The 144,179-nt window shown below is 40.7% G+C and overlaps 1 long non-coding RNA gene across 2 annotated transcripts; it reads right to left on the bottom strand.

The window, feature by feature from the left end:
• Nucleotides 1-29,675: 29,675 nt before the first annotated feature.
• LOC130867585 (uncharacterized) lies at nucleotides 29,676-97,679 on the bottom strand. Of its 2 annotated transcripts, XR_009056466.1 has the most exons (9): nucleotides 97,578-97,679; nucleotides 96,726-96,832; nucleotides 96,177-96,267; nucleotides 84,165-84,228; nucleotides 41,240-41,340; nucleotides 39,604-40,438; nucleotides 34,929-35,146; nucleotides 34,432-34,512; nucleotides 29,676-32,978 (listed from the first exon to the last, which is right to left on the bottom strand). It is a non-coding gene; the product is annotated as an uncharacterized LOC130867585 (long non-coding RNA). The 2 variants fall into 2 exon arrangements; XR_009056467.1 differs by lacking the exons at nucleotides 39,604-40,438; nucleotides 41,240-41,340.
• Between the last annotated feature and the right edge of the window lie 46,500 nt (nucleotides 97,680-144,179).

Below are 144,179 nucleotides of genomic sequence, written 5' to 3'. Positions count from 1 at the left end.
CTGCACCATAGAACATAAAAACAAATAGTCATGCAATTTTCCCAAAAGGTGTTTGTCAGAAAAGCAATGTTCCCATCTTTTATTGATGGATAAACACAGATCAATACAACCTTGAGAAAGCATCAAGGTTCACAGAACCACTCAGGATGTAGAAAGAGTGTTGTAATTGCTTCTTGCACTCTTCCCAACAGTCTATGTATGGATCATGGGAGCTGAGAAGAACAGTTGAAGGCAATTGATGTAGAAACCAAACAATTCTCCTACAACCCTAGGTAAACTAGGCCTTTCCATTCTGCACAATGGGGTGATTGGAACTTCTAATTGGGTTAAACATGGCCAGACATTTTATGTCTAAGCAAAGCAGTTCAGAATGACATCAGAAATTCCCTTCTCTGGATATGGGCTCCCAAAATTATCCCTATTCTAAAAGAATCTCACATTGTGCCCTTTGGATGACTGTCTAAAAAACTTCTCCTTAATTAAAGGGGTCATCAGGCCTTTCTGATATTACAAATAATACCCCAGACCTTTCCACTCTTCAAGGAGACTCAAGAATGACTGGCTTTTGTTATAACTATCTAATATTTCCATTTTGCCTAAGGGGACAAGGATTAAAGCACCTGCCAAGTGCATATGGACCTCAATCTTATCCATGTAATGGAGAACCTTAGATTTTTCCCTCTAAACATGGCACTAGGAAAGTACGTGTGTGACCAAAGTGACTTTACCTCGTTCTGCTTTGAGTTCAAAGAGCCTGAGATATAGGACGTCTTTGCTTCATTATAGCCAAAAAAAGAAGAGATCCCAACCTTCATGCACACACCAATGTAGCTGATGATAAGCTTCAAGGGATCTTAGAGCCTGAGACTGCCAGTCATGACTGATGGATGTTGCTCATATTGTTGCCAGGCTTCCCACAGTGTGCTTGAAGATGTGAATCTTCTAAACTGTGATGAAACCCTTCTTCTACAGCACAAGGTAGACTGGGAAACTCTTTTTTCCCTAAGTCATTTGTGACATTGCTACTCTCTCTGAGTCTACTTAAGTCTTCTAGTCTTAGACACCGATCAGTTTCTCTCCATTGGACCTAAAATGCCCACTCTGTAATCAAGAGGGCCTGATATCTAACCTGGATGATTGAGGGGACCAGAAAGAATCTCTACCTACCCGTGATCTGAAGAATTTCCACTTCCAGTCAAACAAGCTTTCAAAACATACCCTTTTTTATGAAGGATTCCCTTTTTGATGGAGGGCTCAGACCCTCCACTTCTACTTAAAAATTCTCACCTCTAATACATCATCTGAAAGTGACAACAGAACTACTCCTTTTGTTCCATGGCCCTCAAATTCCCACCATGAGGCCAAGAGGTGTGAAAATGTTTTTCCTTCATACAGGGGGGTCAGTGCCTCTTCTTCTCTCAATCACTCAGATACTCCACTTCTATTAAAAATGACATAGTCCTTACCATCTACCCAGGGAAAAATGAAACTTTCTAACAAAGCACAAGTTGGCCTAAAATATGTCTTCTTTTGACCAAGGAGGGCTCTGGCCTACCAGTTCTTGCAAGGGGCCCAAAGATCTTGTTTTACTGACTATTTATGCCTGCTATATTCCCTATTGTCCAGGATTGCTACCAACTTTCTTCCTGCTATGCATAATCTATTACCCCTCTGAACAAAGGAGACTTGAACTTATTTTACCTGCCCAATGACTTCTTAAACAGAAAATAACCATTCAAGCACCTTGAAAATATGCAATAATTACTGCCCAGCCTTCCCCACATTCCCCACAAGGTATGGGTATTCTAAATACTGAAAAAGATTTGGAAGCTCATCAGGTAGTAACAGACCTTCCTCCGCTCCACAAGGTATTTATATAAGCTCAATGGGAAATTGCGATTCCTATCTTATTGAACATAGCCATAGACTTTACTCCTCTGACAAATAGGTGTAGACCTTCACCTGTACACAAATATCTCTGAAATAACAGTTATGACCAAAGTGCATCAGAATTCTTTCTTATTCTTACAGAGTCTGCTACATTACTTCTTTGTTGAAGGGTATAATAGTCTTTCTATTTCTGTTCAATATGCCATGGCCTTTCTCACATCTCACACTGGGAAAATTAGATAATCACATCAATAAAGAGTACCTAAGATCTGCTTTGTGTGATCAAGGAAATTCCACATGTTTGCCTTCTTTCAATGATTTTGTACCTACAACTTCTTATTTGGGTGGCGTCGAGAGTACTGTTCTGACCAAAGATTTCTCAGAGCACTCTAGACTGAGGTTCCTGAACACAACAGCAGAAAGATAAGGCTAACTCAGACTACTGTCTTCATTCTGGTCCCTTAGACAGAGAACGCCTGTCCTACATGAAGACAAATATGTGGGTGGACAAAGACACTGAGTCAGAGATCACTGTTGTGCAGCCTTTTAAAAGACTTCTAAGACTACTGACATGCCTAACATGGACATTCAGAAGATGTGTATTCTAGATTGTGATTTCAGGTGTGGTGTTGGTGAGTGCCTGAAAATTTCTTTAATTCTCAGGGTGTCATTCAACCTTCAGATTCTGCCCAATAGGGCCACGGATATAACACCAAGAGAGGCTGAGATTATTCCATCCAGTCCTCAGAGCTCTTGTCTCCTTCTTCTAAGTTAAAGGGTCTTGGGTCTTTCACCTGCTCTCAAAGTGATAGCAGGAATTCTTCTTCCACCCACTCAGAACCTGGATATGACCCACCTACCCAAAGAAGTCTGAGAGTATTCTCTCTCTTGTTAAAGTGACTTTTAGATTATCTTGTCCTCCAAGTATACACCAACTCTGTCTTCTGACTAAAGAGTTCTCAGCCCTGCTTGCTCTAATAGAGAGGTACTTTCCACCAATATACAAAGGGTTCTCATATCTTCTGAATATGCCCTGTGGGAGTAAACTTGCTAGGTCCATGTAATTGTGCTTTGGATTATTACATTAGGACCAAAGGAGTTCCACTCTACTGACTCTGATTTACCAGTGGGCCTCAGATCTTCTCACACTTTCCAAGTTGTCTTCATGCCCTTCTGCCCAAAGAGGGCTTCACATTGTCATCCCCTGATTCAGGGTCCCACACTCAAACATGAGACCAAAGAATAATTTTTATACTTCACTGATAAGTTCTCTAGGACACCCAGGCTTAAAGTATCAGTACCCAAGTAGAGTCTAGAACTGATGTCTACTAACTTAAGGCAAAAGCCAATATAATATGGCTCTCATCATTAAAATTTAGATCTGAGTAGCTGAGCATACTCTTGAGAAGGAGAATGAGTTTGGGACTCTCATGCAGACTTTTGGATGAACACTCGAACTGCTGCCTCACCTACCACACATTCATTACAATGGACAGATGTTCGAGTCGCCAATGAAGAGAAGGCAGTTCCTGGAATGTGCTCTATTGCCTGATGTGGGCTGTGACCTTGATCTCATGTCAAACAGTGGGTATGTTGATTTCCAGCTTTACTCAGTCTGACATGTTAGTCTATCTCTACAATAGTCCTCAGATTTCCATTGTTCTCATAAGAGGTCCTCAAACATTTTTCCTCTGACCTGGAGGGCCTTGTATTTTCTCCAGGGATCTTGCTTCCATCTTTCTTCCACATGCACTTTGCCAAGCCTCTGATCTCTCACCTTTGACCCATTGATTCCTATTTGTACATTTCTAACTTATGTTGGGGGCATTGAAGGTCTGAATATGAGGCCTTGGCACCTAAGTGGACAACTGCATCTACATAAAACCTGAGAGAGCATGGGAAGTAATCTTAGACAGAAAAGAATATAGTAAAGCCTAGCTTCTTGGTAGCAGCAATTTCTCAGATCTGCTCTGATTGCTAGAGGCAACTGCTCTCATTTAATAGAGGCTTCCTGACTCAGGTTTAGTTGCAAAACCCTGAAGCTGTTTATGAGGTCCTGCCATGCTGACTGTGTGCTTTTTGGTTTTCAGAGATGGCAGGAAAAAAGCTCCGTAATTTTAAAATGCTGGCTTTCTGGGCCGTCCTGCCAGTGCAAGCTCTGACACTTTGAGGCAGGTGGTCTGGCTACAGAGAGAGCATTTTAGTGTTTTTTGTGGACACACTGTTGCAGCTTGCTTTCTTGCAAGGACCTTGAAATGCCATAGAGTTGTGGCAATAAATATGGCTCTGGCCGGTACCTCTGCCATGAGCCTGAAATTTCAGAAAGGTAAGGAATGGACTGGATCCAGCCATCAAAGCCATGGCTTTAATCCTCTCCATATTATTTAGCAAATTAAAGACTCATGTGGTCAGAAAAAAAGAGAGAGATACAATAAAGAGAGAGTCAAAGATGAATAAAACCTCTAAATGGTTTACAGTGTATTAAAATATATGCAGCATAAAACTTGAAGTCCTTAAAATAAAAATGAAAGAAAGAGAGTAATTGGGTGTGGTGGTACACACTTTTAATCCCAACACTTGGTAGACAGAGGCAGGGAGACCTCTGTGAATTCAAGGCATGGTGGCACATGCCTTTAATCCCAAAGGTTGGGAGGCAGAGGCAGAGAGACCTCTGCAAGTTCAAGGTTTGGTGGCACAAGCCTTTAATCCCAAAGCTTAGAAGGCAGAGGCAGACTGACCTCTGTTAATTCAAGGTGTGGTGGTGCACACATTTAATCCCAGCACTTGGGAGGCAGAGGCAGGTGGATCTCTGTGAGTTCAGAGACAGCCTGGTCTACAGAGGGAGTTCCAAGACAGCCAAAGATATACAGAGAACCTGTCTCAAAAAGTAAAAGTAAAAATAAAAATAAAAAAATAGAGGTTAAAGTAAAGCCACATAAAGATGGAAAATACATAGAGAATCTGGATACTGTATGTTATTATGCTATCTTTGAATTTTTTGAATGCTGAGAAAGGAGCAACAGCTGCTAAAAGGTATTTGTTTATAAATGCTGCTAAATTAATCCAAGATAGATATCATGAGCCTCATAAATACCTTCAGTAGCATTGCTGTCTAGTAGATTATAAGTATCAGTTAGCAAAAAAATGTAAAAATGAATTAATAACAAACTATGAGGAAAATATCAAAAACCTGAAAACAGCCAGAAACAAAGGAAAGCCATGTTACTAATTGATGGAGGAAGGTCATTTGTCAATAAACAAACTGCCTTGGCCCATTTGATAGGCTACCCCTTAGGTGGGTGGAGTAGACAGAATAGAATGCTGGGAGGAAGAGGAAGTGAGCTCAGACTCGACAGCTCTGCTCTCTGGAGCAGACGCCATGCTCCCCTCTCCCCGGCAGACGCGATAAAGCTCCGACCCAGGATGGACGTAGGCTAGAATCTTCCCGGTAAGCGCTCCTTGGGGTGCTACACACATGAATAGAAATGGGCCAAGCAGTGTTTAAAAGAATACAGTTTGTGTGTCATTATTTTGGGGCATAAGCTAGCTAGGCAGTCATGAGCCGGGCTGTGGGAAGAGGCCCACAGCTCCCTACTACAGATGGCGCCCACGTGGATAACTGCATCCACAGAAAGCCTGAGAAAGCTTGGGAAAGAATAGAGTAAAGCATGTTTTCTTGGTAGCAGCAATTTCTCGGGTCTGCTCTGCATGCTAGAGGCAAGCAAGCGCTCTCATCTAAGAGAGGCTTCCTGACTCAGCTTCAGCTGCAGAACCCTGCAGCTCATTAAGAGGTCCTGCCACGAAACACTTAAAAGGTATTGATAAAAGCTGACTGCATACTTGTTTGTTTTCAGACGTAGCAGGAAAAAAGTTGTGCTGTTTTAAAACTTTGGCATTCTGGTCCATCCTGCCAGGGCAAACTCTGACTGTTTGAGGCAGGAGGGCCAACTACAGAGAGAGGACTTGAGTGTTGTCTGTGGATATAGTATTGCAGCTTGTTTGCTGGCAAGGACCTTGAAACGCCACAGAGTTGTGGTGATAAACATGGCTACAGCCGGTACCTCAGCCATGAGGCTGGAAAGCTAAGGAATGTGCTGGATCCGGCCGTCAAAGCCACGGCTTTCGTCCTACTGATATTGCTTGGTAAATTAAAGACTCATGTGGTCAGAAAAAGAGAGATATACAGTAAAGAGAGATTCAAAGACAAAGAAAATTTCTAAATTGTTTACAGTGTGTTAAAAGTATATGCAGGCTAAAAGTTCTTAAAAAAAAATAAGGAAGAAAGCAGTTGGGTGTGGTAGTACACACCTTTAATCCCAACACTTAGGAGACAGAGGGAGATTGACCTCTGTGACTTCAAGGTGTGGTAGCACACGCCTTTAATCCCAGTGCCTAGAAGGTAGAGACAAACTGATCTCTGAGAGTTCAAGGACAGCCTGGTCTAAAGAGTTATTCCAGGACGAAGATATACAGAAAATATAAAATAAAAGTAAAAGTAAATGAAATAGAGGTTAAAATAAAGCTGCACAAAGATGGAAAATACAATGAGAATCTTGATACTGTATGCTATTATGCTCTCTTTGAATTGTTTGAATGCTGAGGAAGGAGCAACAGCTGCTAAAAGATATTTGTTTATAAATGCTGCTGAACTAATCCAAGATAGATATTTTCAAAATACCTTGACTTCAGAATTTGGATCTAAGGATATGATACTTTGGAAAAGAGTTTCTTCTTTTGTTTTCACAGAAGATGAGACACTGTGGATTGCTTCTTTGATCATGATATGGTATGATAGACCACGCCCTCCTGAAGGGTTGCTGTGAACACCCTTAAAAAATTGCTTCGCTCAACTGCCAACTGAGATGAACCTAGCAGACAGGTTATCCCATAAAAGACCCGAATAACAGCGCCCCCATTCAGCAGGAAGCAGTTTGGAGAGAAAAAACTGCGCCCATGTTCCCATATATTGTTTATAAATGTTATTTTACATTTAAAGGGGGAGATAATATAGATGTGAATAATTTGCATTGATATGAATCTTGGTTTACTGATATTAATTTAAGGTCAATTTTATTATACATATATGTATTTCTGATATTGATTAAGGTATTGTGATTGTGTAGTTCACTTAAAAATGTAATGTCTATAGGTTGTTAATGGATAATTATCAATAATAGTCAAGTTTGTAGTCGTGTTAGTTAGATTTTCTAGATGTGCATGCATATATTTCAGATAGGCATTCATCATATCTTTCAAAGGCTAGAGAATATGGTATTTTAAATGTTTTAATAACTTAGGGTTTTTTATGACAATGAGACACTCTGCTCCTGGCAGCACCAATCTACTTCAAGAAGAAGATGGGCATCGAAGAGGATCCTTATGGAGTTTGATAGCCATTTGGGCAAGAAACTGCTCTTGCCTGGACTGTTGCTTAAACTGGACACAAAGAACCCGCAGGGAGAGGACTGCTGAACTTGCCTAAAGGTGAGATGATCTTTCGGGGTTCCTGATTTATGAAAGAGTCTGCGAGACATTCTGCAGGACACAGCAGATAGTGACTGAACTGCCTTTAAATTTCCTGCTTCATGGAAACGTCTCTGGATACTATGGACCTTTAGGCCGAAGATGGATGCCCCAACGGTACAGAGGAACTTTGGGTGACTGTCCAGGCAGTGAGATGTCGCTGTCATTTCTAGAGTTTAGAAGTTGCTTACTTTTTGTTTGCTTAGGTAATATTGTATTCTTCTGGAGTCTTTGATGGAGTTGAATAATAGATAGATAGTTATAGTAGTTTTCCTTAGTTATGATAAAGATAAAATAGATGTAAATATTGTAATTTTTACTTGATAACTGTTTTGTTATATGTAATTTTGCTATGTTAAAGTTAAAGCCTTCCTTTTTTTTTTGTTTAAACAGAAAAAAGGGAAATGATGGAGGAAGGTCATTTGTCAATAAACAAACTGCCTTGGCCCATTTGATAGGCTACCCCTTAGGTGGGTGGAGTAGACAGAATAGAATGCTGGGAGGAAGAGGAAGTGAGCTCAGACTCGACAGCTCTGCTCTCTGGAGCAGACGCCATGCTCCCCTCTCCCCGGCAGACGCGATAAAGCTCCGACCCAGGATGGACGTAGGCTAGAATCTTCCCGGTAAGCGCTCCTTGGGGTGCTACACACATGAATAGAAATGGGCCAAGCAGTGTTTAAAAGAATACAGTTTGTGTGTCATTATTTTGGGGCATAAGCTAGCTAGGCAGTCATGAGCCGGGCTGTGGGAAGAGGCCCACAGCTCCCTACTACAACTAATGATATCCATGTGTATCAAATTGTCACTGAGTGTTTTATGTCTCTGTTTAGAAGAATTTATAGTTTTATATTTAGTCTTTATTTCTTAAATGAGAGTAATAAATCATGCTCACTGTGTTTGTGAAAAGAACACCATGTTTTTGTGTTTACTTTACCATTATATCTATCTCTGTGTCTGTACATCCATCTACCATACATGCATACATGTATGTAGCTAGGTATGCAACCATCTGTCTGTCTATCCATCTATCCATCTATCCATCCATCCATCCATCCATCCATCCATCCATCTATCCATCTATCTATCTATCTATCTATCTATCTATCTATCTATCTATCTATCTCACTATCATCTATCTATCTATCTATCTATCTATCTATCTATCATCTATCTATCTATCTACCTACCTACCTACCTCATTATTAGGAGACCTCATTAAGATCAGCTTCATATATTTTAGGAAATTTCCACTGAGCTGAGTTTCCATATCATCACTGAAATACAACTCAATTCCAGGTATCTGTCTATTCATTCCCTCCCTTGACCTTATCTCCCCTCCCCATTCCCACCTTATCCTCCAGTCCACCAATATAATCTATTCTATTTCCCAATCTCACAAACATCTGGTCCATCTATACCTAACCTCTCTATGTTCACATATTATAGATTTCTCATCATTAATTAATGAATAATATCTTAGTATTTCTATTACTGCAATAAAACATAATGACCAAAAAGCAAGTTCAAAAGGAAAGAATTTCTTGGCTTACATTTCTTCAGTGGATTCCATCATTGAAGGAACACAGAACAGGAACTCAAACAAGGAAGAAACTTTTAGCCAGGACCTGATTCAGAGGTCATGGAGGTGGGTGCTGCTTACTAGTTAGCTCCTTATAACTTGCTCAGCCTGCTTTCTTATAGAGAACTCAGGACCATCATCCCAGAGATGGCACCAACTACAATGGCAGGGTAGTCTTCCATCAACCACTAATTAAGAAAATTGAGAATCAACCTACCTCAGCATCCAGAAATACCACTCTTGTGCATATACCCAAAAGATGCTCATTCATACTACAAAAGGATTTGTTCAGCTATGTTGATAGCATCATTATTTGTCATCGCCAGAACCAGGAAACAACTTAGATTCCCCTCAACCAAAGAATGGATAAAGAAAATTTGGCACATTTACACATTAGAGTATGTCTCAGTGGTCAAAAAACAATGACATCTTGAAAATTGCATGCAAATGGATGGAATTAGGAAACACTATCTTGAGTGAGGTAACCCAGACTCAAAAATACAAATATGATATGGACACACTCACAAGTGGATAATAGCTATAAACAAAGGACATTGAACCTATATTTCATTATCTTAGAGAAGCTAAGTATTAAGCTGAACTCAAATAAAAACATATATATATAGATACACCAGGAAACTGGAAGCAGTCAAGATCACCTGAAAATAATGGGACATGGTGTGTGGTGAGAAGGGAGGGTGGAAGGGAAAGAGAATGGGAGACAGGGAGTGTTGAGGAGAACTTGAGGGAATGGGATAGTCAAGATGAAGGAAAGAGAGAGATGAGAGCAAGGAAAGAGATATCTTGATTGAGGGAGCCATTATAGGGTTAGCAGAAACCTAATTCTAGAGAATTTTTCCAGGAATCCACAAGGATGACCCCAGCCAAGACCTTATGCAATAGAGGAGAGTAGGCCCCATCTTGATTTGCTCTGTAGTCAGACTGATGAATACCTTAAATATCACCATAGACCTGGAAACAGAGTCAGAGACATACATCAGAGCACTGGACTGAGCTCAAAGTCCAGTTGAAGAGTAGGAGGAGGAATAAGAATATGAGCAAAGAGGTCAAGACAATGATGGGTTCACCCACTGAAACAGTTTACCTGAACTAATGGGAGCTCACCAAATCCAGCTGGACAGGGAAGGAACAAGCATAGGACCAAACTAGTCCCTCTGAATATGGTTGACAGATTCATGGCTGGGACAGACTGAAGAGCCACTGGCAGTGGCACTAGGATTTATCCCTACTGCATGTACTGGCCTTTTGTGAACCTATTTTCTTTGGATGTATGCCTTGCTCAGCCTAGACATACTAGGGAGGGGCTTGAACCTCCTACAAAGCAATGGGCCTTACCCTCTCTGAGGATTGGATGGGATGGGTTGGGAGGGTGTATGTAGGGAATGGAAGGAGGGGAGGGAATGGGAACTTCGATTGTTATTTTTTTAAAAATCTAATAAGTTTTTTAAAAAAGAAAATGGTAGCTAAAATAAAATCCAATTTCAATGGAAATTATAAAGTATTATTCCAGTAAATGCCACAGTTTTGGTAAAATGATGGCTCAATCATTTCCTGGGTAGGTAATACCCTCTGGGGTAAACTTATACAAGTGTGATACATTACTATTGTTGTCTGCTATTGTTATTAATAATAAATCTTGCTATTACTGAAAAAAAGAGAAAATTCCCTACAGGCTTGGTTAAACCAGCATCTTATGGGTCATTTTATTGAGCTTGCCTGATATCTCAGGGTCTGTATTGCATCACACTTAGCAAAATTTTTTCTATTTGCCTATAAATTTAAAATTAAGATCTATTTACCTATAAATTTGTGATGTCATTTTTAAAAAATTACAACCAGCATAAACAATATTAAGCAAGGAACATATGCTAAAAGTTTTCATAAACATTCTATCCTAAGGAGTCTAAGACTTGTATTAGAAATGGCTTGGTTAAATCATAAGAAGACAGTAACTATGACTAATCTTCAACCCTATTGAAGGCCTAAGAAGGGAGATAATATTACTTGAGCAGTCAGGAAGTACAATCAAGTAGCTTCCAAAGTAAGCAATATATGATGGAGACAATTAGCTACTTGAGCAGTCACCCAAAGTGTCATTTTGCAATGTTGAAGAAACCATCTTTGGCTAAGGCCTAGTGTAACTGACAGACCATTATCAGAGGCAGGAAATTTTTCAAAACCGTTTTACCCTGTCCTGGCAAGATTTGACAGTCCTGCTTATCCATTTCCGGATACTATGTAACTTGTTAGTGGTTGAGGCATTGTCAATTACTTGTGCAAAGGCCAGTTTGCCAAGAAGAAAACAGGCTGAAAGTGGAGTGTCTTTGGTGCTCAACATTCTCTTGGGAATAGATTGGTGCTGCCAGAAGCAATCATGTGTCATGTCAACAGAACCCTAAATTATTTAAATGCCATGTCCCACAGATCCTTGAAGTAGTTGAATATCTGCCTAGACAGAATATAATTTATGGGTATCTAAAGAACCTAATTGACATGTATGGACAACAAACATGAACAACTATTGACCTATAATAAGAATACCTTTCCTCTCCCTGTCTCCTCTTCCCCCACACTCCACCCCCACCCCCATTCTCCCAACTTTTGCCTGGTGATCTTGTCTGCTTCCAATTTCCAGCAGGCCCTATATATGTTTTTCTTTGAGTCCACCTTATCCCTTAGCTTTGCTAGGATCGCAAACTATAGGCTCAATGTCCTTGGGTTTATGGTTAGAATCCACTAATGCATGAGTACATACCATATTTATACTTTGGGGTCTGGGTTACCTTACTCAGGATAGTGTTTTCTATTTCCATCCATTTGCATGCAAAATTCAAGATGTCATTGTTTTTTACTGCTGAGGAATACCCTAATGTGTAGATGTGCCACACTTTCTTTATCCATTTTTTCATTGAGGGGCATCTAGGTTGTTTCCAGGTTCTGGCTATTAGAAATAATGCTGCTATGAACATAGTTGAACAAATGCTTTTATAGTATTATTGGGCGTCTCTTAGGTATATTACCAAGAGTGGTATTGCTGTATACTGAGGTAGGTTGACTCCCAATTTTCTGAGAAAGCAACACACTGATTTTCAAAGTGGTTGCAAAATTATGCATTCCCACCAGCAATGGATGAATATTCCTGTTGCTCCACATCCTTTCCAGCATAGACTATCATTGGTGTTTTTGATGTTAGACAATCTGAAAGGTGTAAGATGGTATCTCAGAGTTGTTTTGATTTGCATTTGCCTGATAGCTAAAGAAGTTGAACTTGTCATTAAGAATCTTTTGTCCTTTTGAACTTCTGTTGAGAATTCTCTGTTAGGTTCAGTACCACAATTTTTGATTGGGTTATTTAGAATTTTAATGTCTAGATTCTTGAGTTCTTTATATATTTTAGAGGTCAGACCTTTGTCTGATGTGGGGTTGGTGAAGATCTCCCATTCAGTAGGTGCCTTGTTGTCTTATTGACTGAGTCCTTAGCTTTACAAAAGCTTCTCAGTCAGGAGGTCCCATTTATTCATTGTTTCTCTTATTGTCTGTGCTACTGGGATTATAGGTAGAAACTGGTCTCCTTTGCCCATGTATTGCAGGCTACTTCCAATTTTCTTCTTTATCACATTTAGTGTGGTCAAATTTATACTGATTGATGTCTTTAATCCATTTGGACTTGAGTTTTGTGCAGGGTGATAATATGGATCTATTTTCATTTTTCCACAGGTTGACATCCAGTTATGCCAACACCATTTGTTAAAGATACTTTCTTCCATTTTATAATTTTAGTATCTTTGTCGAAAATAAGGTGTTCATAGATTAGTGGGTTAATATCCAGGACTTCTGATGTAGGAGGGTCTTCTGTTTTGTGTTGATTTCATTGGTTAATAAAGAAACTGCATTGGCCATTTGATAGGCCAGCCCTTAGGTGGGTGGAGTAGACAGAACAGAATGCTGGGAGGAAGAGGGAAGTGAGGCAATCGCCATGACTCTCCTCTCTGGGTCAGATGCCATGGAGCCAGCCGCCAGGTCAGACATGCTGAATCTTTCCCGGTAAGCCACCACCTCGTGGTGCTACACAGATAATTAGAAATGGGTTAATCAAGATGTGAGAACTAGCCAACAAGAGGCTAGAACTAATGTGCCAAGCAGTGTTTAAATGAATACAATTTGTGTGTTGTTATTTCAGGGCAAAAAGTAGCCAGGCGTCCAGGAGCCAGGCAGCAGGAATGCAGCCTGCTGCTCCTTCTACAGACTTCAATTTGATTCCATTGGTAAATGTCTCTGTTTTTAGGCCAATAGCAAGCTGTTTTCATTACAGTAGCTCTGTAATAGAGTTTGATGTCAGGAATGGAAATGCCTCCAGAAGTTCCTTTGTTGTATAGGATTGTTTTGGCTATCCTGAATTTTTTTTTGTTTGTTTTTCCACATAAAGTTGACTATTGTTCTCTCAAGGTCTTTGAAGACTTTTGTTGGGATTTTGATGGGGATTGCATTGAATCTATGTATTTCTTTTGGTAGAATTGCCATTTTTACTATGTTGATCCTACCAATCCAAGAGCATGAGAGATCTTTCCATTTTCTGGTATCATCTTCAGTTTTTCTTCAAAGCCTTTCAGTTCTTGTCAAATAGATACTTCACTTCCTTGGTTAGTGTTACCCCGAGATACTTTATGCTAATTTTCCATATTGTGAAAGGTGATGTTTCTCTGATTTCTCTCTCTGCTTCTTTATCCTTTGTGTATAGGAGGGCTACTGATTTTTTTTTTTTGAGTTGATCTTGTATCCTGCCACATCACTGAAGGTATTTATCAGATTTAGGAGTTTTTTGTTAGAGTTTTTGGGATCACTTATGTACAAAATCAAATCATCTGCAAATAACGATAGTTTGACTTCTTCCTTTCTGATTCGAATCCCTTGATCTTCTTATGTTGTCCTATTGCTATTGCTAGAACTTCAGGAACTACGTTGAAGACACATTGTGAGAGTGATCAACTTGTCTTGTTCCTGATTTTAGTAGAATGGCTTTGAGTTTCTCTCCATTTAATGTGATTTTAGCTGTCAGCTTACTGTATATTTTTTTATTATATTTAGATATGATCCTTTTCTCCCTATTCTCTCCAAGACCTTTATCATAAAGGTGTGTTGAATTCTGTCAAATATTTTTTGGCATCTAATGAAATGATAATATGCTTTTTTCAGTGTATTTATATGATGGATTACATTGATAGATTTTCCTATGCTGATCCAGCCCTGCATCTCTGGGATAAAACCTACTATATCATAATGCATGATTTTTTGATGTGTTCTTAGATTTGGTTTGCCAGTATTTTATTGAGAATTTTTACACCAATTTTTATGAGTGAGATTGGTCTGTAATTCACCTTCTTGGTTGAGTCTTTGTATGGTTTTGGTATCAGGGTAACTGTAGCTTCATAAAAAGAGTTTGGCAAGGCCTCTTCTGTTTCTATTATGTGGAATATATTAAGGAGTATAGGTAGTAGCTCTTCTTGGAAGTTCTGGTAGAAATCTGCACTAAACCCATCAGGCACTGGGCTTTTTTTTTTGGTTGGGAGGTTTTGATTACAGCTTCTATTTCCTCATGACTTATAGGTCTATTTAAATTGTTCACCTGGTTTTGATTTAATTTTGGTATATGGTATTTATCTAGAAAATGTCCATTCCGTTTACATTTTCCAATTTTGTGGCTTTTGTAATGAGACCTAATGATTCTCTGAATCTCCTCAGTGTCTTTTGTTATGTCCTCCTTTTCATGACTGATCTTGTTAATTTGAGTGTTCTCTCTTTGCCTTTTGATTAGTTCAGATAGGTGTTTGTCAATATTGTTGATTTTCTAAAAGAACCAGCTTTTTGCTTCATTGAATCTTTTGATTGTTTTCTGTGTTTCTATTTTGTTGATTTCAGCCCTCAGTTTGATTATTTCCAGTCTTCTACTTCTCCTGGGTGAGTATGCTTCTTTTATTCTAGAGCTTTTAGTTGTGTTGTTAAGTCACTAATGTGAGCTTTCTCCATTTTCTTTATGTGGGTACTTGGTGCTAAGAACTTTCCTCTTAGCACTGCTTTTATATTGTCCCATAGGTTTGGGTATGTTTTGCCTTCATTTTTGTTGAATTCAAGGAGGACTTTAATTTCTTTTTTTATTTCTTCCTTGACCCAGGAGAGGTTCAGTGTTGACTGTTCAGTTTCCATGTGTTTGTAGGCTTTCCGGAAGTAGAATTCTTGTTAAATTCTAACTTTACTCCATGGTGATCCGATAAGACACAGGTGATTATTCCAATTTCTCTGTATCTGTGGGTATTTGCTATGTTACTGAGTATGTGATCAATTTTTGAGAAAGTTCCATGAGATGCTGAGAAGAAGCTATATTCTTTCCTGTTTGGGTGGAATTTTCTATAGATGTCTGTGAAGTCCACTTGATTTATTACATCTGTTAGTTCTCTTATTTCTCTGTTAAATTTCTTTATGGTTGACCTGTACATTGGTGAGAGAAGAGTGTTGAAATCTCTGACTATTAGTGTGTGGGGTTTGATGTTTGATTTGTGTTCTAGTAATGTTTGTTTTACATATGTGGGTGCTTTCATATTAGGGGCATTGATAATCAGGATTGAGACTTCATTTGATGGATTGTTCCTGTTATGAGTATAAAGTGTCACTATCCATGTCTTCTGATTAATTTTAGTTTGAAATCAATTATGCTGGATATTAGTATAGCCAAAACCACCTATTTCTTAGGTCCGTTTGCTTGGAAAACCTTTTTCCAATCCTTTACTCTAAGGTAGTGTCTGTCTTTGAGTTTGAGGTGTGTTTCTTGTAAACAACAGAATGTTGGATCCTTTTTTTGTATCCATTCTCTTAACCTGTGCCTTTTAATATTTGAATTCAGTGCATTGATATTAAGTGATATTAATGACTAGTGGTTGTTAACTCCAAATCTTTTTTTTTTTTTTGGTGGTAGTGTTTGTGTGTTTTTCTTCTTTGAGTGGTTTTGGTAGATGCTTGTCAGATGTTTGTGCTATTGTGGGTGTTGTTGGCTTCCTTGGTTTGAAGTTTCCCTTCTAGTACTTTCTGTAAGTCTGGGTTTGTTGATAAATATTTTTAAATCGGTTTTTGTCCTGGAATATCTTGTTTTCTCCATTGATGGTGAATGCAAACTTTGCTGGGTATAGTAGACGAGGCTTGCATCCATGGTCTCATACTGTCTTCAGCACATCTATCCAAGACCTTCTGGCTTTCATGGTTTCCACCGAGAAGTCAGGTGTAATTCTCATAGGTTTACCTTTATATGTTACTTGACCGTTTTCCTTTGCAACTCTTAATATTCTTTCTTTATTCTGTATGTTTTGTGTTTTGATTATTATATGGTGTTGTGTTTTTTTTTTCCAGTCTACTTGGTGTTCTGTAAGCTTCTTGTACCTTCATAGGAATATCCTTCTTTAGGTTGGGAAAGTTTTCTTCTATAATTTTGTTGAATATATTTTCTGAGCCTTTGAGCTGGAGTTCTCTTTCTTCTACCCATATTATTCTTAGGTTTTGTCTTTTCATGATGTCACAGATTTTCTGGAAGTTTTGTTAAGAATTTGTTAGAATTGCTGTTTTCTGTGATCAGTGTATCTATTTCCTCTATAGTATCTTCAGCACCTGAGATTCTTTCTTCTATCTCTTGTATTCTGTTGGTTATGCTTGTCTCTGTAATACCTGTTTGTTTACCCAGATTTTGTATATCCAGCAATTCCTTGGTTTCTGTAGTCTTTATTACCTCCATTTCATTCTTCAAGTCTTGAACTGTTTCCTTTACCAGTTTGATTGCTTTTTCTCGGTTTTCTTGGGAATCTTTGAGGGATTTATTAATTTCTTCTAACATTGATTTTCTTCCATTTCTTTTTTTCTTTTTTTTTTTTTGTTTTTCGAGACAGGGTTTCTCTGTGGCTTTGGAGCCTGTCCTGGAACTAGCTCTTGTAGACCAGGCTGGTCTCAAACTCACAGAGATCCACCTGCCTCTGCCTCCCAAGTGCTGGGATTAAAGGTGTGCACCACCACCACCCAGCCTTCCATTTTTTAAGATGTTTTTTACTTCCTCTTTATGGGTCTCCATCATTTTCATAAGGTCACATTTAAAGTCGATTTCTTCTACTTCTTCTGGATTAAGATGTTCAAGTTGTTCTCTTGTTTGTTTGCTGGATTATGATGTTATCATGTTGCTTTTCAGGATGTTGGAGGAATTATTACATTGGCACTGCCCATGTCTTCCTTCAAATGAGGCCAACAGAGTCTTGGTGTCTTGGTCCAATCTTTGCTGTGGCTGAGTGTGTACTTGGGAGTTTTTCTTGGTCTTCCCTCTCTTAGGTCCCCTCAGCATTGGAGCAGCCTCTCAGATATCCTCTACCCTGAAGCAGGCTGTGATACAGTATCCAAGGACATCACAGATAAAAAGACAGGCTTGGGGGGCACGGTGGAATGGGGTAAAGAAAATGAGCTGCAGGGAATTCACACCACCGGATGGCCAGAAAACCTTAGGGAATGGCAAGGGGGCCTGGATTCAGTCCCCTGAGACTGTTCAGCAGTGTAGCCACTTAATCACCTCTCTGGATCCCCTCAGCAGAACAGCAGGGTTTCTTGCCAGATTCTAAGAACCTTGCAGACAAAAAGGTGGACTTGTAGGGCAAGGTAGAATGGGTACAAAGACGCTGCAGTGGCAGGAACACTCTCCACTGGCTCTCCAGAATCCTCATCCGTGAAGCAGGCTGTGCTGGGGGATCCAAGGACCTCGCAGATGAAAAGTCCCATAACTTTTTTATTTCCTCAGTAGTAAAAGGCACTATAATCTCTTCTGGGTCTATACCTCCTAATTGAAAAAGTCTCAATTTATCTTTTATAATTAATTCATGGACTGTTTCCACATCTTTTTAATTTTTTACTTGGTTTATGTGGTAGAAGGATCCACTGTAAAATGATATTGTCCATCTGCATTAAAACTCCTGTAAGAGAAATTCTGGAAGGTAATATGAAAAGACTACAATTAAGATTTGGGTTCACCCTATCCACGTGTGCCTTCTGTAATTTTTTCTCAACAATCATCAACTCCTTTTTCTGCTTCAGCTGTCAATTCCCTGGGACTATTCAAGTCTTTATCAACATCTAAGGTTTTATTTAAATGAATTATTAGATCAGGTGTTATCCCAACTGCCGGTCATAGACTGGAAATGTCTCCCAATAATCTTTGAAAGTCATTAAGAGTTCATAACCAGTCTCTCCTAATTTGTGCCTTCTGTGTTTGAATTTTCTGTAAGCCTATTCTGTAACCTAGGTAATTAACAGAATCTCCTCTTTGAATCTTTTCAGGAGCAATTTGTAATCCCCATTTAGGTAAGACTTTCTTTACTTCTTCAAACATCCTTTCTAATGTATTTGTATTTGAATCAGATAACAAAATGTCATCCATATAATGGTAGATTATAGACTTAGGAAAATGCTTATGTATTATTTCCAGTGGCTGGCTGACAAAGTATTGGCACAGGGTTGGTAGATTCTTCTATATGTTGAACATCTATTTTTTCTTGTACCAGCTGTTCTAAAGCCTGCAACTTTTCCTCAGCTAGAGGCCATTACTTAACCCATATTGGGATCTCAGTTAACCATTTTAAAGGTAGGGCTATTGGTACCTCTGAAGGTTTATCAATTGCTTTGTGTTCTTATACAGCCAGAACGGCTAGTGTTCATCATTTGTAATATCTTCTTATATTTTCATCAGAAACATAAGGTTTTGGGGCTGAAGGAAAGTTAATCTTGGTATGCAATTGCTACAATAGATCACAACCCCACAAATTCACTGCAATATCAGCTATATACAGCCTTAGTCTTCCTATTTGCCCTTCTGGTCCTGTGCATTCAAGCCATATCATGCTTTGTTTTACCTGAGATAAGGTTCCAATTCCCAGGAACAGCAACCTCTTGAAGAGGCCAACTTGGATGCTAAGATTGTAGAGTAATGATACTTCCATCCTTACCTGTGTCTAATAAGCCTTCAATAAAAACACCATTTATACAAACTCTTAGCTTTGGTCTTTGATCATTTTTAAATGTCTGCCAAAATATATGTTTCCTTTGTCCTACTTTAGTTTTTGACTCATCCTCAATATGTAACCCATTTTTCAGACCAATATTGCTGTTAAGAACAGGCATTGGATTTTTTTAATTTTCCTCGTTAGAAAATTCCTGGTCACACTTTCGTTATTTGCAGATGATATGAATGTGTACATCAGTGACTCCAAAATCTATCCCAAGGAACTCCTACAGCTCATAAACACATTCAGTGATGTGGCAGGATACAAGATTAACTCAAAAAATCAGTAACCCTTCTAAACACAAAGGATAGAGAAGCAGAGAGGGAAATCAGAGAAACTTCACCTTTTACGATAGCCACAAATAGCATAAAGTATCTTGGGGATACACTAATCAAGGAAGTGAAAGATCTATTTGACAAGAACTGTGAGGCTTTGAAGAAAGAAAATGAAGAGGAAACCAGAAAATGGAAGGATCTCCCATGCTCTTGGATAGGTAGGATCAACAGTAAAAATGGCAGTTTTACCAAAGGCAATCTATAAATTCAACACAATCCCTATCAAAATCTCTACAAAATTCTTCACAGACATTGAGAGAACAATAATCAACTTTATTTGGAAAAACAAAAATGCAGGATAGCCAAAACAATCCTATACAATAAAGGAACTCCCAGAGGTGTTACCATCCCTGACTTCAAACTCTATTACAGAGCTACAGTAATGAAAACAGCTTGATATTGGCATAAAAACAAAGACGATGACCAATGGAATAGAACTCAAGACCTGGATATTAAACTACAAACATATGAACACCTGGTTTTTGACAAGGGAGCTAAAGGTATACAATGGAAGAAAGAAAGCATCTTCAACAAATAGTGTTGGCATAACTGGATGTCAACCTGTAGAAGAATGAAAATAGATCCATATCTATCACCCTGCACAAAACTCAAGTCCAAATGGATTAAAGACCTCAATATAAATCTGACCACACTAAACCTGATAGAAGAGAAAGTGGGAAGTAGACTGCAACACATGAGCACAGGAGACCACCTCCTATGTATAACTCCAGTAGTACAGCCAACAAGAGCAATAGTGAATAAATGGGACCTCCTGAAACTCAGAAGCTTCTGTAAAGCAAAGAACACTGACATTAAGAAAAAAAGGCATTCCACTGAATGGGAGAAGATCTTCACCAACCCCACATTAGACAAAGGTCTGATCTCCAAAATACATAAAGAACTCAAGAAACTGGAAGTGACAATTCTAATTAACTCCATTAAAAAATGGGGTACTGAACTGAAAAGAGAATTCTCAGCAAACAAATTTCAAATGGCCAAAAGACACTTAAGGTCATGCTCAACTTCCATAGCAATCAGGGAAATGCAAATCAAAACAACTTTGAGATACCATCTTACACCTGTCAGAAAGGCTAAAATCCAAAAACACCAATGATAGCCTATGCTAGAGAGGATATGGAGCAATAGGAATACTCATACATTGCTTGTGGGAATAAAAACTTGTGCAACCACTTTGGAAATCAGTGTGGTGGGTTCTCAGGAAATTGGGAATCAATCTACCTCAGGATCCAGCAATACCACTCTTGGGAATATACCTAAGAGATGCCCAATCATACTATAAAAGCATTTGTTCAACTATGTTCATAGCAGCATTATTTCTAATTGCCAGATCCTGGAAACAACCTAGATGCCCCTCAATGGAAAAATGGATAAAGAAAGTGTGGAATATATACAATTAGAGTATGACTCAGTAGTAAAAAATGACATTTTAAATTTTGCATGCAAATAGATGGAAATAAAAAACACTATCCTGAGTGAGATAACCCAGACACAAAAAGATAAATATGGTATGTACTCACTCATTAGTGGACTCTAGCATTAAACAAAGGACATTAAGCCTATAGTTCACAAGCCTGGAGAAGCCAAATAACAAGGTTAATCCAAAGAAAAACATATATAGATCCTCTTGGAAATTGTAAGCAACCAAGATTTCTAGGCAAAAGTTGGGAGAATGGGAGTAGGGTGGGATTGGGGGGAAGGGGAGAGGGGGAGAGAGAACGGAAAAGGGAAAGACTGGAGAGTTCTTGGGGAAGTGGGAGGGTGGAGATGGATGAAGGACAGATATAGGAACAGGGAAGAAGATATCTACATTAAGGGAGCCATTTTAGGGTTGGCAAGAGACTTGGCTCTAGAGGGGATCCCAGGTGTCCACAGGGATGTCCTCAGCTAGGTCCTTGGGCAGCAGAGTAGAGGGTACCTAAACTGGCCTTGCCCCATTATTGCACTGATGATTATATCTAATATCACCATAGAGTATTCGTTCAGTGACAGATTGAGATAGAGACAAAGTCCCTCATCAGAGCAACAGATTGAGTTCCCAAGGTCAAGTTGAAGAGCAGAAAGAGGGAGAAGATGAGCAAGGAAGTCTGGACCATGAGGGGTTGGTCCACCCACTGATACAGTGTGCCTGTTTGTTCAGGCGTAAATGAAAGGTAGACAGAAATTATAATAAAATATTCAGCTTTAATTAGGGAAAGACTCACAGAACCAAAGTTCCAGCGGAGAACAGGAAAGCAGAAGGGGCGGCTGGGAGCACGCCCGAAATCTTTATAAGTAAAAAATATCCTCGGGGGGACCCTGCCCCCTGCTAGCAAGGTGATTAGCAAGGTCTCCCCTACACCTGTTCTAATGGAAGCTCACCAAATCCAGCTGACTGGGACTGAATGAGCATGCAATCAAACTGGACTCTCTCTGGCTGAAAATGGGGACTGACTGAGAAGCCATTGATAAAGGTACTGGGACTTGTTTCTACTGCATGCACTGGCTTATTGGGACCCTAGTCTATTTGGATGCAAAGCTTCCTAGGCCTGGATGTGTGTGTGGGGCTTGGACTTCCCACAGGGCAGGGTACTATGCCCTCTCTTAAGGAGGGATGGGGAGGGAGGAGGGGGACCGTGGGAACAGGAGGGGAATGGGAGGAGGGGAAAAAGTATAAATTTTTGAATGGAAAAATAAATAAAAAATAAAACACCGCCTGGTCCATTATATCTATCCTCTTATTGGCTTACTCTCACATCTTGATTAAACCCATTTCTAATAATCTGTACATCACCATGAGGTCATGGCTTATCAGGAAAGATTCAGCATGTCTGACCTGACAGCTTGCTCCATGGAGGCGATCTCTGCCTGCCTTCTTTCTCCCAGAATTCTGTTCTGTCTACTCTGCCCACCTAAGGGCTGCCCTATCAAAAAGCCAAGGCAGCTTCTTTATTCAACCAATTAAATCAACACAAATACAGAAGGACCTCCTACACCACAATATTAGGTTTCAGGGTACAGGACTGAAAAAGAAGTGGAGATAGTGGAGATTCCTTTGTCTCAGTTTTTACTTAAATAGGATTGTTTCAAGTTTTTCTCCATCTGGGATTTTAACTATGAGCTTCTCATATACAACTTGATTATTATGTTCAGGTATGATTCTTCTAGTCCCACCTTCCTGAGAGTTTTTACCATGAAGGCATATTAGATTTTGTCAAAGGTTTTCTGTATCTATTAAGATAATCATGTAATTGGTGTCTTGAAGTCCATGTGATTTATTATGTTTATTGCTTTATTTACATATTCTGACATAATGCTATTAAAGCATACTGAAAAACAATTGCATCGCCAAACCAAAAGTTGGACTTTATTTCGAAATGATGATTAAGTATATGTGTACTATATTTCCACTATTTTTTTGTCAATTGTAGAACATGCAGGTGGTTTCAATTTCTTAAACATTGTAAACAGAGCAGCAATGAGCAAGTATCTGTAGATATGGATGTCGAGCCATTTGGGTATATGCCAAGGTGTTGAAGGAGCAGCAGGCCGCTTCCCGCCACCTGGCTCCCAGCCACCGGCTAGCTTTACCCAAAATAATTACATGGAAACTGTATTCTTTTAAACACTGCTTGGCCCATTAGCTCTAGCCTCTTATTGACTAATTCTCACATCTTGATTAACCCATTTCCAATAATCTCTGTAGCACCATGAGATGGTGGCTTACCGGGAAGGCTCTTAACCTGCATCCATCTTGGAGAGGAGAGCTATAGCATCTGCCTCACTTCCCTTCTTCCAAGCATCCTGTTCGGCCTACTCCACCTATCTAAATTCTGCCCTATCAGGCCAAGCAGTTTCTTTATTAATTAACCAATGAAAGTAACACATAGAGAGAAGACACACCCACATCATTTCCTCTTTTTCTGCTTAAACAAAAAAGAAAGACTTTAACATATAAAATTACATATAACAAAACATTTATCAAGCAAGAATTACAGTTACAATATTTGTATCTATTTTATCTTTCATCATAACTAAGAAAAACTATAACTATCTATTCCAAGGAGTGGTATAGCTGGGTAATCTGATTGATTTAGTTTTAGTTTTTTGAGACTCTCCACACTGATTTCCAGAGTGGCTCCACCATTCTGTAATCCCACCAACAGTGAGTGGGTGATCTCTTTACTCAACCACCCCTCCATTGATCTTTGCCATTCTATCTGTGTTAAGATGGATGACATCTCAAAGCTATTTTAATTGGTTTTTCCAAAATTACTGGAGAAAATGAACATATTTTTAGTTATTTTTTTAGACATTTGTTTTTGCCATTTCAGATGTCACTGTTCAGATCCCAGGCCTACTTTTTTATTTTTGTGATTATAACATAATTATAACATTTGTTCCATTTCCTCCTTCCAAGTCTCTCATATCCCCTCCTGACTCACCTTCAAGTTCATAACCCAATTTTCAAATGTGTCATTTGTGTCTTTTGTTGTTTTTATAAGTTCAAAACATATTCTAGATATTAATCCTCTGTACAAATAATAACTGGTAGAGAATTTTTCACATTACTTGAGCTTCCTCTTCACCTGGTGGACTAACTACTGGCCAAAAGCTAAAAAGCTTTCATGACATCCTACTCAGCATTAGTATTTGGGCAAATAGAGTACTATTCAAAAAGACATTTATATTGTTGGTTATTCATCAGGGGAAACTGCTCAGACATGGGTTTAAGCCAATAGAAAGTCTTTACTATCAAGCTGGCAACTATTGAGTGTTCAGGATCACAGTGTAACCATGAGCCATTCTCAGGGTGAACTTTGAAGCCCAAAAACCATGTCCTAGGTTGACATACTTCAATTAACAAGAATAATCAGTCAGAAGCAGAATTACAGAAGTAAAAATGGAAGATTAGTACATTTATAGACTTTTTAGATCTATAGACTTTAATTGATAAGATTTTTGTTTTTGTGAAGAAGGATGCTTAAAAGAAATCCCACAGTAGCTCAGAATTGAAAAATCGATGGTTATTTATTCAGGGGTAGACTCACAAATCAGAATCCCCTGCTTGAGTGGATATCAGAAACTGAATCCAACAGCCAGAACAGAGGGGCCAGAAAAGAGAGTGGATGCATGTTCAGTGTATATAGTATAAGAGGACACGCCTTGATGACCAGGTAACCACTGGCTGTAAGACTTCCTATAGCACCTCCCTCTTCTGTTTAAATAAGAGAGTTCTAAGCCTAATACAAAATTATATACAATAAGAAAATATATATTCAATAATTAGGCTATCCTAATGAGTTTAAGTCTTGTATAATAATTGGCCAAGTCATGAGAGGAAGGTAACTACAACTATCAGGTATTCAAAACCATTGAAATCCAAGAACGGAAATAATATAACTTGAGTAAGCAGGAAGTGCAATCAAGCAACTTCCAAAAATGTGCAACAAATGACAGAGATAACAGTCTACTTGGGAAATCACCCAAAGTCTCATTTGCAACACTGAAGCAACCAACTTTGGCTAAGGCCTAGAATAACTGACATACCATTTCAGAGGGAGAAAACTTTTCAAAACCATCTTGTCCTGTCTTGGCAAGATCTGACAGTCCTGCTTATCCATTTCCGAATATCATGGATCTTGTCAGTGATTGAGAGATGGGCATTTCTTTGCCCGAAGGCCAGTTTTGCCAAGAAAAAAACAAGCTCCAAGTGGAATGTCTTCATGAAATTATCCCTCTTTATTGGAATGAGGTATTGCCTTGGGGCTTCTAGAGTGTTCATGGGATTCAGGGGTGGGTCTCCATGTTCTCCCTCCAAAAGATGAATGTGCTAGCCATCCTTTCCTTTCTTCTTTTCTTCATCCTCCCTCTATTTATCCTTGCTCTCATTCCTTCTTCCATGCTTACATCCTCAGTCTGTTCTGTATACCTCATTGTCCCTCCTTGCCTGTCTATTTATCTTACCTTGGTACTTTTGCTATTCTTTCAGGAATGCTGCAGGCAGCATTCAGTTCCCTGTACACGTAAACAAAGGGTTCAGCATGACAATCAAGTTGCCAGCAGAAATGAAGTGTTTGTAGAATAACTGAAAAATGGGGGTGTGAGGGTGGGATTTTTGTGGGAACTGGAGTATGCAGAGGAACAGAGGTATGGAGTGGGGGAGTGTGGAGGAATCTTAGTTTTCTCAGTCAAGTCAGTTGATACAAGTCAAACACAGGCAGAAGACAATGTCTGAACTGGGGTGACAACTGGACAGCCAATAAAGCCATCTGTGAGCTAGGAAATTCAATTAGGAAAATGGCTCCATGAGATCCAGTGTTAGGCAAGCCTGTAGGTATTTTCATCATTAGTGATTGATGGGAGATTGCCTTGCTCATTGGGGGGGGGTATCCCTGGGCTGGTAGTCTTGGGTTCTATAGGAAAGTGGGCTAAGCAATCATGTGGAGCAGGCCAGTAAGCAGCACTCTGCCATGGCCTCTGCATCAACTCCTGCCTCCAGGTTCCTGTCTTGTTTTCCTCCAATGAACAGTGATGTGGAAATGAAAGCCAGAAGAAAACTGTCCTCCCCAGTTGGCTCTTTGCCTTGGTGTTTCCTCACAGTAACGATAACCTTAACTAAGATAGTGTCCTACCTTACTTAGGGTCAGAGTAGTGGCAAGCACAGTCCAGCAAGGAAAGTAGATGTGAGGTAAAACTGGTTCCCATGGACTGGTTTCACTACCAAGGCCTAATTGGCTGATCCTGCCAGTTGAAAAATGGACTTCTATGCAGGTAAGCATGCTCACATTATTATCCTCTGTTCTGAGGAATGCCAGAGAACACCCAGGTTCAAGTTCAAAATTGGCTTCCACACAATGTGATGACTGTTGTAAGTGGAAGCTGGTCTGTACAACCAGAGGAATTATGGGTCAAGAAAAGCCCAACTTTTTCCTTTAGTAGAAATGAGGCTGTATTGTCCTAAACTTATGAGTAAGCTATAGTGTGCTTTTGTATATTACTCTGCACATTCTCAGTGTGTTCCCTGTCAGGGATGGATGGTCATAGAACAGTGGTTTGTAGAAATAGGAGCTGCAGGCTGCATTCCTGCCAAGCTCCCACATGGCTAGCTTTATACCGGGAAATAATTATATGGAAACTGTATTCTTTTAAATCCTGCCTGGCCCATAAACTCTAGCCTCTTACTGGCAAACTCTCACATCTTGATTAACCCATTTCTAATGAGTGTAGCACCAAGAGGTGGTGTCTTACCGGGAATATTCTTAACCTGCATCCATCTCGGAGAGGAGAGCAATGGTGTCTGCCTCACTTCCTTTCTTCCCAGCATTCTGTTCTGTCTACTCCACCTATCTAAGCAGCTGTCCTATCAAAGGCCAAGAAGTTTATTTATTAATTAACCAATGAAAGCAACAGATAGACAGATGACCCACCTACATCAGTGGTTCTTAATCTGAGTCATGAACCTTTGCTGATAGAAAGACTCTTTTAATTGGGTCAACTAAGACCATTGAAAAGCATAGATACTTGCATTAGGATGCATGACAGTAGCAGAATTAGAATAATGGAGTAATAACACAAATCATATTCTGGTTGGGAGTCACCACAACATAAGGAACACTGTTAGAGGGTGCAACATTAGAATGATTAGGAACCACTGCCACAGAGTGTCCAGAAACCACAGCAAAAAATCCCACCTAAGTAAGGGTGGAAGAAAGTACCAAGCTCAAAAGTCGGGAGGCCAGTTGGTCCGAAGTGTAAGAACAACAGATGCACAAGTAAGTGCATCTGGAATGTAGTGCTCAGATCACAGAGTGGCATCATGTCCCTTCAAAGGTCTGTGTCATTGTTTTTGATGTAGTGTACAAAACCTTCCACTTTAAAGTGTGTGGAAGGTACCAGGCCCAGCCCAAAGGTGTGGGTGGCCTTAGGCCAGTAGAAATTTGTAGCAAGCCAGGCACAAGGGGTCTCAATTGTTATCATGAAAAGGGCTCTTTCACTTAGGAGATGCCAGTAATGTAGTGCATGAAAGCACTGGCAGGTTTGTCTGCAGAAGAAAAAGAACAGTCTTTCTTCCTTCAGGCCATTTAGAATTTCTCCACAGTAATGAAATGTCTACTGTAAGTTCAGTCCTTAAGGAAAAGCAGGCTTCTGGTTGGGCTGTGAAATGTACAACCCTAGAGAAAATGGTAATTCCCTGGAAATCCAGGGGAGACCATACTTCAAGTAGACTTGTAGTATGAATGATATTGTTAGAGATGGATTATGTAGGTGTGTGTGTGTGTGTTTAACTCAGAGTCTCTTTCCATCCCTAGTCTTAGGCCCTGTGTGGGTAGGTGTTGTCTGTCTTGTGCCAAAGGCTCACATTCTTCTATATCCCATGCACTATTCTGTCAGGAGCATCCTGTGTGGGTGTTAGGAGGGGGAGGTCAGCTAACAATGAACGTGAAGCCTAGGAAATTCGTGGTTTTCCAGAACGTGCACAAACATGGGAATCCTGGACACATATTGGTTACCCTTAACCCCCAGAGTCAGGATAGTAGCTGAGGCTCCTGCACACATGTGCCAGTTAGAGTTTCCTCCTGGGCTCTGAGGGATAAGGGCTATATTCTGCCCTGAGTTCAGTGTCTTTCCAAAGTTTTGTTACTGTGTCTTCTCATCACTCCTGCATCTAGTGGTGGGTTTTCCAGTTTCATTTTCCTATGTGGAGCTTATGCCTTCAGGGTGTGACATACCCTGGGTTGAAGTGACTGAATATTTTGGAGTGAGGACCCTGGTCTGTGACATCCTCTCACCTGCTGTGGTAAGGATCCATACAGATAGACTCTAAAGCCTACTTTAGAACAAACATGTCCAAAAGTAAACTTAAGCACCCTTGTCCTTTAGAGGAAAATTGTCTTTTTTTCCCCCCTCAGAGATGGCAGAGAAAAAAAGCTGGAGGGAGGAAAGACACCTAAGTATACTTGGGGCAACACTGCCATCATGTGGAACTGCTTTCATGTTCCTGCCAACATCTCAGGGTGCACTTTCTTTTCAGGTTTTGGGATGACAGAATGAGGGTGCATGGGGACTCTGTTCTCCAGACTGAGCAGCTGAAGGAGTCTCTAGCTAACATTCCAGCATTAGGAAAATTCAGGATTTAGATCACTTGTGGGGTACTCACAGCTATCCCATGAGGTGTGTCATGCTGCAGAGTAAAAAACCAGAGCGACGCAGGAAGTGCAGGTTTAGCTTTCCCGGGGCAGCCATTTTTGCCAGTGTTGGTAGGAGCTCTATTAGGACTCAGTGTCTTGGAGCACATATGTGGAAAACATACTTGTAACTACATTATATCCACTTACCAACTTCAAGGAGCAGGTATCGTGTCGCTGACTTCATGATCTTTTTTTTTCTGAACTGTAATCTATACCTACCTCTCATTTCCTGGAATCAGAAACAGCCATTGGAATTCTCACCTCTGTTCATGGCCTTGGAGATCCACAGAAATTTTACAGTGGTTTACATATTTATCAATCCTTCTTTCGTTTCTTTATACCCTTCTTTCTTACTCAGCCTGTCCTTCCTCCATCCTTTTCTTCTTACCCATTCCATCCCCCTACCCATGCTCACATCCTCATTCCATCACTCTGCTTCAATTTCTGTGCATCCAGTATATTTCTGGTGTGAACAACATGTTAGTGTGTGTGTGTGTGCGCGTGTGTGTATGTGTGTGTGAAACATGGCATTCCTTCTCTTGCCCACATGGACTTTTTCATTTCCATGTATTCATATCCCAAGAAGAAAACAAGATGAAGGTGTAAGTTTCTTTTGAGTTTGTCTAAAATGTAATACCAAGCAAGGGATTGCCTGAGGAAAGGCTGCTGGTGTGCTGCTGTGGGAGTGACATCCTGGAAGGAGCCAAGAGGACAGTGTTCTTTGTAATGTGTCCTGGTTCCCTTAAGTCTATGTAACGATATCAGCAGTTGTTCATTGTAGGAATGGAGGATTACAGACAGGGGTACATGGCTGCATGCACATGGCAAAGAAAGGTCCATGTGCAAGACGAATTCTGTCCTTTGGAGAAAGGAAATTGTGGCAAATATTTTGTCTGTCAGTGGCTGTGTGTGGTAGAAAGAACTACTGATTACAGACAAAGAGATCATCGTGTTTTCTGGGCAGACCCCAATAGGTGATCTGGGGCCAGACCAGGACTTGACAGGCTGGTAAATGCTGGGATTGACTAATAGTTTCTTGGTATTTTCTAGTCCCTAATGAGGGTTCCTGGGAAACAAATCTTCCATCAGAGGCTCAGGGGTCTCAACACAAAAACTCTTGTGATCTTGGAGGTGGATGATAGTCAAGGTCCTAGAGTACACATGTTGGGGTCTCTGGACAAGAAGACAAAAGAGTTTAGGTGACATTTATTCTTTTTATTCTGACTCTAGTCCGTGGCGCAGGAAATGGGACCCTCAACATGGAAGCGAGCTGTTTGCTTTCCATCCTCGGTACAGCCTGGCCTCTCATTCTGCTGGGTGTAGATCTGTTGCTGCTCCTATGGCATGCACGTGTGTGCGCACGCGTGTGTGTAGGTGATGTCTCCCTTATGCAAACTGCCCACCTCCCTCTGTCCTATGTGCTCTCCCAGTCAGGAGCCTGGTGTGTGAGTGTGAGGAGGGGGTCTGGAAGCCTTGAAGTAGAAACTGGCTTGTGGAATGGCTATATAATGTTTGCACACCCGCAAGAGGACTGGGCACTCTATGGGTTACCCTAAGACCCAGCTTCAATGTTCCCCCTGAGTGCCATGGATATGTGGGTCAGTTAACTTGTTCCTGGCAGGATATAGGGGGTTGTGCTCAGCCCAATGTCCAGTTTCTGCCCAAGATTTTATTTCTGTGCCATCTGCTGACTCATGCTTCTCATTTGAGGATTCCCAATTCAGTTTTGCTGTATGATCCTTAGTTCTTGAGAACATGTCCTGTCGTTGTGTTGGAGTGGGGTCTGTGACTTTCCATACAATATCCATACAGGAAGATTCTAAGGCTTCAAGGCCTATTTCTGGCTAAAAGAGTCCAAGATTGACAACTTGGAATCTAATAGCAAATTGTTTGACTTTTTTTTTAATCAGAGAAGGGTGGAGGGAGATACCCAGGAAACCTGGTACCTTGACCATGTTGGTGCAATACTGCTCTCAAGCAGTGCAGTGTTTCTTTACTGTTCCCACAAACACCTCAATGTTATTTCTCTCAAAAAGTGAGGGGAGGAATTGAATAAAGAATTTATCGAAGAATCTGGTCTAAAGAGTAAAGTAACACGGGCTTCAGTTAGCCCACTCCAGCTAATGGTGACCACCTCACCATTGCCAGAGACTTGCTGTACTGCAGAGCAACAACCATAGCTACACAGGAAATACAGGCTTGGATTTTCTGTGACAGCCATGTTTGTCAGGGTGGGGAGGGGCTCTCTACCCAGGAGTCAGCACCCATACTGCAGATGTGTGTATAAAGCATCCAGGATCAGAGACAGGTTGAGCGCTGGTGAATTCATGGTCCCCTTCTTCTTGTATATATTTTTTGAACTTCACCTGTCCTCAAGTCCTGGAATAGACACTGCCCTTGGGATCCTGGACTCTGTACATGGGCTTGGAGGTCTCCAGAAATATCATCAAGAGTTTAGCTATTTCTCAGTCCTTTCATTTCTTCATTCCCTTCTTCCTCCCTTAGTCCATCATCACTGCATCCCTTCCTTCTTTCCTATGATCCTTTTCCACTCCCTCCATTGCTGCTGATATCCCCAGTCTGCTCTCTGATTCATGTTCAGTTGATTCCTGCTGTCTTTCCTACATTTTGACTTCCTTTTCATTTCCTTTATTATCTCCTGTCATTGAGGACTTCAGTTACAGCTCAGTGTGTTATAACTCTCAGTCAGGAGTTAAACATCAATATCAGGTCCCCAGTACAATCCAAGGTATGGGGAATAAACTCAAGTATGGATTGCAGGCATTCTATGGTGCATTGCAGGTGGGCATCTTTGTTCTGCGAGCCAAGTGAATTGAGTAGAAAGGAGAAGTCAGAGTCCTTCCTTAGTATGAACTAAGTCAATAATGAAGGTAGATGTGAGACAGGAGAGCTGCCAATTATACTGGTTTAAATACCAGTGTCCCCTTTGGCAGGCCCAGTGGCTCCAGGATGATTTTATGAGCAGGTAGCCGCTTTTGGAGGACACAAACCATAAGACAATAATGGTTGCTAGGCAAGCACAAAGGGAAGGTTTGGAGCCCCAGCTCAGGGCCTGGTAGGCAGGTAACAGGTGTAAATGAATGCAGTGTCTTCTTATGTCATTGTGTATTTCCCAAATCAGGATTCTGGGGAGCCTCCAGTGTCAACAGAGGCTGAAAATGCCTCTAAGCTATAATGTCCTGACAGCTGTAGAATATGGCTGACACTCTCCACTTGAAATCAGACTGGGTCTAGGGATGAAGCTTGGGTCCTTTGGACCAAATCCTCCAAAGGGTTTAAGCATGAGCTGACCTCTGTGCTATGACTCTTGATCATGGAGTTATGAACTGGGGTTCTCATAAGGGAGACCTCCCATATGATTTTAGTCCTCTGCCTTCCCTGAATCCTCCTTCTGTTAGACAATAAACGATTGCTGGCCCTAGGACAGTTGGGTGAATGGATGTCTCTCTCATGTCAATTGTCCACATCATCTGTCCTCTGCATACCATCTGCTATCAGGCTGAAAGGTTATACAATACCTACACTCACATGGGTACCTAGACACTATATGACACTGTTTTCGCCCAGTCAGCTGAGGGCCCTGTGCATGTGTGTCAGTTAGAGTGTTCCTATAAGGCTGTGAAGGACAGGGTCATGTTTAGTGTGAAGATTAGTTTCTGCCCAAGATTTTACTTTTGGGGCTTCTTAACTCTTGCATCCTCATGATGGAGATTGCAATTTATTTTCTCTGTATTGGCCTTATGCCCTAAGAGTGTGACTTGCTAAGAGCTCTCCTGTGCCAATGAGTTCAAGTGTACATTCCACTTTCTCTTCTGTAAGGTTCAATGTGGCTGGCTTTATGTTGAGGTCTTTGATCCATTTGGACTTGAATTTTGTGCATGGTGATAGATATGGGTCTATTTTCATTCTTCTACATGTTGATATCCAGTTATGCCAGCATCGTTTGTTAAATATGCTTTCTTTTTTCCATTTGATATTTTTTGCTTCTTTGTCAAAAATCAGGTGTTCGAAGGGGTGTGGATAATATCTGGCTCTTCTATTTGGTTGTATTGTTCCTCCTGTCTGTTCTTATGCCAATACCAGGCTGTTTTCAGTACTGTAGCTCTGTAGTAGAGTTTGAAGTCAGGGATTATGATGCCTCCAGAAGTGATTGTCTGCCTATGGCATGGTAGCTGGGACCTTTTGGTGAAAAGTATGTTCCAGAAGTAATTGTGAGTGTTCTCATGTCAGTAAGACGTCAGCCAATCATAGTGAGTTCAATCGCCATCACAAAAACCATGGAAAGTGTTCCTTAAGTGCGCCTTCACCTGGATCTTAGTAAAGATGGAGTTTTCAAACCCAGGCAGTGCTGTCTCAACAAGAAAGGGGTAGAGTCATTTTCATCTGGGCATTACAGACAGTCTCAATAATAAGGTAGTGGGCCTCTGGAGGTTCAGTCCTAGACACTCTATAGGTCAGACTTGATGCCTAGTGTCAAGGGGACTGTGCTCATGTAACAGAGTGAGTCTGGCAGGACGAATGGTGCTGTATATAGCCCCGGGACAGTTTTTGTTGAAGATTTTTTTTCCTCTGGCTTCTCCCAACTCTTGGATCTAGGGAAGGGGGTCCCTATTCATTCAGTTTTCCTGTTTGGCTCTTATGATGGAGGAGTTAATTTCATTGGTTAAATAAAGAAACTGCCTTAGCCCTTTAATAGGACAGAAAATTAGGTAGGCGGAGTAGACAGAACAGAATGCTGGGAGAAAGAAGCTGAGTCAGGGAGTCGCCATGATTCTCCCACTCCAGACAGACGCAGGTTAAGATCTTTCCTGGTAAGGCAGCTCATGGTGCTACACAGAATATTAAAAATGGGTTAGATCAATATGTAAGAGCTAGCCAATAAGAGGCTGGAACTAATGGGCTAGGCAGTGTTCAAAAGAATACAGTTTCCCTGTAATTATTTTGGGGCATAAGCCATGTGGGCGGCCGGGTGCCGGGACGCAGCCCCGCCACCGCTTTTATTACAACACTCTTATGCCCTGAGGCTGGGCCCTGTTTTTTGTGGAGGAGTGTCTCAGTACAGAGGTCTATTGTGTCTGAGACCTTCCAGGCCAGATCCATAAACTAAGGATCCAAACCCATCTCTGGCTATAAGGAGCCAATTATAGCCAAGATATTTTGGAGTTTAGTGTCTTGTTGACTCTTTTCAGTATTTTTTTTTCCTCAGAGAAGGGCAGAGGGAGTGAATGTGAATGAAGGGTATCATTTGCATTACTGGTGCTATACTGCCATCAAGCGGAACTACTATGCTGTTCCCAACATAAACTCAAAGTGCTTTTTGTCTGTATGTCTAAAAATCAGTAGGTGAGGAATGTTGGGGCTTCTGGTCCAAATACTGAATTAATGGGGGCTCTAACTAGCTTGCTAGTTCTGGGGTAAGCTGGGGTTTGATGTCTAGGGTGGGACTCAACCAGTGCTAGCCTCCAAGGCAGCATGGATTTCAAAGTAGTAAAGCCCAGAATAAGGGTTTTGCTATCTTGTGGCAGACATGTTTGCCACAGTGCTGAGGAACACTCCGCCCTGGGATGCAGATAGGTAAGTAACTTGCTTGTTAAGATACAGACTCTAGCCAGGTGGTGGTAGTGCACGCCTTTAATCCCAGCACTCCAGAGGCGAAGGCTGGTGGATCTCTGTGAGTTCGAGGCCAGCCTGGTCTACAAAGTCGGTTCCTGGACAGGCTCCAAAGGTACAGAAAGACCATGTCTCAAAAAACAAAAACAAAAACAAAAAATACAGAATCTATCCAATTTTTAGACACGTACCTGCACAAATACTTCATTTCCTGGAATCAGCCACTGCCCAGGGGTCTGGTCTCTCTGCTTTAGGGTCCCCAGAAAATCAACCTAGAGGTCATAAATTTGTCAGTCCTTCTTTCCTCTTTTTATCCTTCTGTCCATCCACTTTCCCTTTTTCTATTCTTTCTCTCCATCTTTTGTCACTTTCTCCCTTGCTTTCATGCTTAGATCCTCAGTCTGTTGTCTAGGTTTCATTTTCTTCTTCTGGCTTTCTGCATTCCTATCTTTTGGGTTTCTTCTTATTCCCTTTGTTATTCCATTCTGAAGGACCTGTCTTAAACCTGTGAGCCAAAAAATTAGAAACAAAATCGGGTTCCCTGGAACAATGCAAGGGTATGGGAAATAAATGCAAAAGTGAGATACAGGGAGATCATTATTCCACCATGAAGCTATAAACAGGTGGGAAATTGGCCCAGGGAAGACAACCATCCTAATTTGTCTGATGACTTGCAATGGTATCATACCTGGAAGTAGACTCCATGGTGCACAGAGGAGAAAGGGCACACAGGAAGTTGCCATTATGAGTTGCACTTCCCTACGTCATGATCAGGAATCAAAGTGGAGAGGACAGTTGCCAGTTAAACCCTTTGGTTTTCCTGTCCAGAGACCCCAGCTAACATCGCGTTTTGGATGGTGGCATACTCAACCTCGGGTGAAAGAAGAGGCTCCCTGGAACCATGATCTGAAGATAAGAAAATATCAAAATAAAACCTTCATTTCATCTCAGCTTCTACTCACCTACCATCTCCTTTGAAGCAGCCCCAATTCATTTCTTTGGGCTTGCCCAGCAACAATTACATTCTCACTGTGTGTAAACAATAGTTCCCTGTACCCGAGGCATCGATACCTGTGGTGGGATTTTTTTGTGCTCTAATAAATAAAGCTTGTTTAAAATCAGAGGGTGGAGCTAGGAACTTGCCAGCCATAGAGGTCTAGACAGACAGGAAGTGATATTGCTGGGCACAGAGAAGGATATAAGGTGGATGGAGACAAGGATTCAGCCGCCCCTTTCTGTCAAATGAGTTAGCAAGGTAAGAGTTGGCTTTGATTTGCTCCTTTGCTTTTCTGATCTTTCAGCATATACCCCTACATCTGACTTTGGATTTTTATTACTAAAACCAATTACAACAGATACCCACTCAAGATATCTGTTATTATTTCATTTCTCCAAAGGACACAAAGTCCCTTTAGGACTCGAAACTATGATGTGCATTCCAGTCATCTACCCATTTCTGAAGCACTGACGAAAGTCCCCAGTCCTTTTGGTTCCTGCTAAGATGCTGGCACCATAACAAACCCCTAACACTTTTTTATGCTGCAATTGGGGCAAATTCAAAAGAAACTCATGACTTGCCTTCATCTTTACACCCAGAGCACACACAGTACAGAGGGGCATCCAGGAACAAAGTGAGTATAGGTATCAAATAAAAGAAGGTGTTTTATTACCTGCCCTTGTGTAGGCATGCACATGTGTGTGTGTGTGTAGATGGAGCTCACTGCATTCCTTTGGAATTATCACTTCACCTGGCAAATGTTCTTCACTACCCAACAAGAAGCCTTCTTGTCTTAAGGACTGAATTTGTAGAGCACAACCGCCTCATTGTTGAAACTTTTTGGATTACCCAAAGGAAAAGGCTAGCTCTCACTTCTTCCTCCAGAGTAATCTGCCCTTCCTTTCAAAGTGTCTATCTGTATGATCTCCTAGATGCAGGGTACAACAAGATTTATAGAAACCCAGAGACAGACAATGGGGTTCAAGCTGAAAATCAGAGAAGCAAAGCAGACAAACCACCAGAGAGACCTTCTACCTCTACCAGATCTTCAAGTAAAAGGGTGAGATTCTGTCTCCACGAAAGCTCAGACTCCACACTCCATTGAGTTCCTGTCTCTTCCCCTTTATAGTCCTCTCTCGACCTAGCCATATCACTTCTGTCTCCACCTCCCTAGTACTGACATTAAAGGCGTGGGACTCCCAAACTCTGAGATTCAAGTTGTAAGTCGATCTATAGATTCAATGCGATCCCCATCAAAATCCCAACACAGTTCTTCATAGACCTTGAAAGAACGATACTCAACTTCATATGGAAAAACAAGAAACCCAGGATAGCCAAAACAATCCTGTAAAATAAAGGAACTGCCAGAGACATTACCATCCCTGACATCAAGCTCTATCACAGAGCTACAGTAATGAAAACAGCTTGATATTGGCATAAAAACTGTGATGTGGACCAATGGAATCAAATTGAAGACCCAGATATTAATTCACACATTTATGAACACCTGACTTTTGACAAAAAAGCAAAAAAGATACAATGGAACAAAGAAAGCATCTTCAACAAATGGTGCTGACATAACTGGATGTCAATCTGTACAAGAATGAAAATGGATCCATATCTGTCACCATGCACAAAACTCAAGTCCAAATGGATTAAAGATCTCAATATAAATCTGACCACACTGAACCTGATAGAGAAGAAAGTGGGAAGTACCTTCAATGGTTGGGCACAGGACACCATTTCCTAAATATAACCCCAGTAGCACAGACAATAAGAGCATCAATAAGTAAATGGGACCTCCTGAAACTGAGAAGCTTCTGTAAAGCAAAGGTCACAGTCAATAAGACAAAAAGGCAGCCTACTGAATGGGAAAAAATCTTCACCAATCCCACATCAGACAAAGGAGTGATCTCCAAAATATATAAAGAACTCAAGCCGGGCGATGGTGGCGCACGCCTTTAATCCCAGCACTCGGGAGGCAGAGGCAGGCGGATCTCTGTGAGTTCGAGACCAGCCTGGTCTACAGAGCTAGTTCCAGGACAGGCTCCAAAGCCACAGAGAAACCCTGTCTCGAAAAACCAAAAAAAAAAAAAAAAGAACTCAAGAAATTAGACATTAAAATTCGAAGTAACCCAATTAAAAAGTGGTGTACTGAACTAAACAGAATTCTTGACAGAAGAATTTCAAATGGCCAAAAAATACTTAAGGACATGTTCTTCTTCCTTAGCTATTAGGGAAATACAAATAAAAACAACTTTGAGATACCACCTTACACTTGTCAGAATGGCTAAGATCAAAAACACTAATGAGAGCTTATGCTGGAGAGGTTGTGGAGCAAGGAGAACACTCATCCATTGCTGGTGGGAATACAAACTTGTGCAACCACTTTGGAAATCAGTGTGGTGGTTTCGCAGAAAACTGGGAATAAACCTACCTCAGGATCCAGCAATTCCATTCTTGGGAATATACCCAAAAGATGCTCAATCACACTAAAAGAGCATTTGTTCAAGTAGGTTCATAGCAGCATTATTTGTAATAGCCAAAACCTGGAAACAACCTAGATGTCCCTCATCTGAAGAATGGATAAAAGAAGTGTGACACATCTATACATTAGAGTACTACTCATCAGTAAAAAATAATGATGCCTTGAATTTTGCATGCAAATGGATGGAATTAGAAAACATTATCCTGAGTGAGGTAACCCAGTCCCCAAGAAACGAATATGGTATGTACTCATTCATAAGTGGATACTAGTCATAAACAAAGGGCAACGAGCCTATAGTTCAGGATTCTAGAGAAACTAAGTAATAAGGTGAATCCAAAAAAAGCATGTATAGACCCACCTGGAAATTGGAATCAGACAAAAATTTTGGAGTAGGGGGGCATGGGGTAAAAGGAAGGGGGGAAGGGGGTTTGAGGAGAACTTGAGGGAATGGGATAGTCGAGATGGAGGGAGGACAGATATAAGAGCAAGGAAAGAGATACCTTGATTGAGGGAGCCATTATGGAGTTAGCAAGAAACCTGGCTCTAGAAAAATGCCCTAGAACCCACAGGGATGTCCCCAGCTAAGACCCCAAGCAATAGAGGAGAGGGTGTCTGACCTGACCTTACCCTGTAATCAGACTGATGAATATCTTAAATGTCACCATAGAACCTTCGTCCAACAACAGATGGGGAACAGAGGCAATGACCCACACTGGAGCAATGGACTGAGCTTCCAAGATACAGTTGAAAAGTGGAAGGAGTGAGAGTATGAACAAGGAATTCAAGACCATGAGGGGGTCATCCACTGAGACAGTTTGCTTGAGCTAATGGTATCTCACCAACTCCAACTGGACTGGGAATGAATGAGCATGTGAACAACAAAGGCCCTCTGAAGGGGGTGGACAGTTGGGGCAGACTGAGGGGCCACTGAGAGTGACACTGGGATGTGTCTCTACTGCATATACCAGCTTCATGGGATCCTATTCTCTTTGGATGTAAACCTTGCTCAACCTAGATGTAGTAGGGAGGGCCTTGGACTTTCCACAGGGTGGGGTGCATGGCACTCCCTTAGGGTTGGAGGGATGGGGTCGGAGGGTCTGAGGAGGGAGAGGGAGGGGACTGGGAGGAGGGGAAGGAGTGGGAATTTGGATTGGAATTTTTTAAGTAATAAAAAAATAAAGGCATGAGTCACAAGCACCATGATCTCTTTTTGGATTGATTTTGTCAAGCCCAGGGTGGCACTGAACTAACAGAAATCTGTCTGCCTCTTTTTCCTGAGTCCTGGGTTTAAAGCCATGAGCAGCCACTGCCTGGCCTCTATGACTAACTAGTGGCTTAGTTCTGAACTCTGATCATCATTTCTTTATTGAAATACAAATAAAATATCACTACATTTCCCCCTTTCATCTAAATAAAAAAGAGAAGGCTATAACTAATATAAGAAAAGCTAAATATAATAAGTATAATAACTATATACAATATATACAGGCCATAAGTACATTAGCAATGTCTAGTCCATTTGCATTTCAGAGAAATTACTCCATTATCTATCCTATCTTGGTGAGTCCAAATCTTGTACCTAAAATAATTTATATCATAACTCGCATTACCATCCAAAACTATCTTTTGATATCTCTCAACCTTATACACTTTGGAACTTTTCAGGGAGTTTCTTTTCTGTGTCTGATAAACAAGGAAAATATAACTAAAACTATCTAGTCTTCAAATTTCTAAGAGACCCAAGAAGTAAATAATATTAACTGAGTAAGCAGGAAGTATGAGCAAGCAACTTCCAAAAAATATGAGAAATGACCAAAAACAGCTTGTACAGTTTGGGACAACATACTATCAGCAGTTGAGGGAAGGGCATTTTCTTACCCAGTGGCTTACTTTGGCCCCAAAGAAAGTAAACTTCATGTGGAGTTTCTTCAATGCCTATTATCTTCTCTGAAGTAGATTGGGACTGCCAGGAGCAGACATGTCTCATTGTCATAAAAAAGAGCCTCTGTTACTAAAATATCTTAAATGCCATATTCTGCAGATCTCTAAATTGTTTGAAAATGACTTGACTATCTAAAATATATCTGTTTCATTTTGAAAATGTACCTAAAATGTCTACAAGTTCTATTGTAATAGGTGACTAATGATTAACCTGCATTTCTTTATTATCCTAAAGAGTAAGTAAATATAACTTTCAATTACAAGAAATTTGTGTTATATTGTTAAATAAACTGTATAGATACAATACCTTGAACAAGCTTAGAAACATATGTACAGCATGTTTTATCAAAATTAGTATCAAATTTGTATCCATGTACAAAATTTGTATACAATATGCAAAAGTCCAGTCCAATGTAAAACATGTAAAACTAGTAGTTGCTTTTTAAAAGTAGTTTCAATAATCTACCCTTTTATCTTATCAAATATGTATTATCCCTTTTTCTTTTCAGAGTAGATTTAATAATCTACCCTTTTATGCTATCATATCTGTATCCTTTTTTTCTTTTCAAAACAAGAACTCTGTATCTTATCTCCTGTCTTCAACTTTCTTCCTGACTGTAACCAATAACAAGTTGTAACTGAGGCCCCTAAACAATGACAAATATTCATAACCCATTGAATGACCAAAAACCCACTCTACTACTTGGGAGTGGGCGTTGTCTTCTTAAATTTACTTCCTGCTATCTTGGGGTAACAGCATCTTGAGGGAAGCCTGAAAAGAAAAACTTGGGTTAATAGTCTAGTCCTGAGAAAGGTAGCTGTATTATTTGTTGTCCAGATTCTGCATAATGGGAAAGTGCAGGGCTTGTCTCAAGTCCTAGCTAGAGTAGTCTATGAGGCTAGAATATCTCGGTTAGTCACATCAAAATTGTTCTAAACAGTTTATAGTCCAAAGAAGACCCTTAGGTGATGTTTTTCAGCTTTATGGTCATGTTATGGTCCTGAAGGAATAATCGTTGTGGGACCCTATCCTCCTTTTGGAGAATTCAAAGGCATGCTCATGGTTCACTGCAGAAAACTAATACAGACTCAAACATGAAATCATGCACAGATAGATAAATGAAGCCCTTTTCTAGAATTAGCTAGTACTCTATATAACCATTAATATCATGACAAAACCTTTAAAATACTACATATTTATCTTATAAATGATAAATTTTGAGATAATATTTTGGCCGTTAGAAAAACTATCAAATATTCAAAATAAAACCATAAGATTATGAGACTAGTGGCAATAAAATAGTCCTTAAATATTTATTTTTCTTCTGTCCCATATCCGTTGTCTCTTCTGACATGAGACAGAGATTTTGGATTTTCCTTTCACAAGCATGCTGGCTTTAGAGGAGAGAGCCACAATCCAAATTCAAAGCCAGCTTTAATCTTTAAGTGGACTGGGACTACAAAAAAAACCATTTGCATTATATGTCTGTAGAGGATGACAGAAAGAAATGTTTGCAAAGATTTATGAAATTTTATGCTTTTGGAAATATGATATACCAATAGGCCAATTTACCCTTTTTCTTGGGACATTTTTCTGGATGATTTGTCCTTTTTCTTCCTATGTCTCATTTATCCAGTGGTTTTCAGATTCCTTAGCTGGATGCCTTTATTCTCCTGAAAAGACAGACACAAAACCGTTCCCAAACCCTAATTTTTTGTGTGTGGGGGGGTGGGATTATCTTTTGGCAAGTTACAGCTGAAGAAATGAAAAGCATTTGTTAGTTTTATATGTTAGTTTAGATTAAATGCCCATGCTGCTTGATGTACAATCATTTCTTCTAATTAAGAGATTTCTCTTGTTCAAACTGAGTCTTTTTCAAATTTGATGGTATTGATAGCTTTTCTTCTCCTGTGGAAACAAAAGCAAAACCCCTTCACTACCATAACACATATACTGGTTTCCATTCTGAGGTCATAACATCTTTAAAGTATATTGACTGATTTAGTTCCCTAGTTTTCTACAATCCAATGTCTCTCCACAGTTGTTGTTCCTTTCTCATTAGTATTTAGAAAATTTAAAGTTAATAAGGCATCATGCAATCTATTTCTGGGTGTCTTTATCATTCCTTTCTGTTTATTTAGCATATCCTTTAGAGTTTTATTCTGTTTTTATAACTGAATACCCTGTAGAATTGTGTGGCATACCTGTAATATGCTTTTTTTCATAATAAGAGAAAACTGTCATTTTCTTAGAGACATATGCTGGAGCATTGTCTCTCTTTATTTGTATGGGTATGCACATGATGGCCATAACTTCTAGCAAATGTGTGATAATCAAATCAGCATTTTCTGAGCTCAAAGCCAATGCCTATTTAAAATTCAAGTAAGTATCAATGGTGCGGTGTACATATTCTCCTTTTGGAGACTTCTAAGGTCACTGTGAGGTATGCGCATGGTTCATTGTAGAGAACAAATAGAGACTCAAACCTGAAATCATGTACAGATTAAAATTAGTACTCTATAGGACCATTAATATCATGACAAAACTTTAAAATACATATATATTTATCTTATAAATTTTGACATAATATTTTATTTAAAGAAAAGCTTTTAAAGAGTCAATATATATAAAATCAAGGGATTATGGAATTAGTGGTAATAAAATAGTTTTTAGTTTTTTTATCTTCTGTCCCATATCAGGTGACTCTTCTGGCATGAGACAGAGATTTTGGATTGTACTCTAACAAGCGTGCTCGGCTTTAGAAGAGGAGAGATTCACAACCCAACTCTAAAGACATCTTTAATTTTTAACTGGACTGGGAGTCCCAAAAGATCATTTGCATTGGTTGTAGAGAACAACAAAAGGAAATATTCGGGAAGATCTATGGAATTTTATGCTGTTGGAAATGTGATAAACCAATAGGCCCAATTTACTCTTTTTCTTGGGACATATTTTTTTCTGGATGATTTGTCCTTTTCCTTCTGATGTCTCATTTGTTTAGTTGTCTTCAGATTCACTAGCTGGATGCCTTTATTCTCCTGAAAAAACAAAAAACACTTTCCCAACTCTAATTTTAGAGTCATTTTCTTTTGGCAAGTTATATCTGATCAAATAAAAAGCATGTGTTAGTCTTATAGTTTAGTTGAGATCAAACGGCCATGGTGCTTGATGAACAGTCCTCTCCTCTAATCAAGAGATCTCTCTTTGTCAAATAGAATATTTATCAATTTTGATGGTATCCATAGATTTTCTTCTATTGTGGAAACGAAAGCAAAACTACTTCTCCAACATAACACATATCCTGATTTCCATTTTGAGGTCAAAACATCTTTAAAGTATAAAAGCTGATTTAATTCCATAGTTTTTCTATTACACAATGTCTCTCATCAGCTGTCATTCTTTTCTCATTAGCATATATAAAATTAAAAATTATTGAAGTATGACCTGATGATACTCTGGATTTCCTTGGTGTCTGTTGTTATGTCCCCATTTTTATTTGTATTTTGTTAATTTGGAGATTCTCTCTCTGACTTTTTATTAGTTTGAGCAAAGGTTTATCTATCTTATTAATTTTCTCAAAGAACGAACTCTTTGTCTCATTGATTTTTGTATTGTTTTCTGTTTTTGTTTAATTAATTTCAGCCTTCAATTTGATTATTGCCTGTTATCTAGTCCTTTAGGATGAGTTTGCTTCTTTTTGTTCTAGAGCTTTAGGTGTGCTGTTAAGTCACTAGTGTGAGATTTCTCCATGTTCTTCATGTAGTCATTTAGTGCTATGAACTTTTCTCTTAGCACATGTTTCATAGTGTCCCATATGTATAGGTATGTTGTACTTTGATTTTTATTGAATTCAAAGGACTGAAATAGGCCTTCTGAATGGGAATGACATTTGTGTGTCTTGGGCAGTTTGTGGGGCCATTATTAGTGGAACCCTTGATAGCAGAACAAGTATTTATCCCTAGTGCATGATCTGGCATTTTGAAGGCCATTCCCTATGGAGGGATACCTCAAGTGCTATGACAGTTTTTGATGACTCTCCATGGGAGGCCTCACCCTCTCTGAGGAGTGAATTAGACATTGGAGGAGTGGGAGGAAGGGGGGAAGAGGAAGCGGTGATTACTATTTAAATAAATAATGGTTTAATACAATAAAATAACATACAATAAAGAAATTGAAAGTTAATAAAGCATTGTGCAACCTATTTCTTGGGACTTTATAAACACTTTCTGTTTATTTAGCATATCCTTTAGAGTTTGATTTGATTTTTCTATAACTGTCAGACCTGTAGGATGGTGTAGTATACCTGTAATTTGCTTTATAAAAAATAAGCAAAGAACTGTTTCATTTTCTTAGAAACATATGCTGCAGCATTATCTGTCTGAATTTATACAGTTATAACCATGATGACTGTAACTTTGAGCAAATGTGTACTTACTGAATTAGTGTTTTCTGAACTCAAAGCAGTTGCCCATTTAATTACTAAATAGGTATCAATGGTGTGGTTTTAATATTTTAGTTTTACAAATTCTACCAAATGGAACACATCCATCTGCCAGATTTCATTCCTTTGAGTACCTTTTTGTAGCAGAGTTTGGTTGTATGAAGAATAAACAGGACATTTCCTTGTAATTTATTTGGCTTATTGCCACATGACGGAAAATACTTTTCTTAAAAAAAATGCTATTGATATGATGTGCTTTTTCTAAATTCTCAGACTTCCAACAGATTTCCTAGGTTCACTCATTCAGGCCGTGAATGCTCCCTGTTTGACAATGAAAACCATTTTACAGGAAAAAGGGTAATTTTCCAAAAATCCAGGGAGGTTTATCTTCCCTGGACACCTGTGACATGACATTAATGTTGGTGTGTGTGTGTGCGTGTGTGTGTCCACCTCAAGTGGGCATGGAAAACAGACCTAAGTTCAAACATAGAAGGGGCTGTTGGTCTGAAGTTAAAGTCCTTAGAGACTCAGCCCTCAGCTGAAGCACAGGTGTGACATCTGGTTGTCTGCTTTTGGCAAGGTACCTGGGACCTTTGGCTGGAAAGTTTACGGGCATTTCTAGAACCAGCCCATAGTTGTGAGTGGTCTCAGGCCAGTGAGAAGTCAGAGCAGACCAGTCACAGGGAGTGCAATTACAGTAATCAAAAGTGCTCCTTCAGTTGCCACCTGGTAGAGATGGAGAATGTGAAAGTTCTGGCAGGGTTGTCTAGACGAAAAGTGATTGAGTCCCTTTTCTTCTGGGCAATTCAGACTTTCTCAATAATGAAGGTGGCCTCTAGAGTCTCAATCACCGATGCTATATGGGTCACACATGACCCTTAGCATCAAGAGGCCAACAAAGGGTCCTGAACACGTGTGCCAGCTAGAGTGCGCCTGGCAAGATGAGTGGTGCTGTATTCAGGCCTAGGAACAATTTCTAGCCTAGATTTTGTTTCTGTGTTTTCTCCTGAATCCTCTATTTAATGACTGGTTTCCGATTTAGTTTTTCTGTAGAACTCTTATGCCTTTGTGGAGATTCAAGAGGCTAATGTTGAGTTCTGCCACCTTGGAGTTTAGTGGAAAGAGGGTGTTTTTTTTTTTTTTCTCAGTCAAGGGTAGGGAAGTGGTCCTGGCTACCTTGGCATTCTTGGTGTAACACCGCCATCAAGCAATATGACTTTTCTATTCCTGCCAACACCTCAGTGCGCTGTTTCTCAACAGGTCGGAAGGTCAGAGTGAGGATGCTGGGAGCCTCTGGTCCCAAGACTGAAATGAAGGACTCTCAGGCTAGCTTGCCAGTCCTAGAGTAATCTGGGGTTTACATGACCCATTTTGGCCCCAGCCAGTACCATCCCCTGAGTATGGCTAGGCTCAAAAGAAATATATTCACCTACTCAAGAAGTAGCGGCACTGAGATCCTGTGTCTGCCATGTATGTCAGGGTGGGGAGGGGTTCTCTGCTCAGCACTTGGGGTGAAGATATGTGGGAAATTTGCAATGCCCTCCTAACATCATAAAGGAGAGTCTACCCAAGTGCCTTTAAGAACAACAGAGTCTCTGATCCTTTGGGTTTCTCCCCCTTTTTTGGGTCCCTCCTTAACATCCCCTCATTTCTTAGAGTCAGAGTCCGGCCTCTAATACAAGCCCTCAAATAATACACATATAAGTAATATTTTATGGACTAAGAAGGTTGTGTTTATGTATTTAGGTCAACAACAAAAGAGGCCATAAATTTGAGTGCTGGGAAGCAGAGAATAATGTGACCTGTTAGAGGGGTCATGGAAAGGAGGAAACAATTTAATTATATTTTAATTTCAAAAAATAAAAGGAAGTAATGTTTTTGAAGATTGCCCTAATCAGCCTCTGGAGTCACTGTGACTCTGGGTGTGGTAAACTGAGGAGTATCTGGTAGGTCGATATCCACGTAGGTCAGAGCCAAAGCAAAGTACTTACATAGCAAAACGAATGTCAGATTTTTACTGATTTACTATGTGACTTAGAAACCAAAATGATGGGTCTTAACTCATGAGAGTTGACAGCTGGTAACTCATTGGGAACGTTCCTCACTTTTTACATTGATTAAAACAAAACAAAACAAACAAACTAAAGAAACATGAAGATAGAGCAAGTTATGTAATTCTGGATGATCTGCAATACACTATTGTAGACCGTGCTAGCCTCAGACTCATAGATCCAGCAGTCGTAAAAATCCTAGGATTAAAGGATACCACACCCATCAATAAATGAGAAATCTTAAAGAAAATGTCTTAGTGATTAAATAAAAAGAATATAAGAAGAGCTTGGTGTCTGAGAAATAGACCATATATTTACTTTCTTCCTGGCCAACTGTTTCTACGTCATTTCTACCTTCCTTTCCTCCTTCCCTCCTTCTCCATTACCTATTTTCCCCTTCTCTCCTTCCCTCTTCTGTCCTTCCCTTCCTCTCTCCCTCTCTGAAGGCTGACATGCTCACTGTGATGACTCTGCATTGTTTTCTATCTCTACTTGCTTTCTGTCTTCTCTGTGTTTTGAGTGTCTTTGTTCCATTTGTACTTTTAATGTCCTTCCAGAGTGTTACACCTATCAACAGCAAAGGTACATCATTAAAGCCAAGCCTTCAGCATGACCCAAGTCTATGGGGGATAGCTGCAATGATGGCATGAGTGGTGTATAGCAGGCAGTGTCCTTCTTTAGGGTGAAGCTGAGTAGGGACAACCACAGTCAAGCAAGGAAGGAAAACATCAGAGGAAAGGTACCACGTGGCCAGCTTTGACTACTGGTGCCTCCCTGTGTGAAGCCTCTAGCTGCAAAACAGACTCATGGGCAGATCACCGCTCTGGAAAGATTTTCTGTGCTAGGCCACCTTACTCAAGACTCTCTGAGAATATGCAGGGTAAAAGCCCAAAGTCAAGATTGGCTGTCCCTTTTAAACTGCAAGGCTCAGGTTCTCCTTAAAATGATTATGAACTCTCTCTCTCTCTCTCTCTCTCTCTCTCTCTCTCTCTCTCCCTCTCTCTCTCTTTCTGTGGGTGTCTATTTGTGTGTTCCCTGCATTAAAAGTAAGATCATAAAGGGTGCAGAAGTCATTGCAGTGTATACTTCCTGATAGTAGGTATGATAGACAGCACTAAGTTCAAAGCATGAATGGCTGTTGCTCCGAGGTGTAAGCCCTTTAAGGACAGTACACTGAGCAGAAGTTTAGGTGGGATCATCTGGCAGGGAGTGCAGAGAACACAGAGAAGTGGCATCCATTCCTGTCAGGTGGTGAGTATCTCTGCTTGTGACATGCTGGCCTGGACCTTGGCTGGAAAGGACATGGAAGGTAGTAGATGCCTGGGGCCAATAAGAAGTCAGAGCATCAAGTCACATGAAACCTTAATGCCATCCTCATCCTAAGAAGGGCTTTCTCAGCTTGAGGTCGGTACAGATGGAGGGTTTGAAATCACTGACAGGGCTTCTCAGTGAGAAAGGAAAGAGATCTTTTTCTGCTTGGCGATACAGAAAGTCTCGATGAGGAGGAGGACAGCCTATGCAGGCTCAGTCCTTCAGGACAGAAAGGCTTCCGGTTGCATAGTTAAAACCATTTCTCAAGGGAAAATGTTAATTCTACAATAATCCATCAAAGTCTGGCCTCTATGAATACATGGGGCATGGAATCTACATTATGTTGTGTGTGTGTGTGTGTGTGTGTGTGTGTGTGTGTGAGAGAGAGAGAGAGAGAGAGAGAGAGAGAGAGAGAGAGAGAGAGAGTGAGTTTGCCCATTGTTAGTCATAGCCAGCCAGAAAAACACATTCCTTTCCTAACACCTATACTCATTTAGTCCTGAGCCATGTGTCCAGATGCTGTGGAGAACATATGAAGGAAAATTGTGTTTCTGAGTTTGTCCCAATTCTGCCACAAGTGACTGCCTGATGCAGGGGTGCTGGTAGCCTGGTGTGGTGTTGACATCCTGGCAGAAGTAGGAGAACTTGGATCTCTGGAATGTGTGTAGATGCCTCTCAGTCTATGTAAATCCCATTAGAGAGCTTTCCTTTGCCTGCCTTGAGAGACACAGAAATGGGTAGCTGGCTGGATGCACCTGATAAAGAAAGGTACACATACAAGAATGATTCCGCACCTATTGCAGACAGGAAACAGTGGGAAAATAATAGTTGAAAATGAATGTGTGGGTTGATAACAGTGATTGATTACCAAGAGTCAGGTCATAATGGCAGTTGGATAAGTTAAAAGAAATGATTCAGAGACTGAGTTCAAGGCCTAGTAGGGAGGGAACACTTGGGATGTAGGAAAGGTTCTTCTTTTGATATTTTCTTCTTCAGAAATCAGGATCCATTGGAACACTAACTTTCAGCAAAGGAAGAAGATGACTCAACCCAAACTCATGCATGATGTGGAAGATGGCACAGAGCATCCATTTGAATGCACAGCCAGGGTGATGAAGTCAACAGGTTGAGGTCTCTACACAAGACGACCAAAGTGTTTGGGTGACAACTGCCTGGCTATGTTGGTCCTGGCTGTGGTGTAAGAAGCTAAGGAAGATCTATTGGGAGCTCTCCAAGGCCAGCTGGACTGGGACTCAATAAGCATGGGTTGAAACTGGACTCTCTGAACATGGCGGACAATGGCACTAGGTTTCGATCCTAATACATGAAGTGGCTTTGTGGGAGCTTAGCCTGTTTGGATGCTCACCTTCCTGGACCTAGATAGAAGTGGGAGGACCTTGGTCTTCCTGTAGGGCAGGGAATTTGGACTGCTCTTCAGTATCGAGAGGGAGGGGGAATGGACTGTGGGGAGGAGAAGAGGAGTGGGGATAGGGGGAGGGGAGCGGGGGGAGGGGGCAATATGTGGGAGGAGGGGAAGGGAAATGGGAAACGGGGATCAGTTGGAAATTTTAATTAAAAAAGAATAAAAAAAATGAGAAAACAAAAAAAGAAGCTAAGGAACTCACAATGAAACTTCTCGTGTAACTCAGTCTCATTTCTCTAGATATGAATCTATCCCTAGTCTTAGGCCCTGTGAGGGTTGGTGTTGTACCTGTCTTGTGCCAAAGGTTCACATTCTTCTCTGTCCCATGCACTTTCCCTGTCAGGAGGATCCTATGTGCCTGTTAGGAGGAGGGGGGTCAGCTAATCTTGAATGTAAAGCCTAGGTGAGTCATGGTTTTCCAGAACCTGCCCAACCATGGAAAGCCTGGACACATATTGGTTACCACTGACTCTAGAGTCAGGATCTTAGCTGAGGCTCCTGCACACATGTGCCAGTTAGAGTTTCCTCCTTGGCTCTAGAGATACGGGCCATCTTCCACACTGGGTTGAGTGTCTGGCCAAAGTTTTGTTTCTGTGGCTTATGCCGACTCCTGCATCTAGTGTTGGGTTTTCCAATTTCGTTTTTCTATATGGTGTTTATGCCTTCAGGGTGTGACATACCCTGTGATGTAGTGACTGAATATTGTGGAGTGAGGACCCTGTTCTGTGACAACCTTATCTCCCCTCCCCCTTTTCCCCCTTCCTGTCAGAGCATGGGATCCTTACCAAAAGACTCCAAGACCCACCTGGGCAGAAATGTCCAAAATTGAATTCAACTACCTTGTGCTGGAGTGGAAAAGAGTTGGCCTTTTTTTTTTAATCTCTCAGAAAAGGGTAGAGGGAGAAATGCTGGAGGAAGTACACCTAAGCAGTCTTTCTGCAACTCTGCTATAATGCGGAATTGCTTTCGTGTTCCAGTCAACACCTCAGAGTGTGGTTTCTTCTCAGGTCTTGGGATGAAGGAATGAGGGTGCATGGGGACTCTGTTTTCCAGATTGAGGTGAAGGAGGCTCTAGTCAACATCCCAGCACTAGGAAAATCCAGGGTCCAGGTCATCTGTGTGGCTCTCTCAAGCTATCCCCTGAGGTTTGCTATGCTGTAGAGCAATAGTCAGAGCTATGCTGGGAGTACAGGCTTAGATTTTCTGTGGCAGCCATGTTTGTCATGGTCCAGAGGATCAAATGCCCACGTGCCAGCTTCTTTGGAGCAGATAATGTGTGAGAGCACACTGTGACAACTTCATATCCTCTTATGACCGTCAGTGAGTGAGGACAGCCCAAGTGCTGTAGGCACAACATGGTACCTGGCTTCATCATTTTTTTTTTTAATTCTCTTGTGTACCTACCACTCATTTCCTGGAATAAGATAATGGCTTTTGGGTGTCTGGTGTCTGATTACAGGCTTGGGGAATGCTCAGATTTCCACATGTCTTCATATTTGTCAGTCCTTTCCTTTCTTCATTTCCTTCTTTCTCCATAAGTCCATCCTTATGCATCCCTTCCTTCTTCACATTCTGCTTCACACTAGCTCTTTCCATCCTATGCTCCCATCCCCATTCTGTTCTTTAGGATTCATTTTCTTTGCTTCCACACAATGTGAAAGGCACGTTACCGTGGCCGTGTGTGTGTGTGTGTGTGTATGTATGTATGTATGTGTGTGTGTAAAACTGCATTCCTTCTCCAAGGTTCACCCGTGGCCAGAGTTGTCCAAGATTGGTCTATGTCATCTTGAAGTCTAGCAGCAAATCCTTGACATGTTTCTTTCTCTTCTTTTCCTCAGAGGAGGGTGGAGGGTGACAATGAGAAGAAGGGTCCCTGGCATTTTAGGAGCAATACTGCCATCGAGCGGAATTGCTTTCCCATTTTTGCAAGCACCTTGGGGATCTGTTTCGTAGCATGTCTGCTGGTGAGCAAGCAAGGAAAGAACACGTGAGAACTCTGGCTTAAATTCTGAGTGAAGGGGACTCTAGCCAGTCGTGAGGTAATCCATTGTCCAGGTAACTGCTATGGCTGCTCCCTTGTAAGCCTCTGAGGATCACCCTGCCTCACAGCAATATCCAGAGCTATATGGGAAGTGTAGGTTTGGATTTCCTGTGGCAGCCATGTTTGTCGGGGTAGAAAGAAGCTTTCTTCCTGGGACTCAGCACCCTAAGAGCAGACATGTGGACCACAGCCTTTTAAATCCTTCAAATTCTCCTACTATCATGAAATATAGACAGCCCAAGAACCTGTAGGCGCAGCAGGGTTTCTGGCTTCATGATTAATTTTTTTATAACTTCCCCTGTAACTAGTGCTCCTTTCCTGGAATTAGACATTGACTTAGGGTTTGTGGTCTCTGTACATAGAACTGGGTGGTGGATCCCCAGAAATTCTACCAAATAGTCTCAGGTACAGCATTCATTTCTTCCATTCTTTTCCTCTTCCTGCCTCTGTTTTTCCTTGTCCCCTTTCCTTTTCTGTGCTTACATCCTCATTCTGTTGTGTGTGTGCCTCATTGTCCCTTCTTGTTTCCCTGTCTGCTTTGATTTCTAGGTTTATCTTCCCTTTGTAATTTTGCTGTCATTTCAATAGTGCTGTGGTAGCATTCAGTGTCTTGTACTTGCAAGCAAAGGGTTCAGTATGAAAATCAGGTCCCCAGCACAAACCAAGTGTATGTTGACTGAAGGATGGGTGTGTGAGTGGGCTTTGTGGTGGAGTAGGGTGTTTGGGGGAAATGGAACTGTGAACTGTGAGGGTGTGAAGGTGTGGAGGAATCTTCCTTTTGTCAGCCAAGTCAATTGGTAGTAGTCAGATGCAGGCAGAAGATGGTGTCTGAACTAGGGAGCTTTATGTCAACTTGAGAGACACTAAAATCATCTGTGAGCAGGGAATCTCAATTAAGTAAATTCCTCCATGAGCTGGGCAGTGGTGGTGCTCCTCTTTAATCCCAGCACTCTGTAGGCAGAGGTAGGTGGATCTGTGTGAGTTCAGGGCCATCCTGGAATACAAGAGCTAGTTCCACAACAGGCTCCAAAGCTACAGAGAAACCTGGTCTTGAAAAAAATCAAAAAAAGAAAATTCCTCCAGAACGTCCGGCTGTAGGCAAGTCTGGAGGGCATTTTCTTAACTAGTGATTGAGGGGAGATGGTCCTGCCTATGTGTGGGTGAGGCATTCCTAGGTTGGTGGTCTTGGGTTCTATAGGAAAGCAAGCTGAGAAATCAAGGGAAGTGCACCAGTAAGCAGCACTCTTCCACAGCCTCTGCATAAACTCCTGCCTACAGCCTCCTGCGGGTTGTGTTCCTGTCTTGGTTTCTTCCAGTGATGAACAGTAATGTGGAAATGGAAGCCAGGAGAAAACTTCCCTCCCCAGTTGGGTTTTGCCCTTGATGTTTCCTCACAGTAATGATAACCTTAACTAAGATAGTGTCCTACCTTACTTAAGGTCAGAGTAGTGACAAGCACAGTCCAACAAGGAAAGTAGATGTGAGGTAAAACTGGTACCCTTGGACTGGTTTAACTACCAAGGCCTCATGGACTAATCATGCCAGTTGAAAAATGGACTTGTATGCTGGTCAGCACTCTTACAGGATTATCCTCTGTTCTGAAGAGGCCCAGAGAACACCCAGGGTCAAGTTCAAAAATGGCTTCCACAAAATGTGATGACTGTAGTAAGTGGAAGCTGGTGTGTACAACCAGAGGCATTTTTTGGTCAGGAAAAGCCCAACTTTTCCCTTTAGTAAAAATGAGTCTATATTGACCTAGACTTATGAGTAAGCTGTAGTGTGCTTTTATATGTTAGTCTGCACATTCGTAGTGTGTCCCCTGCCGAGGATGGAAGGACAAAGAACAGTGTGGTTCTCAACCTGACTCATGATTCTTTGCTGATAGAAAGACTCTTTTAATGGTCTTTCTTCCTTCGTGCTGTTCAGACCTTCTCAACAGTAATGGAATGTTTCCTGTAAGTTCAGTTCTTAAGGAAAAGTAGGCTTCCATTTTGGCAGTAAAACGTACATCCTGGGCTAGAGAGATGGTTCAGCTGTTAAGAGCATTGCCTGAGTTCAATTGCTAGTTATTATTTGAGCTACAATCCATGCAGCTCTTTAGGTGAGACTCACAGACCCTGGCTGTGAAACATAGCCTTGTACTTATTTTTATTTATTAAAACTCTGTATAAGCTATCATTATTATTATCAAATTAGATAGTATAGCTTAGAGATGAGTCATCTTCTTCACAATCCACACATAAAACTGCCTAATAGAATAAGATGTTTCCAAGAGATAAATCCATTATATTACAGGCAGTAGAGATCTCCCCACATCTACTCACACCATGCTAGATATAAGAGAAGGAGAGCTGCAGCAAACATGTAAAGGTACAGCAGAATCATAATACAGCCCAGGGTCTGCAGTCCTGTGCCCTTGCCTGAATGAAATTGGCCCATCAGAGTGTTCCCTTCTGGGGGCTGACACCTGGAACTTCCATTGTAACTCATTGCTCCTCTGGCACAGCAACTTTTTCTTAGTGAGTATCTTTGTTTTTGTTATAGAGTTTTCAAGTGTGCTGTTAAGTCACTAGTGTGAAATTTCTCCACGTTCTTTATGTAGGCACTTAGTGATATGAAATTTTCTCTAAGCACTACTTTCATTGTGTCCTATAAATTTAGGCACGTTGTATGGTCATTTTCTTTGAATTTTAGGAAATCTTTGATTTCTTTATTTTTTTCCTTGACCTATTGGTGATTCCAGTGAGCACTGCTTAATGTTTATGTTTCTGTGGGCTTTTTGAAATTAGTGTTGCTGTTGAATTCTAGTTTTAGGCCATGGTGATTTGATAAGATACATGGGGTTATTCCAAGTTTTTTTGTGTGGTGAGAGTGGGGTGTTAAAGTCTCCCACTATTAGTGTGTGGGGTTTGATGTGTGATTTAAGCTTTACTAATGTTTCATTTACAAATGTACATGTCCTTGTATTTGGGGCATAAATGTTCAGAATTGAGACTTCATCTTGATGGGCTTTTCCTGTGGTGAATATAAAATTCCTTCTCTATCTCTTTGGTTTTTAGTTTGAAGTCTATTTTGTTAGATATTAGGATAGTTACACCCACCAGCTCGTTTGAGTTCCCTCTGATTAGAAAAATCTTTTCCTAACCCTTTACTCTGAGGTAATGTCTGTCTTTGAAATTGAGGTGTGTGTTTCTTGTATGCAGCAGAAGAATGGGTCCTGTTTTTGTATCTATTCTGTTAGACTGTGTCATTTATAGGCAAATTGAGTTCATTGATACTAAGGGATATTAATGACCAGTGATTGTTAATTCCTGATATTTGGGGGTTTTATTGCTGCTGGTGGTACTGTATTGTGTGTTTCCCACTTTGGGATTTGCTGGTGTGAGCTTATCTATTGTCTGTGTTTCCATGAGTGCAGCTAACTTCCTTGGGTTGGAGTTTTCCTTCTACTACTAGAAGTAGGGTTGGATTTATAGATAGGTATTGTTTCAATTTGGTTTTGTCGTGGAATATCTTGTTTTCTCCTACAACGGTGCTTGAAAGCTTTGCTGGGTGTAATAGTCTAGATTTACATCTGTGGTCTCTGCAAAATGTCTATCTAGGACCTTCTGGCTTTCCTAGTCTCCAGTAAGAAGTCCAGGGTAAATCTGATAGGTCTGCCTTTATATGGTACGTGACCTTTTTCCTTTGCTTAATATTTCCTTTCCTTAATATTCTTTCTTTATGCTATATGTTTAGTGTTTTGATTATGATGTAGCAAAGGGACATTTTTGAAGGGTTCAGTCTATTTGGTGTTCTCTCAGCTTCTTGTATTTTCATGAACATGTTCTTAAGGTTGGAAAATTTTCTTCTATGACTTTGTTGAATATATTTTCTGTGTCTTTGAACTGGAATTCTTCCTTCTATCCCTATTATTCTTTGGTTTTGTCTTTTCATGGTGTCCCAGATTTTCGGAGTGTCTTAAGAATTTGTTAGCTTTAGGAGCCAATGACCTCTGCCAGAGCAGGCCTGAGCCAGCAACCTCCACAGGAGCAGGTAATGAGTGAGCAACCTCCCAGGCCTCAGCCAATGGCCTCCACAGGACTGGGCCCCAGCTAGTGATCTCTGCAGGAGCAGGCCTGAGCCAGGAGAGGCCTGACCTCTCTGGGACAAGGCCAAAGCCAGCAACCTGTGTGGGATCAGACTCAAGCCAGCAACCTCCATAGGACTGGGACCAAATCAGTAACTTTCACCAGAGCAGGCCCAAGCCAGAAACATCTGTGAGAACAGGTATGAGCAAGAGACCTGCAAGGGAGCAAATCTGAACCAGCCACCTCTGTGGGACCAGCAACTTCTATGGGAGCAGGAGCCAGGAACCTCCATGGGAGCAGGCCCAAGACAACAACATCCTTGAGAGCAGGCCCAAGTGAACAACATCTATGGGAGCAGGCCTGAATGACCTCTTGGATTTCAGAGAGACATTCAGGAGTGCTGAGTGACCTACAGGAATGCCAAGTGACCTCTGGGAATTCCAAGACACCTCTGAGGTGACTGAAATCATGGCCCTGACTCCATTATAAGGAGCAATCATCTGAGCCTTGGCTCCACTGGCACCTGAAAGAGAAATCACCAGAGACATAGTGCCAACTATATCAATCAGAGGAAAAGATGGGTAGACAACAAGGTAAGAGCATACTCAATACCACAAAGAGCAACATGGCAGCAGCAAAAACTATTAGCTCTATAACAGCAAGACTTGAACAAACCAATACAGATGAAGTAGAAGAAATTGACCTAAAAATAACTTTAGGAGAATGTTTGAGGCCCTTAAAGAGGAAATGAAAAATTCTCTCAAAGAAATCAAGGAAAAGGCAATTAAAAATTGGAAGAAATAAAAAACTTAAATAAAACCAGGAAAAAGCAATCAAACAATCAAAAGAAATGATTAAAATTTGAAAACTGGAAAAGAAGCAATAAAGAAAACATAGTACAAGGGAAATCTGGAAATGGAAAATGTAGGAAAATGATCAGGAAGCACAAATTCAAATATAAATAGCAGAATACAAGAGATGGAAGAGAGAATCTCAAGCTTTGAAGATACGATAGAAGAAATAGGCTCATCAGTCGAAGAAAACATTAAATCTAGCAAAAGCATAGCACAAAATATACAGGAAATATGGGACAACGTGAAAAGACCAAAACTAAGAATAATAGGGGTAGAAGAATGAGAAGAAGTTTAACTCTAAAGCACAGAAAATATATTCAACAAAATCATAGAAGAAAACTTTACCAATCTAAAGAATGATATGCATATGAAGATACAAGAAGCTTACATAACACCAAATAGACTTGACCAAAATAAAAGTTTCCCTTGCCACATAATAATCAAACCACTAAACACAAAAAAAAGAAAAAATAAAGAAAGAATATTAAGAGCTGCAAAGGAAAAAGGCCAAGTAACATATACAGGTAGACCTATTAGCATTGTATCTGATTCTCAATGGAAACAATGAAAGCAAGAAGTTCCTGGTCAAGCATTATGCAGACATTAAGAGACTATGGATGCCATACCAGACTAACATACCCAGCAAAACTTTCAATCACCATAGACAGACAAAGCAAATATTCTATGACAGAACCAGGTTTAATCAATACTTAGCCACAAACCCATCCCTACACAAAGTACTAGAAGAAAAACTCCAAACCAAGGAAATCATCAACATCCACAAAAACACAAGCAATAGATGACCTCACAGCAGCAAATCTCAAAGCATCCACAAAAACACAAGCAATAGATGATCTCACAGCAGCAAATCCCAAAGAAGAAAAAAAAACCACACACAATAACATCACCAAGTCAGGCGGTGGTGGCACGTGCCTTTAATCCCAGCACTTGGGAGGCAGAGGCAGGTGGATCTCTGTGAGTTTGAGGCCAGCCTGGTCTACAAGATCTAGTTCCAGTACAGGCTCCAAAGCTATAGAGAAACCCTGTCTCAAAAAACAAACAAATAAATAAATAAATAAATAAATAACATCACCAACTATGAACACTAAAATAACAGGAACTAGCAATCACTGGTCATTAATATTCCTTAATGTAAATGGACCCAATAGCCTATAAAGAAACACAGGCTAACAGATTGGATACAAAGCAGAATTCATCCTTCTGCGGAATACATGAAACATACCTCAACCTCAAAGACAAACATCACCTCAGAGTAAAAGGTTGGGAAAATTTTTTTCAATTAAGTATACCTAAAAAACAAGCTGGTAAGCCATACTAATATCTAACAAAATAGACTTTGAACTAAAATCAATCAAAACACACAAAGAAAGACATTTCATATTTGGCACAGGAAAAATCCATCCAGAGGAAATCTTAGTATTGAACATTTATACCCCAAATACAAGGGCAGCCTCATTTGTAAAAAAAAAATACTACTGAAGCTGAAATCATACATTAATCCCCACATACTAACAGTGGGAGACTTCAGTACCCCACTCTCACCACTGGACAGGCCAACCAGGCAGAGAAATAAAGGAACTAACAGATGTTATGATTTAAATGGATTTATCAGACATCTGTAGATCATTCTATCCAAACATAAAAGCATATACCCTTTTCTTAGCACCTCATGAAACCTTCTCTAAAATTGACTACATACTTTGTTGCACTGAAAACCTCAACAGATTAAAAAAAATGGCAAAACCCCATGCATATAATCAGATCACTATGGCTTAAAATTAGAATTCATCAGCAACACTAATTTCAGAAGACCTACAAAAACATGGAAATTAAACAATGCTCACCTGAGTCACCAATGGTTCAAGAAAGAAATTAAAGACTTTCTAAAATTCGATGAAAATGACGATGCAACATACCCAAATTTATGGGACATGATGAAAACAGTGCTAAGCTAAGAGGAAATTTCATAGTACTAAATACCTACATGAAGAACCTGGAAAAATCCCATACATTTAGCATAACACCAGAAAACTCTAGAACAAAAAGAAGTAAACGACCCAGGAGGACTAGACAGTAGTCTAAGGTAACCTCTCCAGTAATGACTCTCTTTCATTTTAATTGATACATACACCATTTAGGTTATATTTCAAGTCACAGACTGTTGACTGACTGTAGCTTTAAATATAACAAATACCTTCCCAAGGATTCAGCTGCCTTCTCAGATTTTTAATGATGATGCTTAGATAGGAGAGTTGATTTCCAGAGATTTGGAGAAAAATCAAAATGTCAAGTGTTTCAATTGTGGCACCAGAATCTTGGCATCCACTTAGTCTCCTCAGGAGGTAAATGTTCAGGTTTTAGGGATTGAAACTTTATCTCAGGTAAAAAAGAGCATGAGATGGGTGAAATGTACAGGGCCAGAAGGACAGAGAGGAAAATTAAAGTCATATGTGGCTAACATAGCAATGAATTTGTGGAAATGTGATTAGTTACAACAATGGAATGCTCAGATTAACATTCCCCCAATCTCAGAAACAAATCATAAATTAACTTAAGTTTCTGAGAAAACTATTAGAAGGTATTACAAAGAAGATTCACTCGCCATTCTGGTTGTACAAAACAGGACCCAACAGCTGCTGATTTTTCAAAGGCACCAAAGATCCTACCTTTAAAATTGTGGACAGACAAAGCTGTATGAGATGCACAATGGCCTCTAACAACAGAGAAACTGCAGGCCTTGGAACAGGTGATACAGGAGCAGACAAATAGTCAGCATATTGTAGAATCAACCAGCCCTTGGAATTCTTCTGCATTTATAATTAAAAAGAAATCTTGAGATTGGGGAATGGTAACAGATTTAAGGGCTATTAATAAAGTGATTCAGTCAATGGGCTAACTACAATCTAGAATTCCTTTGCCTTCTGTGTTGCCTAAAGGATGGTCTCTTATAGTTATTGATTTATTTTTTTATTATTTTTATTCTTTTTAATCAAAAAAAAAATTTCCACCTGTTCCCGTTCCCCATGTCCCTCCCCCTCCTCCCAAATATTGCCCCCTCCCCCCACTCCCCTTTCCCTATCCCCAATCCTCTTCTCCTCCCCCACTCCATTCCCCCTCCCTTTCAATACGGAAGCACAGTACAAATTCCCTGCCCTGCAGGAAGACCAAGGTCCTCCCACTTCTATCTAGGTCCAGGAAGGTGATCGTCCAAACAGGCTAAGCTCCCACAAAGCCAGTTCATGTATTAGGATCGAAACCTAGTGCCATTGTCCTTGGCTTCTCATCAGCCTTCATTGTCCGCCATGTTCAGAGAGTCCAGTTTCAACCCATGCTTATTCAGTCCCAGTCCAGCTGGCCTTGGTGGGTTCCCAATAAATCAGTTCCACTGTCACAGTGGGTGGGTGCACCCCTTGTGGTCCTGACTTCCTTGTTCATGTTCTCCCTCCTTCTGCTCCTCATTTGGACCTTAAGAGCTCAGACTGTTGCTCCAAATTGAGTCTCTGTCTCTATCTCGATCCATCGCCAGATGCAGGTTCTAAGGTGATATGTAAGATATTCATCAGTATAGGATAGGATCATTTCAGGTTCCCTCTCCTCAGTTGCCCAAGGTACCAGCTGGGGACATCTCCCTGGACACCTGCAAGCCCCTCTAGAGTTAAGTCTCTTGCCAACCCTAAGCTGGCTCCCTTAGTTAGGATATATACTTCGCTGCTCCCGTATCCGAAAGGGGCACACTCATCCATTGCTGGTGGGAATGCAAAGTAGTGCAACCACTTTGGAAATCAGTGTGGCGATTTCTCAGGAAATTTGGGATCAACCTACCCCAAGATCCAGTAATACCACTCTTGGGAATATACCCAAGAGATGCCCTATCATATGACAAAAGTATCTGTTCAATTATGTTCATAGCAGCATTGTTTGTAATAGCCAGAACCTGGAAACAACCTAGATGCCCTTCAATGGAGGAATGGATGAAGAAAGTGTGGAATATATACATATTAGAGTACTACTCAGCGGTAAAAAACTGACTTCTCGAATTTTGCATGCAAATGGATGGAAATAGAAAACACTATCTTGAGTGAGGTATCCCAGACCCAAAAAGAGGAACATGGGATGTACCCACTCATAATTGGTTTCTAGCCATAAATAAAGAAAATTGAGCATGTAATTTGTGATCCTAGAGAAGCTAAATAAGAAAGTGAACCCAAAGAAAATCGTATAGTCATCCGCCTGGATAGGGGAAGTAGACAAGATTGCCGGGCAAAACTGGGAACTTACGGGTGAGGTGGCTTAGGGCTAAGGGGAAATGGGATGAGAAACGTGAGAAGGGGAGGATGGGAGGAGCTTGAGGGATTGGGATGGTTGGGATATAGTTATTGATTTAAAAGATTATTTCTTCACTATATCTCTATAAGAAAAAGACAGAGAACAATTTGCTTTCATGGTATCTACTTAAAAAATTCTTAGTGCTAAGAGATATCAATGGAAGATTCATCCAGAGGTAATGATAAATACTCCACCCTGTGCCAATATTTTTTATGACAGCTGTTGGAAATGATATGTAAGCAATTTCCTCAATGACATCTTATTATCTGAATGAAATGTAGATACTATAGAAAGAATGTCGAAGAAGTCAAGAAAATTTTGCCTTGTTAGAGATTAGAAATTGCTCCTGAAAAAAATACAAAGAGGAGATTCTACTAACTCTTTAGGCTATAAGATAGCTTACAAAAATTCGATTCAAAAGTTACAAATTAGGAGGGATCAATTACAGATTTCTAACGACTTTCAAGGATTGGTAGGAGATATTTTCCATCTATGGCCCACTATTGCAGTAAATTCCGATTAACTGAGTAATTTGTTCAAAACCTTGAAGGTGAAAAGAACTTAAATAGTCCCAGAAAACTGTCAGCTGAAGCTGAGAGAGAATTGGTTTTGATAGAAGAAAAATTACAAGATGCACATGTGGATCATGTGGATCTGAAGCTTAACCGCATTCTCATTCTGGTCATATTACTCTCTAAGCATCATCCTACAGGAATTTTAATACAGAGGAAAGACATTCTCTTAGAAAGGATCTTTGAACCACATAAACTGTCTAAAACAATAAAAAACATGTATAAAAATTCTCTGAGTTGATTCTAAAAGGAAAATTGAGACTTCATCAATTAGCAGGAATAGAACAATCAGAAATGGTAGTACCTTTTAATAATGATGAAATAGCCAAACTATTGCAAGAAAGTGAATCCTTGGCACAGAGCTTGCAATAACTTTTTGGGAGAGATTAACAACAAACATCCCAAAGCTAGAGAATTCAATTTATATAAAGAACTACGTGCATTCTTCCTCACATTGTAAAGGGAACACCAATATTTGGCATCCCAACATCCTATACTGATGTAAATAAATCAGGAAAGGCAGGTTACAAATCAGAAAATTTATGTAAAGTAGATCTAAGCCCTTACGATTCTGTCTAAAATTCAAATTTATATGCTATTCTCATGGGATTAATGGATTTTATGAAACCTCTCAGCATAGTTATTGATTTGCAATATGCAGAAATAGTTGGTTTTAATATTGAAACTGCTAAATTTATACCAGATAGTATAGAATTGGTTTTTTTATTTATTCAGTAACAAGAAATAATCAGGAATAGGAATCATCACATATATAACACACATCTGGTCCCATACAGGTCTGCCATGTCCTCTAGCACAAGAGAATGAAGAAATCGATTAATTATTGATTGGAAATCTGCTGGAAGCCTCAGAATTTTAATAAAACCCATCATATCAATAGAAAAGGTTTTTAAAAAAGAATTTTCCATCACATGGCAACAAGCCAAAGAAATTACAAGAAAATGTCTTACTTGTTCTTTATACAATCAAACTCCACTGCCAGCAGGAAGTAACCCAAAAGGTATTCAAAGGAATAAAATCAGGCAGATCTCTTTGTTTGAGGCCAGTCTGGTCTAAATGACAGTCAAGCTTAGGCAATGTGTAGCTTGGTCTCTTAGTAAGCATTCTAACAATGGGACCAGGACCACTCCCGGGCACTTAGCTGACTTTTGGGCTTACCTCATTCTGCCTCAACATAAGAGGAGGAAATTGGACCTACCTGAATTGTGCCATGCTTTATGCAAGCCCATGGGAGGCCTGCCCCTTTCTGAATAGGGATGAAGGAGTGGATGGGGATGAGGGTAAATAGGAAAGGGGAGATGATGAGAAAAGAGGAGGGAGGGGAAACTCGTTGGTATGTAAAATAAATTTAAAAAATATTTAAATAAAGAAATTTAAAAAGATATTGTCATGTATCTCAGGATAGACTTTGGACTTCAGACATTGAAATAGGTTTGAGACTGTTATAGACTATGGAAATTTCTTGAATGCATTTTTGCATGATATGTCTATAAGCCTTTGGGGATCAGGGAGTGGAATGTGGTGGTTTGAAAGAAAATGGTCCCCAAAGGGAATGGCACTATTAGGAGGTGTGGCCTTGTTGGAGTAGATGTGGTCTTGTTGGAGGAAATGTCATGGTTTGGAAGGCTTTGAGGTCTTTTTCTCAAGATTCATTCAGTGTGACAGTCTGTCAACTTCCAGCTGCCTCTGGTGAGCATGTAGCCAGCACCACAACTGTCTGGTTGCTGCCAAGTTCCCTGCCATGATGATAATGGACTGAGCCTCTGAAACTGTATGTAATTAAATGTTTTCTTTGTAAGAGGTGCTGTGGTCATGGTGTCTCTTCACAGCAATTGAAAAAACCCAAGACATGTAGATTCCCAGGGAATCACTATCATGCATTGGGAAATACTTTTCACTCCCCAACAAGAAGCCTTCCTGTACTTAAGGAATGCATCTCCACAGGATTCTCTCTTCATTGTTGAGAATTTCTCTTCATTCTAATGAAAAAGACTATTGCCCCTTTTCCCTCTAGACAGCCCTGTCAGGGCCTCCACATGCTCCATTACTATATTTATGGGCTATATTAATTACATATTAGTGGGCTGTCCATCTGAGGGAGCCCTTCTCATGCTGGCAATTGAGCCCCTTTGGGACAGATCTGCTCCAATTTTTCCCTAGTCTGAGGCAACATCAGTCCTGGCACTTTCCACATATATACTTTCCTGCCAACTCCCCCTTAGGTGAAGGAAATCTCATTCTCACCACGTGCCAAGGTTGCGTTCTGTTCTCCCAAATATTCCACTGGAGGGACCAGTCATCACAAAGGTGGAGGGCGACCTTTTTAAAACTGACCCTGGGTGTTCTCTGGGACTGCTGAGCAAGGTAGCTACGGAAAGAGACACCTCTTTAAGAGCAGGGGCTTGCTTGTATGTAAGTTATGTAAGTTTTTACAGCTCAGTTAGGTTTGCTAAGCAAGCTCTGGCAGTGAATCAGTCGAAGGGGCCTCTTTTGCAGCTCACATTGGCTTGACTGTGGCTGTCTCTACTCAGATTCCCCTTGAGAAAAAACACTGCCTTCCATTTCTCACTGTTACACACTCACTTGAATCACAACACAAAGATACCCGGCCTGATCTCCATATCTCTAGTTATTACCTGTATCTGTGGCCTGTATTGGGTACTTAGTTTTGTTAGTGAACCCTTGAATGACAGGTTTTGGATGGAACTCTACCTGCCACAGTCCTTTGGAGCCCCCTTAATTTCTGTATTTGGGCCAGAGTCCCAATCATTCCTCATCCCCTCACCCAGACTTGCTGAGAAAAAATCACACTGAGGTTTTGTCAAAAGCAGCAACACAATTCTGATGGATGGCCGTATTAGATAAAAACATTGCTTTCTTTGGGATTCCAGTGGGGGGAAAATATTGCCAAGGTATATTTTACCAGGGCTGCTCCCTCTGTTCTGCCATGAATGAGAGTGAGCGAGCGAGCGAGAGAGAGAGAAAGCGATGGTAGAAAAATATATAATAGAAATGATAGAGGAGGTGATAGAGATGATAGAGAGAGAAAGGATAGAGGGAGATGATAGATATAGAGGACAGTGATGATAGGGAAAGAGATGATAGGTAGATGATAGAGAAAGAGATGATAGAGAGAGAATATAGAGAATGGTGATAGAGATGGTAGAGATAGGTAATAGAGATGACACAGAGATAACAGAGAGAGATGATAGATTATGATGCTAGAGATGCTCAAAAGAGATGACAGAGAAAGATTGAGGGATAGAGATAGAAACAGATGAGCGAGAACTAGATAGATACATATAAAGAGACAGAGAACAGCAAATGACATGCCATGCTACCTCAAGGTAATGGAGTTCTATCCTGGCCACTTTTTACCAGATATAGGTCTTGGAACCTAACTCTTGAGATCTGGCCTACTCTGTTTCACTGCACTGAGATACTCTTCCACAAGGTCAGGGCCCTCTCTCAAGGCATAAGAGGCACACATGAAAATTAATTTAGAAGTCTCCTCACTGTATACATGAGTCAATAGAAGCCACAGAAACAAATTATTGGGTACAGACTGATTCTAGGTCTAAGCAAAGTACCCCACATATCCACCAGAAACATTTTAGATGGCACATGTATGGAGGACCCTCAGCTGTCAACTTGACTGGGGGCTCAAGACTGAAACACAGAGAATATAAGACTGAACTTCCAGAAACCAACCTCCTCATGATTGAGAATTTCTATACTACCAGACAAAAAGGACTCTTCCCCTTTAATTCCATAAAGTCCCGACAGACCTTTCAAACTCTCCATCTCTGCAAAGCTCCAGATAAAGGAGCACTTTAATAATGGAAATTGAACCCTTTGTGACTGGCCTGATGTGACCTCTCACTGACCTGAGTTCACCCACCCATATGCACTGCTCCTGGTACCTTCAACATATATACTTTCTAGACAAACATCCCAGGAAGCATATCACAGACAAAGATACCCACCTCATGAAAAGACTATATTTGTTCTTCTACAATACCAGGATTTCTGGATAGATGCACCTACCTGTCCTGAGGCCTGGGTGAATAAAGAGCTTAAGGTTCAAACCATCAGCCTTTAAGAACTAGTAGATATAAGATACTCTGCCACCATGGTGTCTGAACCACTATGGTCATGATTCTTCTGCAGGGTAAACCCTTTTAACAATCAAACCCACACATATACCACCTTAAACTGTAGTGAACCATAGCCAAATTACCAACTGCCAAAAGAGGTACCTGCTTTACCCATAATTTCACTGGTTGGATTCAAACCTGCTTCCCACTTACGGCAGTCAGAAATGGGAGAGAAGAATGTTCCCTAAGATTTAACCAGGACTTTTATGGGACTTGGAGCAAGGTGTCTAGGAAGGAATGGCCTCCAAGAGTGGTGACCTCCTTATAAGACAGTCTTGCAGCCAGTGTGTTTGGTCAAGGAGGCACTGGTAGTGAAAGCTGTCCACATGGCAGCTCTCCTGTCTCACATCTACCTTCCTTGTTGACTAAGCTTCCTACTAAAGAAGGACTTGACCTTCACCTTCTTCTTCCTGCTCATTCATTGGCTCACATGACAAAGATGCCCACTTGCATTTCACCCCTTAATGCCTGCAATTCACACTCGAGTTTATTCCCCATACCTTGGATTGTACTGGGGACCTGATATTGATGTTTAACACCAGGCAGAGAGGTATATGTCACTGAGCTGTATCTGAAGCCCTCCTCAATGACAGGAGATTATAAAGGAAATGAAAAGGAAGTCAAAATGTAGGAAAGACAGCAGGAATCAGCTGAACATGAATCAGAGAGCAGACTGGGGATATCAGCAGCAATGGAGGGAGTGGAAAAGGATCATAGGAAAGAAGGAAGGGATGCAGTGACGATGGACTGAGGGAGGAAGAAGGTAATGAAGAAATGAAAGGACTGAGAAATAGCTAAACTCTCGGTGATCTTTCTGGAAACCTCCAAGTCCATGTACAGAGTCCAGGATCCCAAGGGCAGGACTTGAGGACAGGTGAAGTTCAAAAAAATGTACAAGAAGAAGGGGACAATGAACTCACCAGCGCTCAACCTGTCTCTGATCCTGGATGCTTTGTACACACATCTGCAGTATGGGTGCTGACTCCTGGGTAGAGAGCCCCTCCCCACCCTGACAAACATGGCTGTCACAGAAAATCCAAGCCTGTATTTCCTGTGTAGCTATGGTTGTTGCTCTGCAGTACAGCAAGTCTCTGGCAATGGTGAGGTGGTCACCATTAGCTGGAGTGGGCTAACTGAAGCCCGTGTTACTTTACTCTTTAGACCAGATTCTTCGATAAATTCTTTATTCAATTCCTCCCCTCACTTTTTGAGAGAAATAACATTGAGGTGTTTGTGGGAACAGTAAAGAAACACTGCACTGCTTGAGAGCAGTATTGCACCAACATGGTCAAGGTACCAGGTTTCCTGGGTATCTCTCTCCACCCTTCTCTGATTAAAAAAAAAGTCAAACAATTTGCTATTAGATTCCAAGTTGTCAATCTTGGACTCTTTTAGCCAGAAATGGGCCTTGAAGCCTTAGAATCTTCCTGTATGGATATTGTATGGGAAATCACAGACCCCACTCCAACACAACGACAGGACATGTTCTCAAGAACTAAGGATCATACAGCAAAACTGAATTGGGAATCCTCAAATGAGAAGCATGAGTCAGCAGATGGCACAGAAATAAAATCTTGGGCAGAAACTGGACATTGGGCTGAGCACAACCCCCTATATCCTGCCAGGAACAAGTTAACTGACCCACATATCCATGGCACTCAGGGGGAACATTGAAGCTGGGTCTTAGGGTAACCCAAAGAGTGCCCAGTCCTCTTGCAGGTGTGCAAACATTATATAGCCATTCCACAAGCCAGTTTCTACTTCAAGGCTTCCAGACCCCCTCCTCACACTCACACACCAGGCTCCTGACTGGGAGAGCACATAGGACAGAGGGAGGTGGGCAGTTTGCACAAGGGAGACATCACCTACACACACGCGTGCGCACACACGTGCACGCCATAGGAGCAGCAACAGATCTACACCCAGCAGAATGAGAGGCCAGGCTGTACCGAGGATGGAAAGCAAACAGCTCGCTTCCATGTTGAGGGTCCCATTTCCTGCGCCACGGACTAGAGTCAGAATAAAAAGAATAAATGTCACCTAAACTCTTTTGTCTTCTTGTCCAGAGACCCCAACATGTGTACTCTAGGACCTTGACTATCATCCACCTCCAAGATCACAAGAGTTTTTGTGTTGAGACCCCTGAGCCTCTGATGGAAGATTTGTTTCCCAGGAACCCTCATTAGGGACTAGAAAATACCAAGAAACTATTAGTCAATCCCAGCATTTACCAGCCTGTCAAGTCCTGGTCTGGCCCCAGATCACCTATTGGGGTCTGCCCAGAAAACACGATGATCTCTTTGTCTGTAATCAGTAGTTCTTTCTACCACACACAGCCACTGACAGACAAAATATTTGCCACAATTTCCTTTCTCCAAAGGACAGAATTCGTCTTGCACATGGACCTTTCTTTGCCATGTGCATGCAGCCATGTACCCCTGTCTGTAATCCACCATTCCTACAATGAACAGCTGCTGATATAGTTACATAGACTTAAGGGAACCAGGACACATTACAAAGAATACTGTCCTCTTGTCTCCTGCCAGGATGCCACTCCCACAGCAGCACACCAGCAGCCTTTCCTTAGGCAGTCCCTTGCTTGGTATTACATTTTAGACAAGCTCAAAAGAAAGTTACACCTTCATCTTGTTTTCTTCTTGGGATATGAATACATGGAAACGATAAAGTCAGTCTAGCCAAGAGAAGGAATGCAGTGTTTTACACACACACACACACACACACACACACACACACACACACACACCCTAACATTAACATGTTGTTCACACCAGAAATATACTGAATGCACAGAAAATGAAGTAGAGAGAATGGAATGAGGATGTGAGCATGGGTGGGGGATGAAATAGTTAAGAAGAAAGGGATGGAGGAAGGACAGGCTGAGCAAAAAAGAAAGGTATGAAGAAAGGAAAGAAGGACTGATAAATATGTAAACCACTGTAAAATTTCTGTGGATCTCCAAGGTCATGAACAGAGGTCAGAATCCCAGTGGCTGTTTCTGATTCCAGGAAATGAGGGGTAGGTATAGATAGCAGTTCAGAAAAAAAAGGATCATGAATTCAGGGACACTATTTCTGCTCCTTGAAAGTGGTAGGTGGATATAATGGAGTCACAAGTACGTTTTCCACATATGTGCTCCAAGGCACTGAGTCCTAATAGAGCTCCTACCAACACTGGCAAAAATGGCTGCCCCTGGATACCTAAACCTGTGTTTCCTGTGTAGCTCTGGTTTTTACTTTGCAGCATGACAAACCTCAGGGGATAGCTGGGAGTATCCCACAAGTGACCTAAACCCTGAATTTTCCTAGTGCTGGAAGGTTGGCTAGAGACTCCTTCAGCTCAGTCTGACGAACAGAGTCTCCATTCATCCCCATTCCCTCATCCTGAAACAACACATTGATGTGTTGGCAGGAACACAAAACCAATTCTGCTTGATGGCAGTGTTGCACCAAGTATATCTAGGTATCTGTTCTCCAGCTCTTCTCCCTCTGCTCTTCTCTGAAGGAAAAAAGGTAACAAGTAGCCACTAAAGGACAAGGGTGCTTGAATTTAACCTTGGAGTTTTTTGTGCAAAAGTAGACCTAAGTGTCTTTCTATATGGATCTTGACCACAGGGGGTGTATGTCTGAGTCCAAGATTGTCACAGACCACGGTTCTCACTCCACTATATTCAGTAACTTTATTCACAAGGTATATTGCATCCTGAAGGCATAAACACCATATAGAAAAACGAAATTGGAAAACCACCACTAGATGCAGGAGTCATGAGAAGACACAGTAACAAAACTTTGGAAAGACACTGAACTCAGGGCAGAATATGGCCAGTATCCCTCAGAGCCCGGGAGGAAACTCTAACTGGCACATGTGTGCAGAAGCCTCAGCTACTATCCTGACTCTGGGGGTTAAGAGTAACCAATACCTGTCCAGGCCTCCCATGGTTGTGCACGTTCTGGAAAACCATGAGCTTCCTAGGCTTCACGTTCATAATTAGCTGACCTCCCTCTCCTAACACCCATCCAGGATGCTCCTGACAGAAAAGTGCATGGGATAGAGAAGAATGTGAGCCTTTGGCACAACACAGACAACACCTACCCACACAGGGCCTACGTCTAGGTATGGAAAGAGACTCTGAGTTAAACATACACACATGCCTGCATGCGTGTGCACACACACACACAGACAATCCATCTCTAACAATATCATTCATACCACAAGTCTACTTGAAGTATGGTCTTTCGATTTCCTGGGGAATTACCACTTTCTCTAGGGATGTACATTTTACTGCCCAACCAGAAGCCTACCTTTCCTTAAGAACTGAACTTACATTGGACATCCCATTATTGTTGAGAAGGTCTGAATGGCGCAAAGGAAGACAGACTATTAAAACAGTCTTTCTACCAGCAAAGGTTTATGACTCAGATTGAGAACCACTGTTCTATGGCCTTCCATCCTCGGCAGGGGACACACTGAGAATGCGCAGACTAACAAACAAAAGCACACTACAGCTTAATCCTAAGTCTAGGACAATACAGCCTCATTTCTACTAAAGGAAAAAGTTGGGCTTTTCTTGACCCATAATTCCCCCTTCCAACAGTCATCACATTGTCGCGGAGCCAATTTTGAACTTGACCCTGGGTGTTCTCTGGGCCTCCTCAGAACAGAGGATAAGCCTGTGAGCATGGTGACCTGCATGCAAGTTCATTTCTCAATTGGCGTGATTAGTCCACGAGGTCTTGGTAGTGAAACTAGTCCATTGGGTACCAGTTTTACCTCACATATACTTTTCTTGCTGGACTGTGCTTGTTACTACTCTGACCCTAAGTAAGGTAGGACACTATCTTAGTTAAGGTTATCTTAGTTAAGGTTAAGTGAGGAAACACCAAGGGCAAAAGGCAACTGGGGAGGGAAGTTTTCTTCTGGCTTTCATTTCCACATCACTGTTCATCATTGGAAGAAACCAAGACAGGAACACAAACTGCAGGAGCCTGGAGGCAGGAGCTGATACAGAGGCTGTGGAGGAGTGCTGCTTACTGGTGTGCTTCCCTTGATTTCTCAGCCTGCTTCGCTGCAGAACCCAAGACCACCAGCCTAGGAAAACCTCACCCACACATAGGCAGGACCATCTGTCCTCAATCACTAGTTAAGAAAATACCCTACAGACTTGCCTACAGCTGGACCTTCTGGAGGAATTTTCTTTTTTTTGATTTTTTTCAAGACCGGTTTCTCTGTAGCTTCGGAGCCTGTTGTGGAACTTGCTCTTGTAGACTAGGATGGCCCTGAACTCACACAGATCCACCTACCTCTGCCTACAGAGTGCTGGGATTAAAGGGGAGTACCACCACTGCCCAACTAATGGAGGAATTTACTTAATTGAGATTCCCTGCTCACAGATGACTTTAGTGTCTCTCAAGTTGACATAAAGCTCCCTATTCAGACACCATCTTCTGCCTGCATCTGACTACTACCAATTGACTTGGCTGACAAAAGGAAGATTCCTCCACACCTTCACACCCTCACAGTTCACAGTTCCATTCCCCCCAAACGCCCTACTCCACCACAAAGCCCACCCTCACACGCCCATCATTCAGTCAGTCAACATATACTTGGTTTGTGCTGGGGAACTTGTTTTCATACTGAACCCTTTGCGTACATATACAAGACACTGAATGCTACCTGCAGCAAAATTACAAAGGGAAGATAATCCTAGAAAATAAACAGACAGACAGGGAAACTAAGAGGGACAATGAGGCACACACACAACAGAATGTGGCTATAAGCATGGAAAAGGAAAGGCAACAAGGAAAAACAGTGGCAGAAAGAAGAAAAGAATGGAAGCAATGACTGCTGACATACCTAAGACTTTTTGGTGGATTTTCTGGGGATCCACCCCCCAATTCTATGTACAGAAACCAGAAATCATGTCTGATTCCAGGAAAGGAGCACTAGTTACAAGGGAGGTTATAAAAAATTAATCATGAAGCCAGAGACCCTGCTGTTCCTACAGATTTTTGGGTTGTCACTGTTCCATGACAGTAGGAGAATTTGAAGAATTCAAAAGACTGTGGTCCACATGTCTCTTCATAGGGTGCTGAGTCCCAGGAAGAAAGCTCCTCTCCACCCTGACAAACATGGCTGCCACAGGAAATCCAAGCCTACACTTCCCATATAGCTCTGGATATTGCTGTGAGGCAGGGTGATCCTCAGAGGCTTACAAGGGAGCTGCCATAGCAGTTACCTGGACAATGGATTACCTCAGGATCAGCTAGAGTCCCCTTCACTCAGAATTTAAGCCAGAGTCCTCACATGTTCTTTCCTTGCTCGCTCACCAGCAGACATGCTAAGAAACAGATCCCCAAGGTGCTTGCAAAAATGGGAAAGCAATTCTGCTCGATAGCAGTATTGCTCCAACAACGCCAGGGACCCTTCTTCTCATTGTCACCCTCCACCCTCCTCTGAGAAAAAAAAGAGAAAGAAACATGTCAAGGACTTGCTGCTAGACTTCAAGATGACATAAACCAATCTTGGACAACTCTGGCCACGGGTGAACCTTGGAGAAGGAATGCAGTTTTACACATGTGCGTGCATGCAAGCGTGCGCGCACACACACACACGGCCACGGTAACGTGTCTTTCACATTGTGTGGAAGCAAAGAAAATGAATCCTAGAGAAGAGAATGGGGATGGGAGCATAGGACGGAAAGAGCTAGTGTGAAAGCAGAATGTGAAGAAGGAAGGGATGCATAAGGATGGACTTATGGAGAAAGAAGGAAATGAAGAAAGGAAAGGACTGACAAATATGAAGACATGTGGAAATCTGAGCATTCCCCAAGCCTGTAATCAGACACCAGACACCCAAAAGCCATTATCTTATTCCAGGAAATGAGTGGTAGGTACACAAGAGAATTAAAAAAAAATGATGAAGCCATGTACCATGTTGTGCCTACAGCACTTGGGCTGTCCTCACTCACTGACGGTCATAAGAGGATATGAAGGTGTCACAGTGTGCTCTCACACATTATCTGCTCCAAAGAAGCTGGCACGTGGGCATTTGATCCTCTGGACCATGACAAACATGGCTGCCACAGAAAATCTAAGCCTGTACTCCCCGCATAGCTCTGACTATTGCTCTACAGCATAGCAAACCTCAGGGGATAGCTTGAGAGAGCCACACAGATGACCTGGACCCTGGATTTTCCTAGTGCTGGGATGTTGACTAGAGCCTCCTTCACCTCAATCTGGAAAACAGAGTCCCCATGCACCCTCATTCCTTCATCCCAAGACCTGAGAAGAAACCACACTCTGAGGTGTTGGCTGGAACACGAAAGCAATTCCGCATTATAGCAGTGTACTTCCTCCAGCATTTCTCCCTCTACCCTTTTCTGAGAGAATAAAAAAAAAGGCCAACTCCTTTCCACTCCAGGTCAATGTAGTTGAATTCAATATTGGACATTTCTGCCCATGTGGGTCTTGGAGTCTTTTGGTAAGGATCCCATGCTCTGACAGGAAGGGGGAGAAGGGGGAAGGGAGACGAGGTTGTCACAGAACACGGTTCTCACTCCACAATATTCAGTCACTTCATCACAGGGTATGTCACACCCTGAAGGCATAAACACCATATAGAAAAACAAAATTGGAAAGCCCATACTAGATGCAGGAGTCAGGAGAAGCCACAGAAACAAAACTTTGGCCTTCAAAACATGCCCCGTATCTCTAGAGCTAAGGAGGAAACTCTAACTGGCACATGTGTGCTGGAGCCTCATCTAAGATCCTGACTCTAGAGTCAGTGGTAACCAATATGTGTCCAGGCTTTCCATGGGTGGCCATGTTCTGGAAAACCATGACTCACCTAGGCTTTACATTCAAGATTAGCTGATCCCCTCCTCCTAACAGGGACATAGGATGCTCCTGACAGGGAAAGTGCATGGGACAGAGAAGAATATGAGCCGTTGGCACAAGACAGACAACACCTACCCACACAGGGCCTAAGACTAGGGATAGATTCATATCTAGAGAAATGATACTCTGAGTTACACAGGAAGTTTTCATTGTGAGGTCTTTAGTTCCTTAGACCACAGCCAAAAGCAGCATAGTGGGGCAGCTGTCACCAAAACAATTTGGTCTCTTGTGTAGAGACCTCAACCTGTTGATTTCATCATCCTGGCTCTGCATTCAAGTAGATGCTCTGGGCCATCTGCCACATCATGTATGAGTTTGGATTGAGTCATCATCTTCTTTGCTGAAAGTTAGGGCTCCACCGGATCCTGATTTCTGAACAAGAAAATATCAAAAGAACCTTTCCTACATCCCCAGAGCTCCCTGCCTACTAGGCCTTGGGTTGGAACTCTTTTATATTATCTAGCTGTCATTAAGATCTCACTATTTGTAATCAATCCCTGTTATTAACCCACACATTCATTTTCAGCCATTATTTTCCCACTGTTTCCTGTCTGAAAAGGTCCAGAATTATTCCTTTTTTTAATCAGGAGCATCCAGCCAGCTCCCTACTGCTGCCTCTCTCAAGGCAGGAAAGGAAAGCTCTCTAAAGGGATTTACATAGACTGAGAGGCACCCAGACTCATTCCAGAGATCCAAGTTCTACTACCTCTGCCAGGATGTCAACACCACACCAGGCTTCCAGCACCCCTGCCTCAGGTAGTCTCTTGTGGCAGAACTGGGACAAACTCAGAAACACAACATTCCTTCATTTGTTCCCCCAGGGATTGGGACACATGGCTCAGGACTAAATGAGTGTAGGTGTCGGAAAAGGAATTTGATTTTCTGGCTGGCTATGATTACCAGTGGAGAAAACACATACAAATACACTCACTCCCAACATAATGTAGATTCCATGTCCCATGTATTCATAGAGGCTAGACTTTGATGGATTTTTGTAGATTTAGCATTTTCCCTTGAGAAATGGTTTTAACTATGCAACCAGAAGCCTTTCTGTCCTGAAGGACTGAGCCTGCATAGGCTGTCCTCCTCCTCATCGAGACTTTCTGTATCGCCAAGCAGAAAAACAGCTCTTTCCTTTCTCACTGAGAAGCCCTGTCAGTGATTTCAAACCCTCCATCTGTACCGACCTCAAGCTGAGAAAGCCCTTCTTAGGATGAGGATGACATTAAGGTTTCATGTGACTTGATGCTCTGACTTCTTATTGGCCCCAGGCATCTACTACCTTCCATGTCCTTTCCAGCCAAGGTCCAGGCCAGCATGTCACAAGCAGAGATACTCACCACCTGACAGGAATGGATGCCACTTCTCTGTGTTCTCTGCACTCCCTGCCAGATGTTCCCACCTAAACTTCTGCTCAGTGTACTGTCCTTAAAGGGCTTACACCTCGGAGCAACAGCCATTCATGCTTTGAACTTAGTGCTGTCTATCATACCTACTATCAGGAAGTATACACTGCAATGACTTCTGCACCCTTTATGACCTTGCTTTTAATGCACGCATACATACAGAGAGAAAGAGAGAGGGAGAGGAAGAGGGAGAGTGAGTGAGTGAGGGAGGGAGGCAGGGAGAGAGAGAAAGAGAGAGAGAGAGAGAGAGAGAGAGAGAGAGAGAGAGAGAGAGAGAGAGAGAGAGAGAGAGAGTTCATAATCATTTTAAGGAGAACCTGAGCCTTGCAGTTTAAAAGGGACAGCCAATCTTGACTTTGGGCTTTTACCCTGCATATTCTCAGAGAGTCTTGAGTAAGGTGGCCTAGCACAGAAAATCTTTCCAGAGCGGTGATCTGCCCATGAGTCTGTTTTGCAGCTAGAGGCTTCACACAGGGAGGCACCAGTAGTCAAAGCTGGCCACGTGGTACCTTTCCTCTGATGTTTTCCTTCCTTGCTTGACTGTGGTTGTCCCTACTCAGCTTCACCCTAAAGAAGGACACTGCCTGCTGTTCCTTGCTGCTATACACCCCTTGGCTAAGCCAGCCGAGATGCCCCACTCTCATGCCATCATTGCAGCTATCCTCCATACACTTGGGTCATGCTGAAAACTTGGTTTTAATGATGAACCTTTGGCTGATAATAGGTGCAGCACTCTGGAAGGACATTAAAAGTATAAATGGAAAAAAGAAACTGAACACCCAAAGACAGAAAGCAAGGAGAGATAGAAAATGAAGCATAGATAACACGGTGAACATGTCAGCCGCCAGAGAGAGGGACAGAGGAGGGGAAGAATGGAAGAGTGAAGGAGAGAAGGGGAAAGTAGGGAAGGGAGAAGGAGGGAAGGGAGAAGGAGGGAAGCAAGGTAAAAATGACATAGAGGTTGGCCAAGAAGAAAGCAAGGACTGATTGAAAAATATATGGCCTTTTTTTGGTAGGGTGGTTTTTGATGACAGCTTCTAATTCTGGGAGCAGCGAAGATTTTTTAACTGAGGGAGCCATTTTAGGGCTGGCTAGAGCCTTGTCTCTAGAGGAGTTCCCAGGTGTCCAAGGGGATTTCCCCAACCAGGTCCTTGGGCAGCGGAGGAGAGGGTGCCTGAACTGACCTTCGCTAATAGACACACCAATGAATATCTTGCATATCACCATAGAACCTTCATCTGGCGAGGGATGGAGATACAGAGACCCATATTGGAGCACTGGACTGAGCTCCCCAAGCCCAGATGAAGAGCAGAAGGAGGGAGAACATGAGCAAGGAAGTCAGGACTGTGAGGGGTGCATCCGTCCACCCAGGGAGATGGTGGGACTGATCTAATGGGATTTCACCAAGGCTAGCTGGACCGGGTCTGAACGAGCATGTGATCAAACCAGACTCTCTGAATGTGGCTGACAATGTGGGCAGACTGAGAAGTCAATGATAATGTCTCTGGATTTTGATTCTACTGCTTGTACTGTCTTTTTGGGAGCCTAGTCTGTTTGGATGCACACCTTCTTAGGATGAAGAGGGGCCTTAGACTTCCCACAAGGAAAGGCACCCTGACTTCTCTTAGGACTGGAGAGCGAGGGGGAGGGGAAGTGGAGGGAATGGGAGTGAAATGGGAAGATGGGAGGAGGTGGAAATTTTAAATAAATAAAAAGAAAGAAAAATATTTGGCTTATTACTCAAATTTCTCGGTACACCCAAGCTCTTTATTTTTTAATTATTCACTAAGAAACTTTTATTAACATTCCTCCTTTATTGATGGGTGTGGTGTCCTTTAATCCTAAAATTTTGGAGGCAGCTGGATCTATGAGTCTGAGGCTAGCTTTGTCTACAATAGTGAATTCCAGATTATCCAGAATTACATAATAAGACCCCTATCTTCATGTTTCTTTGGTTCGTTTGTTTTTGTTTTGTTTTGTATTAACCAATGTAAAAAGTGAGGAACGTTCCCAATGAGTTACCAGCTGTCAACTCTCATGAGTTAAGACCCACCGTTTTGGTTTCTAAGTCACATAGTAAGTCTGTTGTAATAATCTGATTCTCATTTTGTTAAGTAAGTACTTTGCTTTGGCTTTGACCTGTGTGGATATCGACTTCCCAGAGACTCCTCAGTTTACCACATCCAGAGTCACAGTGACTCCAGAGACTTATTAGTGCAATCTTTAAAAACATTATTTTCCTTAATTTTTTGAAATTAAAATATAATTAAATTGTTTTCTTCTTTCCATGTCCCTTCTAACAGGTCACATTATTCCCTGCTTCCCTACTCTCAGATTCATGGGCTCTTTTGTTGTTGACCTTAATATATAAACACAACCTTCTTAGTCCATAAAATATTACTTGTATGTTTATTATTTAAGGGCTTTTATTAGAGGCCAGACTCTGATGCTAAGAAATGAGGGGTTGTTAACTTGGTAGCCAAAAAATAGCAAACCCAAAGGATCAGAGACCTTAAAGGCACTTGGGAAGACTCTCCTTTATGATGTTAGGAGGGCATTGCAAACTTCCCACATATCTTCACCCCAAATACTGACTCCTGAGCAGAGAACCCCTCCCCACCCTGACATACATGGCTGCCACAGGATCTCAATTCCTCTACTTCCTGTGTAGGTGAATACATTGCTCTGGAGCCTAGCCATACTCAGGGGATGGTACTGGCTGGGGCCAACATGGGTCATGTGAACCCCAGCTAACTCTAGGAATGGCAAGCTAGCCTAAGAGTCTTTCATTTCAGTCTTGGGACCAGAGACTCCCAGCATCCTCACTCTGACCTTCCGACCTGTTGAGAAACAGCGCACTGAGGTGTTGGCAGGAATAGGAAAGTCATTTCGCTTGATGGCGGTGTTACACCAAGAATGCCAAGGTAGCCAGGACCACTCCCCTACCCTTGACTGAGAGAAAAAAAAAAAAAAAAAACACCCTCTTTCCACTAAACTCCAAGGTGGTAGAACTCAACATTAGCCTCTTGAATCTCCACAAAGGCATAAGAGTTCTACAGAAAAACTAAATCGGAAACCAGTCATTAAATAGAGGATTCAGGAGAAAACACAGAAACAAAATCTAGGCTAGAAATTGTTCCTAGGCCTGAATACAGCACCACTCATCTTGCCAGGCGCACTCTAGCTGGCACACGTGTTCAGGACCCTTTGTTGGCCTCTTGACGCTAAGGGTCAAATGTGACCCATATAGCATCGGTGATTGAGACTCTAGAGGCCACCTTTATTATTGAGAAAGTCTGGACTGCCCAGAAGAAAAAGGACTCAATCCCTTTTCCTCCAGACAACCCTGCCAGAACTTTCACATTCTCCATCTCTACCAAGTGGCAGCTGAAGGGACACTTTTGATGATTGTAATTGCACTCCCTGTGACTGGTCTGCTCTGACTTCTCACTGGCCTGAGACCACTCACAACTAAGGACTGGTTCTGGAACTGTCCGCAAACTTTCCATACAAAGGTCCCAGGTACCCTGCCAAAAGCAGACAAACAGATGTCACACCTCTATGATCCCAGCTCTCGCCCACCTGTGCTTCAGCTGAGGGCCAGGTCTAAGGGTTTTAACTTCAGATCAACAGGCCCCTCTATGTTTGAGCTTAGATCTGTCTTCCACACCCACTAGAGGTGAGATGCTTTGCCATGGTATGTGGACCTTCAATTACCTTTCTTGTCTACAGCTGACACCCTCAGAATAACCTCTCTTACGTGCAAATGCACACACCAGCATACCATCAAGTCCAGAAAAAAGCATAGTCATCCTCTACTACTTGCTAAAGTTGAGCCTGACTGTACCCATTATTTCTCTGGTTGATGACATACCTCCTTCCCATTTTTGGCAGCCATCACAGACTATATGTGGGGAGGAGCTTTCTTGATCTTGATTCTGGATATTCTCTAGCACTCCTGAGCAAGTTGACCTAGGAAAAAAATGCCTCCAACAGGGATAATCTGCTTTAAGTCCATTTTATAGCTAGTGGGTCTGGTCAATGGGTCACTGGCATTGAAACCAGCCATCATGGCACCTTTCTTGTCTCACAACTACCTTTGTTTTGACTCAGAACCACCCTAAGGAAGGGCTCTGCCCTCCCCTTTCTCTTACATAATCAGTTGTCTCACCGACAAGAATGCTCCACTTGAGTCCTATCCTTGCAGTTATTTCCCATGCAGTTGGATTGTGCTGGGGTCCTGGCTTTAATGGTGAACTCTAAGCTGATAAAAGACATTGGACTCTCGGTACAGAATTCCTGAACAGCAAAAGTACAAAGGGAATGAAAAGAAGGCCAAAACACAGAAAAGATGGAAACAAGGAGCAACAGGGAGGAAAGGAGGCAGAGAGGAACAGCTGAGGGAATCAGAATGGGGAAGCAGGGAGTAAGGGAAGAGGGAGAGAAGGACAGAACGGAGGAAAGGAGAGTTGGAGGAAGGGAGGAAGAAAGGAAAGAAGGATTGAAGGTTTCACAGACGACAAATGACCTCTTGACTGCATTTCTGTGAATCCCCCAAGTCCATGAACAGAGATAAGATCCTCAAATATAGATTCTGATTCCAGGAAATAGAAGCAAATACAGTTGAGAGTTCAAAAACTGTCAAGAAGCTGGTGACCCTGTTATAACCTTGTGCCTACAGATAGACTCTGCTCCTTGATGCTAGGAGGATATGAAAGAATCACAAGCAGGTTGTTCACATATCTGCTCCAAGGCCACTGACTCCTGGGCAGAGAGCTCCTCACACCCTGACAGACATGGCTGCCACCGAATATCTAAGCCTGCAATTTCTGTGTCACTGTGATGATTGCTCTGTGGTACAACAAGCCCAGGATCTGGCAATGGTGAGGCCCTTACTCATTAGCTAAACTGAGATAACGGGAAGCCCCTTTGGTTCTGTCTTTGGAACATAGTCCCCATTTATTCTTTACTCCTTCACCCCTAGACCTGCTGAGAAAAAGCACACTGATGTGTTGACAGAAGCAAGAAAACAATTTTTCTTGATGGCAGTGTTTCACCAAGAACGCCAAGGGACCCTTCTTTCAGGGTTTCTTCCTCCAGCCTTCTCTGAAGGAAAAAAGGTCAACAACTTCCCACGAGACTCCAAAATGACAGTTAAGTCTTGACATCTTCTGATCAGAAATGGGCCTTGAAGTCTTTTTACATGAATCTGGGGCATGAAGGGCGGGGTTGGGTCACAGACCTCACAGGGTCCTTAACCCCAGTGTATGAAGATCATTAAGCATAAGAGGCATTGTCTAACCTCAAGGTCTATGGGCCAGACAGGAAAACTAAACTTGGAACCGCAAAACTGGAAGCATCAGGAAAAGCCACAGAATCAAACCTTGGGCAGAAACTAGGCCCAGGGATGAGTACAGGCCCTGTCATAGCTTGCCAGGAATAGTATAAACGGCAAATGTGTGCAGGACCTTCTGATAGCGAGGTTTAAGCATAACCCATACAGTATACAAGTTTTCTAAGGATGTGCAGACATTGTATTTCCATGACACAACAAGGCTGCAATTTCAAGGCTACCTACCCCATATAAGACATAGGAGCAAATGGACAGTTGGCACAAGGAAGATAACCTCTTGGTCACACAGGGCCTAGACTCAGCATTGCATTTGTACCTAGCAGAGGGGAGTCCTCCTTATACAGACGACAAAATAGTACAGTTTCCATTTTGAGAGTCCCAGTTCCTCAGACACAAATAGGAATCAGGATAGCGAGGAAATTTGCCACCCTTTGATCTTTTTGTCCAGAGACCCAACCTATGTATTCCAGGACCCTGTCTGTGCAATCAAGTGTTTCTGCTGGTCATTTTCCAAGCTCATGTGAGGTTTTGTGTTGAGGCACCTTAGCCTCTGATGGAAGATAAGGTTCTCAGGGACCCTCATCTGGAGACTTGAAAATATCAAAGACAAAATATTAGTCCATCCAGCTGCTACCAGCCTGTCAGATTCTTGGCTGTGGCTCTAGTCATCTGTATGATCTCTTTGTTGGTACACAATTGCTCCCCTTTTCCACACAGCTGCTGGATGTCAGAACAGTGGTTTGTTTCCTTTCTCCAAAGGTCACAGAGTCTGTTTGGTATCTGGGCCTTTCTATCACCTGCATCCACATCCAGCCAGGTAAATATGTCTGTAACCCGCCATAGATGCAAAGAAGCCTCTCTATGGCATTTACACAGTCTGAAAGGAACTTACAGAACCATGTAAAAGAGAATCCAGGTTTCTTGGCTTCTTTCAGCATGTCAACACCACACCAGTACACCACCACACATTACTCAGGGTATACCCCCTTTGTGCTGCAATTGGGCCATATTCAAATGGAGCCTACAATTTACCATCTTTTCTCTCAAGGAGCTGGACACATGACCAAGGACAAAGTGAGTGTAGGTATCAGGAGAAGGAATTTGTTTTTAACCCAACTGTCACCACAAGTGGGCACACACACACAGACACACACACACACTCATACCAACATTAATATCATGTCACAGGTGTCCAGGGAAGATAGACCTCATTGGATTCTTGGGGAATTACCACTTTTCCTTGGAAAATAGTTTTCACTATCAAACAGGGAGCCTTCATGGCCTGAATGGCTGAACCTCTAGAGGCTCCCATCTTCCTTGTTGAGACTCTCTGTGATGCCCCAGGGGGTGGTGGGTATGGCTGGTCTCTGTTCTCCAGAAAACCCTGTCAGTGCTTCCACACTCTCCATCTCGATAAACTACCCAGATTAGGGAACCCTTCTCAGGAAGGAAATGGTCTTCTTCCCCTGTGACTAGCCTACTCCAAATTCTAACTGGCCCCAGGCTACCCATGTCTATGGCTCAATCAGTCCTGGCACCTTCCGCATACATATTTTCCTGCCAAAGGTCTTGAGAACCATATTGTAAGAATAGACCCCCACTTCTTGACAAGACTGCATGCCACTACTCTGTGATCCCAGCACTTCCTGCCAGATGTATCCACTTGTGTACTTCTGCTGAGGGCTTACAAAATTCATGCCAATAACCCTTCCAGGTTTGAAATGAATGGATGTGTTACACACCTTCTAGAGGCAGGACGCTCTACAATGGTTTCTGTACCCTCTATGGCCTTGCTTCTAATGTATAGAAAACAAAGAATTACATGCAGGCATGCACACACACACACACAGGCAGAGAGAGAGAGAGAGAGAGAGAGAGAGAGAGAGAGAGAGAGAGAGAGAGAGAGAGAATATATAGAATATACAAGCTAAATGCCAAGTTGAGTTGAACCATAGATTCATCTTTTGCCACCTGCCTATGTTGGGCCATGATCTACACATTATTCCACTGACTGATCACAGACCAGCTTCCTAACTTTTATTACCTAATAGGGCAGCTATCACCTGGGAAGGGGCAGGGAAACTTTTCTTGACCTTGTCCCTGAGCACTCTCTGGGAATACTGTGGGCTAGTGAGTACACTCCAAGAGTTCTGGGCTGCCTTTGAGTCAGGTTTGTTGTTAGTTGGTTCTCCAGGAAGACTCAGGTAGTGAATCCTGGTCATGTGGCATGTCACCTCTACCTTCCTTCCGTGACTGAGGCTGCTTCTGTTCAGGCTCACCATGAGGATCGATACTGCCCTCTGCTCCTTGCTGATATGTACACAATAGGCTCACACAACCAGGAGGTTCCAAGTACATACCTCCATTGCAGTAACTCCCTATACACTGTGATTATGCTGTGGATATAATTTTTATAGCAAAATCATAGACTGATCAGTAGAGGACACTCAACTCTACCTGCAGCAGTCCTGAAGGAGAGTAAAAGTTAAACTGAAACAGAAAGAAATGAAATGGAGAAAAATAGGAAGATAAGATAGAGAGGAAAGCAAAGTGAATAGGCTAAGGTTGTCAGTAAGCAAATGAGCAAGGGAGGATGAAAGCAAGGAAGGAAGGGAGGGAGGGAGAGAGGAAGGAATGGCCAGATGGAAAGAAAGAATGAAGTAAGAAAGGATTTACAAGTCAATGACCTCTGGCTGGAATTTCTGGGGACCCAAAGCTCCTGAGAAGAAGCAGTGTCCCTGGTGCAATATCTGGTTCCAGGAAGGGAGGTGTGGGTATAGGTAGGAGACAGGAAAAACAATCAATCAGCCAGGGACACTGAGTGTGGCCACAAGTACTTGGACAGACTCTGTCCCTTGCTCCTAGGAGGACACGAAGGAGTCACAAGCAGTCTGTCCACACACCTGAGCCCCATGTGATGACTCCTAGGTAGAGAACTCCTCTCATGTATGTCAGCCATGGCTGCCACAGGATCTTCTTGTCTGTACTTCCTGTATAGCTGAGGTCTGGTGCTCTACATCCTTGCCTTCTTCGGGCTGGTGGTGCTTCACATAGGTCACTGGTACCCTGGCTACCCCTAAGGTTGGCAAGCCTGCTGTACCCTCCTTTCTTGCACTGTTTGGACTAGAGCTTCCCTCCTTCCCATTTCCTCATCCTCACCCCCACCCAGACCTAATGAGAAAACCTGGAGTGCTTGGTACAAACAGCAAAATAATTCCACTGGATGGCGGTATTGTACTTTGAATGCCAAGGTGCTCTTGTTCCAGGGCACTGCCTCTGCCCTTCTCTTGCCACCAGACTCTAAAATGGCTGTCTACCCTTATAACTACTTCTGGTTATAGATGAGTCTCTTAGCTGAACTCAAGGGATCTGACTCCACATGATCCTCATTCTCGCCGCCAAATTGAGACATTACCTTCCCAGCCATTGTACCCTCTCAAGGTACTCGGACCTTTATCAAGAACTAAATTAGGAGCCTCATCACTAGATGAGAAGGGTAAACCACAGAAACCAAACTTCCTGAGCCTATGACTGACCATCGCTCCCTCTCTGTCAGGGACATTGATCACCCTTTCAGCAGGCCTCCTCTGAGTTCTCAGAAGACCTCCGCTGCCCACTTGTTAAGATAGCCTGCCACCTTTCACATAATTTCTTGCTATTTGTCAACAGCTTTAGCATTCCATACCTATGGCTGCCCAGCTTACAACCACTGGACTAAGCCAATCCACTATGAATGTTTGTTCTTCCTCCAGTGTTAAGTCTCAAACCCTTGGTCAAATGGCTGAGGTGCCAACCTAACATATTAAAGTGGACAATGGCCACCAGGTTCTCCCAGCATCCCTCAGACTCTACCTGGCAGGCCCCCTATCCAAAACTCTCCAGCCCAGGGGCTGGGCTGACCTTCTCCCAGAGGCTTTTCCCTATATAATCCAGCCGTTTGGGTTCCCCTCTCTCCCTTTTTCCTTTCCCTTTCTCCTCTGCCCACATGGCCCACCTCAGTCTGGTCATAATCCTCTCTGAACTCTCCCAGATGTCCCTACCTCTGGTTTTGCTCTCCCTTTTGTCTACAATGAATTTTCTCCTCTACCATATTTAGGGGAAGTCATGTCCTTTCCTTTTTTATTTCTTTTTTCATTCAAAAACAAACCTTGCCATCCTTTCTCAGTCAGCCACAGAACCCACAAAAGTCCTGTTGTAGTCAGGTGGGTGTCCATGTCCTTTGTATTTTGTCCTGAAGTGCAAGATGATGTGGGATTCCCTTCACATGCTGTGAATATGTTTCACTACCTCCATTTGCAGCAGGATGCTGGCTTGAAGTTCTAGAGGCAAATACCAATCTTACGTGGTTCCATGTTGTCTGGAGAGTCACCCACACAACTCCTAAACCAGGTTCTATCAACTAGAATCTCACTTCCCAGCCTTTTCTACTAGCCGTGGTTGAAACTATACAAGATAGTATACTGCTGCTCCATTCAAGATCCAACTGCTTTGTTATCCTCTCCACCAGCATGCCCATAGAATCACACAGAGTACTTACCTGGAACCCCAGGATGTAGTGATGATCAGAGACTGTAGTGGAAGCCTTTATCACACTGTTCACCCTGGAAGGAAACAGAAGAATATCTTTCAGTTCATGTGGGGCTGCCAAACAGATGGTCAAAATGTGACACTATATTACTCACTTGGCCAGACTAGAGAGTAAATTCAGGTTATAACGTCAGGTTTCAGGTACAGTATAGCTTTTGAAGAAAGTATGCCATGAAATATAATTCTACTCATCCTTTGGAAACCTCACAGGTATTAAGTTCAGGTTAAATAATTTAATCTTTAAGGGTTATTTTCTTTCTTTCCCTATCTTATTTATTCTTCACCCACGCTCCACCTGATCCCTCCTGTTTCCATCCCCACCCAACCCAGTCCATCCCCAAAAATATTACTCAGGTGTTAAAAAAATATCATGAAAATTGCAGGCAGATGAATGGAACTATAAAATAAATCATCCTGAGGGAGGTAACCCTAACCCCAAAGACAAACACAGTATGTACACACTTATAAGTAGATGCTAGTTGTTAAGTAAAGGATAACACATGGACCAAGTATCAAGGAGGCCTCAAGGGGGGAAGCATGGATCTCCCTGGGAAAAGGAAATAGAAGAGATACATTTAAAAGAACAATAAAAAGCAGCTTTTGTGAAAGAATCCATTGAAGACACAATTAGCATAAAATATCTCGGGGTAACTCTAACCAAACAAGTAGAAGACCTGTATGACAAGAACTATGAAACTTTGAATAAAGAAATTGAAGAAAACACCAGAAAATGGAAAGATCTCCCATACTCTTGGGTAGGTAGAATTAACATAGAAAAATGGCAATCTTACCAAAACAATCTACAGATTCAATGCAATGCCCATCAAAATCCCAGCAAAACTCTTCACAGACCTCAAAAGAACAATACTCAATTTCATTTAGAAAAGTAAAAAACTCCAGATAGCCGAAACAATCATGTACAACATAAGAACTTCTGGAGACATCACAATCCCCGACTTCAAACTTTATTACAGAGCTACAGTACTGAAAACAACCTACTATTGGCATAAAAACAGCCAGGAGGACCAATGGAAACAAATTGAAGACCTGAATATTAATCCACACACCTACAAACACCTGATTTTTGACAAATAAACAAAAAATATTATATGGAAAAAGAAAGCTTATTAATCAAATAGTGCTGGCATAACTGGATATCAACATGTAGAAAAATGCAAATAGAACCAAATCTATTACCAGGTACAAAACTCAAGTCCAAATGGATCAAAGACCTCAACATAAAGCCAGCCACACTGAACCTCATAGAAGAGAAAGTGGGAAGTATACTTGAGCACATTGGCACTTGAGACCACTTCGTAAACATAACCCCAGCAGCACAGACACTGGGAGAAACAATAAGTAATTATGACCTCCTGAAAATGAAAAGCTTCTATAAAGCAAAGGACATGGTCAAATGTCAGGAGCCATGTCCCCCCAAAATTTACAGGAAGCACCGCCGTGAGGAGTTTTTGTAGAGGGCTTCACTTCCCAATTGTATTGAGAATAGTCTTATTGACAAAGCCTATCCCACACCCAAATTAACTGTTAATAGGGAGCTATCTGTTAGCGGAACCTGCCTCACATTCCAAACTATCTAGAGAACTAGGTGTGTCAACTTGTGAACTCCTTGCAGAGGAATCGTGACCTGACAGATCGTAACCTCTTGGACTACGTGACCAGCATGGACCACGTGGCAAGATCCCGTGCCCCAGCCCCCCAAGCTCCTCATCCAGGGGCTATAGAAGCTGTAACCATGACTCTAATAAATGGAGGCTTCGACAAATCTGCCTAGCCTCCTTCCCCTTATCAGCCTATGTCTTTCAGGTGGTGCCTCTCCGTGACCCTGGAATAACTGACCAGCCAGGCGGGTTACAAACCCTAGACAAAGTAACCCGTCAAGGCGGTCTACAGTCAAAAAGACAAAACAGCAGCCTATAGAATGGGAAAAGTTCTTCTCATCAGACAGAGGTCTAATCTCATATATATATATATATATATATATATATATATATATCCTTAAGAAATCGGTCATCAAAAGAACAAATAATCCAATAAAAAAAATGGGGTACAGACCTAAACAGAGACCTTTCAACAGAGGACTCTAAAATGGCTGAAAGACACTTAAGGAAATGCTCAACATCCTTAGCCATCAGAGAAATGCAAATCAAAATAACTCCATCTTATTCCTGTAAGAATGTCCAAGATCAAAACCATTAATGACAACTTATGCTAGAGAGGATGTGTGGTAAAGGGAACACTCCTGCATGGCTGGTGGGAATGCAAACTAGCACAGAACCTATGCATATCAGTGTGGTGATTTCTCAGAAAATTAGGAAACAACCTTCCTCAAGAGTCAGAAATATCACTTTGGGGTATATATCCAAAGGATGCTCAATCATGCCACAAGGACATGTGCTTAACTATGTTCATGGCAGCATTGATTGCCAAAGCCAGAACCTGGAAACAACCTAAATGCCCCTAGACTGAAGAATGGATAAGGAAAATGTGGTACATTTACACAATGGAGTACTACACAGCAGAAAAAAATAATGACATCTTGAAATTTGCAGGCAAATGGATGGAGCTAGAAAACATCATACTGAGTGAGGTAATCCAGACGCAGAAAGACAATTATCATATGTACTCACTCATAAGTGGGTTTTAGACATAAAGCAAAGAAAATTAGCCTACAAATCACAATCCCAAAAAACCTGGACAACAACGAAGACCCTAAGAGAGTCATACAACATGGATATAATCTACATGGGAAGTAGAAAAACAAAAGATCTCCTGAGTAAATTGGGAGCATGTGGACCATGGGAGAGGGTTGAACAGGAAAGGAGAGGCAGGGAGGGGAGCAGAGAAAAAAATGTGTAGCTCAATTAAATCAATAAAAAAAGAACAAAAAGAGAGTCCTTTGAAAGATGAAGGATGCTTTCTTGTAGGATCGCTTTCTGGAGAATGAACCTTTCATCTTGCCATTTACAGAACTCCTTTCCTTAGACTGACAAGGTGGATCAATGAGTAAAAGTGTTTGCTATACAATCCTGAATACCTAAGTTCAATCCCCAGAACCCATATAATGATAGAATTTTGCCAACGTTAAAAAATGTAACTTTCACCTTAAAAAAGAATAAGAGATAGTTTACAGTGGAGCCAGTATAAATGACCATGGTTTGGTAACACAGTTTTAGGCCACACCAAATTCCATGTGGGTAAATCTAGATACAGCAACCATCAGACAACGTTCTGTGTCCCCTTTATTGCAATCACCAGCCACACACACTGCCACCTGGTCTTACCTAGGAACTTAGATTGCCCAAGACTGCCACAGTAATGTCAACCCAGGGTCTCCATAGGTCTACCAAACCTCAGAAGCCTGGAAGAGTCCTTTCTGTGTCTTTCTTGAACCAGAATCCCTCCCAAGCAGGCCAGTCTTCCCTAGAAAAGTACAGGGAAGTGTTGGCAGAATCTACAAAGGAATTCTACTTGATGGTTGTATTGTAACAAGAATGCCAAGGTAGCCACGTTTTAGGGCCATTCCCTCTACCCTCTGATAAGGGGAAAAAGCCAATCAGTTGCTACCAGACTCCAAGATGGCATCTCACTATCTAGGTCACTTCTGGTATGACAGCCTGAGTCAGTGAATGTGGCCTGTGGTGTCTTCAATTCCGCTGGACTGAGATAGTTCACTACTGGGACATGGTACCCTCTTGATGCACAAAGATCATACAGGAATCCTGAAGGAACTTCATTCTATTTTGGAGAGAGATCCAAAATCTCTGCAACAAAACCATCAACAATGGCTCCTTGGGATGAGCCAAGGTCCTTTCACTGCCCAGAAGAAACATTCTGACTTGAAAGTATACACAGAAACTTTGGAAAACAAGTTCCAGGAAAATCCCTGGTCAATGGCAGAATTGGGGGGTGGCTGGATGATAGCTGCAGAGAACACACTTCCGCTTCTAGAACCATCTAGGCTTCGACATCTTCATCATCTGGTTCATGTTTTTTTTCCTCCCTGTGGTCATGCTTAATCTTTGAGTAGAAATCTCCTGAGTTTTCCTTACTGTATCAAGGGGATGATGAGAAATGCATTTGCCTCTTATACTGAACTTCCTTTTTAAGCTATAATCTTATGCTTACATTGTCTCACTTTGTTCCGGGGTGGGTGACTGAACAAGTTACAAGTTGTCTTTATTTTTAAGAACAGAAAATAAATTTTTAAATAAAGTGAGGAAGAACTCCCAAAAGTAGAAAGGACTCCAAAGGAAGAATTCACTGACATTCATTTTTAAAAAGTTTTTGTATTACATTTTAATTGTGCACATATGTGTGTGGGTACAAGCATATAGGTGTAAGGTACCTTTGGAAGGCAAAGGAATCAGACCCCATTGTAGATGGAGTTACAGGTGGTTGTGAGCCACCCAATGCAGGTGATGGAAAATGAACTCAGGTTCTCTGTAAGAACACTATGTGCTCTGAGCCATCTCTCCAGCTCTATGATGTTTATTTTAATGGTGTATTCAATATGTTTAGATGAAGAAGTCCTACATTTTTGGCTGTTTTGATGATTAAGGCTTGATATTAGATAACTCTTACTGGTCTTCTACTTAAAGTAATAAGTTTTATAAAGTATAGTCAAGTTTGTGTGTGTGAGTGTGTGGCAACCTGTGTGTGACTATGTGTGTGTAAGCATGTATTAGAACATGTATGAGTAACTGTGCCTGTGTTTTTGTGTTTATGTATGTGTGAATGCAGGGTCTCTTCATTGGCCTGAAGATCTTTGATTAGTTTAGACTGGCTAGTCAGGGAGCGCAAGGATTTATCTGCCTGTCTTTGCTTCCCTAGCTCTGGAATTGTAAGTGCATGTACCATACATGCCTGGCTTTTTAAAATGTGAGTCCTAGGTACCGTACTCACCCAGTTCACCAACTGAGCTATGACTCCATAGCTGCTTTATTGGTTTATAATTTAAATTTCCTCTCTCTGTATCATGTTTTATGGGTTGATTTTCCCTCAAGGACTGAATTATCGAGTCATTTCTCGAATCTGTGATGTGGTCTATATAATATAGAATGAAATATCATTGCTCAGATCTGACTAGATCTGGTTCTTCCCAGGGCCTGAACAACATCTAACCAGAACATTTTGGTTTTCGTCACTAAGACAGAGTTCTGAGCCTTTAGAAATAATGTGCAAACAAAGAAATGTGACTATGACCACTCATGGGGTAAAGGGTCCCCAATATGCAGAGTGAGAAAAAGAAACACCAGCTCCACCAACTGACAATTTTTGGTTAGCGTTCTGGCTATAATTGACAAAGAAACAAGTTCCAAAATTTTTTTTTCTTTGGGGCTTTTAAAGTGTTAAGAATTTGAATGTACATCACATGTGCAACCTTCTTTCCCTATGGTCTTTATTTGGTCATCTCTTGGTGTATTCGGACATGCTGTATCTCATTTCTGTGGTGTGTTTGGCAAATACTGTGTAATCAAGTTCTCCACTATTTTCTCCCCTCCTCCTCTTTTTGATGTGGAGTCTCATATATCCCATTCTGGCTAGCCTCAAACTGGCTGTGCAGTGGAGAATGACATTGAGTACCTGATCCTCTTCCTTTCCATCCCAAGTGCTGGAATTATAGGTGTGTGCCACCATGCCTGGCTGACTCTCTTACTAGGAACACCATTTAGTCCCTGCTATATTCATGTTTCATTTTCTTCCTAACAATGTAAACTTTGAATTATTGATGAGACAGGATTTCACTCTGTAGCATTGGCTAGTCTAGAATTCTTTATGTAACCCAGGTTCACCTGGAACTTTGGACAATTCTGTTTCAGCCTCGCAAATTTTGACATTATAGGTATGAACTGCCACGCCTAGCAGTGGCCAGTAAACTTGTTGAAGGAGGAGGTATAGCTTGTATTTCTTTTTCTAAGCTTATGAACCACTTGTTCAGTGATTGACTTAAAGAAATAGGCACTGATTAATTTTAAGCTAATCACTCTAATAATTTTATTCTTGTCTGAGGAGCTAGACTGCCAGCTACAGTGTTAGGGAGACTGATGTCTTCTTTCAGCTATGGTGCCATTCTGATTCACAAGCAAACTGCTGGAATTTTCACTTAATAAGGAAGTCAAAAACAAATAATGAAAAATACTAGTAACACAATAATGAGCTGTCAATCATGACTCTAGTCCTGGGGAAAATGTTAAATTCCATTGGTGTTGAAATTAGCTCGATAGGAAAATAACCAGCCTAGCTAAAGAATAAAACAATTCTATTCTTATTTATTATAAGGAGAAAACTCATGAAACAGGAACGAGAAATCCAGGCTCAGCTGTGCCCCACCGGAATCACATGGAGAGAACGCACCTAGGCAGTGCAAATGTTTTCCCCGCTAACAAGGTTTCCCCATCACATAAAGAAAAAAAAATCCAGAAATGACTTTGTTAGCTTGCAAAAGTTTATTTCTTGAAGCGAAGAAATAGTCATAGCCAATTGTTCTTTTCTATTTTTAAAGAATGTTCTGATAAGAAAATATGAGGATAAAGGAAATGTGCTGGTCAGCTAATTTTGACAGCAGATTTTTTCTTGTGCAAGCCAGAATGAGGTTCAGATTGGTGCAGCTCCTCACTGATTCCCTTCTAAACAATTTCTTAGCCAGATGCCCCTGCTAATCTGCAAATTGCTCATTGTATTCTCACTTCGGACATGTTGCTGTCTTGAGATGAGACAACATTGCCTTCTACCAGATCCTCTATGATGGTCTTCCTCACACTTATCTTGCTTGAAACTGAAAATCACAGGACCAGAAGGGCCCTTGGGATGCTGAGCAGGAAAAGGTAGTTGCTGCTATGTCTAATGAACTGAGGTCAGTACCCCCATCTCACATGGTAGGAGAGAACCAACTCCAATAAGTTGGGCTGTGTCTTCTATGCTTGTGCCGTGACTACCGAACTCTTAAACACATGAGCGTGCACACACACACACACACAAAAGTAAATTGTAAAGCAAGTTTCATCAAAGAATATGGACTGAATAAAAGTGAAAGACACAGACTAGGAACACAAATAGGATGGAAAAGAAAAGAAATTAAGAAGGCCCAGAATAAACACATGGACATGTTTTTATAAAACCTTTTGTAAAATAATTTTATTCCTAGCTTGAGAAAAATAGTTATAGGATGACACCTCTTCCCAATTGCCTCTTTAATTAAAACTAGTCTTTCAAGAGGTAAAAATACTTATTCGCCTTTGCTGATTGGTTTGTTTTTCCTTAGTGAAAAACCAATGAGTAAATTAGCAATTTAAGGAAAATAACATTAGCCACAGAATCAGAAGTACTGGGGCAGAAATCAGGGCTTATGCAAGAATTATCTCAAAGTGGTTGGAGTTTCCTTGGAAACTGAGCCTCTTTGGGGCTAATGTCTACTGAAGGCACAACAGATGATGGAAAATGGAAAAAGTCCAGACAAGAATATACAAGAGCATTCCCCACTGCCGACTTTATCTTCAATAGGCTCACATCTAAGTTTAAAAATCTTTTGTTTTAGGTCTTAAACTGAAGTCAATGTTTCAGGAGCCTGAGAAATGAACAGATTTACCATTTGCTCAGCACAAACCGCTGTATGAACTGAGTCCCCGGGAACAGAGTGTGGGGGAACCTTCCAAGATTGCAAAAATTCTTGTACCTTTCTGTCCCTCAAACCAGGTCCTCTGGCACTGACATGTGGGGGAGAGAGCGGTGGGGGTTACTTGCCTCTTAGTTTAAAGAGGAAAGCCACTCTCTAGGAGGCTATAGGCAAACTGTCCAGATCATAAAGCTCAGCGAGCACCTCCAAATTCAAGGAGTGAGGTTTGCTAGAAGCTTACCAAACCCGGAGCTCGCTTGTAGTGCCAGCCATACTGCAGCTTCTGCTGCTTTTGCAGCAAAAAGTTGCCTCCTGGGAAAGTGTAGCCACTAGCCTACAACCATGGAGATACTCTGGAAGCAAAAAAAAAAAAAAAAAAAAATTGCCCTGTGTTTGCCAAAAAAAAAAAAAAGCAAAAAACAAAAAAAAAAACAAAACAAAAAAACAAACAAACAACAACAAAACAGTTAAGGAGAAAAATGGCTTGAGAAATTTACCAGGCTGAAAAGGGGAGGCAGGGACATCTGTTTTGCTCTGCCCCACCCGAAGGACAGGAAAGCTGTCTCAGTCAATCCTACCTGCTTTCAAGGTCACTGGATTTAAGTTTTGGACGTACAAGCACACAAAAACTCAACCTTAGAGGGTACACAGGAGAACTTTTTTTGTTTGTTTTTGGAGGGACTTTGGCAGTAAGCAAGTGTCCTAGGGGAACTATCCCAGAGCTTTTGAGGGTGTGCCTCCCTTGGTGGCTGAGCCTCTCTGGGGCTAATTCCTACTGAGTACACAACAGATAAAAGAGAATGGACAGAAGGCAGTCTAGCACTTCCAACAGCTTCAACCACTTACCGATTTTATCTTCAGTAGGCACATATCTAATCAGTTTTAAAACACTCCTTTTTAGATCCTAATCATTGATAAGTTTTCAACAAGCCAGGACAGGGAATGGATTCCTTGCTCAGGATATTCAGGAGACTCTCAGTGCATACAAGCTTATGGGGGGAGTCTCTGTCACCAAAGAGTGTGGGGATCCCCCCCTCCACAAAAATCTAAGAATTCAAGTAATTCAATTACTTGTCAAGTTTTCTAGTCATTTCAAGTGGAAAGTCATTCTCTAGGAAGTTCTAGCCATGCTGTCCACAACCTTAGTGAGCACACCTAAACACTCAAGAAGGTGGCTGACCCAGGAGTTCTCTCTTAGGAGGGAAATTTAGCAGGAGCTTAGTGAGCCTGGAGTTCACTTGCCATGGAATATATTGCAGGATCCATTCCGTTTTCCACAATGAGTTGCCTCCTGGGAAAGAACGGCTGCAGCTAGTTACTAGCCTACAGGCATCCAAATGCCCTGAGATTAAAAACATTTTAACAAGTTGCAAAAAAAAAAAAAAAAAAAAAATGAGAAAACTGGCTTGAGGTACTTACCTGACATAACTGACATCTTACAGTAATGGATTCTTTGTGCTCTTAATGAACTAGCCACCTGGAAGAAACTCCACACTAGTGTAACCCACTCTACCCCAACTGTAAGCCTGCAGGCTCCCAGTTTAAATTGTCAGGATTCCTCTTTTCCTCTACAAGAGGTTCCCATTTGCTGGCATTGGGGGAGCAATGCATACTGAAAGTAGGGGGATAATGGGGGTGATGAAATCCACTTACAGTGGTATCCTCCCCACCCAAGAGGAAGTTTGAACACCATCAGATCATCCTGTCTCTTTGAAAAGGCTTGAGTTTAATTGTGGGATAGCCAGGTGCACAAAAGCTCATCCTTGCAGACCGCACAAGAGAACTTTATTGGCTTTCAGACGAGTTCCCTGCTATTAACACCAGCAAGAACTGACAAAATCAAAAGTGACAAACAGAAAACGTAAATTAAACATAAGGAAATGGAATAAAATGGACCCCATGTCATCCTTTTTCAAATAATAATGCCCATAGTTGAAGATTCCTATGTCTGGGGTTATTAACTAAGGGCTTGTCCTTGCTGTATTTGTTTCATCAGAGATGAATGAGCCTCAGTTGAGGAAATGCCTCCATGAGACCCAGCTGTAGAGCATTTTTTCAATTAGTGGTCAATGGGCAAGAAGTAGGGTGGGGGTTGCTACTCTTGCTGTGGAGGTCCTGCATTATATATATGCAGCACCCCTCAATGGCCAATGAGTCAACTCCTGCCCTGTTTGAGTTCCTGCCCCATTCTTCCAGGAATGATGTAGAAGTACAAACCAACTAAACACTTTCCTCCCCAATTTGCTCTTTGGCCATAGTGTTTCATTGCCGCAAATAGAAACCCTAATTAAGACAGGCCTTGATTTCTTCCTGAACAGGTAAAAAGCAGGGACACAGGGCCACCACTCCTACATATTACCTTGGAACACTTTGGTCAGTTGTTCTAAGTCTTCCTGTTGTAACCCTGCAATACAGTTCCTCATTTGTGGTGACCCCACCCCAACGATAACGTTATTTTGTTACTACTTCATATCTAAACTTGCTGCAGTTATTAATTTTAATGCAAATACCTTGACTGCAGCCTTTAAGGTGTCGTGACCAGAGGTTGAGAACTCTTCCTATAACATAGTTGTAATCTTCTCTGACTGCCCACAGTTCCTTGGTGACTCTGGGATGAGAGAGTTCCCAGATAGTACCACAGACACTAGTGTTCCCCTAGCACACCCATGCTGTACTGTAATATTCCCGTCCCTTCAAACACTGTCCACCTCCTCTAGCAATGCAATCAATGAACAGGTGAACGGGGTCAGCTACACCTTACACAAGAGCAGAGAAACAACCATGGGACACATTCCTTACACGATATCTATCTTTAACTCCTACAGACCCAATATCTCCCACTTCAGACCTGCATGGGTGGAGGGAACTAGATACAAGTGGTGTCTTCAAAACATCTGGCTCCTCTCTGCTATAACCTTTCCACTATTAGGATCCTGAGCAATTCATTCAGAACCATTTCTGTTGCTAACGTTGTTTGTGCATGATTGCACTCCCATCCCTTGTGAGGTGAGGACATGAAGATCTCAAGATTATCCTCTGAGAGAAAGCAACTTGGAGGCACCTGATACACAGAGTAGAATTCAGCATTTTATGGGGAAATTTTTCTATTTGTGCTGAGCTTGCTTTTTAAAATGTTCCATTCATATTTTCCCTTTCCCAAATTCCTCCCACTATCTACCTTCATTACCCACCAAACTGTGTAACTATTTTCTCCAGACCCCCCCCCCCATGAGAAAGAACAAAAGGACTAAAACACATAAACCTAGAAAGCAAACAAAAAGCCCATGGTGTTTGTTTGTGTTGGGGCATCCTGGGCAGGGGTCGATTGCTGGGGTATTACTGATATATAATTTGCTTGAATATATTTTTATATGAGGCCTCAGTAGACCTAGAGATCTAGATCTTCATGCCTCTGAATTCATACAGAAAGATTATTCATGTTTAACACCAAATCTAGATTGACTTGTTGGCTATTTTTGCCTTTCCATTCTTGTCATATGCTTTAAAAATTTTCTTCATTTTATAACATTTATTTAAAAATTCCTTGCAAATAAATCACACTTACTCCTCCATTTTAGCAGGCACAATGTATCTCAGCTCGTGTAGCCACCCCATTGAATTTTACAGTTCACTGTTGAATAATTTTATACATCCATCATCCAAATCAAACAGACTCAGAACTAGAAAAACAATTCACTCTAAGGCCTCATTCAGGACTCAGGTAGATCACTTAATTCAGTTTTCCCTGCTCCCTTATATTCAGACTTCCCTATTCACTACTAAGCATTTTATTTGTTTCATTATATATGCATATGGTTGATGAGTTCCAACATTTAAGGGAGAATATCCATCATTCAATTTTTGAGATTGTTCCACCCCAGTTTAAAATCCTATTCCCAGGCCCATCCATCTGGCATGCAATGTCATAATTTTACATTTCTTAGAGCTAAACAACAATATAAAAATTGCAGGAAATGAATGTGTTTTCATACTCCTTAAAGAAAAATAACAGCTTTCCAAATGCAAAAGAATTTCAGTATCTCCCATGCCAATACTGTAGTTAGGAGATTTTTCAAAAGAAATAGCCACAGGGAAAATGCACTGGCGTATTTTGATGAAGTCATTCATAAATGCTGTTTTGCCTAGCTCTAGAAATAGCTCTAGAATATTCTTTTTTGGAAGACACCTCTCATTCATTGTCTTTAAAATCATTTTTGAAGAGGTAAAATCATTTACTATTTGTTGTTTTGTTTCCTGTTTCTTAGTGAAACACCAATAATGAAAGCAATAATTTAAGTAATATAATATTAGCCAAAGTACAATACGTACCTGGGTAGCAAGCAGGTTTTCTGACAGTTACATCGAAGTGGTTGGAGATGTGCCTCCACTGAATACTGAGCTTCTCGGAAGCTAATTCCTACTGAATGAACAACAGATGAAGGATAAGAGAGAAAAGCCAGGTGAGCATTAGCAGCAGGGAAACCCACTGCCCATTTTTTCTTCATTAGGCTCAAATCTAATCAATTTAAAAATCTTAAGTCAAAGTTTCAGGAGCCTGGGAAATGGACAGATTCACCGCTCAGCAAGTTTAACATTCGCTTACCACAAACAACTCTATGAACTGAGTCCCAGGGAACAGTGTGCGAACCTTCCAAGATTCCAAAAATTTCAGTAGTCTCTGTCCCTCAAACCAGGTCCTGTGTCGGATGGGGGAGGGGATGATGGGGGTTACTAGTCTCTTAGTTTAAATTGAAAAGCCACTCACTGGGAGGATCTAAGCAAGCTGTCGAAATCCTAAACATCTGTGAGCACCCCAAAATTTAAGATGCTGGCTGACCCAGGAGGTTTTATTAGGAGTGAGGTTCGCCAGGAGCTTACCGAAGCCGGAGCTTGCTTGCTTGCCGTGGCAGCCATGCTGCGGCTTCCTTGGCTTTCGTGGCAAAGAGCTGCCTTCTGGGAAAGAGCGTCAGCAGCTAGTTGCTTCCCTAGGAGGACGGAGATTCTAGAATCAAAAATATTGCCCCATGATTGCCCCCCCCCCAAAAAAAAAGTAAGGAGAAAAATGGCTTGAAAATTTACCAAGCAGAAAAGGGGAGGCAGAGACTGTGAATTCAGTTGCTGTGGTCCTGCCCCACCCAAAGGACAGGGAGCTCCCCTAGTCGAACCTGCCTGCTTTCAGGGCACTGGATTTAAGCTTGCACTGTAACAGCTCATCTTTACAGGCTACAGGCTGCACAGCAGGACCTTTTTGTTTTTCCGATGGGCTTGGTCAGTAAGCCGGTTTCCAGGCAGAACTATCTCAAACTGCTTAGAGATTTGCATTCCTTGTTGGCTGGTCAACTCTGAGGCTAATTCCTACTGAAGTCACAAGAGATGAAAAAGAATGCATTTGCGACAGCTACGACCATTACCTATTTCATCTTCACTAGGCACACATCTAATCGATTTTAAAACATTTTATTTTAGGTCATATTTTTGGTATCATTCCGCGACCTAACCCAGGCAGTCTCTCTCAGGATGGAGATTTACCAGAAGCTTATCAAAATAAAAGTCTGCTTCCTCTGGAGGCCACACAGCAGGATCCCTGGTTTTTGCAGAAAAGAGCTGCGTCTTGGGGAAAGAGCCTCAAGAGCTAGCTGCTACCTACAAGCATGCAGATGCCCTGGAATTAATGATACTGTACCATGTCTGACAAAAAGGTAAGGGGAGAAAAGGGATTGAAAAACTTACCTCGTACATTTATAGATTCTTTGTGCTCTTAAGAAATGGATGCCTTGAAGGAGCTTCAGGGGTGCAACACATTCTGCCCCTAGTGGTGACCATGCAGGGTGCCAGGTGAAATTGTCAGGATTCCTCTGTGCCTAGGGCCAGGTCCCCATTTGCTGGAGTTGGGGGTGCATTGCATATTGAAATCTGAAAGAAAATGCAGGTGATGAAAATTCATTTGCAATAAAGTCCTCCCATCCCAAGAGGGAGTTTGAACAGCAGCAGACATCCGGTGTCTTTGAAAAGGCTTGGGTTTAAACTTGGGATAGCCAGGTGCACAAAAGCTCATCCCTGCAGACTGCACAAGAGAACTTTATTGACTTTCACACAGACAAGTTCACTGCTATTAAGAACATCAGGAGTCGACAAACTCAAAAGTGAGAAACGGAATCTCTAAATTCATCAGAAGGGAATGGGATAAAACAGACTCCATGTCTGTTTTCAAACTGTATTGCCCACAGTCGAAGATTCCTATGTCTGTGGTTATTAACTAAGGGCTTGTACTTGCTGTGTTTGTATCAACTTGACACAAGACACAGTCATTAGAGATGAAGGAGCCTCACTTGAGGATATGCCACCATGAGACCCAGCTGTAAAGCAGTTTCTCAATTATTGATCAATGAGTAAGAGCCCAACCAATTGTGGGTGGTGCAATGCCTAAAGTGGTATTCCTGGATCCTAGAAGAAAGCTGGTTGAGCAAGTTGGCTATGCAAACAAGTAAACAACACTCTTTCTTCAATAGTCTCTGCATCAGCTCCTGCCCCCAGGTTCCTGTCCTTCTTGAGATCCTGTCCTGACTTTTCCTGTTTGGAGCTGAAAAGCTAATTGGAAGTAATAAGCTGAATAAACTCCAACTTGAGTTTTAGTTATGGTGTTTCGTTAGAGCAATAGGAACCCTAACTAAGACAGGCCTTGACTGCTTCCTCACCATGTGAAAATCTGGTACCCAGAACCTTATGATCTTTACCTTGGGAACCTTTCCTGGTGGTTTAAAACCATCCTAATGCTGTGATCCAGTAAAAGAGTTCCTCATGTGAATTGAAACCATGCCCCAACCATAAAACTATTTTGTTGCTACTTTGTAACTGCAAGATTGCTACTGTTAAAATTATAATATAGATATCTTATATGCAACCTTAAAGGGGTTGTGACCTACAGGTTGAAAACCCTTCCTTTAATGTCATTGCAATCTTCTCTGGCTCTCCACAGTTCGTTGGTACCTCTGGGATGAGAGAGTTCCCAGAGAGTACCACAGACACTAGTGTTCCCCTAACACACCCATGCTATACTGTAATATTCCCGTCCCTTCAAACACTGTCCATCTCCTCTAGCAATGCAATCAATGAACAGGTGAACGGGGTCAGCTACATCTTACACAAGAGCAGAGAAACAACCATGGGACACATTCCTTACATGATTTCTATCTTCAACTCCTACAGACCCAATATCTCCCACTTCAGGCCTGCAGGAGTGGAGGGAACTAGGTACAAGTAGTGTCTTAAAAATATCTGGCTCTTCTCTGCTATAACCTTTCCACTATTAGGATCCTGAGCAATTCATTCAGAACCATTTCTGTTGCTAACGTTGTTTGTGCATGATTGCACTCCCATCCCTTGTGAGGTGAGGACATGTAGATCTCAAGGTTGTCCTCTGAGAGAAAGCAACTTGGAGGCACCTGATACACAGAGTAGAATTCAGCATTTTATGGGGAAAATTTTCTATTTGTGCTGAGCTTGCTTTTTTAAATGTTCCATTCATATTTTCCCTTTCCCAAATTCCTCCCACTATCTACCTTCATTACCCACCAAACTGTGTAACTATTTTCTCCAGACCCCCCCCCCCAATGAGAAAGAACAAAAGGACTAAAACACATAAACCTAGAAAGCAAACAAAAAGCCCATGGTGTTTGTTTGTGTTGGGGCATCCTGGGCAGGGGTCGATTGCTGGGGTATTACTGATATATAATTTGCTTGAATATATTTTTATATGAGGCCTCAGTAGACCTAGAGATCTAGATCTTCATGCCTCTGAATTCATACAGAAAGATTATTCATGTTTAACACCAAATCTAGATTGACTTGTTGGCTATTTTTGCCTTTCCATTCTTGTCATATGCTTTGAAAATTTTCTTCATTTTATAACATTTATTTAAAAATTCCTTGCAAATAAATCACACTTACTCCTCCATTTTAGCAGGCACAATGTATCTCAGCTCGTGTAGCCACCCCATTGAATTTTACAGTTCACTGTTGAATAATTTTATACATCCATCATCCAAATCAAACAGACTCAGAACTAGAAAAACAATTCACTCTAAGGCCTCATTCAGGACTCAGGTAGATCACTTAACTCAGTTTTCCCTGCTCCCTTATATTCAGACTTCACTATTCGCTATTAAGCATTTTATTTGTTTCATTATATATGCACATGATTGACTAGTTCCAACATTTAAGGGATAATATCCATCATTCATTTTTGAGATTGTTCCACCCCAGTTTAACATCCCATTTCCAAGCCCATCCATCTGGCAGGCAATGTCGTAATATTTCGTTTCTTAGAGCTAAACAACAATATGAAATTTGCAGGAAATGGATGTGTTTTCATAATCTTTAAAGAAAAATAACAGCTTTCCAAATGCAAAAGAATTTCAATATCAACCATGCTAATACTGTAGTTAGGAGATATTGTTGTGCCCAGATTAAGATCCCCAGAGAGAGACCACCAGGGAGGCCCAGACTGTATTAAGCAAGGTTTAATCAGCATAATACAAACATGTTTGGAACGCATCTCCATCCCTGTTACAAGTTAGAGAGGAATTGTACCTCCTCTGTGGGGTAAACTTTTAAATGCATAACTACAAAGAGAATCTTTGAAGATGCTTTGGCATGGGTACAAGGAATTTTGCTCCCTCCCATTCTGGTAAGTCAGCTTTTTCCTTGTTTTTTAAAGCAAAGCCACTGTTCTTGAGTTAGGCCATCTTTATCAGCCTGTATCAGGTGGCTGGCTGGGCTGAGCTAAATGACCTTGTGCTTGGAATCTCCTGGGTGGGAGTGGGGAAGGACACTATCTTCCTGGGAAAACATTCTGCTAGGAAATTGCTTCTTGCCCCTTTGAGAATAAGGGGTGAGGGTCCCACATTCCCCACTCCTCTTGGTCCTAAGAATCAGCTCAATCATGGGCTGGTTTTGCTAACTTTGGCCAAATTGTCTCTTAAAATTAGAGTCTTTTTATGTTTCTTTTGACTTAGCATTTTAGCCAGGGATTATTGGATGATGTATTCTTTTAACTTCTTCCAGCTGACTTTGGGACGCCGTTTTCAAGGGTTAACAAAGGTGAAATGCTAGTCAAAAAGAGAAAATTTTAGAAACATCTGGTTTGTGGACTTTGTTGAAGGGCCAGGGAGCATTTATATTGCCTAGACTGACTGGTCCACATCACTTTTTTAGCAAGTCCACAGTCCACAGTCATTTGGAGCAGGTTGTAGTCAGCCGTTAATGTTTGTTTGTGTCCGCCAACCAAGGGGAAACCTGTTGAGACAAATTTAAACTAGTAACAGAAGTTAATGCATTTGAAACTTTTAGGCCCATATTAAAATCCATATTATAAAAATAGCAAATAACAGATATTTATAAAACAGGAAAAATAGATTTATACCTTTGAGTTCCAGCAAAAACAGAAAATCCTGAACTTGTAACGCAAATAGTATGTAGTCACAGTTTTATTGTTTATTAGTACTATTTTAAATTATTTTTTAAACCCTTAATGTTTATGAACTTTTATATCCTTCGACCTTTATATATAATGAGCTAACAAGCTGGCTATAGCTTTGTGGAAGGATCTGGATATCCTTCTTGCTCTTAAATTGATATTATAGCTGGCCTAGCCATTAATACAGAGATCTTAGAAGGATAAATAAATTATATTTAAGTACAGACAAAACAGAAAAATGACAGAGACAAGCCCATATACAGTCATACCCAGGTCTCCATAGCATTGGAGGCAGAAGTATCAGAACAGCAGGCTTTACCAGATCCACAAGGTGATTGGTTTCTGTGGAAGTGGGACATGGAAAAGACTGACCTTATTTTGTCTAGGCAAAAGTGGTGCAATCAATTCTCCAAGGTCCTACTGTTTGTCCACAGTTTGGGCTGGGTCCTGGCAGCAGGTCGTAGCATGGGGCATTTGCCCAGTGGTCAGCGTCATCGTTATCCAGGTGGAGACATTGTGGTGTCTCATAGTCTTCTTTGGAGACCTTAGGTCACTGTTAGGATCTCAGAGTCTCTGTCTGATATAAGCTTTTAAAACATTATTTTAAATGCCATTTTTTTTTATAGATCTGGGAAGTATTTAAGGCTGTCCAGGTATCTCTGATTAGACAGACTTTATTATTACAAATTACTTGTTTTAAGCTTTAAAACATATACAGGGGACTAAATAAGGCTTATCCCTGTACTTATATCAGTACTTTGAGGATGACTGATGATTAATTTGTATTTTTAACAGTCCAGAACTATATACCATATTTTTGTCAGACTGAACCTTTAATGATTTTAGCAAAAACAATGAAGCTAAAATCTAAATATTAACAATATGAAACATTTTATAAGCATATGTGTTTTATAACCTACTTTATTATAGTTGACTCTTTTGGTGACTATTACCTGGCACTGGTGATTTTCTTTGTAGCTGTTTTTTTCCTTTGGGAGTCTAATCCCAGCTATTCCCAGTGGTAACTGACATTCTTGTATATCAATAAAGAATAGCATAAAACAGTTTTAACATCATCTATATCAAAAAGACATCCAAATTTTTGTGAACCCAAATCTAATGACCAGAGTTCAGATAAAAATTACTAGTACAAAACTTATAATTACCAAAGACTAATTTTTTAACAAAATAAACATATATATATATATATATTTTTTTTTAAGAAATAACCATGACCCTTTAACAAGACAAACAAAGCTTTTTAAAACCAGAATTAACCATTAAACATTTAGGTACAAGAAATTATAGCAAACATCTTTTGGCCTTTTATAATTTTAAGTCTGGCTCACTTTTTTATTTTTATATTGGTTTAGCCAGTCATTTTTAGACAAACATTATTATTATTATTATTATTATTATTATTTTAGTCTTTTGTCTTTTTTTGTTTTTTGGACAATATAAAGACCGCTATTAAAGAAAACTTTTTAGATAATATGTAAATTTTTATCAAAGTCTTTTTTTGTGATTTTATTTAGCAGAACATTGCATAAAACAAAAGCAGAAATATGCATCTTAATTAAAGGTGATAAGTATTTGTAACCCATATATTTTTTTCTTGTGGAAACAGAAGCATTTTTAAACATAATGTATCTTTTGACTTTACTTTAAAATCAACATCTTTTAAAATTACAGGTTGGTATAATTGAAAACTTTTTATAAGCAGTATCAGGACAGGAAAGTGTTAAGACAGGAAACTGCTGGCCAGAAGAGAGAGTGTTATCATAACTGAAGAACTTAGCTCAGAAAAGAAAAGAGCAGCAGCAGCAGTGGGCACAGAGAATGTCCTTGGCTGTCAATGCTTTCTTAAAAAGTTTTTTTGTTAACTTTTTTCTGACCATGATCTCAGATTTTTTTGTTTTACATTTGCACAGTTTCTTAATTGTAAGCGGTCAGTTTCCTGCCTCCTGTGTGTAGGTCCCTCTCTCCTGTCTAAGGCAAAAACCCTCAGGATACAGAGAGAGAGAACAAGGGAGAAGGGGCTGCCCTGTTCTGCTGCAGCCGGCCTCTCTCAGTCACTAGCTCCATGGCCTTCCTTCTGAAGAGGCATCCCTCTGCCCTCAGCCGGGTGCAGGATGATTTTGTCACCTGCTCCATCTCAGGTGTCCTTGCTCCCTGGCCTAGGAGCTCTCAGCCCTCACCCAGATCCTCTGCCATATTGCATTTTCCGCTGTCTCAAGGCTTAGCTCTCAGCACCCAGGCAGTGTATTCTCTGCCATCAGACCAGACTCAGGGCTAGGGAACAGAGACACTAGATGGGCTGCTGTCAAGTCATCTGCATTTTACATTTAAGTTTTGTCTTATTTTTTTTTTAGTCCTTATCAATCCAGTCTTAAACATAATAAACAAAGAGACAACAGTTTTCTGGAATTCCAGGGGATCACCATGCACCCGATGTAGTGACCCTAAAGACATTCCAAGTCACAGGCATGTACTCCCTATCCTCTCGGCGCCCAGTTCCTTTTGGGCGCTCTCCAAGGTTTTGCATCTCTCCTCTCCATTTCTAACAGCTGGGGGGAGGGGACTGGGGCTCTATAGGAGCCTTAGGACCCTTAAGGATGGAAGTCCAGAGAGAAAGAAAACAAAGCAACAATTACCATAACATAACATTAAAGGACTTTGACAAATTCCTGGGACAAGACACTTTTTCTCCCATGGTGGGAGAAACCCAAACATCTGTCTCTGAGGTAGCTGCAAATGACCCAGGGCCTGTAGGTAGAATGCTGGCCCCTGTCTAATGTCCCAGGAGCAAAACTCCCTGTCTGAAAATGACCCGGAGCCAGCAAAGCCCCTGTCTGAAAATGACCTGGAGCCAGAAGGCCCCTGTCTGGAAATGACCCGGGATTGGGAGAATTCCCATCCCTATCTGATAATGACCCAGAGCCAGAAAGACCCCTGTCTGGAAATGACCCGGGAGTGGGAGAATTCCCATCCCTGTCTAGAAATGAAAGACAAGGTGTCCCTTGCTTCTTCAGGGTCTCTGTACAGCGTGTTCACTTCAAAGAACACCTGTCAATAACAAAATTACAAATCAGTCGACCAGTACAAAACCAAAACAGCCATAGTCAGACAGACAAGACAAAATGACAAAGAGTAAGAGACAAAAGACCATGAGCGCTCTCTCACCGGTAAATGCTAATAAACCTCCAGACTTCCATCATCCTGGTGGAATCTCTGGGGTTCCGGGCCAATGCACCATATGTTGTGCCCACATTACGACCCCCAGAGAGAGACCACCAGAGAGGCCCAGACTGTAATAAGCAAGGTTTAATAAGCATAATACAAACATGTTTGGAACTCATCTCCATCCCTGTTACAACAAGGTAGAGAGGAGTTGCATCTCCTCTGTGGGGTAAGCTTTTAAAGGCATAACTACAAAGAGAATCTTTGAAGATACTTTGGCACGGATCCAATAACTTTTGCTATTCCCATTCTGGTAAGTTAGCTTTTTCCTTGTGTTTAGAACAAGACCACTGTTCTTGAGTTAGGCCATCTTTATCAGCCTGTATCAGGTGGCTGGCTGGGCTGAGCTAAGTGACCTTGTGTTTGGAATCTCCTGGGTGGGAGTGAGGAAGGCCACTATCTTCCTGGGAAAACATTCTGCTAGGAAATTTCTTCTTGCCCCTTTGAGAATAAGGCGTGAGAGTCCCACAATATTTCAAAAGAAATAGCCACAGGGAACATGCAAAGGCATTTTTTTTTGGAAGACACCTCTCATTTATCGTCTTTAAAATCATTTTTGAAGAGGTAAAATCATTTATTGTTTGTTGTCATTTCCTGTTTCTTAGTGAAACACCAATAATGAAAGCAATAACTTAAGGAATATAATATTAGCCAAAGTACCATACGTACCTGCTTTCCAAATACCAAAGAATTTCAATATTACCCATGCCAATATTGACATTCGGAGATTTTTCAAAAGAAATAACCACAGGGAAAATACACAGGCATATTTTCATGAAGTTGTTCATAAATGATTTTGTTTCTAGCTCTAGAAATTTTTTTGGAAGCTACCTCTCGTTCATTGTCTTTTAAAATTATTTTTGAAGAGGTGAAATCATTTACTGTTTGTTGTTTGGTTTCCTAGTGAAACACCAATAATGAAAGCAATAATTTAAGGAATAAAATACTAACCAAGGAACCATACGTATGTGGTGTGTTTTTGTGAGTGTACTCTACTTATGTGCAGGGGTCCTGAGGGTGATATCCAAGATTGTCTTCTGGCCTTCACACATTTTTATACCTGCATACACATTTGTACCTTCAAACACATAAACATGTGTAAAAAAGTAGGTAAAGTAATTTGATATTTATTCATGTACAACTAGATAATGGTAGATGATGGTGGCATAATATTGAATTATGGAAGCCTTAACAATTCATAGATGGGGAAATAGTTTTATATCCTATAACACAAAGCACACTAAATGACTGTCCGTAGTAACAGTTGTACTTTAAATATGCCATGATTTCTTAATTGCTTTAATTAAAGATTTAATGTTATTTTTATGTATGTGAATGCTTTGCTCCAATTTTGCATATATTTGACAGCTTATTAGCTTCTGTGGGAGGTCTCAAGAGGGGAGCAGAGGAAGATATTAGGGCCTTTAGTTTGAGTCCTCAAGTCCTTTCTCAGTAGTAGTTAGACCCACCCACTGGGCCACCTTACCAAACAGCATATATATATATATATATATATATATATATATATATATATATATATTTTTGGGGGGGGGTGGAGGGGTTGAAACAGGTTTTTTTTTGTGTGTGTATAACAGCTCTGACTGTCCTGGAACTTGCTTTGTAGACCAGGATGTCCTCGAACTCACAGAGAGTGTGCCATTACTGCCCTGTACCAGCATGTTTTCTTAATTCTTTGAATGTCATTGCATTGGGACTTCATTCTTCTTTGCTCTAGAGCCTTGTTCTTTGCTGCACCCTCCCTGGAAAGGGAATGTAGCTGAGGCTGTGATCCTTCCTCAGTTGGGGGAGTGGAGACTTAGACTTTTGAAACATACTATGCCACAGATGCCCTGCAACCCTGCGTGAGCTTTGTATGAACACCACTTGTGTGTAGGCACTCACAGAGGCCAGAGGGCATTGAATGCCCTGGAACTGAAGTTACAAGCAGTTGTGAGCCACCCCATGTTGGTGGAGGGAAGTGAGCGTAGGTTCTCCACAAGAGCAGTAAGTGCTCTTCAACAGTACACATCTCTCCAGCGAAGGGGAATCTTTTTTCCCTTAGCTATAGGAATTATTGTCCTCATTATGTTTAGCAAAGGAAATAATCTTTCAATCTTAAGATCTGATTTGTACCTTTTTTTCTTGGCATAAGGTATGGAGGATTCTCTTTTATAAGCATGCCAATATTCCACTTCTGTCTGAAAGTGTTGCTGCTACCATCCTAAGAATAACTTCTTCTAAAGAGCAATTTAGCCCAGTGCCTCCACTCTAACAAGGGGATTTGGTCATAAGGATGATCTTACTTACCTGGATTAAAGGCCAGTGAAGACAATCAATATTTAGGGGGAGGGAACTATCAAGGACTAGGTCTGCCAAAGATTAGATCTGTGATGTTCATAAAGATTATGGAGCCATTGGAATGGTTTAATTTTATGTCATGAAAGGTGGATCTTGTGCTGGGAAGTTGGCTCAGTGGGTACAGGTGATGGCTATGCAAACACTAGGGCTTGTTTTTGATCCTTGGCACTCATATGTGTGTGATGGTACTCATCTGTAGCCCCACATCCGGTGGTACAGAGCCAGAAGGAGTTCACTGGCTAGTTAGTTTAGCCATGTGATGACTGCCAAGTTCAATGTGAGACCCTGTCTCAAAAGTTAAGGTTACGGTAAGTGTAATGGTTTTTTGGTGGAAGGTAACCTTGGAGGGTAGGGGTCAAATGGCACCACAAAGTCACACCATGTAACAGAGCTCATATGTGAGTTTATGGGGTGGTACAGAGAAGACCTCTCAGCAAAAGCAGAAGGAAGAGAGAACAGGATAAGAGGAGCTTGCTTTATATAAGCGTATATAGCACATGAGTATAGAGAGAGTGGTGCTGAGTGTCCCCCTCTTGGCTGCTGCTGTGTCCTGCTATGTCCCCAAGGGCAGGTCAATGTAAAATGCCTGAATTCTAACAGAAAGTGATAAAGAAACCTGACATTAAACTCTGGCCTCCACATGTGCACACACAATGGCATATGCAGCATCACACACACGGACCACATTTGCACCCACCACCACCATCAAAAATAATTTGGCAAACCTGACGAAGCTACCCTTAAACTTGAATTCAAAGGGAACTTCTGAAGGGAGTGCCACTTAGTTACTAGTTTCTTTTACATTTCATGAATACTATCCAGACAGTTTTCAATTATATCAATGTAGCTGCTCACCAAATAAAAGGACCAACATACTGATAGTGTCTACAGAAGGACTCTGTCTGGACAAGCCATTGCATTCAAGATTAGAGAATCTTGAATTAGCAGACTCTAATAGGCCACATGCTAGGCCATACAAATCCTAATTAGAAAAGGTGATGAGAGAGGGATTTCCTTGTAATTAACACTAAGCTTTCTTTTCCCTCTCCTCCTCCCTCCCCATCACTCTTCAAGGCAGAATCTTGCTGTGTTGTAGACCAGTATGCCCCCAACACCATCATCCTTCGCCTTCAGCTTTCCAAGTACTGATATTACAGGCATACACTATCATGCCTGGCTTAGGAATAAATTTTTCCATCCCATTTCTTTTGTTTGCTCATCTGTTTTGTTTGCTTGTTTTTAGAGAAACAGGGTCTTGCTAGATCAACCAGGCTATGCTTCAACTCTTGCCTGAGATTAAGTAATCCCCTGAGTGAGCCTGCTAGGTAGCTAGAACCTCAAGCAATTTGCCACCATGCCCACTTTTTATGTATCACATTTATCTATTTTGTGAGTTCTTGATGTGCTTCCTTTGGTTACCCCTTAGAGAACAGCTAGACTCCTTTGTCTCAGAAATTTTGCACGGAAAAAAAAAATCTGTCAGCTGGTCAATCACGAAAGGAGTGAGTGAGCTGTAGGCTCATTATTTTCTGAGGTTTCAGCAGGTTCTCCTTAGCTACAGTCAAGCAACCCTGGCTGGCTGATTACACAGGATGGAACACTCCAGAACATGCCTGCAAGGATACCCTCTATCTGCAATTAACTTAGATAAGTGTGCCCAGTGCTCTGAGCCCTGCCTGGCCATATTTTCTTTCAAAGGGCTATGTTAATTCAGGAGAAACTCGAAGTAGTAAAATTGATACTATAAAAGATTTACTAGTAATCTTGCCTGGGAACTATTAATTTACATACACTAGAATTTGGCTAGAGGCCTCACTACCTCCATATAACTGTAAGGTAAGTAGGGAACTAACCACATTTGTTTAAAAAAAAAACTGAGTAAAATTTGTACTACAATGGGAGTTTAGGGATGCTGAAGAAGTTTCTACTAATGTTTATGCAAGAATATTTTCTTCCAATTAGGCTCCATTGCCATAATAAAGGAATGTCAGCTATTAAGTCTATCCCCATAACAAAGAATATGGCAGACAAAAGGCAATGTCCCAACCATCTTTAAGTCCTGGTCTGTCATTAAGCTTCCTGTAGTCTTATCAGGACAGCATAATTCTGCCAGGTGAGCAAGATGAACCTGTGTTACAACTATTGGGAAAGAACACTGCTGTACTTCTTTTATTCTGTCCTGTTTGGTTGATATTCTTGGGAGACCTGCCCTTTTCTGAAGGGAATGGAGGAGTAGTGGGTCTGGGGTGGGGGATGGAGTGAAGGGAGGGGTGGCTGCACTTGGGATATATGCAAAAACAATAAAAGTAAACAGAAGAAAAAGAGAAAGAAATGATTCTGATAATTGTTGGATTCAGGGAGGTTGTGCAAAGATGGGGACAGACCACCAAAGTCTAATAAACCAGAAGTAAACTTTAATCCAGAAACCATGATGCAGGAAAAAATAAAATAAATAAAATTAAAAATCTCCATGGGGCATAAAAAACTTATCAACTAGCTGAGACCACAGACAGAGATGGATTTTGTAAGGCTGTGACAAAGGCTGGTTTCTGAGCCCAACTTTTTATAGTAGGGACACAAAGCATTAGGAACTTTGACAATCTCGAGTTAAAACACAGATACAGATTGCCTTACTTTACCATCTCCATTAACAGAGTTTTTCAATTAAACGAGTGTCTATTGTCTTCGTTGGTACTTGGAGGCAGTGTTTACTGGAGCTGTGCTCTCCCCTTTGATGCTGCCAGTTTCACATAGTGATAACGCTTAACCCAGGGGTCATACATCTATCCTCTAAAACTTAACTCAGCTCATATCCATAATTAATCAAGGATGACCAGGGGTGTTAGACTCTCAGTTTGCAGAGAGATGCTTCAGCATGGTAAATAGACCTATGGGTTGTAAAGCAGAGTAACCCACTGTTAACAGTTAATCCCTAAACTTCTGAGAAAGCTGCTGACAGTCTGTTCTCATTCTCTTAGCTTACAACTTTATATTTCTCTATTTCTACATTCTTATTTCTGGAATCTACTTTTTTATATTCTTATTTTTGGACCCCTCAATAATGTGGTTGTTTTATAAATCTTCCACCTAAGTGGTCAGACTTGTGTCTTCTGTGTCTGTTTCAATTTTTCAGATCCTGGGGTGGGGATTTGAATGAGATATAAGGATGCCAGCATATATGGAATACATAACCTAAGGTGCATATATGTTAGTAAAACCTTCTATTTATATTTGGTTCCTCTTTGAGTGTTCATCAGCTACTACCATACAGTTTTAGAGTTTTTAGAGAGGTACTATTAGAGAATTTTCCTTTATTAACCTCTGTGTGTCATGATTTCTCACTGGGAAGGCAGATTAATTCTCTAACCCTACTGACACACTGGTACCCTGGCCTGAGAGCCTTGTTTCAGAAACTCAAAAGTTTTCTGGATAAAAAATGCAGACAGCAATGCTAACACAAACACTCTCTACTCCCTCATCTTCCTTTTCCAACTTATAGCAGTGACATTTTTTTTCATCTCCTATGTAGAGACTTTGTTGTATCACTCTTAGTGAACAGCTACCCCTTTTTATACTTACTGTTCACCAGGATGGCAAAAATCTCTCACAGTTTAGGACCCCTGTAGACACCAGAACTCAGCATTGTTGTGCACAACTACCCTATAAGTTTAAAAAAGATATCTTTAGCCAGGTATTGGGGTACATTCCACTAATTCCAGCACATAAGAAGCCAAGGGTAATAGGATAATGATTTAAAGGCCAGCCTGGACTACATAAAGAATCCAAAGAAAGGCTAAGAGAAATACAATGTTCTGCAATGTATCATCTGGGTTTATAGTAAGACACTGTTCAAAACAAAAGAAAACAAAAACTGGGAAAGATAACACATCCTGTAAATCCCAGTACTTGCAAAGTTGAGGCAGGCAGATCTCTATGAACCAACCTTGTCTTCATTGCAAGTTTCAGGCCAACCAGAATTAAAGTACATCATTTTAAATATATGGCATAGAGAGAAACACATTGGGAAGATCAAATTCTCTGAGATACCTCAGCATTCTTTTTTAAATCAAGCAACTGTCAGTAATGATCACCCTGTGAATCCTTTATTTCCCTCTATAGGAAGAGATGCTCTTTCTCCTTTGCCCATGCTTGTGGGATAAACCCAAGTCACTGACTCTTCCAGTGTGTTTCCAATGGGTCAGAAAAAGAATGGTTACCTCTCCAATAACTATGCAGGGTATTTAATGTTCAATAATGTTGCTATTGGTTAAAACAAGGTACCAGAAAGCCTGTGCTTATATTTTGTTATTTGGGATAAGATAATTGTTATCTTAATAAGACTAATCATTTCCACTTCTTCCTCCCCCAGTGTTTGGGACGGAACTCAGGACCACACATATGCTAACTAAGCATTCCACTATTGAACTAAACTTCCTTACTTCCAACCATTTTCCTTTGAATCAGTCCTGTTATTCCAGCACCTATGCTGGCTACCAAAAGTGATAGTTAAACTATTGGCTATCAAACTGAAATCATAAGTCCTTCCCAACAAAGCTTTCATTTTTATTATTTTATTTTTTAATGATTTAGTTATTTTTATTTTGTGTATATTTGTGTTTTGCTTGCAGGTATGTCTATGTAAGGGTACTGGATCCCCTGGAACTAGAGTTACAGACCGTTGTGAGTTACCATGTGGGTGCTGGGAAAAGAACCTGGGTCCTTGTCTTCTGGAAGAATAAACAGCCAGTGCTGTCAACCTTGGAGCCATCTCTCCAGCTCAAAGCTTTTGTTTTCAAACATGATAGATGGATTTCGAGATGGTAGAATCTATTTAAAATGCTCCATATTGGTATTTTTCTGTAACCCATATGTTTTTTTTTCAGTACTAATTGCTGAAGAAATGCAGTCATACTTGATAATAATTTTTTAGCTCTTTTCTCTCTCTCTCTCTCTCTCTCTCCTTCCTTCCTTCCTTCCTTCCTTCCTTCCTTCCTTCCTTCCTTCCTTCCTTCCTTCTTTCTTTCTTTCTTTCTTTCTTTCTTTCTTTCTTTCTTTCTTTCTTCTGTTTTTAGAGACAATGTTTCTTTCTGTAGCCCTGGGTGTCCTGAACTTTGTGCTGTAGACCATGCTAGCCTAAAATTCACAGATCTGTCTGTCTCTCCCTCCCAAGTACTGGGATTAAAGGTGTTCACCACCACTACCAGCTAACTTTTTTAATTGCCATGTGATAGTATAGAGATTTATAACGAAGACTGTGATATTTTGAGACAGATATATGCAGTGGTAAGGTCAAATCGGGGTACTGACCATATTCACCACTACAAATAATTTTAAATATTTATTTATTTGGTGTGCATGTGTGCACATGCACTTGCCACCGTGTGTGTTTGGGAGTTGGTTTTTTGCTGCCACCTTGTGGGACTAAAGCTGAAACTTAGTTTATCAGACTTGGTCACAAGTATTTCTTCCTGCTAAGCCAGTTCTCATCTCAAATATTTGTTTATGTGTGTTAAGAATGTTAGAAAATCTTTTCTAGTGCTTTTGAGATATGCAATGTATTGTTACCAATAGTTACCCTACTGTACAAACGGTGTAACAGGATGCTAGAAACTGTTCCTCCTGTTGGGTCTTGAATATTACATCCATGGACCTACCCCTGCTGAAGTCTCCAGGGCACTATTTTACTTTGGATTTGAATGATGCCACTGTTTCGCTTCCTCATAGAAGTGAGGCATGCAGGCACTCTTGGTAGTTCACATCTGAAGTTATGCTACTGTTTAATAGCTTTTGGGAAGCTATGAAAATCGTGCCTCCTTTCCTGATCCCCAATTCCCTTTGCAGCAGTACTCACATGTGGAAGTGTACACTTCCACAGCACCCTGTCCAGTGCAACACACGACTTGTGCTTTTTGTAAGGCAAGTTGTGAAATTCCTATGTAGAGTTTAGTTTATAGGACTCAAAGACTAGCCATTTCACAGCCAACTCAAAAGTTATTTTAGAATTATTTTATTTTATGTGTGTGAGTGTTTTACCTGCATGTATGGATATACTCTACATGTGCATATACTACTGGCAAAGATTAAAATATGGTGTTGGATCCGCTGTCATTGGAGCTATGGGTGGTTGTGAGCCACCATGTGGGTGTTGGGTATAGAAATCTGAGCCCTCTGCAAAAGAAACTAGTACTCTCAGTTGGTGAGTCATCTTTCCAGGTTGCACTGCCAAATTTTCATTTAGAGGTTTAATTCAGACCTGGGCTTCCATTCCATCATTTCTCTCAGATGGCTTATAATACAAATCACAGTTATACTTCATTTGGGGGACTGTTGATTGAGATGGTTATCACTACATTGAAGCATTAAGACAGACTTGTCAAAAATGCTGGCCATCTATCTCCATACTTGTACACACACATGGAAAAATAGGGCAATGGAGGAATAGCAACTGATGTACTAAACTATCCATGACATGGATGATGGCGGAAGTGCTATTCACATGTTTCATAGGATTGAGTTTAAAAGCATGCACAGTGATAGTATTTGTGTGTTGCTATGTGAAGGGTGAAGGGCCTTTCCATGTTTATTCCTGATAAAACTATTGCACTGGGTAAACACTTGGATCCCCCATCACAGTTGTAATGTATATATCTACCTAAAAGGCTTTATATTTTGACCTTCCAAAGCCATAACAAAATCTGTCTTTTTGAAATAGTCTAAAGCCAAATAGCAAATGTATTGGTGTTAATTTCATTGATTGATTTTTGCTTGCTTGCTTTTGTTTCTGATTATGTTTTGTTTTCAAGACAGGGTTTCTTTGTGTAGCCCTGGCTGACCTCATACTCAGAGAACTCCCTAACTCTGGCTACCAAGTACTGGAACTAAAGGAATGCGCAACCATCACCTGGCTGCATTTCTTTGATTGTTAACACCAGCTTTTCTTGTTTCAGGCAGCAGATGTGGACTGGTAATTTCTACTTTGGTCAGCTTGCTGGATTCACTCTTGATTTGAACATTTGAAAATCCATATACCAGCAAGTCAGTGTTAGCCTCTGAAAAAAAGAGCATCTTTATTTAGCCCCTGGCAAAGGTAGGGAGACTTTCATTTCTGACTGAAAGCCTACGTGGATTTAATGTCCATCAACATGGAAATTAGCTATGACTCTAAGTAGAAGGGTGGGTAGAGTATCAAAGAAACGTTTCTTTGTCATAAAAAAATATTTATTTCAGCTTTCCCAGAACTCAGTTTATAAAGTCTCAAGACAGCCTTAAAATTTCTCCAAAATTTTTAGGCTTGTGCTGTCCTCTAGTGGCAACATTTGATAAGGCAAGATACTATTGCCTTGGAAAGATTAAAGTAGCTACTATGGCAAAATGCTTTAGCAAGATAATTTGTAAGCTTACTGTTTTTGAGATTGGGATTTCCAAACTTAGGGTGTCAGCATATTTTGTGTCTGGTGAGGCTTCTCTCTATTTTGAACCAGCCCCTTCTAGCTATAGTGTAGAGGGTCAAAGGGGCTTCTCAAAGCTTTCACCTACTTTCCCTTAGGGTTCTATTCTCACTCACAAGAGTAGAACCCTCCCTCAGGCCCTGCAATCCTACTATCATAACCCTGGGGATTTAGTTTTCTTTGGGCAGTGCAAGGAAGTTATACCATAGCATCTCTTAATATACAGTAAGGGCTGTGGGGAAAGGACTGTGCTTCAGTATGAGAATATGTATCAGAATGCACGTTGAGTACAATGCTCTAGTTCTAGATATTATAGTAGGACTCTCAAGAGAAGCAGCCAATAGTACATATGCTTCTGGGTCTGTTTGTTATAAACTTGGCATTCTCCAGCCTGGGACCTACTGACTTCGACAGCATTTCGATGTCCTAATTGTATGACAGAGAAGAGTAATGCTAAAATTTTTTAAGGGTACTAGAGATCCTGAGACATTTGTTCTTCAGTCATCGCAGAAGCCATGTGTCTGGACTTTCTCGAGTGGGTGTAATTACAAATGACAGGTGCATCTGAACATTTTTTAAATTGGTTTTTATTTTGAACTGTGTGTGCACAGATGACATCCCTGTGTAGGTGCTCTGGGAGGCCAGAAGAGGGGATAGGATCCTTCTGGAGGTGGAGTTAACAGGCAATTGTGAGGTGGCTGATGTGGGTGTGAGGAGCTAAACTTTGGTCTTCTAAAAGAGTGGCAAGGACTCTTAATTGCTGAGTTATCTTCTCAATATGTCCTCCACATTTTTAACATTTTAATTTTCTTAAGCCTTTGATTTCCTTCTTCTATAATAAACAAAGGCAAATTTGGCCTTTGTAGCATTTTCTTTTCCTGTGGACCAACTCTGGCTTCATTATTTTCTTTTCCTTATTTTTTCCCCAACATAACATCCTTATTGATTATTTGTTAATTTCACACAATGCATCCCAATCAAACTAAATTCCAATTACTCCTAGGTCCACTCTCGTACCCTGTGGCCTTCCCTCTGCATTCATTTTTAGCCAATCAAGAATTAAAAGCAGGTCTTTTAACCTTAAAAGGTTAGCTCTTGCCAGTAAATTCAGAGTCCTATTTCTTCTACCATTGCCCCATATCCAACATATTTAGTGTCCATTTCTACAAATATTTCTCATCTTTTTCTTTATATAGTGGAAAATTTAAGTCATTTTTTTCTTACCTTCTTTCTTTTTTTTTTAGTTTTTTGAGGCGGGTTTTCTCTGTCTCTGACAGCTTTGGTGCCTGTTCTGCAACTGACTCTTGTGTACCAGGCTGGCCTTGAATTCACAGAGATCTGCCTGCCTCTGCCTTCCAAGTGCTGGGATTAAAGGCATGCATCACCACTGCCTAAAGGCGTAAGTCACAAACAATCCCATACCAGTTTGGAATTATGATGAATAGAATGGTTATTTATTTAAAGGGGAAAAACTTACAGATCATCGTCCCAGACAACAGACCTCTGCACAATCAGGAAAGGAGCCTAGTCACTGGAAGCAGAGCCTGAAGCCAGAGTAAGAGCAGAGGGAAGTGGCTGCTTTTTTAAAGGGAGAGAGACCACGCCCCAATGGGCTGCTATCTCAGTGGCTTTTGGCTGAAGGAGCAGAAGGAGCTCCCGCAACACCTCCCCCTTTTGTTTAAGTAAGAGAGTTCTAAACCTACTATGAAATTATATACAATAAGTACAAATATCCTATTCTAACTAGCTTAAGTCTTATATAATAAATAACTTGGTCAAGTCATAAGTGGAAAGTAACTACATTTATATAGTCTTCAACCCCATCAAAGATCTGAGAAGGGAAATAATGTTACCTGAGTAATTAGGAAGTGTAATCAAACAACTTCCAAAATATGCAACAAATCACAGAGACAACTAGCTACTTGGGCAATCACCCAAAGTCACGTTTGCAGCGTTGAAGCAACCAGCTTTGGCTAAGGCCTAACGTAACTGACATACCATTTTCAAAGGCAAGAAACTTTTCAGAACTATCTTACCCTGTCTTGGCAGGATATAACAGTCCTGTTTTATCCATTTATGGATCCTCTGTATCTCTGTCAGTGGTTGAGGTATGGGCATTTCTTTGCCAAAAGGCCAGTTCAGCCAAGAAGAAAGGCTCCAGGTGGAGTGTCTTTGGTGCTCAACATTTCTCTTGGGAATAGATCGGTGTTGCCAGGAGCAATTGTGTACCATGAAACTCTGAGTTAGATTAAAGGCCATTTTTTCTACAGCTCTTTGAAGAGGTTGAGGATTATCTATTTATACTGAGTACAATCTCTATGTATCTAAAGAACCTGATTAGTCTGATTATAAATGACAAACTTAGATGACTATTGATCTATATAATTCTCAATACCTGTCTAACTTAAAGACTAAGACAATAAACCACTGTGCAACAAATGAGGACAATGACCTCCAAATATAAACAATGTACAAATATACATTGTAATATGGTAAATATATATCAATACACAAACAATATGTAAGTATCTTAATCAGAGGTAGAAATGTACACTGCAATATGGTAAATATACAATATCAATACAATATATATATCAATACATAAAAATGTTTTAAACAGAGGTAGAAGCATTCATGCATATAATAGTCAATATAATTTAACTTTGTATCAATATATAAGAATGGATACCAATATATTTGTCTCAAAACAATAGCTCACAAGTACCAACAAGTACCAATCTATTATCCCATCATCCAATTATCCCTCTTTTCTTTTAAAAGATCTCCGAGCTTATAAAATTCCTCCCCCAACCTCCCAACCCTCAACCGTATACTAATTATAATCAACCCCTAAATGATGTCCCTAGACCCAAGGACAAACTTTACTGGGAGAGGGGGAGTCGTCCTCTAGAATTACTTCCAGCTGTAATGGGGGTGACATTCTTTCTGGGGGATCCTGTGAAAGTAAAATGATGGTTAAATTTCAAGATCAATGTCTTTTAAAATTGCAAACAGTCTCTGAGTATTTTGTGGAGGTCTTGCCAGAATGTTGTACAAGATGTGCACCATTTTAGCTAACCAAGTTGGAACCATCTTGTGCAGCTGGTACCCAAAACAGATCTTGTAGTAGCGCTATCAGTATCATGACATCATATCAACCAGGTGGAGTTGTTGTTATGGGGTCCCATCTTCTTCCTGGAAACTTCAAATGTCACTGCAAGAAAAACTCATTTTTCATTGAGAAAAACATAAACATTAATCATATAGACATATATAGACATACATATATTCAATGAAAGGTATGATAGATATATTCAATGAGAGGTATGATAGATATGAAGAAAAGCAAAGGTGTTTTCTAAACTCATATTTCTTTTTGTCCCATATCATCGCTCTTGACATAAGACAGAAACTCTAGAAACTCTGGGTTTTTCTCTTAACAACAGGCTTGGATTTGGAGAGGGACTGAGCCAGAGTCCAGCTTCAAAACCAGCTCTATATATTTATAAATAAATGCACATTAACACATATTTAAAGATAAGTGTAGAATAATTTCACTTACGGAACTTATTTGATTTTCTTGCCAATTCTTGTTGGGTTGTAAATAGTTTCCATCTGTCAGTATTCAAACATCCAGGGTTCCTTGAATTTTTTGAAGATGAGTGTTTTCCTGCAGAGATGAGAAGAGAACCCTGCCCCCATTCTATATGTTTTTATTACCACCTATATGAATATCATCATTGTGGATGAATTGTCATTTCTCCTTTCCAAGTTGTTTTCTCCTCTTCGAATCGAAACTTTATTAATTTTGAGGGTATCCACAATTTTTCTTCTCCTGTGGAAACAGGAGCAAAATCCCTTCCCCAACATAGCACATCTCCTGGCTTCCATTGAGAGGTCAGCACATCTTTGAAATAAATCGGTTGATTTAGTTCAGCAGATTTTTCCATTATCCAATGTCTTTCTGCCGCTGTTGTTCCTTTCTCATTAGTGTTAAGAAAATTTAAGGTTAATAAAGCATTATGTAATCTATTTCTGGGGGTATTTTCAGTCCCTTTCTGTTTGTTCAGCATATCCTTTATAGTACGATTTGATCTTTCTATAACTGCCTGACCTGCAGAATTATTTGGTATACCTGTAATGTGTTTTATATTATAATAAGCAAAAAAGCATTTTATTTTCTTAGATACATATGCTGGACCATTGTCTGTCTTTATTTGTGCAGGTATACCCATGATGGCCATAACTTCCAATAAATGTGTAATTACTGAATCAGCCTTTTCTGAGCTCAGGGCAGTAGCCCATTGAAAGCCTGAATACATGTCTATGGTGTGGTGTATATATTTTAATTTACCAAATTCCATAAAATGGAACACATCCATCTGCCAGATTTCATTTCTTTGAGTACCCTTTGGGTTACTCCCTGCAGGCAACGGTGTTTGATTAGAGAAAGAAGAAGTAGGACATCTCTTTATAATGTCCTTAGCTTGTTGCCATGTAATGGAAAATTCTTTCTTTAGGCCTTTACTATGGACATGATGCTTTTTATGAAATTCTGAGGCCTGCAACATGCTTCCAATCAATAATTGATCAATCTCAGCATTACCTTGTGCTAGAGGACCAGGCAGACCCGTATGGGACTGGATGTGTGTTATGTACATTGGACAAAGCCTATTCCTGATTATGTCTTGTACCTGGATAAACAATGAAGTCACCTCTGTGTCATCTGGTATAAATTCAGTGGTTTCAATATGCAAGATAACTCTTTCTGCATATTGTGAATCTGTAACTATATTAAGAGGTTCTTTAAAATCTCTTAGCACCATAAGAATGGCATATATTTCTGCCTTCTGGGCAGAAGTATAAGGATTTTGTTCCACCTTACTCAATTCATCTGACTTATAACCTGCTTTCCCTGATTTATTTGAATCAGTATAAAATGTCTGGACTCCAGTTATTGGAGCATCATGTACAATTCTAGGAAGAATCCAAGAAGTTCTCTTTATGAGGTTAAGTCTACCACTTTTGGGATAGTTGCTATTAATTTCTCCCCCAAAATTAGAACAAGCTCTTTGCCACGGTTCATTGTCTTCCCATAACTTTTTTATTTCCTCAGTAGTAAAAGGCACTATAATTTCAGCTGGGTCTATACCTGCTAGTGAACAAAGTCTTAGCTTACCTTTTATAATTAATTCAGAGACTTTTCCATATAAGTTTTTAATTTTTTACTTGGTTTATTAGGTATAAATATCCACTCTAAAATAATATCTTCCCTCTGCATTAAAATTCCTGTTGGAGAAATTCTGGAAGGCAATATGACTAGGATGCAGCTAAGATTTGGGTTCATGCTATCCACATGTGCCTCCTGTAATTTTTCCTCAATCATTGTCAGTTCCTTTTCTGCTTCATCTGCCAGTTTTCTGGGACTATTCAAATCTTTATCACCATCTAATGTTTTGTTTAAATGAACTATTAGATCAGGTGTTATCCCAACAACTGGTCATAGACTGGAAATGTCTCCTAACAATCTTTGGAAGTCATTAAGAGTCTTTAACCGGTCTCTCCTAATTTGTGTCTTTTGCTTTTTAATTTTCTCTAACCCTATTCTGTAACCTAGGTAATTAATAGAATTTCCTCTTTGAATCTTTTCAGGGGCAATTTGTAATCCCCACCTAGGCAAGACTTTTACTTCTTCAAACATCCTTTCTAAAGTATCTTTATTTGAATCAGATAACAAGATGTCATCCATGTAATAATAAATTATGGACTTGGGGAATTGTTTACGAATTATTTCCAATGGTTTACTTACAAAATATTGGCACAATGAAGGACTATTGAGCATAGCCTGTGGGAGGACAGTCCATTGATATCTCCTATTAGGCTGAGAATTATTATAAGTAGACACTGTGAAGGCAAATTTTTCTCGATTCTTTTCTTGTAACGGTATAGTGAAAAAACAGTATTTCAAATCAATAACTATAAGAGGCCATCCTTTTGGTAATAGAGAAGGCAAAGGAATTCCAAATTGTAGTGGGCCCATATGTTGAATTACCTTGTTGACAGCTCTTAAATTTGTCACCATTCTCCATTTACCAGATTTCTTTTTTTTACAACAAACACAGGAGAATTCCAAGGGCTGGTTGATTCTTCAATATGGTGAGCATCTAGTTGCTCTTTTACCAGCTGTTCCAATGCCTGTAATTTATCTTCAGCTAGAGGCCACTGTTTGATCCATATTGGCTTCTCAGTTAGCCATTTTAAAGGTAGGGCTATTGGTACCTCTAAAGGTTTGGTATTTACTGTATGTTCTTGTACAGCCTGAATGGCTGGTGACCTTTTCCCATAATACCTCATGATATCCTTCCCAGAATTATGAGTTCCTGGAACTACAGGAATGTTAATCTGGGTATTCCATCGCTGTAGCAGGTCACGGCCCCATAAATTTTTTGCAATATTGGCTATATATGGCCTTAGTCTTCCTATTTGCCCTTCAGGCCATATGTATTCAACCCATCTTGTGCTTTGTTTTACACGAGATAGGGTTCCAATTCCCAGGAACTGAACATCTACCTCTTGAAGAGGCCAATTCGGATGCCAAGATTCTGGAGTAATGATACTTACATCTGCACCTGTGTCTAATAAGCCTTCGTTCTGCAACTGACTCTTGTGGACCAGGCTGGCCATGAATTCACAGAGATCTGCCTGCCTCTGCCTCCCAAGTGCTGGGATTAAAAGCATGCATCACCACTGCCCAGCTTCAAGTCATTCTTTTTAAAAAAATATTTATTTATTTATTATGTATATAATATTCTGTCTGTGTGTATGCCTGCAGGCCACAAGAGGGCACCAGACCCCATTACAGATGGTTGTGAGCCACCATGTGGTTCCTGGGGATTGAACTCAGGACCTCTAGGAAGAGAGGCAATGCTCTTAACCTCTGATCCATCTCTCCAGCCCCAAGTCATTCTTTTTTTAACGACATGTGTAGGCTTATTTGTAATGACTCCAGGATAAACTTTATGTTTGTCTGCAGATTTATTTATTCATTTAAGGCATGGCTTCAGGTTCCCCAGGCTGACGTGGAAATTTTCATGTACCTAACAGAAGATGATCTTGAACTCCTGATCCTGCTACCTCTACCATCTGAGTACAGAGATCACAGATGTGCGCCAGTGCTCTTTATTTATGTTTTGCTGGAGGCTCATCCCAGGGCCCAAACATACAAGGCAAGTACCCTGTCAACTGAATTATATCTATAGCTCCATGTTATTTTTGAGACAGGGTCTTGTGTAGCCCAGGGGGCTTGCCTCAAACTCACCTTGGAGCCACAGTTAACCTTGAAATTCTCATCCCCTTACCTTCACCTTCCAGGGGCTGAGGATAGAGATGTGTGCCATCCCCTTGTGGCTGACTCTTCAAAATCCATCTTTAGTGGGTTGTGATGTCTTAAATCTATTTCTAGATTCAGAAGCAGAAAGAAGTATTAGAGTTGACTTCTCAAAAGATTTGCAAGGCACTGTGGTGAGGTCATTTCAGTTTCTTCAGGAAATTCATTTCCCATACAAGACTTAGACTCCTTAGGATAGAATGTTTACTAAAACATCTAGCATACTTTCCTTGCTTAATATTGTTTATGCTGGTTGAAATTCTAACCTTATACTTACTATCTGTTTCTAGTGTATATAGTTTTGTATTGGGTTTAGAGCTCTGTTATTTAAGAAAAAAGGGAGGTGCGGTGGGAGTTTCTTCCATTCATTCAGCCAATAACCTTTAAGATACCAGTCTACTTGGGCATGGTCTCTTATACTATACTATACTTACATGCAACTGTAAAGCTTGTGTGCTCTCATTCTTGCTTCTGGCTGCTAGACTCTGTTCCTGTTCCCCATTTGTACAGAGGTCTGTGATCTGTGAGTCTCCCCTAAATAAATATAAATTATTATACATAATTCTGAACTAGTGTGGGATTATTTTGTATCTTCCACCATCACATCTGCATCCACATAAACCCAGAGAGAGCTTGGAAAGTAATTCTAGACACAAAAGAATATAGTTAAGAACAGCTTATTGATAGCAGCATATTCTCAGGTTGGCTCTGTTTGCTAGAGGAAAGTACATCTCATTTAAGAGAAGCTTCCTGGCTCAGCTTTTGCTGCAGAAACCTTGCAGCTCTTTTAAGAGGCCCTGCCACTAAACACTTAAATGGTGTTTATGAATTACTGATAGAATTCTCCATGGTGTTGTCAGGGACCTTGAAACACCATAGAGTTGTGGCAATAAACTTGGCTCTGGCCAGTACTTCTGCCATGAGGCTAGACTCTCAAAAATCTAAAGAATGGGCTGGATCTAGCCATCAAAGCCACAGGCTTTAATCCTAGCCATATAGCTTAGCAAATTAAAGACTCATGTTGGCAGAAAAAGAGGGATATACAGTATAGATAGATTCAAAGACAAAGAAACCTCTAAATGCTTTACACTGATTTAAAAATATATGTAGGCTTGGGAGGAAAAGAAAAAGGATAAAGTCCTTAAAACAAAAAAGAAAAAAGAGAGTAGTTGGGTGTGGTGGCACACACCTTTAATCTCAACTCTTTGGAGACAGAGGCAGGTGAGTCTCTGTGAGTTCAAGGACAACATGGTCTACAGAGTGAGAGCCAAAGATACACAGAGAAACCTAGCCTCAAAAAACCATAATTTAAAAATAAAAATAGATTTTAAAATAAAGCCATATAAAGATGGAAAATGCACACAGAGTCTGAATACTGTATATTATTGTGTTGTCTTTGAACTGTCCAAATACTGAGGAAGGAACGAAAACTGCTATAAGATATTTGATTATAAATGCTGCTGGATTAATTCAACATATATATTTTGAAAATGCCTTGACTTCAAAATTTAAGTCAAAAGGTATGCCACTTTGGAGAATAGGTTTTGCTTTTGTTTCAACAGGAAATGAGAAGTTGTGGATTCATTTTGAGTTAAGAAAAATCAGGTTTGACCAAGGAAGAACTCCTGAGAAATCTCAGAAAAGAGCCTATGGCCCAGATGTCTGAGTTCTACATCCAGAAGAGCCTCAAGGCTGCTGGCTGAAATGATCAAGCCTCACAGAACATTCCAGTCAGGACTTGACCATAACTCAAAATTTGCTTTAGGTCTCCATAAGATTATTGGCACCCCCAATCAGCAGGAAGTAGCCTGGAAAACCATGCCCACATTCTCAAAAAATAGATTATGGATATTTATCCTTGTTTAGAATGTTGGTTACAAGTTGTTATGGATAATGGTCAGTAGAAAACTTAAACAAAGAAGATTTGATTCAGAGTCTTTGTTTTAAAAAAATGGGAAGTGCTGTGGGACAATGGTCTGTATCCTATCACTTGTATTTTAAATAGAGTTTCACCATGGTAATTCTCTAAGAGAGTCAAGTCTTCAGTTTCATCAGCATTTTACTATGCATCCTTATCCCAGCATCTATGAATCCACTTCTTCACAATCTGTTTCCTTACTTCAACAGTGGAAAGCCCATGAGAGAACTCTTAGAAGATCTGTATACATTCACATACAATGACAATGTTATTTGAATAAACCATCAAATTCAAATAGAATACACAGTTAACTCATCACTACAGCAATGTTGATCTATTTGTTTTTGTTAATTTTTTAGATCCACAAGTTATCTATTCTAGGCAAAGCTGGGTGAACATTTTCTTGTGTGCTTAAAATTATTTTAAAATTTAAAGAATAATAGGCCATCTTCTGAGATTCACATCTGTAATACCATCACTAAGGAGACAGAAGCAGGCAGATCATAAAGGTCAGTGAGCCGTTACATAGCAACAGTGTCTGACAAAGTTCCAATGCATTTCCAAAGTTCCAGAGCTCATTATATTAAATGAAATCACATTTACTTATAACAATTATGAAACATAGGTACATGAGCATGTCCTTGCTCTTCAGATGTGAAAACCAAGTTAAAATAATTACTGCAGAAAGAGAAACACACATCTACTCTACAATTCAGTCCTTACAGTTTTAAAGGACTCTCATATAAAAGACATCTCAGCACGTTATCCCAGGTTAATGAAGAATTACAAATCCTTATATCAGAGCTGTGGAAATGCCACAAAGTCCTCTGAGGAATATAAATCTTTGAAAAGGAGGAGGAAGGATGTATGGAGAACATTAAAGAAGGAGTAGGGAATAGCTAGTCACATAATTGAAGCTAGCACCACCTCAGGAGAAGATACTACCATCTGAGAAATTGGTAGCTCAAAAGATACCTATGCCACATGTGACCGATTTAGAACTACTGAGCGATCATGCAGGAAGATCAAAGATTAATCCCTCTACCATGGCCATTTAAATCCAGTTTAACTTATTGAAAGAGACTACTGTAATTTACCTATGAGTGAGGATCCATTAAATCCTTTGATTTTCAATGTCCTCTACAGTAGCAGCCATTCATGCTCCAAGACACGTTCTTGGAGTAGGGACATCAGAGTCTTGATGGTGAAGCCCAAGGCAAGAGTTCCTCCTCTAATTCAAAGCAGCTGCTGGAGAATTTTGATTGGCTCCTCATGATGGAGGAGTTAATTTCATTGGTTAATAAAGAAACTGCCTTGGCCCATTTGATAGTCCAGCCCTTAGGTGGGTGGAGTAGACAGAGCAGAATGCTGGGAGAAAGAAACCGAGTCAGGCAGTCACCATGATTCTCCTACCCCAGACAAATGTAGGTTAGAATCCTTCCTGGTAAGACAACATCTTGTGGGGCTACACAGATTATTAAAAATGGGTTAATCGAGATGTGAGAATTAGCCAATAATAGGCTGGAACTAATGGGCCAGCCAGTGTTCAAAAGAATACAGTTTCTGTGTAATTATTTCGGGTAAAGCTAGCCGTGTGGAGCTGGGCGGGAATGCAGCCCACCACAGCTCTTACTACAGAGTGGCACTCCAATGTGATGGACTAAATCCACTTAAAAACCTGAGAGGGCTTTATAAAAAGGGAGAGAGAGTTTAGTCAGCTTTTTACTGTTTTTGGGTGGCTTGAAGCAAAGAAATTTTCCTGACTCAGCAGCAGGAAAAAGCTGGCTGTTTTAAAATGCCGCCATTGTGATCTCTGTCTGGCTTCTGCAGGAGACAGAGCTTTTGAATGGAGCATTTGGAGTAAAGTGCTATGGCTTATTTGATGGCAATGTGGATTGCTGTGTGCCTGGAACTATGTGTGGCTCAGGGGCACAAAATGGCTCTGAGGCAGGAGTGGCTCAGCTCCACCATGCTGAACTGTGCTGGCCTCAGGCAAGAACTATCGTAATTACCATAATAACAGTGCAGTTAAGTCTTAGACTGGACAGGACATAGGCGGTACTGTAATACCCCTACATGGTGCAACTTAAGTTTTTAAGAAGTGCTTAACATTTTAAAAAATGCTCCTGGATAGTAAAAAAATTACAGATTCACAATAGGACAGATTCAGACATAAAAGACTAATAAATGAGTCACAGTGTTGGATGAATGTACGTAGGCTTGGAAGAAAGAAGAAAAAAATATAAAGAATAAAGTTAATGTCTTTACAAAAAAGGGTAAAGTCTTTAAAGAGACAGTGTACAGATAGTTATAGATTAAAAGACATAAAGAAAAATAAGCCACAAAAAATGAAAAATTCACAGAGAGTCTGGATTATGTACATTGTGTTTTCTTTAAAATTTTTGACTAGGAGGAGTTAAGTACACAGAGACATTTCATTATATGGGCTGCCAAGCTAAACCAGAATGGATATCATAAGGGTATGACTTCAGAATGTGGGTCTAAGGATATGATGCTTTGGAGAGGGTCTTCTTTTGTTTTCACAGAGAATGAGACTCTGTGGATTACTTCTATCACCATATGGTATGATAGACCATGCCCTTCTGAAAGGTTGCTGTAAATACCCTCAAAAAATTGCTTCATTCAACTGCCGACTGAGAGGAAGCTGGCACACAGGGTATACCATGAAAGACCTAAATAACAGCGCCCCCATTCAGTAGGAAGCAGTTTGGAAAGAAAAACTGCGCCCATATTCCCAAATATTGTTTATAAATGTTCTTTCACATTTAAAGGGGGATATGATATAGATATGAATAATTTGCATTGGTGTGGATTTTAAGGTCAATTTTGTTATATGTATATGTATTTCTGATCTTGATTAAGGTATTGTGATTGTGTAGTTCATTTTTAAAATGTAATGTATAATTAGGAAATATAGGATGTTAATGGATAATCATTGAAAATAGTAAAGCTTGTAGTCATGTTAGTTAGATTTTCTAGATATGTAGAGATATATTTCAGTTAGATAGGCATTCTTCATATCTTTCAAAGACTACAGAACATGGCATTTAAGATGTTTTTAATAACTTAGGGCTTTTCATGACAATGAGACATGTCTGCTCCTGGCAGCACCATTCTACTTCAAGAGGAAGATGGGCATCGAAGAGGCTCCTTATGGAGTTTGATAGCCATTTGGGCAAGAAACTGCTCTTGCCTGGACTGATGCATAAACTGGACACAGAGAACCCACAGAGAGAGGACTGCTGAACTTGCCTAAAGGTTAGATGGTCTTTCGGGGTTCCTGATTCATGAAAGTCTGTGAGACATTCTGCAGGACACAGCAGAAAGTGACCGAACTGTCTTTGGAATTTCCTGCTTGGTGAAAATGTCTGCTGGATACTATGGGCCTGAAGGCTGAAGATGGATGCCCCAATGGTACAAAAGAACTTTGGGTGACTGTCCAGACAGCGAGATGTCTTTGTCATTTCTAGAGTTTGAAGTTGCTTATTTCTTGTTTGCTTAGGTAATGTTATATCCTTCTGGAGTCTTTGATGGAGTTGAAGAATGGTTATAGTTATAGTTTTCCATTGTTATGATAAAAGATAAAATAGATAAAAATATTGTAATTGTAATTCTTGCTTGATAACTGTTTTGTTATATGTGATTTTACTATGTTAAAGTTAAAGCCTTTCTTTTTTGTTTAAACAGAAAAAGGGAAAATGATGGAGGAGTTAATTTCATTGGCTAATAAAGAAACTGACTTGGTCCATTTGATAGGCCAGCCCTTAGGTGGGTGGAGTAGACAGAGCAGAATGCTGGGAGAAAGAAGCCAAGTCAGGCAGTCGCCATGATTCTCTGACCCCAGATGGATGTAGGCTAGAACCCTTCCTGGTAAGACACCATCTCGTGGGGCTACACAGATTATTAAAAATGGGTTAATCAAGATGTGAGAGTTAGCCAATAAGAGGCTGGAACTAATGGGCCAGGCAGTGTTCAAAAGAATAAAGTTTCTGTGTAATTATTTCGGGTAAAGCTAGCCGTGCAGAGCTGGATGGGAACGCAGCCCACTGCAGCTTTTACTACATCCTCAGAGGTTAGCTGACTTGTCTTTATATCCATCTGCTATGTTTCTCATTTCCAGCAGGTTCAGAGAATGTGCCCATCCACCTCCCAAGATATACTTAGATAAGAACTTTCCCTATTAAAAATAAATCCATAAGTGAGGCGTAACAGTTTCTACCAGGTCCAATGTCAAACTCAGACAATGAGCATTCAGAATTAGTGGGCACAGTAACAAAAGTTCTTCATTTAACACTCAAGGTTCACTCATTGGAAAATATGGTCCTTCTTTAGTATTCTATTTTCCATTGACAAAGTAACTTGCCAAGGTGCCTGTAGACAAAACACATTTTGGGAAGCTGGACAGGATATCTTTTTGTTTAAGACAAAACTGAGGAGCAAGGCACACAACACTTCCAAAATTAAAACTATGCAGAACAACAGCAGACAGTAGATGAAATGAGTCCTGGACAAGGTTAAAATAAAAGGCGGCCAGATGGTGGTGGGGTGCACCTTTAATCACAGTACTCAGGAGGTAGGTGGATCTCTGTGAGTTTGAGGCCAGCCTGTTTTCCAGAGCAAGTTTCAGGACAGGTTTCAAAGCTACAGCGAAACCCTATCTCAAAAAAACAAAAACAAACAAACAAAAAACAAAAGGAAAGAAAAATAAAAAAAAAGTAAAAGCAAACTCAAAATGGTATTCTGATCTCTCTGTAGATAAATTATATTATTTATCCTTATAATTCAAGAAGCATAGACTATTCACTCATCTTAGAATATTCCTGTCAATAGGGATGATAGCTCCTGTAGTGGTTTGAGTAGAAATTGTCCCCAAAGACTCAAGTGTGTGAATGTTTGGCCCCTAGAGAATGGCACAATTTATAGGTGTGGTGTGGACTTACTGGAGGAAATGAGTCATTATGGAGGCAAGCTTTGAGGTCTCTTCTGCTCAAATTAAGTCTAGCAACAGTCTCCTGCTGCCTGCAGATCAAGATGTAGAACTCTCAGCTCTTTTTCCAGCACCATGTCTGCCTGAGCACTGCTATGCTTCCTGTCATAATGATAATGAACAAAACCTCTGAAAGTATAAGCCAGCCCCAATAAAATATCTTCCTTTCTTTGTAAGTGTCTTAATTAGGGTTTCTAGTGCTGTGAAAAAATACTATTACCACAGAAGCTCTATAAAGGAAAATATTTAATTGAGATGTTTCCTTACAATTTCAGAGTTTCAATCCATTATCATCATGGCAGGGAGCATAGCAGTGCTCAGGTAGATATGGTGTTGGAGAAGGAGCTGCTTCATATTATTATGTAGACAACAGGAAGTAGAATGTCTCACTGGTACAGTAGCTTGAGCATAGGAGACCTCAAAGCCCACCTCCACAGTGACATATTTCCTACTTTCTCCAGCATAGCCACATCTACTCAAACAAAGCCACACCTCCTAATAATGTCACTCCCCTTGAGACCATTTTCCTTTTTTAGTTTAATTTAATTTTATTAACATTTTCATTTATTTTAAATACTTACTGTAGTTTCCCTTCCTCCTCTCCTCCCATATTCTCCCCCAACTCACATTTACCCCCTTCCAATCCACTCCTCCTCCCTCTCCACTCAGAAAGGCGAAGGTCTCCCATGGGCTTGAACAAAGAAAGCATGGCACATCAAGTTGAGTTAGGACTGAGCTCCTCCCACTGCAGTAAAGTTGGCAAGGGACCAAATTCCTCCTACTGTACCAAGTCTGGGCAAGGTAATCCATTATGGGGTTTGCAAAAGCCAGTTCAGCACCAGAATCAGGTCCTGATCTCACTGCTAGGAATCTTACAAATACACCAACCCTCACAATTTTTACATGCATGCAGAGGGCCTATGTTGGTACCATGCAGACTCCTTAACTGTTGGTTCAGAGTTCATGTGCTCCCATGAGCTCAGTTCAATAGTTTCTTTGGGTTCCCCCCATTATGACCTTGACCTTGACCCCATGGCTCATACAATCCTCCTTGCTTTCTTCAGGAGGACTTCCAGAGCTAGGCCCTGTGCTTGGTTATGAATCTCTGCATCTGCTTCCATCAGTTACTGGATAAAGACACTCTGATGACAAGTAGCTGAGTCTCCAATCTGAAAACAGCAAATAGCCAGTTCAGGCAACCTCTCCACTATTGCTAGAAGTCTTAGCTGGGGTCATCCTATGGATTCTTGTGAGTTTCCGTGAAACCAGGTTTTGCCCTAACCCTGAAAGGTTTCCCCCATCCCATGCCCAACCCACCTCCCTTGCCCATCTTGCCTAACCTGTTCCCTCAAGTTTCCATCCCCCATCCCACAACTATCATTCTCAGTTTACCCAGGAGATCTCTTCTATTTTCCTTTCCCAGAGAAATCCATGCATACCTCTTTGGGCCCTCTTTTATGTCTAGCCTCTCTGGGGCTGGTGGTGATCACATACTTCACTTCTTATATCCACTTATGAATGAGTACATAACATGTTTGTTTTTCTGAGTTTAGGTTACCTCACTCAGAAAGATTTTTTTTTCTAGTTCCATCCGTTTGCCTCCAAATTTCGTGAAGTCATCATTTTTGGTTTTTGTTTGTTTATTTTTACAGCTGAGTAATTCTCCACTGTGTAAATGTACCATATTTTCCTTATCAATTCTTCAGTTGAGGAGGATCTAGTTTGTTTCCAGGTTTTGGTTATTTTGAATAATGCCGCTGTGAATATAGTTGAGCAAGTATCTTTGTAGTATCATTGAGCATACTTTGGGTATATGTTCAAGATTGGTATAGCTGGATCTTAAAATAGATTGATTTCCATTTTCCTGAGAAACTGCCATATTGATTTCCAAAGTGACTGGATAAGTTTGAGCTTTCACCAGCAATGGAATAGTGTTTCCCTTACTTCATGTCTTCTCCAACAGAGTTGTCATCAGTGTTTTGATCTTAGCCATTCTGACGGGTATAAGATGGTATCTCAGAGTCATTTTGGTTTGCATTTTCCGGATAGCCAAGGATGTTGAACAATTCTTTATCTGTATTTCAACCATTTGAGATTCTTCTGTTGAGAATTTTATGTTTAGAGTATTATAAGGACATACTTTAAAAACCTGTACCCCACCAAATTGGAAAATCTAAATGAAATGAATAATTTTCTCTGTAGGTTCCTCTTACCAAAGTTAAATCAAGATCAAATAAACAATTGAAATTGACTTATAACTCCTAGGGAAATAGAAGCAGTCCTTCAAACTCCCCCAACTTAAAAAAAAAGCCCAGGGCCAGATGACTTTAGCACAGAAAAATTCTACAAGATTTTCAAAGAAGAGTTAATATCAATATTCAATCTGTCTCTTTTATTGCTAATGTCATGTGATTTTTTCTTACTATCATCTATACTAGAGCTTAAAATGAGGGATGGTGATAGCTTTTACTATATAGAATGATTTTAGCTATCCTGGGTTTTTTGTTTTATTTCGTTTTTTATATGAAGTTGAAAATTGTCATTTCAATGTCTGTCCTTTCAATTTTGATGGGGATTACCTGTATATTGCTTCCAGTAGGATGATCATTTTTACTATGTTAATCCTACTGATCCATGAATACAGAAGATCTTTCTATCTTATGATATCATTTTTGGTTTTTTATCTGTTTTTCGAGATGGGGCTTTTCTGTGTAACAGCTCTGACTGTCTTGGAACTTGCTTTGTAGATCAGACTTGCCGCAAACTCACAAAGATGTGCCCGCCTCTGTCTCCCAAGTACTGAGATCAAAAGCACAAAGGCATGTGCCACCACCACCTGGCCCATCTTCTGACATCATCTTCAATGTCTTTCTTCAAAGACTTGAAGTTTTTGTCATACAAGTTTTTTACTTGCTTTTTTAGAGATACCCCAAGATACTTTGTATTATTTGAAGCTATTGTTGAAAGGTATTGTTTTCCTGATTTCTTTGTCTTTTGTATATGGTGGGGGGGGAAATACGGATTTTTGTGAGTTAATCTTATATCAGGCCTCTTTTGCTGATGGTGTTTATTAGTTGTAGGAGTTTCCTGGTGGAAATTTTAGTGTCACTTATGTATACTATCATATCATCCATAAATAAAAATATACTTTTTCCTCTCTAATTTGAATCCCTTTAACCTCTTTTGGTTGTCTTATTGTTCTAACTATAGCTTTAAGTATTATATTGACTAGATATGGAGAGAGTGGGCAACCTTATTGTGTTCCTGATTTTAGCGGAACGTATTTGAGTTTATCTCCATTTAACTTGATGCTGGCTATAGGATTGCTGTAAATCAACTTTATTATGTTAAGTATGTTCTTTGTATCCCTAATCTCTCCAGTACTTTTGTCATAAAGACATGTTGGATTTTATCAAAGGCTTTTTTCATCATCTAATGAGATGATCATGTAGGTTAGGTCTTTCTGTTTGTTTATATGGTGGACTACATTGACAGATTTTCATACATTGAACCACCCTTGCATCTCTGGGATGAAACCAGATCATGGTAGATGATCTTTTTTATGTGTTCTTGGTTTCAGTTTGTAAATATTTTATTGAATATTTTGCATCTGTGTTCAAAAGGGAAATTGGTCTGTAATTCTCTTTTCTGAGTCTTTATGTGGTTTGGGTATTAGGGTGACTGTGTTCAAATAAAATGAATTGGGCAATGTTTCTTTTGTTTTTATTCTGTGGAATAATTCCCAGGGATAAATCCACATACCTATGGACACCTAATTTTTATAAAGAAGACGGAAATACACATTGAAATAAAAGGAAGCATCTTCAACAAATGGTGCCGATCTAACTGGATGTCTGCATGTATAAGAATAAAAATAGACCCATATTTATCACCGTGCCCAAAACTGGAACCTGACCTGATAGAAGAGAATGTGGGGAATGGCCTGAACTCACTGTTATAGGAGAAAACTTTCTGAACACAACACCAATAGCATAGGCACTAAGATCAACAATTAATAAATGACACCTCATGAAACTGAAAAACTTTGGTAAGGTTAGGGACAAAATCAATAGGAAAAAACAGCAGCCCATAGAGTGGGAAAAGATTTTCACAAATTCCACATCTAACAGAGGGCTAATATTGAAAATATATGAAGAACTCAAGAAATTAGACATCAACCAACCAAATAGTCCAATTTAAAAATGGGGTACAGATCTAAACAGAGAATTCTCAGTAGAGGAATCTCAGATAGCTGAGAAACGCTTGAAATGTTCAAAATCCTTTGCTATCAAGGAAATGCAAATCATAATTAATTGTTATTTCATTTTATACATATTAGAAAGGCTAAGATCAGTATCACAAGTGACAACCTATGTTGGCAAGGACGTAGAGTGTGGAGGCCCAAAGTTATGAGCTTGTGTGTACCTTGACCAAAGGTCAGAGAGATGGAACTTACTCTATTCCTTCAAGGTTATCATGGTCCCATCCAGATTTAGATCAGACAGTTCTGCTCTCTCAACCTTATTGTCAACAGGTGTGGCTAATGGCTAATAATAATAACAGGTGTGACCTTGTATTTCAGGAAAAGAGAAGTAGATGTGTTTCTACTCCAAACAAAAGTCTAAGGGGTCCGACTAAGGGTCCAGTTCCTTTACAGAGATAACATTAGATTCCACCTAGGGAGTGGTTTGCCTACAGAATGTTTTGGTCTAGGGTGTGAGCATGACTTGTTTTGTTCTAGCAACAGAATGTTTAACTACTTTGGCTGTAGCCTGTGACTGGCAATTGGTATGTTCACTTCCTTGTATCGCATTAATGCAGTTTTTTGTTTTACTCCTACATTTTGGGGTAAGAAGTATTTTAAACAATTGGAAATGAAACATGAGAGATTTTTCAGTATTCACTGGAACTCCTTTCTAATACTATTCTATGGTTTCTGTCTTATAATTTTCATGTGTTCGTATTCTTTAGTGTATTTCTTTTTTTTTACTTTTTAAAAAAAGGAACGGAAAACAAACTATCTTTTTTATTATATGTACCAATCCATGTTCCCACACCCTCCTCTCCTCCCATTTCCTCCACATCCCCTCCACCCCACCCCTATCCACTCCTCAGAAAGGGTAAGGCACATTGCTTTGGGAAAGGTACAAGGCCTTCCCTACTATATCTAGGCTGAGCAAGGTATCCATTCAAAGAGAATATGTTCCCCAGAAGCCAGTACAAGCAGTAGGGATAAACGCTGCTGCCACTGCCAGTGGCCCTTCAGTCTGTCCTGGTCATGCAACTGTCAACCACATTCAGAGGGACTTGTTTGGTCCTATGCTTGTTCCTTCCCAGGCTGATTGGTGTTGTTGAGCTTCCATTAGCTCAGGTAGACTGTTTCAGTGGGTATCACCATCATGGCCTTGACTTCTTTGGTCATATTCTCATTTCTCCCACTCTTCATCTGGGCTTTGGATGCTCAGTCTAGTGCTCTGATGTGGGTCTCCACCTCTGTTTCCATCAGTTGTTGGATGAAGATTCTATGGTGATATTTAAGATATTTATCATTCTGATTACAGGGCAAAGCCAATTCGGGCACCCTCTCCTCTATTGCTTAGGGTCTTAGCTGGGGTCATCCTTGTGAACTCCTGGGAATTTCTCTAGAGCCAGGTTTCTTGCTAACCCCATAATAACTCCCTCAATCAAGATATCTCTTTCCTTGCTCTCATCTCTGTCCTTCCTCCATCTTGAATATTCCATTCCCTCAGGTTCTCCTTGCCCCTCCCCTTCTCTCCTTCTCTTCCCCTTCCACCTACCTTTCTCGCGAAACCCTATGTTCTCAATTTTGTCAGGTGATCTTGTCGAAGATCTTCACCAACCCCACATCAGACAAAGGACTGATCTCCAACATATGTAAAGAACTCAAGAAATTATACATCAAAATTCCAAATAACCAAATTAAAAATGGGGTACAGAACTAAACAGAGAATTCTCAATGGTAGAATCTCAAATTGCCAAAAGACACTTGAGGAAATGTTCAACATCCTTAGGCATCAGGGAAATACTATTCAAAACAGGTGTGAGATACCATCTTATACCTGTCAGAATTGTTAATATCAAAACCACCAATGATAGCTTATACTGGAAAGGATGTGGAGTAAGGAAAACACTCATCCATTGCTGGTTGGAATGCAAACTTGTACAACCACTTTGGAAATCAGAATGGCAATTTCTCAGAAAATTGGGAATCAAAGTACCCCAGGATCCAGCAATATCACTCTTGGGCATATACCCAAAGTTTGTTCAATCATATTACAAAGACATTTGCTCAACTGTGTTTACAGCAGCATTATTTACAATAGCCAGAACCTAGAAACAACCTAGGTGCCCCTCAACTGAAGAATGGATAAAAAAAATGTGGCAATTTACACATTGGAGTGATACATAAAGCTGCAATGAACATAACTGAGCAAGTATCCTTATGGTAGGATGGAGCATCCTGATGGGGAATGTTAACATAGTACCTATCTGTTGTAATAAGGAGCGGCGGGGCTGCGTCCCTGGCACCCAGCCGCCCGCATGGCTAGCTTATGCCCCCAAATAATTACACGGAAACTGTATTCTTTTAAACACTGCCTGGCCCATTAGTTCTGGCCTCTTATTGGCTAGCTCTTACATATTGATCTAACCCATTTCTAATATTCTGTGTAGTACCACGAGCTGGCTTACCAGGAAAGATCTTAACCTGCGTCTGTCTGGAGTGGGAGAATCATGGCGACTCCTGACTCGGCTTCTTTCTCCCAGCATTCTGTTCTGTCTACTCCGCCTACCTAATTTTCTGTCCTATTAAAGGGGCCAAGGCAGTTTCTTTATTACTTAACCAATGAAACAACAGATAGAAAGATGACCCACCTCCATCACCTATCTATTTATATTTAATAATTATATATAATTTTCTTTTATTTTTGAGTTTCTAATAAAATTACAACATTTTCCTCTTCCCTTTCTTCCTTCCAAACCCTCCCATATACCATTCTCCATGCTTGTCAAATGCATGGCCTCCTTTTTCAATGCTTGTTATTGCATGCACAATAATATATAGTCCTAAATATAACCTGTTGAGTTTGTATAATGTTACTTGTATGTATATTTCCAATGCTGACTTTTTGGCACTGGAAAACCAATTCCTGTGCTCTTCCCTGGGGAGGACCATTTATTCTGTTCTCAACTTTCCTTTATTGCCTGTAGTTCTTTGTGTAGGGTTGAGGCCTTGTGAATTTTCTCCCATTCACATTGGCATGTCTTCATTTAGTTTTATTTGCATTTCCCTAATGTTTGAAGATACTGAGCATTTATTCTATGTATTTATCAGTGATTTATATGTATATATGTGACAAATATCTGCTCATTTCAACTGTCCATTTGTTGATTAGACTATTTGTTCTTTTTGTTGTTTAGTAATTTTTTTATCTATCCTGGGAGTTAATCCCCAATGGATAAATCTGCTGTGTGACAATGGTCTGTATTCTGTCAATTATATTTTAAATAAATGCTGATTAGTCAGTAGCCAGGCAGGAAGTATAGGTGGGACAACCAGACAGGAAGTAGAGGTGGGTCAATAAGAACAGGAGAATTCTGGGAAGAAGGAAGTTCCTTCAGCAGTCCTGTCCCAGCCACAGAAGAAGCAAGATGTGACTAACCCTCCGAATAAGGTACTGAGCCACGTGGCTAGCATAGACAAGAATAATGGGCTAATGTATGTTATAAGAATCAATAAGAAGCCTGAGCTAATGGACCAATCAGTTTATAGTTAATGTAGACCTCCCTGTGATTTCTTGGGACTAAATGGCTGGGGAACAAGGCAGGACAGAAAACTCAGTCAACATAGATCTTTTTCTTTTCTTTTTTGCTTTTCGAGACAAGGACTCTTTGAGTAGTCCTGGCTTTCCTGTAACTCACTCTGAAGACCGGGTTGACCTCAAACTCAGAGGTTCACCTGCCTCTGCTACCGAAGATCAAAGGCATGCACCACTACCACTTGGCTAAATCTTCTTCCTCCTCCTTTTCTTCTTCTAAATATACTATTGTTTTAGAGAAGGTCTTACTATTAGCCTAGGTTGGCCTAGAAATCATGACTCTCCTGCTTCTTCCAAGTATTTTAGGTGTGTGCCACAATGACCTAGATCAACAATTTTTATGAGACCTATTACTTATCATTAAAAGGAATAAAGAAAAAAGGTGGAATGATTACGTTCAGTAGTCTGAAGAAAGAATTTAAAAATAAGGAGAGTGTTAAATCAAGGTGGATGTAGATTCTTCATTTGACTTTGAATGTGTATGTGATCAGTTTCTTGGTAGCTGTAACTATAGTTTCTATTATATGTTTTTCCTTTAATGACTTACAGCCTGTGATATGAACTTTACAACTGTATTAAAGATACATCCTATAACTTTAGGAAGAAATTCGTTATCAGAGCTATGCTTTAAATACCTACATGTACAGAATTATGTTTGTTTCATTAAAGTTAACAAATATATAATGTTAAATTTGTCATAGTGGCTTCAATTTGCTCACTAAACCCATAAAAAAAACTTACTTACTTACTTTTTTGTTTTTCTTTGTTTTTTAATTTGTTTATTTGTCGTTGTTGGTGGTTTTTTTTTTTGAGACAGGGTTTCTCTGTAGCTTTGGCACCTGTCCTGGAACTAGCTCTTGTAGACCAGGCTGGCCTCAAACTCACAGAGATTTGCCTGCCTCTGCCTCCTGAGTGCTGGAATTAAAGGCATGTGTCCCCACTGCCCAGCAGAAATCTTATTTTCTATGACCTTGATGACCCCATTCCAATTTACCGGTATGGGAAATGTCTACACTTTAAATTTGAGATTTTTTTTATTATTGTAAATTGTTCCAATAAACGAAGTATTGCTTACAACAAGTGCTTATTCTTCAAAAAGTATAATGGAAATTTTTTTCCCATATATCTAAGGGGTTAATTGTAAAATAAATAAACAGCTTAAGTTAAAGTTGTTCATTACTTGTGGTTATTTCCAGGCCGCAAAAAGTATTTGTTGATTCTTTCTATATTTCAAATTGTGACTATTAACCTGACATATTGGGTACAATTTTACCATCCTTTGATATTTTCTTCTTCTCAGATCTCTTGTATTCATATTTAAAACATTTGGTCATTTTCTAAAGAAAAAGACATCATAATTACAGATCTTAACCTACACCGAATATTATCAGATATATGAGCATAACTGGGGTGTGAGGATTGTAGTCCGATATTTTAATTTTTCAGTGTGGCAGACTTCTTATTTTAACTACTTGTATGTATAAAATTCAGTGGTTTTACAGATGTTCATAATATTATGTAAATCAAGCCCTTTTTGTCTTAGTCTATTCAATCTATTCAAACATCTGTTTGGAATGCTAAGACAGGGCAGTTTATGAGCAGTCAAAGCTTGTTGCTCATAGTTAAGGAGACTGGAAAGTTAAGGATCAATTGACCAGCAGGTTTGATGTTTGATGAGAGCTGTTGTTTTTGGAAAATGTGAAAAGCAGACATCATCTCTATCCTTACATGGTGGAAAGAATTAGAAGGTTTCTTCAAACCTTTTATAAAGTCATTAGTTATACTCAAGAAGGAAGGATGTTCATGCTCCAAACAATCCCCAAAGTCCTTGTGATGGCTAGTTTTCATTTTCAACTTGACCCAACCTAGCTTCAACTAAGAAGAATGTCTTGATAAGGAATTATCTAGACCAGACTGGCCCATGGGCATGTCTGTATGGGAATGTCTTCATTATTAATTGTGGTGGGAAGACCTACCCTGAATGTAGGTGGTATTTTGTATGCTGGGTCTTGAATTGTGTAAGAACAGAGGAAAACCCCAGGTGTGGTGGCATATCCCTTTAATTCCACCACTCAGGAGTCAGAGGCAGGCAGATTTCTGTGAGTTTGGGCAAATCTGGTCTACATAGCAAGTTCTAGGACAGCTGCAGCGAAACACAAATAGCAGCAGCAACAACAAAACAAAACAATAGAGACAGCAGCAGAGTAGAGAGAGCAATAACAAAGTAAAACATTAGCAACAACATCAGAGTAGACAAAGCAATACCAAAACAAAACAACAGAGTAGAGAAAGCTAGCTGAGCTATACGCACCAGGTAAGTGTGCAGGAATTCATTTATTGTCTTCTTGTTCTTGACTGTAGGTATGCTACGGCTAGATGCTTGAGTTCTTGCCTTGACTTTCCTGAAATGATGGACTCTAACTTGGAATTGTGAGACAAATAAGCCATTTTATCCCTCAGTTGCTTTCAGTGAGGGTATTTCATCACAGTGCCAGAAAGGAAACTAGGAAAGGCCACCATAGTATGGTCCTCAGGGATTAATTTCCAATTTATGAATTTTGAAGAAACAGCTTAAAGAATGGGAAAATATTTGTAAAAATATGTATTTGACTGGTTAATATGCAGGCTATATAAGGAACTCAAGGAACCCAATAGTAAAATTTATTTGCTTAAAAATGGAAAATGTTATAATCTCAAAAATAAAACAGTTAAAAACCAAAAGGGCAGCAGACTTTCTCAAAAGATGATATACAAATGGCCTACAGGTACATGGAAATTGCTCAGTTTACTCATCACTAGCGACAAGTGCACAGCAAACCTCACACAGGATATCAGTCCATACTAGTTACCTCTTCTTTTAGACTTTAATTTATAGTTTCCCACTCCTGGGAGTTTAATATTCTGTGACACTTCTTTGAATCAGTAATAAAATAGCATGTGTTCAGTGTCAGATGAATTTTGGCAAATATAATTTCTATTCTGGTCCTGCTCCAAGCACAGTAATATTGACTGGGAACAGGTAAGCAAAGGCATGTGTATACATGCAGTGTGTATGTACATGTATGTTATCAGTGCTTAAAAACGAACATTTGTGTACTCAATGACACCCTGATGGTAAGCTCTAAAAAAATGCAATATGCCAGCTGCTACTCTTCTTTTGGACACTAGAGGGAGAACACGATTCGTGAGAAAAAAAATTAATGCACCCTTTCAAAGAAGTGAGCAGATTTTCAACCCTTTCCCCTACTAAGCCAGTATTTTCTTTCCAGGGAATTAGCATTGAACTACTTAGCCCAGAAATTTTAGAAGTGTAGGCATGATTGAGAAGATTAATCGATGTCCGAGGACATAAAGGGAGCTAGCAAAGTTAAGATTTTTTATATGTTTGATTAGTTTCCAGACAGCCAGACATGCCACGCAATTATGGTGTACTTGTCCTGCTGTGTTGTAGCAATGAAAATGCTTTTGGGTTACTCAAGTCACACAGGCTTCTTCTTCTTCTTCTTCTTCTTCTTCTTCTTCTTCTTCTTCTTCTTCTTCTTCTTCTTCTTCTTCTTCTTCTTCCTCCTCCTCCTCCTCCTCTTATTCTTCTTCCTCTCTCTCTCTCTCTCTCTCTCTCTCTCTCTCTCTCACACACACACACACACACACACACACACACACACACATACACACACACACACACACACAAAGGCATGCACATGTTCACAAACACTGCTGTAGATGGCTGAGTACAGCTTTAATGAGACAGTCAGTGGTGTGGGAAAGTTTGGTTTTCCAGTTTCTGTCACAGAAATGCCATTTCAGTTCAATATTGGAGCACTTAAAACTGGAACAAAGGGAGATTCTTTTTTAAAAATAAGGACCTTATTATTTGTGAAATGATTTTCTTCCTACTAGAAGGTAATATTCAGCTTTCTCACTGTGCCCATGTCGAGAAAAATAAAGGATAGAAAGATGAAAATCAAACATTCATGACATTTCTGTTGAAAGTATAAATTAGAATCAACCTGGGACTATCGTTGCTATGAGACTCAGAGAGGTTTGGAGAGCTTCTGGCCTTTTGACTCTGAGAGGATACCTCGAGGCTAACTAGTTTACAGTGTTGTGTGATGTTAGAACTGCAACTATCTAGAACTGGGTAGATGTTTGAGGCACGACTTAGCTTTGGGAGATTAGAAAAAATTTGATTGAGAAGGCAGAAAACACAAATGGTTGCCTTGTTTTTAACACTGGATAAAGTGTGTCCGAGGTAGAGAGGGCACCTGGAGGGATGTAGGCATGCTGTTGACTATTGGAGTGAACAGGTGATAAAAGAGACAGTATCTGAAAGTACCCTGTTTCTCTCCTCTGTGTCCCAAACTTACTTCAAACACTGCTAAAAGCATCTGTTTTCCTCTCCTCTGCTTGTCCCTTAGCTAAAGTTTCTAGACATATTCAGAACAAACAGTGAGATATTTTCAGAAATTAGGCAGGGCAGGATATTTGCAATGTTCAGCGATATATATTCTCAAAATGTAGACTGAGGAAAATAAGAAGACTTGAAGCAGCTGTTAATAACTGATGTGTGGGACTTCCAGTTACGATGGTGGACTAGGAGCTGCCTCCATTAAAGAAGAGTCAGTATGAGAAAATAAAATAAATAAATTTAAAAACAAGAAAGCAAACAAACAAAAAGAGGCAAGGCAAGTAACCCTTGTGAAATGAGGCCAGCAGTCCTAAATTGCCATAAAGAATGGAATCTCTCTCTGGGTGGGGACCTGCCCTGGACAAATGCTACTTCCAGCTTTAATCAGAGGAAATTCTTTTTGAAATGAGTGATGCTAACGGCAGAGAAGGATGTGGCCAAGAATAAGTGACAGGTGAGTGTTCATCCCTAAACAGAATATTCATAGTACCCTCTCTGTTTAAAGCTCAGGGAGCATTGTGGAACAGGATGCAGAGAGGATGGAAGCAAGGCTGTGATATGCTACATTCCGGGCATGCCACAGCCATCAATCATGACCTCACAGCAGCTGTGGTTGCCACTACTGGGCCTTCACAAGACTGGGCCTGTCAACAGTCTATCATAGATCAGGGAGGAGCTCATGGGGCCCTGCCCATTCCTGTTGAACTATTAGCTACTGGTGGATTCTGAGGGAAGGTAGTAATTTTCTTTAGTCATATGCCCATGGGTGAGTCCATCCAGCTCCAATGAACTAGTGTCCAAACAGATAGAACTGGTCAAACTCTGTGGGTCACAGAATAAAACAGAAAGACGTACTTGCCCATAAGGGACTTGCGGGGAAGGAATGTGTTGACAAGGCTGAGAGGGAAATAAAGAAGGGTTGGAGAGAGAAAGCAGAATACATCAAATTCATGTATGAAGTTGTGATTTGGTCATAGCCAAATTTATTTTGAAAACCATTGAGCTTTCTTCAGTTTAAATGGTAGATGAAAATACTTTCAAAAATATTTTTGAGAACACTTCCAGACATTTGTGAGAAAATATCTCCTATGGCTTCAATGCAGCTGAAGTTTGCTTTATGAAAACAAAGACCACAAAGATGTAAATAAAACATTGTGAGAGATAATAGATGTGAAAACAAGAAAGATTGCATGATCTCTGGAGTAATTAACTTGATTTGTTTAGAAAGAACGGTTAGAAGTAACAATTTGCAAATATATCAAGAGTGAGTATTTGCTCAGATGCACCTCATGAAATAATGAGGCCTTTAAATAATCCAGTGTGAAAGAACATCATCATAATGGTGGTCTAACCAAAGTTATGAAGAGGAGTCAGCTCACTAAATGATTTGGCTATATAACATACTTGGCAAAACATTTATGTGAATAATGGAAATATGACTAGTTTTACAGCAGGATGCCAAACTCTCATTTAAAAAAAAAAAAAACATAGAGCAATGCCTTCCGAATACTATCTGTGTCACAGTGGGGAGGGATCACAGATGGATAGGAAAGCAGGACTGACACAACAAAGCAGAACTAGTAGCTAGACTGTAGTTCGGTGAGTGTGTGACGTGTATCATGAACTTGGAGAGACTCAGCTCTGGTGCAATTGATAGGTATGAGAAGCAATCAAGGGCCTCTTTACTATAGGCCTTTCTGTCTTCAAAATAGTATTAAGTTAACCTCCACGGACATATTTGTGGTCTAAGTTAGTGAGGATCTATAACATCGTAGCATAGAACGTGTCCAGTCTATCTAGGAGCAGGCAAGAAGGGAACAGAGTGTACCTCCTGACCCATCTGCTGAACAAGAAAGAAGAGGTATAAAGCAGGCTATTCACTGGCAAGAAGGTGTTGATTCTGGAAGTGGTGTATACTGGGAGTGTGCATGGAAGGAGCAATAGCACAACTATTAACATTTGTTCCTGGCACAACAAGAGGCTTTGAGCAAGGATAGAAGCAATTTTGATCTGTAAAACCTGGGACCTAACAATGACTTTGCTTTTTCTGGAAAACTTTTCTCACCTTACTTGTGGAGCTCTGTTGGCTGGTTCTGCCAAAGCAGCAGTTGGAAGCAGCAGCAAATATCATGAGAAAAATGAGGCATTGCAGGAGGAACCATGGCAGAACATGAAGTTCTGGCAGCACCGAGACAGAGGCCTCATCTGCATAGATTTTCTCTCTTCTTGTGTAAGACAGCAGAGATTTGGCATCTTGTCAGCCCTCATCATTAAAGTTTCTTTTGGCCCTGGACACCAGTTAACACAGAACCCCATAACGGGTCAAAGTGCTAAGAATAAGTGACTGTTGACTATGCTCTCTGAATATGACCTTTGTATAATCCTCTCCAAGACACATGAAAAGCATGAGAGGGAGACAGAATGTACCAGCTGGAATAAGGGGAGGACTGATGTGAAATGTTGTCTCCTGGACATGACAAGACTTTTGCATGTGATCTCTGCAACCACAGTCACTAACACAAGATTTGACCATCACCATTTCATCATGCATGGCAGAAGGGCACAGAAGGGCACATGAGACCCCATTACTGACTAAGAGGCTGTGGTTAGTTAATGGGTCTCTGGGGAGAGGTGCAGTTGTCCTCAGTGCTGTAGTCATTGATAAAATTGCTCATGCTCCACTGAAAAACCCAAACTTAGGTTCCTGTAATCCAACTCAATGAGTAAACAAAAAGGATAAAGTAGGAGGGGGCTTGCCTGGAAAAATTTCCGTGGGAGAGAAGGGGTGGGTGTGAGGGGGGAAATAGGGATGAAAATGGCCAAAACCCAGTATGCATATGTATGAAATGTCAAATAATTAAAAATCAGTTTGATGTTAATGTAAAAAAAAAACTAGCAACTTGGATTTATGGTGCCATTTTGCTTCCTATACAACTTTCCATTCATTTGGCCCTTCAGCAAGTATCAATTAAGTACCTGCTATGGACTAAGCAATGTGCTAGGCATTAGCATTACAGAAATATTGAGGCCTGGTTTGCAGATTCTTTTTCTCCTGATAGAATAATTACACATGCAGACTGAAATTCAGGCCCATGTGACAGGTGCTATGACTAAGGTTTGCAAACAATACAGGCAGTGCAGACAAGAAAAAGCATGGATGTGAGTTACATCCTGAAGGAAAGATGAAGAGCCAGCCAGGAAACAGAGAAGATTAGGAATGGAAGAACAGATTGAAACAGTGCCATACAGTCA

Source organism: Chionomys nivalis, chromosome X (genome assembly GCF_950005125.1).
Source record: "Chionomys nivalis chromosome X, mChiNiv1.1, whole genome shotgun sequence".
Classification (NCBI taxonomy): Eukaryota; Metazoa; Chordata; class Mammalia; order Rodentia; family Cricetidae; genus Chionomys; species Chionomys nivalis.
The sequence above is the reverse complement of the archived record's forward strand: the minus strand, read 5'-3'. Positions and strand labels throughout refer to the sequence as shown.